The 144,179-nt window shown below is 41.6% G+C and overlaps 2 protein-coding genes and 1 long non-coding RNA gene across 3 annotated transcripts; 1 reads left to right on the plus strand and 2 right to left on the minus strand.

Moving 5' to 3' along the window:
• Positions 1–9,697: 9,697 nt before the first annotated feature.
• On the minus strand, positions 9,698–79,130 carry ZNF366 (zinc finger protein 366). The gene is made up of 5 exons (XM_033179837.1): positions 78,959–79,130; positions 29,545–30,890; positions 26,112–26,303; positions 17,056–17,230; positions 9,698–14,079 (listed from the first exon to the last, which is right to left on the minus strand). The coding sequence occupies exons 2-5, from the start codon at positions 30,874–30,876 to the stop codon at positions 13,544–13,546; spliced, it is 2,235 nt and encodes a 744-aa protein (XP_033035728.1). The 5' UTR covers positions 30,877–30,890; positions 78,959–79,130; the 3' UTR covers positions 9,698–13,543.
• A 31,986-nt stretch (positions 79,131–111,116) lies between these two features.
• On the minus strand, positions 111,117–112,735 carry LOC117064515. The gene is made up of 3 exons (XR_004429507.1): positions 112,526–112,735; positions 112,100–112,207; positions 111,117–111,134 (listed from the first exon to the last, which is right to left on the minus strand). It is a non-coding gene; the product is annotated as an uncharacterized LOC117064515 (long non-coding RNA).
• Positions 112,736–125,250: 12,515 nt separating this feature from the next.
• Positions 125,251–126,664, plus strand: LOC117066067 (cold shock domain-containing protein E1-like; the record flags this gene model as incomplete). Its single annotated transcript, XM_033181548.1, has 1 exon — positions 125,251–126,664. A coding segment is annotated over one exon (810 nt), but the record flags the coding sequence as incomplete, so codon positions are not given.
• Positions 126,665–144,179: the final 17,515 nt, after the last annotated feature.

A 144,179-nucleotide genomic window follows, 5' to 3' on the forward strand; every position in this document is an offset into this window, starting at 1 on the left:
GCAGAGGTTGGGCTCCCTCATGAATGGACTAGTGCCTACCCACCTTGGGCAGAGGGGTGTGAATTCTCCTTCTGTTAGTTCCTGAGAGAGCTATTTATTGAAAAGAGTCTGCACCTCCTTTCTCTCTTGCCTCCTCTCTTGCCATGGGGTGTCTGCACATGCTAGCTCCCCTTCACCTTCCACCATGTGTGGAAGCAGCTTGTGACCTTCACTAGAAGCAGATGTTGGCACCATGCTTCTTGAACAACCTGCAGAACCATGAGCCAAATAAACCTCTTTTGTTTGTAAATTACCTAGCCTCAGATATTCCTTTATAGCAACACAAAATGGACTAAGACAAAGCTTCTATTCAAAACCCAGGTAGGCTCCTTGTTGTTTGAAGAATAAGAGGTACAGAACAACAGCACAGTTATAGGAATAAACCCCATATAATTCACTGGGCATCCAGTTTCTATTTACAAGGAACAGGTACAGTTCATCTTTTATTTTCTATTTTTATATTCATGTGAAAAGAAGGGAGATTATGAAAGTAAATATGGATCCCAGCATTAACAGCTGAATATATAAAGGAATTCAAGTGCTTTAATTAAAAAATTATGACCACAGTGAGATATACTTCACACCCATTGGGATGGCTATTATTAAAACATGAAAAATAAAAAGTGTTGAATGAGGATGTGGGGATAATGGCACCCTCGTGCATTGCTGGCAGGAATTTAAAATGGTGCAATGTCTGTAGAAAACAGTTTGGTAGTACCACAAAAAGTTAAACATAGATATTACCACATGACCCAGCAATTCCACTTCTAGGTATATGCTATGGTGTGAACATGTGTCTCAAAGTTCATGGGTTGGAATCTTAATCCCCACTGCAACATTGTTCAGAGGTGGAACCTTTAATAGGTGGTCAGATCCTGAAGACTCTGCCCTCATAAATGGAATAATGCCATTATCTTGGGAGTGAGTTCCTGATAAAAGGATGAGTTTGGCCCCTTTCTCTCTCTCACCCATGTGATGCCTTCTGCCATGGTGTGATGCCTTCTGCCATGGTATGATGCAGCAACAAAGCCCTCACCACATGCTAGTCCCTCTGTCTTGGACTTCCCAGTCTCCAGAACCATGAGCCAAGCAAACTTCTATTGTTTATAAATTACTCAGTCTGTGGTATTCTTTCATAGCAGCAGAAAACGAATCAAGACAGTATACACTGAAAATCAAAATGGAAAGAACTGAAAACTGAGACTCAAACAAATATTTGTGCCCCTATGTTCATAGGAGCATTATTCACAACAGCCAAAAGGTAGAAACAACCCAAACATTCACTGATGGATAAATGGACAAACAAAATATAGTATGAATATAGATAATGAAATATTATTCAACCTTAAAAATGAAGGAAATTCTGACATGTGCTATAACATGCATGAACTTTGAAAACACTATGCTAATAAAATAAACCTAACATAAAGGACACATACTGTGTAATTCCACTTATATAGAGTACCTGAGTAGTTAAATTCAGAGTCAGAAAGTAGAATAGAGATTACCAGGGGCTGGAGAAAAGAGATAGTGGGAATTATTGTTTAATGGGTGCAGAGTTTCTGTTTGGGATAATGAAAATTTTCTGGTAATAAATAGTGGGGGTGAGTGCACAACATTAAGAATATACTTACTGCATTGAATTATACACTTAAAATGATAAATTTTATTTTATGTATATATTTCTTTTTTTTTATTCTTTGGAGACAGCATCTTGCTCTGTCACACAGGTTGGAGTGCAGTGTGAGATCTTGGCTCATTGCAACCTTGGCCTCCCAGGTTCAAGCAATTCTCCTGCCTCAGCCTCTCGAGTAGCTGGGACTACAGGAGAACACAGCCACACCCGGCTAAATTTTTTTTTTGTATTTTTGGTAGAGAAGGGGTTTCACCATGTTGCCCAGGCTGGTCCCGAACTCCTGAGCTCAGGCCATCTGCCCGCCTTGACCTCCCAAAGTGCTAGGATTAGAGGCATGAGCCACCGCACCCAGCCTCTATTATTACAATAATAAAGATGATGTTGTAAAACCTATGAAAGGATTAATTATATTCACAATGTTGTACAACCATCACCACCATGCTCTGCTACCTCTTTCAGTGTAGGTCTTCCACAGCGCATAGCCAGGGAAAATGGAACCTGTCGGTGTTCACTGGCTGCTCAGTTGGCCTAGAACAGCTTTCCTACACCAGGAAACTGGGGGAGATGGAAATGCCAGTTGACTGCCAAACCCACTAGAACAGCTCCACCAAAACACAGAAATGCGAGGAAAGAGGGACTGCACTCCTCACCAGCTTCTCCACTCAGCTCCTCCCCACTGAGCAGCAGCTGAGGGTGGGGGGAACTGTTGCCTGTATACCCACCCAAGAGAGATCTTCTGTCTGTATAGGCTGGGGAGGTGGGAGTTGCCACCTGGCTGCCAAGTCCACTGGACAAGCCATCTGGAAGCTGGGGAGGTGGAAGGGTGAAGATCCTAGCTTGATTGCCAAGGCCTCTCATTGATACTACAGAGTTTCTGTAGATTTGTTGAATAAATATTCCTTAAATTGTTGTAAGCCCTTTGGCCAATCACCAGAGATTTTTGAATGATTGTCTTTTACCTGTTTAATAGATGTCTCCCTGGGGGAGAAGTTTCACTGGCATCGTTACATTATCATTCTGGAAGAGTTTTAATTAGTTTTAATTAACCATAGTGGAAAAGGCATCGTTATATTATCATTCTGGAAGCTCCTCTCTTCCTCAAAGAGTTTTAATTAACCATAGTGGAAAATGCATCTTTTAAAACAGAGGCATTTTGTAGAGGCCCTCTTGAAGGCTTCTCCTGATAAATTCAAGCATCAATCTTGGTCTGATGGAATTCTAAGGAGAAGAAGAGATAGCGGCTGTATCCAATCGCAAGTATATTTAAAACCTTGCTGAAGATGGTGTAGTAGTAGCCAGGCCCTTCGCTCAGAGAGCTAACAGTCTGAATAAGACAAAGCATTTGAGTAGATAAACCTGAGATCAAAAGTAAAATATCCCTGCAGGAAGGTAAGGAGATTAATAGCATGGAGGCATGTGGAGCTTTTGGAAATAAAGCCATTTGAAATCCACAAAATCACCTGTGTCTTCAGAGAGGGGCTTAAAGTGACTTCTAAGGGGATTAGACCCTGTTAACAGTGTGCTTCAGAGAGATGCATCAGTATACCTGACGAATGTTTTTTGAATGTCCCTGGGGAGGCTGACGTTGTAATGATCTGTTTCTGAGGCTCTGCAGGACTTTGCTGTGATTTTTGCTTTTTTTTTCTATAAGGACTTTGCCGTTACTGGGGATTTTATATTTCTTTTATTTTCAATTGGTTTTTAAGGAGGAAGAAGAGGCAATTGACTCCATGCCATATGTATACAGTCTTGTAAAACCACTGCTGAAGATTTGAAATGTTATTCTGACTTGAATAACTTGCCACTCCAAGTTAAGCTGTTTTCTTCACTAGACTTGACACAATTTGGAAGGGAAGCTGTCCTTCAGCAATGATAAATGACACAGCAATTGTTTCTGCAAGTCCAGAATGATGAATAGATCTTGCCTCATTTGACACAGGAGAGACCAGTTTCTTTACTGCTACATTCTAGAAGAAGAAACAAAACCATTTGCCAGCGTGCTTAATATGACGAATTTCTAAACTGAAAGCACTATCTTTGTAATCCTTTTTGATGTCTCTTAATATATCTATCCATTTTCCTTCCAAAGACCATTTGTTTATTAAGATCCACTCTGTGAAAAGAGTCACACTGTGTGTTTCAAATGTCTGTTTAAAATGATTCTTCAGGTATGATGTCAGAAATTGTAACAGCCCTCCGCCTCCCCTTCACATTGCCTGTGTGATCTCTGGCATGTCCTGCCAAGTACCCTCCCTCTCTCACTTTCATTGCCCGAGTGCATTCTGAGTGGCAAGGACTTCTGCTTGGACTCATTGTTTGGGTCAGGCTCAGAGAGAGCTCTTAGGATTTTTCTCATCAGCTAATAAAGATAAGGGGTGGCATCTGGGGAAGCACGTCTTAGAGATGAAGGGCAAATGGAGATCTTTGATTCAAAGAATGTAGCTCCATCACTTTCTCTTACATAAAAATTCTATTCATCCCACACTTCCTACTGCAAATCACATTGGTACACCATGACAATGCAGTAGATACACAAGGACTTTCCCACATCACACTACAAACACAGCCACCCTCTCTGGGGAATGTAAGAGAAACTTTTGGGCTTCCACTTCCCCTCCATTTGTTTGAAGGATCAAGAGAACACTGTTCCATTTTCAACAAAAATTAAAAAGGAAAATCATGAAAAGAGCCAACCTCCTCTTTTTTTGTTTTCTCCCTTAATATATTGTTGCATCCAGGGAAGAGGAAACAGTGAGCGCCACTGATACTGGGTCCCCAGGGACCCCATAAGGGTCACTCCCCAGCTATCAAATGAGCATGTCTTCCTCCACTTGCAGAGTGAGTTTTTAACGGGAATGGAAGTTACTCTTGGCTCAGCTCTGATGTTCAAAAAAAAGAAAAAAGAAAAAAAGAAAAAGAAATGCCACAGAGCTTCAGGGAACCAGGCTGTGTTCACACCTGGGTTTTCACAGGGCAGAGATTTTTAGCTTTAAGGACTTAGAGATTTGGAGAAAGGAGATTTCAGAAATCATTAGCCGTGTTCCTGCCAGCTTCAGCAGGCCAGCTAAGAACAGTGTGTTCCTTAAGGGCAGGAACAAATTCCTTCCACATGTTTTTGTTTTTTTGTTTCTTCTTAAGGTGCTATCAGTGGTGCCATGGGCCAATTAACTCTGGGACTTAAAATGTGATAATATCTCATTTTTTCTACACCATTGCTAAATAAGATGATCACTAGATAAAATTGTCCAGATAACTGGACTGTCATCCTTTAAGAACTGTATTTTAAAAATGGAAATGTATTTGGACTCCATTTAGTGAATAAAAACAATAGAGATGTTTAACTCTTTGTGCAAGTTCATATTCATGGGTGTATTATTTTATTGGCTGTATCAAAGATGTCCTCAAGGTCTATGGAGATGAAAAGGACTCTGCAGCCTCACATGATGGTCTTGAAATTCTAGCCTTTCCATTACTTTTCTGATCTTCCAACTCAGTGTTCATTTGGCATTGTTATTCTGTCATTTCTTCCCAGAATCTGCATCTGAGAAGTCTCATTGCCTTCCTCAGTCTGGACTATTTACTTCTTCACCAGTTGTAATGTAGGCAAAACTGAGTGAAACCAGATGGAATTAGTTTTACATACATTACTTAGTAAATATGCCCTCCTGCCAACTAAATGAAGAGCATGGTTTTTCTGACAGCATAAAAATCTAATTGATCCCTTCAGTCATTGTGTGAGGAGATGGACTTTATATCAAGTGGCATTTTATTTTGAACTTAGAAAAATATGCATCTTATTACAATTTACCTTCAGTATAACAAGTCCATTGGACCTCCACATCAGATTTTGAACCATTCATTTCTAAATTATTTGCTACCTCCTTAATCCAGGGCAGTATTATCTCTCAGAGATTATGGAAACTGCCTTTTGATGGTGTTCCAGCATCATCCTGGCTTTCTTCCAACCCTATACACTATAGTCAGAATGAGCTTTCAAAAACTGAATCTCATTATTTCACCTCCTTTCTCAATGGCTTTCTATGTTAGCCTCACCTTGCAGCACTCACCCTCTCCTGCTGTGCTCTACCACACTGTCTTAAGGAGTGAAAAGAGGTAACCGACTCAATCCTGTATGTATACACTTGCAAAACCACTGCTGAGAGTTTTAAATATTGTCCTGAGTTGGATAACCTGCCATTCCAATGAAACTATTTTCTTCACTAGACCTGCCACAGATTGGAAGGGAAGCTGTCCTTCAGCAATGATAAATGACACAGCAACAGTCTGTGCAGGTCGAAGATGATGAATAGATTTTACCTTATCTCTCCCCTCAGTTGACACAAGGTTGATACCAGTTTCCTAGAAGAAGAAACAAAATTATTTGCCAGAATGCTTAATATAATGAATTGTTAAACCGGCCATAATACACACACACCATATATATATGTATCTCACAGGACCTTTGCATCTGCTGTCTGCTCCATCTGGAATGCTCTTCCCTCTTTCCCTGGCCTGTTTCTTCTATACTTCAGTTCTCAAATTAAATTTCACTTCCTTAGAAAGGCAATTCTTCACCATTTTACTTAAAGTAGGCATTCACTATTATTCTCAGGCTAGGGTAGAGTATGTGGATAGACATATGAGAGTGAACACAAAGTAGGAAAATCTTTATATCACATGTTAATACACATCATTAGATAACATCTAAGATGGAATAGACATCAAATAACCCAGCAGACAAAAATGACCTCACCAATTGGCTTTAGTCACCCCAGTGCTGGAGCAAAGAGTGCGTGAACAAAGTAGCCACATTGGTAGAAATTACACACGGGTCCAGCAGCAAGAACTGCATTTACAAAGGCTGATCTAGCTGCTACCACTGCTAAATATCCAACATGCCAACCATGAGGACTGGTGATGGGCTTCTAATATGACACCGTTGCTCAAGAAAACCAGTCAGTCACTTGGTAAGATGTTGACTTCAATGAGCTCATTTCATCCTGAGGGGCCAGTGGTTCCTTATTACAGGCATAGACACATACTCTGAGTATATGTTTGCTTTCCTGCTCGTGGGAACTTAGCCAGCACTACTATGCAAGGGATGGGGTTATGGAATGCTTGCTATGTTGGCACACAATCCTATATAACATCGCATCAAGCCATGACCTTCAGCTTATAGTAACTGAGGTTTAGAAATGAGCCCTGGCCACAGGATCTACTGATCATATCAAATCTGCACCACCCAGAAGTGGCTAGCTCCCTACAGTGCTTCTTGGAGGAAATACTCTGGAAGGATGGGGTGCCACTCTCTGGTATATAATTGAATCAAATACTTTTATATGGTGCTATGTCCCAACAGAAAGACTGCATAGGTCCAGGGACCAGGAGTGGAAGTGGGAGTGGTCCCACTTGCCATCAATCCCAATAACACTTTGGGTGATTGGCAGGTTGCCCAGGGCGGTTCCCCGGGGTGTTGTACTTCTTATCACATAACTCTGGGCTCTGCAGGGTTAGAAACTTCCATCCTCAAGGATGGTACACTTTCACCTTGGAACACAGCAAGAGTATCATTAAATTATAAGCTACAGCTGTGGACACTTTTGTTGCTCGCCTCCAGGGTGCAAAAGACAAGGAGAGGAGTCACCATCTTGGCAGAGGTAATTGACCTGATCATCAGGAGGAAGTAGGGCTGTTGTTACAGAGTGGACCAGGAAGTATAGTGTGGAACCTAACGACCTACTTAGGCTCATTTTGATACTTCCTGGCCCACTTGTGATGTTAAATGAACAGGCACAGCAACCTCATTCTGTGGCTAAAAGAACAAACATCTATTTCTCACAGTTCTGGAGGCTGAGAAGTGCAGATCAGGGTGCAGGCATAATCAATGTCTGGCGAGGGCTTTGTTCCTGGTTTGCAGACAGCTGCATTGCTACCTTCTCACATGGGAGAGAGAGAGAAGGCCTAGTCTCCTCCTTTTCCTCTAAGGACACTAATCACATCATGAGGGCCTCATACATAACTTAATCCAAACCTCATTGCCTCCCAAAGACCCTACCTCCAAACACCATCACATTGGGGATTATGGTTTCAAGACATGAATTTTGGAGGGACACAAACATTCAGTCCATAGTAGCATGGTGACAAGGGCTCAGACCTCTTGCAGATGAGAACCTGGATGAAATCACTAGGAAAGCCACCAAGACTGCCAGAGGTGGTATCTGATGATGAGGGGAGTCTAGACTGGGTAATGGAGAAAGAGAAAATGAGTATCACTTTTGGTCCCTAGACTCATTGCAGCTGTAGGGGCTGAAATTTGTGCTCACCTTCTCCTCTAAGTTTTCAATCAGGAAGAGAAGCTCACTGGAACCTGCAGGAGATGCTTCATGAATATGCATTAATAAGTGGTCTGGGTGAGGCAGAGATGAGCAGTCTCTCTTCAAGGAAGTACCTGCATCCGAGTTATGAGAGTGCAGTTGGCAGACAGCCTCCAGCTGCCAGCTTCCTCGGGGTCTGGCCCAGCTGCAGAGAGTCACACCCTTCCTAGGGAAGCTCACATCTGGTGACTGAACCAGGTAGGGGTGTAGAGGAATGGACATTTCTGTTCAAATTGGCATAACTCTGATGGGCAACATTTGCCCCCAGAGCTGCCCACCACAGTGGCTGAGGCTTTGCCAGGGCTGCACTGCAGGTTGCTTTCTCCCTCTGCTCAACCTTTCTTTCCTCTTTCCTCTTCCTACTGGTATTCATCCTTGATAAGTAGCTTCCATCCAAATTTGTCTCAGCATCTGCTTCCAGAGAACCCAACATGCTATAGGCTATATGCTTTACCTGCTACAGACAAAGGAGTAAGTTGCCAACTAGGTAATTTGGGGCAAGTTATTTCACTCTCCTGGACTTCCATTTCCTTCTTGGTAAAATAGGGATAATGTTTGCGAGTATGTAAACCACCTGGCACAGTGCTTGGCCTATCACAGTGTTCAATATGTGCTGCAGTTTTGCTGTTTTAAAGGGAAGCTCCCCAGGGATGGACAGTCCCCCATGCTGACACAACTTTGTGAGGTTTCTGTTGAGGACGGGAAGCTGAGTGCTCAGTCTTCTGGCCACATTGTTGACAATCACAGTGCCTAATTCTTTTTTTTTTTTTTTTTTTTTTTTTAGATGGAGTCTTGCTCTGTTGCCAGGCTGGAGTGCAGTGGCGCAATCTCAGCTCACTGCAACCTCCACCTCCCAGGTTTAAGCAATTCTCCTGCCTCAGCCTTCCAAGTAGTTGGGACTACAGGCACGCACCACCATGCCCAGCTAATTTTTGTATTTTTAGTAGAGACAAGGTTTCACCATGTTGGCCAGGCTGGTCTCGATCTCTTGACCTTGTGATCCGCCCACCTAGGCCTCCCAGAGTGCTGGGATTACAGGCGTGAGCCACCGTACCCAGCCTTGCAGTGCCTAATTCTTAACAGAGCATCACCGTGAGCCCAGCACATTCCAAGTGTCTTGCATGTTTTAAGTCATTTCAACAATCCAGTGAAAAAGGTAGAGTTCCTAGTCCCATCTTACAGATAAGGAAATGAGGCACAAAGTGGTTCATGAACTGGTCTCAGGTCCCAAAGATTGGAAGTGGGAAAGCTGGGCTTTGAACATAGGCCACCTGGGAGCAGAATTTGAGCTTTTGCTTACAGCATCTACTGCCTTTTTGTTGAACTTCATTTTACAAAGAATGTGAGGCAGAATGAGACAATCCTGCCTTCACCTCCCACTTGCCTGTGACATCCTTCCAGAATAATTTTTTTCTGAATAGGAAAGGGCAACAGGATGAGGAAGATGTCACCTTTCTGCAGATGGACTGGAATTCATTCATCTCTTTCTGAAGCCCTGAGGGAGGGAGAATCAAACACACTGGTATTCCTGGGGCTGAGGAGCCAAGCACTGGGAACCACCCTGGCCAAGGGTATAATGGCAGGAGTGATATGTTGACAATGGCAACTTCCTTGCAAAATTTCAGGTATCTGCAAATAATTAACTCAGTTTTTTCAACATGTCTTTATTTGCTTAAATTAACAAAATATAGGTTACATGGTCTTTTCAGGTAAACTGCTTTTTCAGTGAAGCGGAAAGCAATATTCACAACTTGGGCTGCTATATACTTAGAGTTTTAGTTTTTAAATAGCAAGCTAGGGTTCTGTACAAAATCAACATTTGGTGTAATGTTGTCCAAATATGCGAAGGATTTCAAATGTTAGCCTGTTATATTTTGTTCCAGCAAAGCAGACAAAGATATAATTCAAAACACCATGTTAATATTGTATTAAATGCCTTCAGGGCTTAATAAATACAGTATGCACATTGAGCTTTCTCATGCAACTACTCATATACAAATATACCAGTTACTCTTGTGGGTTCACGAAAGGTCAGCCTTAGTCTCATGGCCAGTGGGGAGTCAAATTTTTAAAAAGAGAGAGAAAGAGGAATTGAAAGGCAACATGAGGGTTAATCATAGGAAAGAATAAAAAGAATAAAAGAAAAATATGCCACTTGGCTGGTCTATTGATTGGCTCAAAGTGACAGTGGTCAAAAGGCTGGAAAGCATTTGTTAGTGACCTATTTTCAGAGTCTCACAACGTGATATTCTGGTTTTGGAAAGCTGGTAATCTTGGAAGGCTTCATCCCTTAGTTCTCTGAGATGGCCCACATGGACTTTCCTTCAAGGCTTGCCTTCTGGTTCATCAGCTCATTAGGCAAAGTTGGCCAACCCTTTCCTTAACTCTGTGCTCATGCATAAGGTGTCCATGTAATGTCTCACCCATACTGGAATACTTTTGAGAATTAAGGTGACACTTGAATAATTATCCTGGGACAACAGGTCTAAACCAGGATCATCCTAGGCAAACCAGGATGTTGGCCACTCAACAGCATACAAAACCAAGGTTTTAGCCTTGGTGCTCAGAAGGTTAATTCTGTATTAACCATTAGGTTAGATCTAATTAAGTGTCTTATGCCCAGAGTCAACAACTGAAAACAGGCCCTGGAATACTCTCCATAACAAATTGTTTTTATTTCTCCTAGACCTTTTTACTCCTTCCAAATAAAATTTTATTTAGAATGCTAACGTATAAATCAGATGGAACTTGAGCTGCTTGGAGTGAGGTGGGTGTGGGAATTGAGAGTTTCTCCTCTCCCTACCACTCTTCAGAGGCCTAAAGATGACCTCCGGCTCCTCAAAACACAATCTGAAAACCACCATTCTAGACCATACTCTCTTCATCTCAACAATAACTGGTCCCTCAAACATTCCCATGTGGTTTGTTTTGGTTGGAAAGGACTAGAGCCTGTTACTCTAGAATTTCCTGGTTCCCATTCCAGCCAGGCATACTCAGAACCAAACGGCATTCTGCAGGACATGTGGTCAAACACAGCACGTAGTAGGTCCTCAACACATGGCCGCAGTGTGAATAAATGTGTAACTGAACCCTAAGAGCTGGAAGCCTCCCAGGCAACTCTGCCAGCCTCCTGGGCAATTTCATCAGAGGCACTGATGAGCTATATTAATAATGAGTGGAAGGGACTTGCCCCTCTGAGGACTTGGAATGGGTTTTTGACCCAGAGTTGTGCTTGTAACCACAAAAACCCACAGTCTTCTCTTCACCATCTCCGTTGCAGGTGACCTTACCTCAGGACACTGTACTCTTAGCACTTCATGGTGGTGGGGAGTCTGACAGGAGAAGCTTTAGGCAAGGTGGCAGGGGAAATGGGTCAGAGATGGACACAACACACAGGTGAGTGATGACAACCAGGTGGGGCTAATGGAGCAAACCTTGGCCTACAGAAAAGGCCAGCCTCCAACAGTTGGAGATGGGCATGTCTTCTAAAGGAATGTATTGGGAAGTCTGGGATAGGATGAAGCACAATAATAACCAGTACCTAGCTCTACAAATAAGAGTCAAAACTACCAAACAAGAGGTTTTTATATAAACAGACACAGTACCAGAGGGTTATTGCTATGGGCAGTCACACATACATGACACCCGGTCAGTATTGCTTTTCTCAGTGCCAGTGCCTAAGTAAGGCCAACCTGCTGGGCCCATCCCACCCAATAGAGTCATTTCCACTCACTGGCATCATGGTTCAAGGGTCTGGGAAGAGATAATGAGTCACCATAGGCCAGCCACGCATTTTTCAACATAGTAAGTGACTATAAACATCACAGGCATCATCTTCTAGTATAATGTCAAAAGTGTGTATCTATATACAGAGTGTGTGTGTCCACTCATATGGCTCTTACAGACAGGTAAGGAGGCCTAAGTCAGCAGTATGATTGTGAGGTCTCCTGTTCTCAACCTTAAAGAGTCTGAGGCTAGGAACAGAAATACTTATGAAGTCTCTGGAAAGTGTCCTGGAAGCCACAGAAATGGTGAGTTCTATATTAGTCCCCTCAATCTTCTCAATCTTGGCTGCACATAAGTATTGTCTGGAGCGATTTGGAAAATTCCAGTCCTGGGACTCCACTCCAGATCAATTAAATCAGAATCTTCATGGGTGAAGCCTTGGTTTGGTGTCTTTTTTTTAAAGGTCACCCCAGATGATTCTAATGTACAGCCAGCACTGAGAACATAGTCCAGAGTCTTCTTTACTTATGATTAGCTGTCAACTATTCTAGTAACCCAAATAAGTCAGAGCTTAGATTTCTGGGAGAATTCTCTGAGGTCACCCCCCAGCTCTAGCTCTGAGGAGAAACCCCCTGGTCACTGGTGACAACTCTTCCTGCAGCATCTGTCCTTTTTTTTTTTTTTTTTTGAGGCAGAGACTCACTCTGTCACCCAGGCTGTAGTGCGGTGGCATGATCTCAGCTCACTGCAACCTCCACCTCCTGGGTTCAAGCGATTCTCCTGCCTCAACCTCCTGAGTAGTTGGAACTACAGGCACCCACCATGACGCCTGACTAATTGTTGTATTTTTAGTAGAGATGGGGTTTCACCACGTTGGCCAGGTTGGTCTCAAACTCCTGATCTCAAGTGATCTGCCTGCCTCGGCCTCCCAAAGTGCTGGGATTACAGGCGTGAGCCACTGTGCCCGGCCCCTGCCTCTGTCTTATGGGGCATGAGGCCTCAGAGCAAGACAGCAATGGTCTCCAGGAGGGAGCTCTGCTTGAGAAATGGGGGTTTGTCTGAGGAACCAGGACCCTGAACATCATCAGATCATCTGAAAAAAAAAAATGCTCCAAATGCTCAATCTGATGAAGACAGCCAACATAGAACAAGAGAATCTAAGTATTCTAGGTCACCAGTTTCCCTTAGTCAAAATTATTATTCTCCTGAAATTTTACCTTATATCTGCAGCAACTACTTGAGAGCATTCTCTTCAACATTTCATCCTCCTGTGCCATTTCTGACATTTTTGGTTATAGAATAAAGGCTATTTTTATATATACAACTACTAATATTTTCATCTATCTGGAAAATATTATAACCTTCACGAATTCACCTAAATAGTTATTAATAAGGTGACACCTCAAGCACCATATTTTTGCAATTAGAAATTTACCATGTATTGCATATAAATCAGAGGAAAGTAGAATTTCTAAAAGCACCTCAGCATCAGCTTACAATGAGATATCTAGAAGAATACTCACAGTTTATTATACTGGCGATGCATCAAATGCCGCTGAAGAAGACCCTGCACATGTGTGAAGGGTATTAAGGGCCCCGTGAATGACCTGAGAAGGCTTTCCATTACCTACATCCCTGCTCATTTAGTCTAAGCCATTTGTAGAGATTGGTACTATTTGCCAGTCTCCAGAAAATGACAGTTCATGCAGAAAGCTATATTTGAACTGCCTCGTTCTCATTTTCCAAATGTAATTTTAAAACTGTCCACTTAGATACCTAAAAGCACTGCTTGTTTTTCCATTTTCCTCTCCAGTAATTCTTTCAAACTCTCATCTCTGTGTTTGAAGTATAAGTAATCAGAAAAAGAGGGGCCCCGCCGGGTACTCTGAAAAGCCCTGAGGCTGAGACACTCATCTCTGCCTGCATAGTCTCTCTCCTGGCCGCCCTCTGCCCCAAGGTCGCCCTTGCTCCTCTTCTCCCATTCTTCCTTGGATGCATCCTCCTTCTCCTCCTTGCAGGCCTCCTCCAGCACCTCCAGTGCGTGCTCCGGCTTGGTGGACAGATCCTCAGGTGTGCAGAGCTGCTGGCTCTGGGGTGCCAGGCCAGGGCTGTAGGGTTCCACCTCGTAGCAGTTATCCTCCTCTTCCTCCTCGTGGCAGTGGCTGCCCTGGGCACTCTCCCCGTCTGACTGGAACATGGGCACCTTGGCCCGGTGCTTCTGAGAGAGGTCAAAGGGCTCCTCCTGCTCCAGACTCCTCAGGACACCAGCTGTCTGTGCCAGGGCGATTCTCCCCCTTCCCAGACCTATGAGAGCAGAGTAAGAATTTACGCACCTGAGGAAATGCTGGGGCAATGGAACCTTGAGGAAGGGGAGCAGCCCGGAGCCGTTTAATGGATTCTGATTGCGTATTTTAAAAATGGATCATTCCCAGTAAGGATGTGGTCATGGGAGGCTTGTCACAGACAGTGTCCAAATTGGTTTAATCCCTTTAAGGTGAATTTGGCAACATCCACCGAAAGCTTTAAAAACAAGCTTTGACTTAGCAATTATGCTACTGAGAATTTAAACTGAAAAAATAGGCAGGCAGGTGCACAAAACACGTGTATGGATGCATATCACCATATTTTTTATCACAGTCAAACTGTGAAAAATTTTTGTATTTAATAATAGAGGTTTGGTTAAATAAATAATGATATATCCATATAGTGAACCATGCATAGGTGATGTGGAGACCTACTAATAATCACAAAAAGATATTTGCTATGTATTTTAAGTAAAAACAAAATATATATGTAAGTTTGTGTGTGCGTGTTTATTTATAGTGCAGACCTGATTTTATCTAGCTAGCCATCTCTATCAAAAAATGTCTTGAAGAAGTATGTCAAAATCTTAAAATTAACAAACATTCTCTTTTCACTTTTAATGTACTATTGTTTTATTTTTTACCATGAGCATATGTTTTATCATAAAAAAAAGTAAATCAATAATAAAGGCATTTTCATCTTGAACAAAACAAAGATATCCCATTTGGGGCAGCAGACACCACCCCAGGACTGTGGCCCCTGTGCCAACAGCCTATTCATAGACAGGGTAGAGATGGCACGAAGAGGTCCTCTGAGGAGCTCTCACAGCCCCTGTGTCTGACCACCAGTGTCCCTGCTGTTGGGCACAGTGATTCAAGGAGGCCTCACTTTGGGCTTCAGTTTGCAGGGCTGTAGGGATGGGCATGGCAGTTTCATTTGATCCTGTCTTTAAGACCTTGACCTTTGATGAGTCAATAGGCAGGCCTCCAGGGACAGGCTGGACACTGAGGAGGAACAACAGCAAGGGAGGGGTCCTGGGGTGCAGCTAGACCAGGCTTCTGGGAGGGGAGTGCAAAAAAGAAGGGTAGGGGCGATGATGTTCAATTTTGTTCACTTTTTGATGCTGTCAGGCAACGAAGCTGTCTGTATCTTTAATCGTGTCAGGGGACAGGAAAGATCTTTTTAATGATTTTTGAGTGATTTCAAAAGCTAGAGTGAAAAATAAAAGCTAATACCCTTTGTAGATGAAAACACTAAGATTGTTGAAAGTCCGTTAAAATTTTTCAAAGCAACCCTCTGATAGTTATTTTTCCAGAACAACAGAGCTGTTAGGTGCCTTTTAGGATTTGAGCAGCAGTGTGGGGTAAGTCATGGCAACCAGTTCGTGCTTTCAGGTGGAGCGTGGTCTCCTCATTGACTTGTATGTCTCCCATCCTGATGACAGAGCAAACCTCACCTCTTCTGAAAAATCCAGGCCTAGCTTGGGGAAGTGGCTCAGGCAACTAGAGATTCAGTGAATAATTCAAGAGAAAAACGTTTGCAGGAAAAATAAAATTGTTTTTGTTTTAACTACAATTTTTTTCAGGGCTTTTGAACAAATTCCAGCCCTTGTTTTGTGATCACAGCTCCCTGTCATCCAGGAGTCACTAGAAACTCAGTGGATACTGTGAAAAACCTGAAAGCTACAATCATTTTGTTTCATACTGTGTGTGCATATGTGTACCTATTTATGAGTATGCTCACCTACTCGACCATCTCTTTTGTAAGGAGGTGAGTGAAACAGCACACAAACAAATCACCCCACGTTTCTGCCTAGGGTAGTGAGCACTGGCTTGATTCAGAAATTGAGTTGGAATCCCAGTTCTGTCTTCAGACTTGCTGTTTGACCTTGAGCAGTTTATCTAACACCTCTAGGCCTTGGTCTCCTCTTACACAAAATAAGAATAACACAGTCTCTTTCATGGCATTGTAGGGCCAAGCAATAATGTCTCTAAGGGGTCTCACCCTGTGCTTTGATCGTACTAGTGACCGAAAAGCTGTTAAGATGATTTTGTAAATTACACATAAAATTGTCTTCTCTCCCCATGCACAGACATTCTAGAGGGCAGATGGTCTCCTTCCCCTAGTATCTGCCGCTACATGTAGTTCACTGCTTTGGACACAGGGGCATTTATTGCCTCTTTATTGAAGGACTGGTTGATTAGATAATTAAGGAGCAACCTGGCTGAATTCAGTAGATCTGGAACATAAACTCTTCACTCCCAAGGGCCCTGGGACTGAGAAGGTAAAGGTGGTAAGAACTTTTCATTAGTTCAGTGAGGACTCAGTGGGGGAGGTGTAAACCCCTGCTCTGCATATGGGCCAATCAACCCTACCTACCAAGCAGGAAAATTGTCCTTGGGTGTGTCTGGTCATGAACAAGTAGGAAACACCTAGCCTGCTGCCAACATAATTCTGCTAATAGTAGGGCTTGCACATCTGTTTTCTAAAAAGGAAAGAAAAATTGCATTCCCATTCACAGCAATGCCATGAAGTGGGTACAATAAAGTCTGCAGAGTCAGAAAGGCCTAGGTTCAAATCTTGACTCTGCCGCTTTTCAGCAGAGCAACTTCTGGCAAACTGACCTCTTGAAGCCTTCATTGCCCCGCTGTAAAATAGAAATAATAGAAGTTCTTCCAGCATGGAGTTGCCATGAATATTAGCAACAAGGCACCTGATGTAGTGTCTGGAACAAAGGAACCAATAATGGTACCGACTGGCATCATGATGACAGTCCTATTTACTCTAATTCACTTGTACTTACTACCTTCAGAAATTAGTGTCAGATTTTTTTCTAGTAACATTAGAAGGCTACTCCTGCTACTCTGCTGTGGTCTTGACAAGAATAACTCTCAAGGTAATGCCCCATAAAATGAACTCAGCTCCCATTTGTTGTCCACTGGACTGACTCGCAGGGCTTCCCAGAAGAGTGATTACCTTGGGAATGAAGGCCCCGCTCCATGACTCCGTGCTTGACTTTCATGTGGCGTGTCAGGTTCCCCTTCAGGGTGAATTTGCTTGGGCAATAGAGGCACTTGAAGGGTTTGCTGTCCGAGTGCAGGTGCATGTGGCCCATCAGGTTGTGCATCCGGTTGAATTCCTTCCCACAAAGCTGTCAAAGACGGGAATGAGAACACAGGTTACTCTGCCTGAGTGAAGCCCCATCCAGGCCCTTGGAGCACAGATACCGCTTCTACTTTGTTTGGACCTTGACATTTTAATCTGCTTGCAAGGAAAATGTCCGTAAGGAAATCAGGAAGGAGCCTCAAAGGTGGAGCAAGTAGGGGTAGATTCATGAGATTTGTTCCTGGAGTTTAGAGATCTTTAAATACAAAGTAAAAATATCAAAGCTTGTAAAACTTCTTTTGAATAAAAGCTTTGGAAAAGGAGAAGAGCTGATCTGAAAAGCAGTGGCTATGAGTGTTCCTCCTTTACTAATAGGAATGTGATTATGTGTTTAATATTTATGCAGCATTTGCAATATGGAAGGCATTGTTCTAAGTCTACCGTGGAATATCTTATTTAATTCTCACACCAATCATATGAGATGGTTGCTATTACCATCCCCATTTTACAGATGCACAATCTGAGGACTTACATCACTTGGCCAAGCCACACAAGTAGTGGGTGCTGAAGCTGGGTTAATGAACTGAGGCCATCAGATGCCAGAGGCCACATGGTCAACCACCAGACCAGACTGTGTGTCTCCCAACACAACTCTTCTGTACCAGGCAGCAGAGAATAAAAGAATACATTGTATTATTATATATGACGTAACACACAATGCTTTTTAAATTGCTTTATTTTCTAATTACTGGTGTGGATTTCAAAGTTAAAAAAATGAAAAATCATCTCAGGAAGGAGTGTGTCTTTTCTCTGGGTAGAAATTTGAAGTAGTGAGAGTGTACAAAAAGTAAACATGTTTTACTCTTTCTTTCTCATCATTCTATTTCAATCGAACTGCAAAATACATGAAGGACAACTGGTTCTCCCACTGCTTTTGGAAGAAGAGCAGAACTTTCTTCTCACAGGTGATTTTGTATATGCAGAAAGAGGAACCCAGAAGCAGACCGCTTTGGGGGAGCTTTTGTTGTCCCCAAGCCTTACTAGAACAGGAAAATTTCAGCCTTTCCTTGGCTGTGGTAGGAGGAATGTAAACAGTGATTTTGTGTCTGTGATTGGACAAGAATGTTAAGAGAGAAGAATTCTCCTTCCCTCCCCAACCTCAGAGGTCAGTGGAGCTGGGGCAGCACTATGTAGTGAGAGAGGCCACAGAGACCCTCAAGGTGAGGCATCCTCTGAGCTTACACCAGTTTTCCTTCCTCGCTGAGATATATTTTTAGGGCCAATGTTGGGGATTCTGGATTAAATTTTTATTAATGAAGGCAACAATTTCATTAGTTGGCTATGGGAGATGAGTGTTGAGCTCGTCTTGGAAGAGTAGATAGACCTCTCCAATGACGATTTGGGGAGTTTAGCCTAGAAGAATGCTGGGTCCACGTATGGATAATGAATGGCTGGTTCTGTATTCTTGAATGATTCATGTTTGAGAATTGTAAGTACTTTCCCCACTTTTGCTCTCTCTTACTAGCATGAATGAATTTGGCCTACTGGGTGGGGTTCCAAGCTCAGCATCCAGACAGAGCATCTGCACACCACATTCATTTGAAAATGGTGACCTAAGAGGAGAAAAGGATGACAGAACTGGTCTAATTCCAACTTTTGCAAGAGAAGCAGTATGTAGGATAGATGACTCTTTTATTCTCAATTGAGATAATTTATTAAGATACATCAATCTGTGGCTCAGACATGCATATGTGTAAAAGTTCTATTAGAGTTATGTTTATCAGCTTAATTTGCCCACTTCTCCACCATCATGGCTGAAACCTCTTTTATTTTTTTTTTCTGAGACAGAGTCTCGCTCTGTTGCCCAGGCTGGAGTGCAGTGGTGCCATCTTGGCTCACTGCAGCCTCCACCTCCCAGGTTCAAGAGATTCTCATGCCTCAGCCTCCCAAGTAGCTGGGACTACAGGTGCCTGGCTAATTTTTGTGTTTTTAGTAGAGATGGGGTTTCTCTGGCCATGTTGGCCAGGCCAGTCCCAAACTCCTGACCTCAAGTGATCCATCTGCCTCAGCCTCCCAAAGTGCTGGGATTACAGGGGTAAGCCACCATGCCAGGCCAAAAAGAAGCTTTGAAGCTAGAGATTCTACATTAAGGATTTCCAGTCATGGGTCATTTTTAGAAAAAGCATACCTTATTTAGATTGTGGGATGGTTCCTGGTTATTTGGAGTGAAGTTGCTGTTACAGTTGCTGAGCATAACCAGTATTTGGTTCATATATACTCTCACTCAGGAGACTGCAACACGCGTTGAAGCTTTGTCTGCTTTTTTATTTATTATCTGCCTAGTATTGGTGTGACGCATCATAGTTCCTCAGTAAGCATCTGCTGAGTGAGGAAAGGGGTGGGAAACACAGCCACGGAAGAATTGATCAAATGAAAAGCCATGAGTGGTTAAGGACAAGGCATGTAGGGGGAGAGAAGCTGAAGGCCAGAAGATCAATTAGGCTACTATACTAGTCCAGGCATGAACGGGGTCTCGTGGTCCTATAGGCCAGAAAGAGGCCATTGAAAAGAAGTGACAAGCACCTTCTGCACTTGGCTCGCATGATGAGAGAAATTCTTCTTTCAGTTATCATCTGTGGTTGCTGAAGCCTTAGAAGCTGAACTGGTCTGAGAAGGTTTTGTAAAGGGGATGGAATTTTAGCCTAACCACGAAAAATGTGTAAGGTGTACTTTGTTGTACACAAAGATAAAGTCTCTTCATGAGATATTTTCAGACACTTCAATCAAATTCTTGTTGCTGCCACACCTTCTGGGACCTTGGGGTATTACAGACCTTGCAATTCACCTGCGCCAATGTCCCATCTATTTCCCTTCCCCAACTCCATGCACAGAGGTGTGCACCTAGTAAAACGGTGTCTGGGCTCTAAACAGCATCCCAGGTAGTCTCCAATAAGCTGACTTCCTTTTCTTTGTAGCCAACTCAGTATCAAGCACAGGACTACACATATAGTACACTTCATGAATGCCTAAGTCTTTGGGGAAATAAACAAGTCAGGGAAATATCATTACTTCATGCAAAATTCTAAAAAGCAGCCATTACCAGCTCTCATCCTTTTCCCACAAAACCTATTAATTTTCAAACTAAACTCCTCAGTGGCAGAAGGATAGAGTCAATTAACCCAGGACCTGAGATACTCGGGCTCCACTCACATTTGGGCGGTAGGTACTTAGCTTCTTCCTCTCAGCCTCTGACTCTCCACCAAGCCTTTTGTTCCTTATTCAGAACACTTGGCCTCCTCATCTTTTTCAGAAGATTGTCCTCATGTGAAAACACCCAAGTGTATGGAGATATTTTATGTCTGTGAAACTCAAGAGAGAAACCTCTCAGACACTGTTAGTAAAATGAGGCCAGAGAAAGAGGATGGGGCCAGTGAATCACGGTGCTCTTGGGTGGAGTCTGAGATGTAAGCCCCAAGCAGAATTTTCACAGTAGGGGAGGGGAGTTAGACCAGAGGGAGGAGCAATGGACGGGAGGGACCACCAAATCTCTAACTTCTTCTCCAGAGAAAAGCAGCCATTGAAGTCAAGGCCTCCTTAAATCATGCAATGAGAAGCTAAAAGTGTGCCCAAGCAGGACTTGCTGAATCATCTCTGCCAAGGTCTGTGGAGATGAAAATAGGAGTGGATGTTGGTTCAGGAAGCCACTGGAGTGGGGAGGACTCTGATCTCACTCAGCAGGTGCGCTTCTCCACCAGAGTGCCCCCGCTTGACCTCTCGGTCGCTCCAAGGAGCACCATCCGTGTGTTTCAACGTGAAATCTCAGCTTCTCCATCCACCCGCTTTTTGAGATAGAGATGGACCTCAAAATTTAATAAAAAATGGAAACAAATATTTTAAAGTGCCCTTTCAGCATGGGTTGCATGGGTTATTAGGCTTTGAGATGTCAGAGTAGAGAGAGGAGGTGCAGACCCAGAAAGGCAGAGAGCTTGCTCCATTTTCTCTTCTGTATAATGTTGATAATAATCATCGTTTCCTCTGAAGGTTGTTGTGAGGATCAAGTGAGATAATTCACAAGAAGGGCTTGGCAAATAGTAAGAGTTCAATAAATATTAGCTCTTTTTACTATCATTATTGTGTATATAGTAGATTCTTTTACATTCCAGAAATGGAAAGCTCTTTGAAGATGAGGGGAATATTAAAGGAAGAACCAGGTAAGGAATCCGCTGACTAAATACCCGCTAGGCTACTTGAAGTGTAGTAGAAATGCAAGCAGTTGTGCCTGCCCCAGGTCTGGGAAATGATGGAAAGAGAAGCTCCATCCAAGGCTCAGGGCTGGGAGAGGGCTGAGTTATTTGGCTCCCCCATCCTTAGTCTGCCCTTTGAACAGCTGGCGGATGCCTGTGTGCTCCGGGCCTCCTCATCCCAGCTTCCTGGCACCCTTCTCCTCCCTGGTCCAGGTCCTGGAGGCACCTTGGGCACTTGCCATGAACCCCAGTGGCCATGCTGACAGCCATGGAGAAGTTGACTGTGGCCAGAGACAGGGTGATAGGGCGGGCAGCCCCTGGGCTGGGGCCAGAAGCAGCACACTACCTCGCCCCAGCCAGCCTGGTGTGAGCTTTAGAACTGAGATGCACCAGGAAGCCTGTGTTTTCCTATTCAGAAAGAAGAGGTCAGAGAGCTGTGGCCTGCAGCTGAGGAGAATGGCCTCCGTGAAACTGCCCTTCCCGCACATTCTTCTCCCTCTCTCTCTTTTAATAAGAAGGGTGTTCCTTTCCTCAAAGGGAGAGAGAGGGAGGGAGGGAGAGAGAGACTGTAAACTGTCCAAAAGGACCGTGAGAAAACAGGAAGCTTTGAAAAGTACAAGAGAAAGCAAGATGAAATCTATTTGCAGGCGGGCCCCTGGGGACATGTGAGGCATTGTTAAGCAGGCAGTTCATACAGCTATATCCTTCCTTCTGCTGAGGAGGGCTTTGCTGCCAGAGGCTGCTATCTGGTCACTGCCTTAACCCCCTCCATGCCAGCCTGAAAACTCTGACCCCAAGCACTGGGCCCCTCAAAGTCCCGCATCTGGTTTCTTCCTTCTTGGAGCATCAAAGAAAGTGAGGGGAAAATGGAGCCAGTTTGACGACCGTGGTGGGCCCCTCTGCGGGGAGACCTCATCCCTATTCTGACAGCTCTGCCCTCTGGCCTTCAGTCTTATGCTACAGACAAGGTTTCAGATGATCTGGTGATTCATAACTCAGGCAGCTCCCGGCTTCACCCATCTCAAAAGAGAATTTGTCCCGGAAATTCTGGATGGCTGCTTTTCCTGGACAGGTTTCCCAAAGACGGCAGCTGGTTCTTTGCTGTTATGGAGTTTGGCCACTACAAGGATAGGATCCAAATCAACCCCTGTGTGCTTACCCAGAATCTGGGAAGCATATTTCTGAAAAGTGGATTAAGTCTACAGGCGCAGGTCTCTGGAAAAACTCCAGCTGGCTCCAAGAAGCACAAGTCCAGAAGTCCAGCCAATAGCAAAAGAGCCCAGAAGGGCAGTAACTTTTTTATAAGGAAAAAAAGAAAAGAAACATGGAATGGAAACCTTTCCTCTCCTCTAATTTTCCATCCTATTGTTAATGCCTAATCCCACACTGAGTGAACATTTCTGCTTGCTAGGGACAGCTGTTTCCACTGAGCACAGGCCTGGAGAAGATCAGTTCATATTGAGACAGGAGGAAGGATGTATGTTAAGAAGGAATTTTAATGGTGAGAATCCCAAAAAATTAGAATCGGTTACTAAAAGCCTCTTCCTTGCTGTGAGTTTTTGGGTAAAGGAGAGAGTGAAGACTGCCTCTTCTGCCCAGCCATGTCAATCACGAGACGTGAAGTGGATGGCTCTTCCCTGTTACGGCAACAAAACACAAGTTCAGTTGCTTGGGCTTGTCCTCCAACACCACGGAGCAGCCAGCCAGCCATGTCTCTCAGATGACTGTGAACTGCATTGCAACGGGCAAATGGCCCTTCATCCCTCTGTCAAGTCCCAAATCCCCAACAACTTTCACCCGAGGCCGAATTTCCAAGAATCTAGCACAGCACAGTTGGGAAGCAAGAACCACTGGACAGCGTCTTGAGATGGTTCACCCCACAGTGTGACCTGGAGCTAGTTTACAAATGCAAAGAGCCTTGTGACATAATCTGTAAATCCAGACATGCTCTGCAAGTCTGTTGAAATGAAGAAGGGCAATGGTACAAAGATGGCACCCAGCAGGTTGACACTGACAGGAGATGGGGACAGGGAGAGGAAGGCCCTGACTATATGCTTTGAGGACTGTCTCGGAGACAGAGGGCTGTGAGTCAAGGCGGCTGACACTTGTTCTTGTTTCACAAATGGCTAAGAATGGAGAAGGCCCACCTTCTCCATTGTTTGACAAGAACGCCCTTTCACATCCAATTCTTTTTGTCTGATGATAGACGACACTCTCTAGAGAGCCTTCTGACCTCTAGTGTGGTCTCCTGAGAGGACTTGCCACCAGGAAGAAGCAACCTTTGCAAATGACCAGTCCAATTCCTGCACCAGGCCCATCTCTACCATTGTAAAATATAAGGGGAGCATTGCTTCAAAGCTGTCATTCTACTTTATGAACCACTCTCTTATGGGTTCTGATGGTGTGGACCAGACATGGAGCCTAATCTAACCTCAAGAAATGGGTAAAACAGTTTCTGAACTGTAAAGCTGACCATCTGACACCCTTTGGACCATGTACATGCACCATCATTGGAGTGGACGAGGAAGGAGCCATCGTTCGTGAAGGGAGGCCCTAAACATCAAGCTGGGATTGCTCATTGCATCAAGGGCTCTGGTTACATAGCACCTTGCAGTCTCTTGTGCACTGACACTAGAGATAACCCTCCAGATCCTCAGATACTACCTGGTCCAAGAAGTCCTCCAAGCCCCTGAGGGTAGAGAAGCAGAATGCCTTTGTATCCTCAAGCCACACACAGCCTACATTCATTTTGCCTGCTGACATAACCCTGTATTTCAGGAACACTTTCTGCCTGGTTTTACCACTACCACTGGACCAGAATTGATGAGGTGGAGGTAGGAGATGGTTGACTGGACAGATGTGAATTTTCAGGGGATTATAAACTATGCTAATGGTTCCCTTCATATTTTAACAACTTTACTCCACCACCATCAGTTGATAAGACAAAAAATTCAGTTAATGCTTGAAGCCCAAGAGTAAAGTCAGCATAAGGAATGAAGAATGGTAAAGAGACCTGCTTGTAACTCCATTGTAGGAGACAGTAAACCCTTTACAAGAAGAAACAGCTCTGTGAAATGTGAAGTGCTGTAGGGGCTCAATGAAGTGGGAAGGAAATGAAAGAAGTCCTCAAAGAGAGAGAGAAGAGGAGGCTGTGGAGTCCATTGCCACATGCAGCCAAGGCCTCACTTCATGGGCATATCACACAGGGTCCCATAGTCAGAAAGCTCCTGAGTTTGGCTTAATGCTCTGCTTTCATCATCTTGAAACTCCCAGTAATGTTTGAACAAGGAGTCTTGCATTTCCATTTTGCATTGAGTCCTGAAAAATATGCGGCCTGTCCTGCATGAAGCTGACTCTCGCTTTAGACGGATGTAAATTGACTTTCAAACCACTGGGAACATGAAGAAAAGGAGGGGAAACAGAAGTGGGTGGCAGGAAAAGGGCTGGAGGGAGAAGCCTCCCTCTCCCACCTCTGGACAATGCCCACACAGGTCTAGGGAAGCTCTGGTGTCTGACCCCTCACCCCTTCCAAGAGTTGCCAACACAGGAAAGAAGTCAGCTTCACAGGGGATTCCTTCAAGTGGGGCCACACTGCAGAGGTATTAAAGCAGGAACAGCCCCTGGAAGCAGGGAACCCCACTTCAGGAGTGTGGATCAGCAGAGTATCATATGAACCCGATTAGGCACCCAGTAGCACAGAGAGAAAACCTCCATTTCAAACAGAAGGGCTCTAATGATATCTGAATGTGGTAATTTCCCTCTTCTTCCCCCTCAGCCTTCTTCATGACCGGATGACACTTGGCCAGTACATCACTCGGATTAAACCCAGTCATGGCCAATGCTCTCTACTCATTTTAGAAGTAGAGAGAGGAAACACTCTTGCATATGAGTGGGGTGGGGACAGCCTCGGGGAGCCGGAGCATTTCTGAGTAATGCCCATCAGCGCCTTGGGCTTTACCAATCTCCAGCTCACACATTTTCTCAGCTGATGAAATACAAACCCAACTAAATTAGTCTGATAGATATTTTAACTAAGATGCTCCATCCCTGTGCTACATGGCACTTAGCAGTAGGTGAAAGGCACTTGAAGTGACTGTGCTCACAGTTATTCCACAGCCCCAGCAAGCATTTCTGAGGGCCTCTGAAGGGCTAGCTTTGAAGTCCCTCTCATCCTCTCTGGGAAGCCTGCCCTCAAAGTATACATATGGCTCAGCCCAAGTGTCAAGAAGCAAGGAGAGGAGTGGAGGCAGCAGCAGGGGGGAAGCTGTGCTAGAAGCTTCTCTGACTCCTTTCTATGTCCTGTTCATTGCCTTGTAAGGAGAAGGCTAAACTTGCTTTCTCCTCTCTAAAACAAAGGCTCTCCACATCACCTGCAACCCTTAACAGCCTCCTTCTTCAAAAGGGCCTTCCATGCTCAGACCTTTCCCTCGTGCCTGGCTCCACCCCTGGGCACTGATGCCGTAGTGAGACAAACAGGGCAGGCTCCTTAGGGACCTCCAGCCTGGCATGACATAAGTGGGATGTGCAGAGGGGCAGAGTGGCAGATGGGACCTGGGGTTGACCATGGACCTATTCTGAGCCCCTGTAGCCCCACTGATTAAATAGAGTAGAAGGCTCCCTGGGGACCCTTTCTTATCAGGCATTTGCGCAACTCTCTGGTTCCTCTCAAGTCCCACTGCCCACCTTGCATTTGAAAGGCTTCACGTCAGAGTGGACGATCATGTGTGCCTTGAGGGTCTGCTTCTGCACGAAACTCTTGTAGCAGAGGTGACACTGGTAGGCGCGGATGTTGGTGTGGATCAGCACGTGTCGCTTCATGTTGGCCAGCAGGGTGAACTCCCGCCCACAAATGCCACACTTATGCTCCTTCACACCCTGCAGGGAGGGAAGATTCAGAAAAGTGGTGATTGACAGGTAGCATGCTTTCATCAGGATCATAGGCTTCATTTTTCTCCCTGCCACATCAATCCACAAAGAGCTTGGTGATAGATGTTGAGTTTCAAATGGTGTGGCTTCAGCCTTGTTAAATTACTATTTTCTTGAGAAGTGTTGATTATATAATCCTTTTTTTTCCTTCTGAAAACCATAAACTAGCCAGACTGTTAGAGGAAAAGAAAGCTATTGCTTTTGTTGTTCCAGCTGCTGCTGGGGTTAAGTCTCCAGTGATAGTTCTTGAGGATTAACAGGCTTTTGTTAAGAACACTGTGGGCTGATATGCAATACGAGTCTATAATCCAGCTTTCATGATAACGAAAAAACAAAATCTTCCAAAATGATATTATTATTTCCCCTATGGAAACCAGTGTTCTCTTGGGTTCTCATTAATGGACTTGAAAATCCCAGAACATCTTATATCCACACTTCAGTAAATTACAACTTGATAATCACCCTCTCAAGCTGGTCCCCTGGGTTCCCACAGGCCACACTGATCTCCACAATGACATGGTTATGGAGCCTCCCCTAAGCCAGCTCCTTCTTATAAAGAAGTTTGGCAAGAGATAGCTTTCTGAATTAAGGAACGGGACAGGAGGCTTTCTTGTTTCCTTTCTGTGCATGAAGGTATGTTTGAACCAAGGCCCTTAATTGAGAGCATTTCCAGGGACTCACAGCTTAAGCTGGGCATTCACTGATCCTGACTATCCATTGTTTCCCCGCAAAGGCCTTTGCAAGAGGTCTTGACCCAGAATGACTTTTGGGAAGAAAAATTTAGAGAACCAGGGCACTAAACTGAAGGTTACCATAGAATTGGAACAAGTTGCTTAGTTAACAACCGTACCTGATGAAATCCATATTGCCTGATATTCTTAGTAGCTGAAGGAGGGAAGGAGGGATTCCAAGCTCATCTCTGACTCTCTCTGTCTATGTTTCCATTTCTTTACTTTGAGTCATGGTAAGAAAGAATCACTCTGCAGTTCTGGTGGGCCCATGGTACTAAAGGGTGGATTCAAGTTTCTGCCTGGCTATTCACTGACTGTAAAACCTTAGATGAGTCCTATGGCCTTTTTTAATGAAGGCTTCTCATCTCAAGATGAAGTGGTGGGTCATGAGAACGCTGGGGTTCTTTCTAATTCAAGCACTGTCTAGTCCAGATGATGTTACATGAGTATGCATTTATATTAATAAGGAGACCTAGAAATCAACCGCCTTTAGAAATTAAATTTTGATTCTGCCTAAGGAGATGAATCTTTAAAATGTAGTGCATATTCAAACACTGAGTTTAAAATTATAAAATTTATGAAAAACATTTTCTTAATGGATTTTACATTTTATTTTAGCATCTTTCTTCTCTCAAGATTTTTTCTGGGCTTGGCTCTGATCCATTTGTCCTGAAACCAAGGAGAAGTTTCTGCTTATCACTGTTTTCAGAATTCTTTAAAGAGAATTCTGTGTCCAAAGTAAGATTCACCTGTGGGCTGGCCTAGAATGCAAATGAGCAGGAGCCTGGACACAACTTTGAAGCATCAAAGGAAGCTGTTATTTCTCTGATAAGATCAGTGGAATCACAGAGTCGGAGCCTGTCAGGTGGTCAGGGGTGTGAACAGGGAAGCAGGTGGAAAAGAGGAAGTGTTCACCGTAGGGTGGCCAAGGCACAGGTGCCTGTGTCAGAGATTCCTGAGTGACCTGCCATCCTCAGTGTCTTCAACTGCAGATGGGGAGTAGCACTTAGAGTTGTTGAGAAGTAAATGAAGATTGAATAAAGAGTGAAACACCTGTCATACAGCAAGTGTTCAACAAATACTACCTCTCACTGTTCGCTTACACCTCTCATTAAAATGTATTTTGTTTTCTAATTCAAATGAAACTTATTTCAGACACCAGGCTGTTTCTCCCGTTTTGACTTCATTTTCTACCATCTTACAGGATCTTTATATACTCTAAAATGCACTTTTGATTCCTTTCCCACATATAAAGGAGCCCCTGAATTTAGCAAATGGTCCCCCTTGCGACTGAATCCCAGTCTGGGTCCTTTGTTGATGGTTCCTGCACTTGGCAGGTGATTCCCCTTTGGATGGTATCTACAGGTGCCTTTTGTAGGGCAGGACCTGTTTGTGCAGAGCCCACAAGGCAGCCACACATTTCATCTCAGCTGCAGAGTCAGAAAATACCTTGTGTTTTGTCCTAACCTAACAAGTGAAACCTATTATAGCACAGCAGAAACATTATCTTGACTGGGCAAAGTCCGCTGCTGACCTTTCAGAATTAAAGAATGCTTTAGAAGCTCTGGCTTGCTAGAAGTCTTTCCTGCCAAGAAAACCACTTGAGGTTAAGGTTGTGAGAGTAGGAGTCAGTGGGGGCAAAACTCCCTCTTGGAGGCTCAAAGCAGTTTCCGTAGTTTAGCTGGGGTAAGATTTCAGGGACACCACTAGGGCCTTGTTTTAGTTCAGCCTGAATGACTCTAGGGCTATGTTTGCAAACTGGGCTGAACTTAGACTCTTGGGCCTGTATTTCCTCTTGAAGACCTGAGCACAGAGAAGATCAAACAAAACCAGAGAAGGATGCTTTCTCATGCCTCCTACAATGTAAATCATAGGACCCTTCACCCAACTAGGAACGGGTTCAACACAGGGAGGCATAGGCCCTGCCGGCCTCGGCCAAGCTCTGCTTCCCTTGGAGAGCTTGCATATGAAGCGGGTCTCACAGTTGAGGGAGAAAACAATGCAAAAGGTTGTTTTCCACTGCTTCAACAGTAAAGACCAAGAGAATTCTCCAGAAGGTGCTCCCGGGCACGTCCCAGGCACAGAGCTGATTTAGGGTCTGATGACACACTCATGCTAGTGCCTTGGATGAAGTTTCTAGAAGCAGAATCTGCAAGATTCTTGGAGGCTAGGGAGCATCCTTCCTCATCCTCCTCTGCAAATGTCTGCATTATTTATTTCTAGGCCTATCTTCGAGTCTAGAAGGCTGGTGGGGGAAAGGGTTTGGTTGAGAATCGTTCTCTCCTATTTAAATGTGAGGAAGGACCTCAGGGCTTGGCCAAGGGACCGCTTGTCCGGGGTTGCCCAGCTCTTCGGGGTCAGGTGCAGAGTGGCACAGGCGTCCTGCTCCCCAGGGGTCTGCTCATGGCCCCACTCCTCTTCCCAAGGCCCCGCCCACCCCACCAGGGGCCCCGCGGTACCTTATGGGTGAGGGAGTGCTGCTTGAGGTGGTGCGGCTGCACGAACTCCATGCCGCACTCGGAGCAGATGTAGGGCCGGATGTCCTTGTGCTTCATCATGTGGTTCTGCAGCTGGCTCGGGTACTGGAAGGTCTTGTCGCACTCGGAGCAGTTGTACTGGATGGGGCCGCGGTGCGTGGTGAGGTGTCTCTTCAGCTGGGCCAGGGTGGGGAAGTCAAGGCCGCACTCCACGCAGATGTTCTCACGCCCACTGGCATGCTTAGCTTCGTGGGCCTTGAGCTCGCTGGGGTAGGCAAAGCCGCGGCCGCACACGCGGCAGTTGTGCGGCTTCACCTCACTGTGCTGCATCATGTGGCGCTTCAGGTGGCTGGTCTGGGTGAAGGCCTTGTGGCACACCTGGCACTTGTGGGGCCGCGTGCCCTGATGGGTCAGCATGTGCGTGTGCAGGTGACTGAGCTGCTTGAAGAGCTTCCCGCAGTGCGTGCACGCATGCGGCTTGATCCCACTGTGGCCCAGGATATGGGTGACCAGGTTGTACTTGGAGGTGTACGACTTCTCGCAGGTGGGGCATTGCCAGCGCTTCTGCGCGCCGCCCACGTCCACATAGTAGCTGTCATCGATCTGCACGTTCACGTCCACCCTCTCCACCTTCTGCTTGGTCTCCTCGCTCTCCTGGGGCTCGGCTTTCCCGGGCAGCAGAGGTTCCGGGGGCTGCTTGGGCAGGAAGGTGTGCCGGCTGAAGGGGAAGGGCGAGGACGACGGCACGAAGAAGGGGAACATGAGGCCGGGGTGGACTTTGGGGTAGTAGGAGTAGGGTGTGGGCAGGAATGGAGTCGGCGTCGGCTGGGGCCACACGGCGCTGGGCTTAATGGGCTCCTGCTTGACGGGCTTGCCCCCCAAGTGTTCCAGGCTGCGGTAGAATTGGAAGCCCACGTTGCACAGGTCGATCATCTGAGAGTCATACTTGGGGCGCGGGGGCTGCGGGAACAGCAAAGGGAGGTTGGGAAGGCCGTGGTTTTTGTTCTCCTCGGAGTGGAGGGCGAGGGTGGCTTCTTCTGTAGGGTGGTTATAGGGCATCTTTGTGGGCATGCTCTTCCGTTTCCTAGACCCCGCTCCTTCGAAGACCCCGGGGAACCCATCTAGGTCTCCCGGAGGAGGTTCATACCGAAACTGGGAAAATGGCCCTCGGAGAGCTTCTGGGAAGGGGTGTCTTTGGGGAGCCTTTCCCCGAGAAACCACTGGCTGCAGGCAGTGGGGAAAGGAGGGGGTCTTCCTCACAGCCAAGTTGAAATGCACATCCTCATCTTTGATCATCTTCATTTCCTTCTGCATCCTTGGCAATTTTCCTTTAAAGAGAAATAAACTTGTGTGTTTTGATTTGGTTTTGTTTTAAATCCTCTTTTCCCTTAAGGGTTCTGGCTATTTATCAGTACTAATTTATGAAGAGTAATACTTGCTTAATATGAACCCTCATTTATCCTAGGGCTGTTCAAAATATCGCTTTTCTTTCTCCTTGAAAACCCAGTTATCAATATGGGTAGCACTGGCCTCTTGGGGTGACCCTAGGGCTGAATCAAACTGGGCTCCAGTGTAAATCCAGCCACAAAACCAAAAGGGGTGATGGTATGAAGGGAAGTGGACTAGTTTGGGAAGAAACCTGAGAACTCATCTGGTCATTGTCCCCATTTAAGATTAGGGTACCAAAGTCCAGATAAATGAAATTACATTCTCAGGTTATACAGGTACTCACTGAAGGAGTGAGCACTAGACCCATTCTGCTGCAGCTTTTCAACTGAGATGTAATTGCATCTACTAATAGTGATTGGAAAGTGACTTTTAGGGCCTTTTTTTTTTTTTTTTTGTGAGGAAACCAATTTTCACTGCTACTCCCTTGCTTGGGCCTTTGCTGCTGGAAATGAGGATATTCAAAGCCTCATGGGAGAAGGGATGTTAATGCTAAACTCAGATCTAATCATTTCTGAGTATCCACTCTGAGTAAGGTGTGCTACTAAGTTAATGACATAAACATGATTTTAAAAAGCATATCGAGTAGCTCAATGTTATAAAGTCATCCTGTCAATGCACACATTACAGTCTTAAACCTGAAGCAAGCTAGAATGAAATATTCCTTTATTATGTGAAATAAAGCCACACATGGGTCTCTCCTTTCAGATAGGTGTCAAAATAAAGGGCAGGCTTGGTGACTCCTGTGGTGCCTGACACTTCCCCTGCTGACACAGCCAGTTACTGTGTCCTGATGACATACATAGGCCTGTCTGAAAGAGCTGGTGGTGGGACTAGACTCTGAACCAGGGGCTGTGTTTTTCACATGTCTCCTTGCCAGTTTTCTTTCTTTCTTTTTTCTTTTTTTTGGAGATGGAGTCTGGCTGTGTCGCCCAGGCTGAAGTGCAGTGCAGTGGCACAATCTCAGCTTACTGCAACCTCTGCCTCCTGGGTTCAAGTGATTCTTGTGCCTCAGCCTCCCGAGTAGCTCAGATTACAGGCGTGCACCACCACAGCCTGTTAATTTTGCGTTCTTAGTAGAGACGGGGTTTGTTGGCCAAACTCCCGACCTCAAGTGATCCACCCGCCTCAGCCTCCCACAGTTCTGGGATTACAGGCTTGAGCCACTGTGTCTGGCCCTGCCAGTTTCCTATCTTCTTCATACGGATACTGACAGAATGAACCAAGTGCAACTCCACATTTCCAGTGAGGGTCAGTTCTACCCAAGTCCTCTGAGTTTGAATGGGATTATCCCTTTTGCTCATCAGAGGCTCCCATGGAGCCAATTGGCTTGGCCAGGTGTAAGGTCTGATGTAGGGCCAGTGGAGACAGGGCTGATATAGAGTCTTAGACTAACTCAGGGCTCTAGCCCCTGGGATTGTCTACAAACAAGGCAATATGGGGTGAAGGTCCCAGGGGTGAGAGGGCCAACAGTTTTCAGTGATTTTCTATGATCCTTGGTAAGTCAGATACAGCTTTTACAATGATCCAGATATTCTTAAATTCTTAAATAGCATGTGTGTCTTTTTGAGAGGCTTGGGAGCTGCAGTGCAATTAAAACAAATATAAGCCTTTTTTTTTTGTTTGGTTACCTAGTCTATACACAGACAATCCAATGAGGAAAAAATATGTGCCTTATTATATAACTATCTGGGCATTATTTAAAGCTGTTTGTGAAACTGGACAGATAACTAAAAAATAATACTTAATATTTGCTTTGTGTTTATGTGAGTGAAAAGGTAGCCCTGGCTTGTCTTTCTTACTGTGGGTTTGGGGCTTAGTAATTATGAGCAAGATCTTCTGTGTTCAGCAAATGGGAGGCCCAGCCTGTGTCTTAGCTTTGCTTCCTCCTAAAATTCTTACTGCAGTGCTAGATCTTCTTCCACTGCTGCCTCAAGGGCCAGGCAATTGTAGGAAGTGACAAGGGCAGTGGGAGAATGAAATGTCTAGCTTTATGAGACCCGGAGGGGTGTGGGTGGGTGAAATGAGAGTCGTGCTGCTGCTATCAGAAAGGACCAGCAGGAGGATGGGGAAACAGAGGTTCTTTGATGGTTTTTCTTGTTTACTAAATCATCTCTTAGCTTGCAATCCAGAAGGTCCTGATCTCTAGATTCGCATCTCTAGAGATCTCTACAGTTATAGAGGGTGTGGCCCAGGCCCAAGAATTTGTTGCATCTATAAAAATAATTGACTTTCAACAAGACTAAATGTGTCCTGCTGAACTGGAGGGGAAAACGGCAGATCCTTTCCCTATTATTTCATTTGGAACACAGTTGATTTTATAACCCCTTGGGAGATAAATTTCTTTTAGTAGAAAGGCTGCTCAGATTGGAAAAGTCTCTTCCAGACTACAAGTATCTATGGCAAACCGTTGAAGAGCCCATCGAGAAGCAAACTGGTTCTCTTTTAAAGTTCTCCTCTGATTAAAAGAGGCAATAATTCCTAGTACATACTAGAGAGCTTGGGTTGAGAATTAGTGAAAAAGAAACATGTCAGAACCTGGGCCAAAATGTACTGAGTTTCCTGTGTATTTTATTATTAAGAAGGTACTTCTTCGTAAGTACATGGCTAATGACGTGTTGTATCTTTATACAACGTGCTGTAGCTTATACTGGAAAGCTACTGACTTGGAAAGGAATGTTATCACTAATTTTGAAACGGAAGGTATTTCAGTCTATGCACGTTATTATTGCCTTTGTTTAATATTTTTGTTTTTAGTTATGACATAATCAACTAATTGTTTCCTTTTAATACATTAGGAGTTGTAATATACTCCTAATATAATGTTCATCTCAAAAGCATAGTTATTTTCAGCATTTGAATTTTTATCACCATTGTCCTGGTAAAGCAAAAAAAAAATGTTGAACAGAGATGATGTGGTTATTTTTTTTAAACATAAATGGCACAATTATGTCCCCAAATGCAGAGGCTTTAGATGCATACATTTTAATTTTTTATATATTTTAATCTCATAATATTAATTTCCCCCAGTTTCTTATATAATGATTCTCCCACTCTTAAAATACTAGTCTGTGCACACTAGAATAAAATCAGAAACCCAGAAAGTTTTTTAAAAAGTAGGATCTCAGCCGGGTGTGATGGCTCAAGCCTGTAATCCCAGCACTTTGGGAGGCCGAGGCAGGTGGATCACGAGATCAGGAGTTTGAGACCAGCCTGGCCAAGATGGTGAAACCCATCTCTATTAAAAATTCAAAAATTAGCCAGGTGCAGTGGTGGGCGCCTGTAATCCCAGCTACTTGGGAGGCTGAGGCAGGATGACAGCTTGAACCCAGGAGTCGGAGGTTGCAGTGAGCTGTGATTGCACCACTGCACTCTAGTCTGGGCGACAGAGGAAGACTCTGTCTAAAAAAAAAAAAAAGTTGGATCTATCCAGGGAAATTTTTACAGACATTTAAAACAGCAGTCCCTTTCTGAATACAGATGGTTTTCTGCATAAAGACCTTAAGGATCATCACCAGTCCCTACAGAGGTCAAGGAGAACTAGATCTGATTTCCCCTTGGTTTGCCTGAGAGAGAAATCAGCTGTGGCTGCGTCTAGCTATTAATATCCCTGCCTTTGAGCACCAGCACCAGGTGATAAGGAGAAGCCCTAGATGGTAAAACAACAAAAACAACAACAAAATCTAGCAAACACATCCATCCTGGGGAAGGGGAGTGTTGAAGGGAAAAGCAGGGGAAGGATATCTCCCTGAGGAGGTAATTTATCTTGAAATCAGTCAAGTTAAAATTCTGGGTGTCCTCAGCAAAAATATTAATAGATTCATAGAAAACCGCAATGTGTACCACCCACATGCTTGCCTCTATTTCTTACAGTAGACCCACAGGCACCCATAAAACTGACAGGATTCTTATGCAGGAGGCAGGAGAAGCTTGGGGATAGCAATCTGGTTAGGAGACCCAAAACATGAGGAGGTGGGGCAAGCCCTACTCTGAGTCATTGATCCATGGCTGCCTCCAGAGGCCCTGGAGAAAACCAGCAGGTTGTAAGACAGTTCCACACCAGGAAGAGTTGAAACAACATGCAAAAAGAAAGAAGAACTGAAAATGTAAAAGCCGCTGGGTGTGGGATAATGGAAAGAGCGCTGGTTTGGAGCCTGAAGGTCTAGGTTTGAATGTGGGCTTTGTGCTAGCAGCTGTGGGAGACTGAGTAAGTTACTTTTGAGGTTTGATTTTCTCATTCATGAAATGGAAGTTAGGATATCCCCATAGGGTTGTTGGAAATTTACAATGTGTGTGAGAAAGTATGCTAAACACTAGACAGTATGCTGCCCTTAAGGAGTGAGAAAGAGTGGACAGGAGATGGGGACTGGGTTGTGATCAGTGGTTTGGTGCTGTCTGACATCATGTCTGTTTTCTGAGCTGAAGCTCTTGATCACCACTGATGGCATCTGGGCCTCTGCCTTGCAAGTTAACCAAGACTTTACCCATTTATCCTGAGTTGGTCTTGTCACAATGGTGAAGGTGAACCACATTCAAGAAGGCCATGGATAAGGCTAGGGTGAGTTATTCATACCATGTGGCAATAAACCATGCAGTTAAAGAATACCTCCCCATCCCTTCTCTATGGCTATTTTTGCTATTACGGAGATGTTTTCAAGCTTATGTTAATAACAGTCTGCTTTGATGAACGAGGAGTTGAAGCAAAGGCTGATCTCATGAGCTGTTTCAGCCAGTGTGTGAGAAACTGAAACAATGCCCCAAATCTAACATCAGAGGTCACCTTACTAGGGACAGGAGGACCTGTTTGTCAAACCCAAAGTCCCAGACACTAGAATAGTGCTGGGTCAACATTAGCAAACCAGCTCTTACAATTCCTGCTAGACTGTGAAGACAGGGACTGGGTCTGTTTTATTCACTGCTGCATCTTCAGTTCCCGGGATGGTGTGTGGCTCAAAGTAGATGCCCAATCAACTGCTTTGGGATGAAAGAAGAAATGGGTGGTTCTTGTTTTTAAAGTCTCCCCATGAAGTTTTAAAATGTGTAATTTTATCTTGCATTATTTAGACTGTGGATGATTTTCAGTATGTCCCTAATGAAATCATCAGCACACCTATAAGTTATTAGGTAGTTATTATGAAAAGAACTTGACACATATGCTTTGTATGAGCTGTTGCTTAACCTCCTCATTCAAGGGCACTATTCTCTGAACTAACTCTCAGATTCAGGGTAAGCCCTAAATCCTGGCTACACTAACACTGGAGAGCCATTATCAAAGTGCCACCAAATTCTGCAACCCTGCCAGAAAACAGATTCCTGAAAAGTCCAAAGGGCAGTCATGGGTAGAAAGAAAGACTCCTGGATTGAGAAAGGGAAATGTAAACCAAGAGTGGGTGGTCACCCTGCACTCTTCCACCTAAAAACATGTTCGGGAAATTAGTAGCAACCCATTCTTTATACTAATAAGGGGGAGAAGATTTTGGAATAATCATACATTTTCATTGCTATCGTCAGACATTGTTCTAAGGTTCCTGGCTTTCTACAATGCATCACCCAAACCCGACAGGCTATAAAGCAAGAAACAAATAGTTTAAAAAGGAACATATTGGGTTAATCTGTGTTAAAGGAATCTGGGACTCAGATAGCTTCCTTAACTGCTATTATCCATAGGAGTTCGTTACGAAGAAATAGGGAAATAGAGAATGAATGAATTTTAAAACCAAAACCAAAATCTCCTCTTTGACCCATAAGGACCAATGAGAGAAATCCAAGGCCTAACCACGACAAAACCACATTTAGTTTGGGGGGAAATATGCTATTAATAATGGTCTTTAATTGGGAATTCACCTACTGCACCAAAATATAAATATTCCCCAGATAAAATTACTGGTATTTTGTGGTTCCCATTCAAATCAAAGGTCATTCCAGTAAATGTTCTTGAAAGAGTCACAGTGAGCCAGCATGCCAGGGGCAAATCTCTTTATCTCTCCTCCACTACACTGACTTCTGTTGGTCCTGAAATTCACGAAAGAATATTCACTCTTCCAGGAAAGAGAGAAAATGAACTCTTCATTCCTTGAAGCTTTCGCATTTTCATTGGAAAATGTTACATTTTACTCTTGGAGGCCCTGACTTCCCTTGTAATAAGAGAGTGGCAGTTTACTTATGTGATGTACCCCAGAGCTCTGTTCTCAACAGAGGTGGAAGCAGGGAAAGGGTGAGAGTCAAGGAAAATGGTGAGAATAAACAGCAGTGTGAAGAGAAACAAAGGGTAGGGGGTGGGGAGGACCACAGGAAGGCAGAGGAGGATAGACATGAACTGGCAGTTATCTTCCATGTTCATACAAAGGATCTCCTAGTGAGGCTCCTCTGAAGAGGAATTTTTAAGTCTTGTAATGTTCTAACGTTTCAACACAATTGTCTTAATATGTATGAACTTATACTGCTGAGTTCTTCATTAGTAGATGTTTGGCAAGTAATGATTCAGTCTGGCATTCCTGTGATTGGCAGGAATAGAAGGATCTCGAAAGATAGCTGGCAGATGGAGCAGCATGTAGTCAAAAAAGTCAATGTTCTGCCTCGTCACTCTCTGGGTCAGTGGTAGAACCAAAAAGAGGTAACTCGATGCTGGACCAGGCCCCAGGACCCTTCCAGATGCCCTTCTGGCCCCCATTTAGTTTATAAACCCCAGTTCCCCCATTTTGTTATAAAAATAATCTGTCAGCCCATGATGTGGGCCGAGTCCTCTAGGTGGCCAGAAAATATGAATTGTTGATGAAACTTGTTCACACGTGAAATAGCCAACTGAACTCACAAAATCAATTTTTTGAAAGTTCCTAAATACAACTGAGGCATAATATAAAGACATAATATAATCTGTTCATAATATAAAGACATAATATAAACAATTGTGTATTGCTTAAATAGTCCATAATTAACTTGCATGTTTACCATTTGTGTATCTTAAATGTATACATTGATAAGAAGCTCTTAGTAAAAAAATTATCAACAACAGATTCAGCTACTAACTTGCATAGGTTAAAATGGATGTGGGTTTCATTTGGGAAAGAGAAGTTTTTCTTTAAAGTGCTGAATACCTAGACCTAGTTTCTGGAAAGCAGTAGTGAATATAATTATTTGAGCTTGGAACAGCTGCTAGTGTGTTGGGGTTATCTCTGTCCTCGTGACCCATTCAAAGGAAGGAAATGAATTGGAGATATGACTTAGCAGTTCTCCAACCCTCAGAGCTAGTATATCTCTAATAGATGGTGCTCTAAGTAGAATGTTAGAATTTTTCTCCAACTTTCTTTGGAGGGAATATCTTTAGAATATATGTTGTTTGTTCATGTTCACAGACAAATAAATTTGATAAAGTTACTCCTAGCTACACAAAAAATACATATGCATGTTAGAAACCTTCTTTTTGTCCACCTCTGAAAATGACAGCATATTCAGTCTGGTGGGCTCCAGAACTGGTAGATAGTACCAGAAAATATTACGATCTGCAAGCAAAAGTGCTGAGAATCAACGCATAATTGATGAGGTTAGCCATCTATGGAAGGAACCTATTTTAAAAGTATAACTCAAGGAAATATTAGCTGGGGAGAGATTGATAGAAATATTTTGTATTTTGCTTGTGGTGGTAATTACACAACTCTGTATTTGTCAAAATTTAAAGAACCAAAGGAATGAATTTTACTGAATTTAAATTAAAAATAAGTTTAAAAATATAAAAGAAATATACAAAAATACTATTCTGCACACTGTTATTAAAAGTGTGTATGAGGATTTTTAGAAAACATCCAGCAATAGTCAAGGTGACCAGACCCCACCCAATAATCAATTCATATCTGTGGAATGTGTCCAATGATACTCATATGATATATACAGAGGGGACCGGGGTTATGAGAATTTAATAATCTTAATTCCTGTTCTATCCAAAGGGGAGACTTTAAATATGGCAGATACCAGCATTTTTGTGTGTGTATAGTCTATTCAGCAAGAATATGGTGGGGGCAGGGATGATGCATTAAGTTATCCTTCAAGGTAGTCTTTTGCCCTGATTGCATGTTCAGTAAACAATCTTCTATAATTGCCCTAACATTCTTTGAAATGCAAAATCATCTGGAGCCTGGCACAGTGGCTCACGCCTATAATCCCAGCCACTAGGGAGGCTGAGGCCAGAGGATTGCTTGAGGTCAGGAGTTTGAGATCACTGTCTCTGCAAACAACAACAACAACAAACTTAGCCAGGTATGGTGGTATGGGCCTGCATTCCCAGCTACTCAGGAGGCTGAGGTAGGAAGATTGCTTGAGCCCAGGATTTCAAGGCTGCAGTGAGCCATGATCATGCCACTGCATTCTAACCTGGGCAACACAGCAAGACCCCAACTTAAAAAATAAATAATAATAATAAAGTAGTATCAGTGGACAAGATCATTCTGACCATTAGAAAATATACTTCTACTTCTTGTAAATCAGAAGATAGGTATTGATAGGTCACTGTGGTGCATCATTTCCCCTAAGCCTGATGAACCGAGTTCTCTGACAACATGGAAGTTGTTTTTTATAATATTCTCCACACTTGCCCGCCAAATCCTAAGTTGCCTTGGCCCCACCAGATGCTGCTCTCCCATGCAGCCTACCTGAGCAGCCAGCTGCCTTCTTTCTTTGACATTTCATTGGCTGTATCCACCATATTGCTGCAAGATTCTGCAGGGCAGGAGAAGGAGAGAACCTTCCCTAGTGGAGTCTTTATGGAGACTTCTAGGTGAAACCTTCCTTTCCACAAGAGCCAGAAGCAAACCCCTCACTTCTCTGAAGCCTATCACAACTGTTGGATGTTCCACTCATTGGCAGGGTCCTGTGCTGCCTGTCACCTTTCTGTGTGGGTAGACGTCCTATATTTCTAATATAATCTGGTTAGAAAGTCAGAAACTTGCCTGGTGCCTCATGTATGGTTCAAATCTAATCATTACTTGAAAATTTACTTGACAAATAACCATGTCCTAGCTTTCTCTTGCTCCCTGATCCCAAGCAAAATTTTGCCATTTCCAGAAGACAAGACTAACTGGTCGACTTGTCCTGTCCCAGTTTATCCCAAGTCAACCTCACATAAATTAACTGCTAAGAACTTCTCCCATGAGGAAGGTGCTTTAGCCACAGCATAGCAAGGACTAAGGTAGTGCTCCTCAGAATGGATGGCCCCTGCTTCATCCTGGCTCAGGCTCCTTGGCCAATGAGTGGCGTGTTTCTTTGATATGAAAGATAGAATATACTGTTTCACTGAAATAGCATAAAGGAGTGTGGGAGGGTTCTGAAAATGCCCAAGGTGACGGTGGGCAAATGCCAATGAGTCTCTGAGTGAGTATGCCATCAGAGTAAAACATGCCCACATTCCCGCAAACACAGTGTGTCCTGGGAGGGCAGGCCACCATGATTTCCCTCACTGACTCAATATCTACAGATTCCCCATGACTCTCCATGCAAACGCTCATTCGTTTTGTAGAAAAGCCCATTCTAATGGGCAGATGGGTCTGTGACCCCGCTGTTCACTGTTTCTTTTTATTTTATGTAGATAGATTTCTTGCTATACTTCTGCCTTCTGATGAATGATCACTCTGCATCTGGATACCTTTTCGCCCCACTTTACATTTTTATAGTTCCAAGTCTTCTCATTCATCTGCTTCATATTGATTTTTTTTCTATTGATTCTACTCATTAAAATCATTCTTATAAAATATACATACTTATAAAATACATGCACTTATCTCCTTGTGTACATGTACAGATAGCCTACCTCTAGAAGGAAAGAGAAGAATCTTATATTATCTGCTGTCTCTGGGGAAAAGGACTGTATGGCTGAAGGAGGAAGGCTTGGGAGTGAAGCAGCTGAGTTACCAATTTATGGAGGGGCTGTTCCCATCATAGTCTATAGGTGGGTGACTCTGCAGCTGTTCAGTGCCCTGGGTGGAAAGGAAACTTTCAATGGTATACTTTTGCAACTTACACTTCTATACACTGTAGATGACTTAGCTATTCAAACACTTGCATTAAAAATGTAAAAATTCATATTGGTTTTCAAACAGCAAACACGCAGACAAAATTGGACTTGGGATTCCCTTCCTTTTGAGCTCTGAAAAATTCCCTTGGGGCATTTTAATGGACTTCTTGATTTTTCTGCCCAGGATATTAAAACAAATTGAGATGGGGGTCTCACTTTGTTGCCCAGGCTGGTCTTGAGAACTCCTGGCCTCAAGTGATCCTCCAGCCTCAGTCTCTGCCTAAGTTCTTTGGATGCTTCTGTCAGACTTCACCCTGGCTTATACTTTGGGCATACAGCTTTATGACACAGGCTTGTATCATCAGGAAAACAAATACAAACCACAATAAAGACTCAGACTGTGAGGAACCTCCCTGCAGGTATTCACTCAGCAAACTGCTTCAAGTGTCTCTTCTGGGTCTGCACTATGCTGTGTTCCAGGAGGACAGTGTCTCATAAACCGAACACTAGGTTCAAGGAACTCACCATCTAGTGGAAGGAACTGACAACCAGATGTGGCGCAAAATGTTTTAGGAGCTACTATAAGAATATTGAACTGGTTGGTTGATTTACTGAACATGAGAGGACAAAAAGCAGAACTACATTTCCTTGACTAACATCAGAAACTATTTTCTTTCAAAATGTCAAATATTCTTTTCTCTTGTTTTTTTTTTGTTTGTTTTTTTTTTGTTTTGTTTTGTTTTTTCTTATTCATTAAAATGTCAGTCAAAACAACATGAAAAGGATGAAGGACTATCTTGGATGTGAAGGTTGAGAGAAAAAGTTTCCCCTTTCCCAACCAGTGCCACAGCCTTCCCTACCAGTGTGTTCTGTAGAACAGAGGAAGAATTTGGGGACTTGCAAAATTAGGCTGACCTTCAATTAACTGCATTAAGAAAGCCAGTAAGTGTAAGTCCAAAAATGAACTTCAGTTAGCCTTGAAATAAAGAAGAATCAGTTGGAAACATTCACAGTAATTACAGAATTACACACTGCAAATACGATTAATCCAGTTTCTCCATTCCAGCCCTCCGAGTTTCTCCCTGACTTCTTCCCCAATGCTGAGAAGGCACTCTGGCATGTCAAGGGTGAGCCCTTTAGATTTTGACAATGTAAAGTCCTTCCCCAGGTCCCTAATGTAGTTGAGTTGCTTAAAAGCTGCTTTCAGGGTAAATGAAAAGTCCAATCCTATTTGTACCACTGTAGAACCACAAAGTGCAAAGCATGCCCCAGCCCTCAGACAGAATCAGTCCCCCTTCCTCTCAGCTCCCACAGACTGTGCCCACACCCTTGAGGGAGCTTCCTCATGGGATATTGCATAATCTAACTTCCCACAACACTGGGATCTCCTTGAAGCCAGGGACCATTTCCTAAACCTTTCTGCATCATCACTATCTTATACAATGACTGGTACTTAACATTTTTAAGTGACGAATTTTAAAATTGCTATAATTTGCTAGTCTTAAGAGGATTTTGTTCTGTTTTTTTTTTTTACAATAAATAGTAGATAAAACTGCCTGGAATGTGGATATGAGACTGGAGGAGGAGCAGCCTTATTGGAACCATGAAGCAACAATGCTTCCTACCATGTGTGGTCAAGAGGTAGGGGGAGATTGTCAGTGTGGAGCTCCTGTGCCCACTTGGTGCTAGTCTTCTTGTTATTTGAGAAAATGAATCCTTTACTTGGTTAAGCAAATGTATTCAGAGTTCTGTGGCCTGTAGCTAAACACAATCCCTATCTGATATACAGAGCAAATCAAATGTCAACTCTTCTACCTGACTGTCAAAGTTCTCCATGATCAAGTCCAACTCTGTTCCCCTTCTCTCTAAAATCCTGCCAACTACAGTCAGATCAGACTTTCACTGTTATCTACAAGGGGCATAATAATACCTTCCTCATTGCCTTTGTTTAGATTGATTGGCCATCCAGGAATGTTCTTTTCATTGATCCATTCCATTCTTCCAGGCTGAACTTAAGTTCAGCTTCTTCCCAGAAATCTTTGCTCCCTACTCAGTTATCTGTCTCTTGTTTCAAATCTTATGACATTAAACCCACTAATCCCTGGGTTAAATGTATGTTTTCCCCCCTATATTGCACTCTGATTATTTTGTGTTTAGATTTAGTGCTTAACCAGTGCTTAAGCTCCCTGCAGCCTAGGATTCATACTCTCTTCTGTCATTGCACATTGCACTTTACTGATCACCATGAAGATACTTAGTAGATGTCCCTTGCTTGATTGTGATCCTCTTACTATGCATTGCTATATCTGCTTTTGAACAGAGGTTTGTCTGTGGCTTGAAGAGCACTTGTGAATTTAGGTTGTATCTCCATCTGGTAAATTAATATTCCCATTGGTTGCCAGTTCAGAATCAGAATGAATTAATTTGCCATGTGGAGAAATTTGCAGCAGCAAACATTATCATTATGGCTTATTTATTGCTGTGAGTACTATGTTGAATTTGCACATTGTTTAAAGAGCATTTGTTGGTGCTGGAGATCAACCTTTAACCCCTTCAATCTGTGTCTTTGGCCTCAAGAAGATGAGATCAGGAGTTTCTGACACTGTCTCAGAAGCACCACAAAGGTCAGTTAAAAGGCTCGGAGCTCTCAGACTCCGGCACTGAGCTGGGGCAGCTAAGCCATCCTGAAACTCTCCTTGGAGGGCTGTGGTTCTCCACTGCACACAAAGGAGAAAGGACAGGAGAAGGAGGAAAATGCCACTGTTGATTAAACCTGTGAGGGTTTAAATATTCTTCAACTAAATTGAAATAATCACAGGACTTATATCTTGGACAGGTTTGTCTCTCTTTTGGGACTTAAACTGTGAAAATCGAAAAGGATATCAGAGTAAGGGAGGGAAAGTCCAAATTCAGAAAGGAAGGTTACTGTAATTTCTCAGTTTTCTACATTAATTTTTTAATGAGATTTCATCACATTCATAACCTTGCTTTCTTTTTGTCTCGAACATACACCCATGCATGTGCACACACACACACACACACACAAACCATATAAAGTAATCCAAGTTGCCAATTTTTGTGTGTGCATTACATTACAAAATAGGGGGATCCCTTCCAAGATATAGTTCCCTTAGTAACCTTACTGGAATTTCCTTCTCTGTATGGAATCCTCCACATCTTTAACCACAGAATCCACTTACTACTTGGAATTCTAAGTCTGCCTTATTGAATAACAATTCCTAGTCTAGGAATTACAATGGCTCTTTATTTGGCATTTTAATCTCAATTTTTAAAAATTTAATTAGAAAGAAAGGAGGGGTTGCATAAAAGAATTTTTCTCGTGAATTTTTTCTGTCCAGGGGACAGATCTTGGGACAAAGACCCACAGAAGCCTTTACAAAAGCCTGCGAGATGCTTTGGAAGCTTCTTTGAAGAGGTTCCAAGTTGCTTACTGAGAACTTCACCCTGGAGTCTTGAGAAGAAAAGCCAGAGTTACCATCTTTGCTCTGACATACAGGAGCTTGTAAGCAGCAGTCCTGTAGCCTGCAGCCTGAAGACCTTCCTACAGGGCTCACGGACTCAAGAGTGAGCATCAAGCTGCCTTCACGGACTGGTCTCTGATGTATTTGCTGCCCATCACAAGCAAGGCCTATGGTGGGTGGGAGAGAAGGGGGTCTTCTGCAAAGAAAGATGTGTAAGATGAAATGCCTTCCCTCAGAGGCTTGCTACTACTCACTAAAGATCATAGGACCACAGATTGTCTGAGCCGGAAGGAACCAAAAAGGAGTACAGAGGTAAGCCGTACTAAATTCTCTTAACCTTTCAGAGGCTTGGTTTCCACATTTATGAAACTCAGCTAATAATGCCTACCTTAGCAATTCATTCAATGAGACCATTATCTTGCAGAGGGCCTGTACAGAATAAGCGAGTTTTGATCTGCTTTTAGTACTATCAATATACAAGTCAGAAAATTGTATTCAATAGATGATACTGATCATAGGATATCACGTTGGAGTGAGGTAGTCAAAGAAGTTCTGCTATTGATTTAATAGTAGGTAAAAGACAAAGAGGGCTGTAGCATTCTGGAACCAAATCACTGAGGGTAAGCCATGCCCTCTAAGGTGGCTTCCAGCAACAGTGGTTGATTTGGGCTGATCTGCCCAATCAGAGGCTCTCATTGTCCATCAGCCTGTAAAATCTGGGCTTGGGGAACGCAGTGACACTTGCCATCATGAACAAGGAGCAGGATCTGAGTGCAGCCCTGTTGTAGCACTGAGCTCACCACGTGCAAAGAAGCAAAGTATGACTCCATAACAATGATGCCCTGACCACTCTAAAGTTACAAATCTCTGCATCCCTGGCTCTCTCTTTCACAGCCTCAAGCTTCATTTTCCTGGTAGCACCATAAAAAATATCTTGGCCATTCATATGTTTATCATCTGACTTGCCCCACTAGATTCTAAGTTTCATGAGACCAGGTACCTGGCCTGTGTTCACTGTTGTATGCCTGTAGAAGAATGGCTGGCACGTGGTGGATCAGCACATGAGAATCACTTGGGAAGTTTTAAACATACAATGCCCACCTCCCTTAAAAAATGCAAACCTAGGCTCCTTCCCAGACCAAAATCACCTCAGGATCTCTTGGGTGGGGGTCAGGCAACAATGTTTTTTAAGAGCTTTGTATTGTAGGTGATTCTCATGGCCATCCTAGGCTGAAAAGTACTGTAGGGAGTGCTCAGTGAATCTCTGTTCAATGTCAACGACAAGTCTCTACAATAAGGGAAGTGTGAATGGTCATGGTGAGTGGGTGAGCATGGCAGAGGAGACATTCTGATGGAAGAAGCCCTATGACTTGCAGTCATCCCTCCCTTTCCACCACCCACCCAGGATACTAATGATAGGGTGTTGGAGGTGTGGAGAAAATTTTTCTGTATGTCAAGATTGAGTTGATGAGGCATAGCCCAGGCAATGGCCATCTGGGGTCCAGGTAATCACAAAGGAAAGGTCCTGAACAGGTTATGCTCTCCCCTGGCGGCAGTGGGGAGTGCTCACAGGTGCACCATTTGTATGCATGTGAGTCCTGAGTGGAAGATTTCTCTCCATGCCACATCAAGACCCTCCCCAGCCACTAGGTGAGAAGCTGGGTTGGAGATATGCTACCACCATAGGGATGGCTCTTCTAACCCACAAAGTTTAACAATGAGGAAGAGGGCAGGACATTTTCTCTCTGCATGACTATGATACTTCTGAAAGGTTGGGCTGTGGGATTTTTTTTTTTTTCACTTCTGTCTTGGAAATCACCTCCATATGCTGGTTGGACTGCTGGATACAATTTCTTTACATTGAGAAAGCATTTCCCACCATATAGAGGAGACAAAGTGAAACTGCTGGTTTTTCAACTCCCTTAATGGCTTTCAATGCCATTTGTCAAAAGGTTGGTTTTCTTTACAATATTAAAAAAAATTTCTAACAACAAACAACTAAATGCAAAATCTTCCCTTGTACTTTGATTGATAGTTCGCACCTTTTGGAATATCTAGCTCATATTTTTAGAAAGAAGCAGCTGGTACTCTTGACATTTAATTTCAACAAAATGCCTCATTCAATTCCTCCTCTCCCAGAGAGGGTACACAGACTATTGGAAAATATCCAGTGGCACTGATTCAAACATCTACATTAAGTGTGGAGGAATGGCAGGGTATGCTTTTAATGTCCTGGAAGTTAAGCTAATAGCATTGAAATGGCTGATCTTAAGAAAACATTTTGGTGACAGGGAAGGATGACCATTCTAGCTGCTATTGATATCTGCAGGAGAGACCTTTAAAACTGAGCATGACCAAATAGATTTCTGTTCCTGGGTTAGTGTTTTATCCAAACAGCTTTGCTGCAAATCAACAATTCTAGTAATAATAATGATAGCTGTTATTAACTGGGGACTTACCACATGCAAGTCTTTTACATGGATTCTGTGGTTTAATCAGTACAATTATCCCTATTTTATAGATAAGGAATTTGAGGCACAACAAATGTAAATGACTTATCTAAGGTCACATAGCCTGGAAGTAGCAGCTCTTAGCCATGGGTTGGCAACACTTTACTATAAGGGATCAGACAGTAAATATTTTCAGCTTTCTGAAGCACATAGTCTCTGTTGCAACTACTCAATCCTGCCAGTGGCAATGAAAGCAGCCACAGTCACCACATAAACAAATGAAAATGCCTGTGTTTTAATAAAACTTTATTTACAAAAAACAAAAAACAAAAAAAAGTGGTGGGCTGGATTTGACCCGGGGTCTATAGTTTGCCAATTTCTGCTCTTAGTCATGACGTAAGAACTATTGCAAACAGTCGTTGAGCCTACTTATATAATGGCCTTCTGGGTAAATAATTGAGGGTCTTTTCTTTTTTTAATGAATCCTATTTCTGAATTCCAACAATACTCTTAATATTTTGGCGGTAAAAGACATTTAAGTGAGTAGGATTGTAAGACTACGTAAGAAACCTTTAGGGGAAAGCCTCCAAGGGCGTCATAGCTCCCAGGAGTTTGTGAGCTGGGTACTGAGAGAGGAGTTAGGTTTATGCAGCGTCTGCTCTGTGCCAGGCCCTGTGTGGGGGCCCTTCACACTCTCCCATTTATTCAGCGTCTTGCTATACCACCCCTTCTATGCAAGTTTCAAGGTGGCACACAAAAACATACACAACCACAAAGATAGAATAATGGAAGGAAATGGAGCATTGTATTATTTAATCCCTGCATCAATCCTGCAAGACAGGTGCCATTATTCCATTTTATAGATGAGAAATCAAAGTGCAGAGGGGAACTGGCTTGCCTGAAGTCAGGGAGTGAGTAAGTGGCTGAGCTGGCATTCCACCCCAAATGTGCCCAATTTCTTTGCCTGTACACCTTGCATTAGTCCACACTGCTCCTTTAGAGTGAACTGCACACCTCACCTTGCTTAACTCAATTGCTGAATTTGGAAAGTCAGTTAAATTTGAGATTCTATTTATTTTCACCCCTTGAAAAGAAAAGGAAATCCTGGTAAATCTACTCATTTTACATGATTGCTATAATAATCAAGCAAGATAGAGTAGGTGAAAGATTTTTGCAAAGGGGGGAATATTCTGCAAATGTAAAGTGGTGGCACCTGCCAGGGAACTGGCCATTGAAAGGGTTTGCCCACCCCAAGGGGACTTTGTCTACTGAATCATTCAGATGGCTCAAGTCTGGGAAGACATTGGCCTCTAAAAATCCCCTGAAATCAGTCCAAAGCCCAGGAACTTGGAAAAGGTTACAGAATAGTCATCCAATTTCTAGTCACATAAATGACTCTTATAAACACTTGTTTGATCACCATCCCCGCCCCCCTCCCTGCTTTCCTCCAAGAGATTTTCCTTCTACTTCTGTTCTAGTTTCAAATGGGCTCTTCCTCCTGAGGATGAGTGTAAATCCAACCCTTTATCCCAGACCTAACCCCTGCCCATTTGTTTCAACAATACCATTGCAATAGGAAACATTGTAAAAGCTTCATTCCAAGTCCAAAGCTCCAACTCATTGGTAGAGATGGCTTTAGTGAGTCTGCCTTATCCCTATGATTTTTAAAACTTGTGACTAAAAGTCAGAAACTAGGAAGGTTGAGTAACCTGATTATACAAGAAAACAAATCCTGGCTGGGCGTGGTGGCTTACACCTGTAATCCCAGCACTCTGGAGGTCCAAGGCAGGAGGATGGCTTGACCCTAGGAGTTTGAGACCAGCCTGAGCAACATAGGGAGACCCTGTCTCTATGTATTAAAAAAATTAAAAAATTAAAAATTAAAAAAATTAAAACAAGAAAATCCTGTATGTCAAAAATCACATAAAGTTTAAAAGGAAATGACAAACCAAAAAAATTGTTCTCAACATATGACAAATAATTAGTTTTTTTCAATGTCTAAAAGCTTCTATAAATCAATCAGAAAAGTGACAACTTGAAATGGAAAATTGGGCAACAGCCACCAAAATGCAATGTAGAAGAACAATACTAATGACAAATGTTTTAAAACTTTTTGGGGGGCTAGTTTCAAGTAACACCAGATACCTAATTATCATGGAATCACCAGTAATAGAGATGTTTAGACAAAATATACAGGACCATATCTGGCATATTTAAGTTGCACAAGTGTGTGTGCACAAGCATGTGTAATTTCCCTATGTAAACACACACCTGCCTGAGACAGCTTAGATGACTGGAGGGTATAAGACTGGAGACAGGGATTGGACTGAATTTCAGGTTTAAAACTTGTGAAAACAACACATACAAATATAACCAAGACTTCAACCCGAGAACGTGAACAAAGGATGAAAAAACAGATATATTTAAGGAGGAGATGCAAGCAGGCTCACAAAGTCTTGTTTTGCAGCAATGGCTGGAATGTGGTATACGCGTTCCAAGGCTCATCTAAGGCAAAATCATACATGAGAAAAATCCATTCATGAAACTAAATCATCCTAATGCAAATGACATTTCATGAGTAGAGACTAACACCAAAGTGTGAAAGACATTTTCCAAATCAATGTGAAAGTGTGCAGAAATAGCTGGATCTACATTGAATAAGAATTGTGTGACAAATTGATGAGGTACTGAGGGAAAGCCAGTTAAGACACTGAGGGGCCTATTCTGAGAGACTGGATACCACAGACTGAATCTAGAAGAAGATTCTGCATAAAGAATATTTTCTTGGAAGGTTTGGCAAAAGAAAGAGTTCTTTTAAATGATTTCCCATAACTTATTTTCTGTTCCTTGGAGCTTTTCGACTTTTGGTGGTTTGGAATGACTTGGTTCTGGTGGATTTCAATCAATATTCCTCCCTTCCTGTACTCCCTCCCTCCCCACAATCCCCTTGTCTTGGTGGAGTAACAGGTTGATTCTGTTTCATCACTAACCTTCTCTAGCTTCCTTATAAAAGGAGTACATTAGACAACATTTAATGGGCATTTGGGAAATGAACCTTTCAAGTTTTCATCTTCATTTATGCTGATTGAAGAACTGGTGAGATGAACCTAAGACAGAACTAATTTGAACGCATAAATAAATAATGGAATGAATAAATAACAAAATACCTTTCTACTGAGGGTCTCACCTGGAAAGAGAGAATTCATTTGAGTCTTTTTAATAACAACAAAATATGAGCAAATTCAATCTAGACTTTGCAGAATCGTCTATAGTTTCTAAAACCTTTGGGTTCTCAGAGTAAATAGCTTTTCTGTAGAAATTAATGGAAAATTCAACGTGAGTGAAGACTGCTTCGTAGGGAGGATTAAGCAAGCCACACTTGAAGAGCCCCTGTATATCGTATTGCCAAAGAAGTGAGCCCGGGGCCACTTCACAGCTTGTGAACTTCGTGTGGAGAAAGAATGCGGGGAATATTGAGGGACGGAAGGAACACCACATGCGGACACCCTAAAACGGACAGGTGAGTCAGCTCTCTGCATGTCAGAGGGCTGTTGGCAAATAATAGCCATAATATAAATCCCATGCAGCCTCATGGTTAGCAAGAACAGAAGAAAGCCCTGAAAGCAGTTCAGATAAGCTGGCTACTGATCAGACATATTAAAAGACAAAATATGTTGGTACCAGGATTAGATTAAGGTGAACAAGTTTATACAATTTATTTTTAAGGACCTTTAAATAGTATAAATTTATTACCATTGTAAATAGAATGCTGAAATATCTAAGAGGGAAAATTAAAATAATCAATAATGCTACCACCAAGAGTTACTGTGTTAATATTTTGGTCTGTTTCTTTCAAGTCTTTTACTATGCATGAATATATTTTCTTTTACAGCACTACTTACTACATATCTCTATGCATTAGACAAATAGCACTGCAGTAGACAACTTTGTTCATAAATCCTTGTTACGTCTCTATCATTTCCTTAGATTAGATTATCTAGAAATAGAATTACAGAGTGAAAGCATATTAATTTTCAGGTCTTAATACATAATGCTAAATTGCTTTCCCAAAAGGTCAACCTAATTTATACTTATATTATTCATTTCTATAAATGTGTCTTTTTGTCTTCTATGACACCTTTTATTTTCCACCTGACATTAAGTAAGCTCCTACATTTGACCCAACATTATAATAAGAATAAGAAAGAATTCTAGGTTTATTGAGATAATTATTTCATGATGTTGTGCTAACTTACACTGAGATAACTCTCAATTATTTCAAAAATTTTCATACCCATTAGTACATTTAGTTCCCCCAAAACCCCTGAGGGGAAGATAATTAATTATAGAATGTTTAGAGCATGGGAAAGCGTTTCTGATATCCTCTAGTTCAGGTTTTATTCATGTTTGTTCATGATAGAGGCATGGGCAAGATACGAGAGTTTTAAAGTTCTAGAGCCCGCGTGTCAGGAATCTCAGTTCGTATATTCCTTCCTGCCGGATGACTTTGGCTCTGTCCTGGTCCCTGTAAAGCTTTGTATCATTCTCAGTTTCCTCCTCCCCTGCACTGTTTCATCAGTCCATTGGGAAGTACACCATTAGGTTTCTTGCTCTTCCAGGAGTATGAAAATAACTAGAAATCTGGACTCGGACTCATAAATAGAGACAAAACAGTCTTGAAATGAATGTTTTCTCTATGACATGGGTGATGACCTAGAAAAGATCCCCCAAGATCATGTAATGAGCCAATGAAGTTGAGAGAGTCAGATCTGTGCTTAGGATAAACTTGATAAACCAAAGTAGTCAAGGGGAAGTTTAGTAAGAAGAAGTGTGGGGTTCCAGGCTCAACGTATTTCAGTATTAGACTATTCTGACAATAAGGACTACCAAAAGCTGACATTTGCTGGGACTCCTCTGGATAATTCTCAACTGCTTCTCTGATTTAGGTAGCATAAGTGAGGTTTTTTTTTTGAGATGGAGTCTTGCTCTGTCACCCGGGCTGGAGTGCGGTGGTGCAATCTTGGCTCACTGCAAGCTCCGCCTCCCGGGTTCACGCCATTCTCCTGGCTCAGCCTCCCAAGTAGCTGGGACTACAGGCGCCTGCCACCATGCCCGGGTAATTTTTTGTATTTTTAGTAGAGATGGGGTTTCACCGTGTTAGCCAGGATGGTCTTGATCTCCTAACCTCCCAATCCACCCGCCTTGGCCTCCCAAAGTGCTGGGATTACAGGCTTGAGTCACAGTGCCCAGCCATAAGTGAGTTCTTTCAACACACAGGGGGCACCTTCAAGGGAAACCATCTATGTGCCGTAAACATTGGATATGCTATGTTGCAGATTATCATCATATAAATGTACTATGGGATTACAATATATTGCTTATAGCTTAAAACAGCACTGTGTAGGTAGGTGTTTGAGAGTCAACCCAGGGTCCACTACAGGCTCCAGAGAGCTGTTGCCTTGTTTTCCTATGGAGGTCAAATTTATTTTATTTAGAAACATCACAGTCGCATTTCTATTGTGTGTGTGTGTGTGTGTGTGTGTGTGTGATTTTAAATTCTGAGAAACCATCTCTTAAAATGCCTGACATTTAAGAAAATCTGGCACTGTATTGCCACCACTGAAGCCAAGTATCACATGTGTAGAAAGTAGCACAGTTTAGCATGCTGAGTGTGCCAAATTTCCCTTAAAATTAACATTTGCACCGTATGTTGGTACCCTAAACTCAATACTTTTTTGGCTGATGAAAATGCAAAAGGAAAACATTCCTAGACTGAGTCCTGTTCTCTTTCTTTGTAGACACTGTTTTAAAGAAATTAGCAGTAGTCTTCCTTTGGAAGTAAAAATGAGTGAATGCTGTAATTCATGGTGAGAAGTCAGGCATCTAGTGGTGTTGAAGCTAGAAGATCCATGCCAGTCAGGCAAAGGTACCTGAAGGTGTCAATCCTGCAATGTGGTCCCGTGCTCTCCATTTACCATTCAGCCCCTCACAATGTCTTGGGTAGAAACTTAGAGATGAGGTCCAGCTTCTTCATCCTCTATCATGATGTTTGAGAGGGTAAAGTGAACAGGTGAGACCAGAAAGCTCCCACTGAACTTAGAGCATTATGCCAGACATTTAGATAATGCCCAGGCAACCCAGGGCAACAAGAGACCTATACCTACCCCTGTGGTGGGTCCCAGATGCTGACTTCCTGGCCTTTGAGGTCACATTCCCTCTGAGATGCTTTCTCAGATAGCCCCTACCTGTCTCTGTGGCATGTAGCTTCCACAATATGAGGAAGAAGTAACATTATTTGTGCCTATGAGCCAAGCATCTGCACCTTTCTAGATTTTCAGTGTACTTTGTACAAACCCGTGATATATCACCATGCTCCCTGGACACCTGTGTGGCTCTGGCAGAGTTTGGGGTTCTCCTTGAATCACAGGGGAGACAGCCTTTCACTTCTAAATACTGATCCTAAACTGTATGGGGGAAGGATGAGAGAACAAAGTTGTGTTACCGCTAAAACTGCCAGAGATATTTAAACTATGATGGGAGTGATGGGTCCGGGGCTTCATCCCACTGGAGTATTAAGTAAGAATCACGTGCTCATGGCCCTCAAGCAGATTTTTTCATCTGTACCATGAGGGATACACAGTATTTAAAGGAAAGTTTAAAATCTAAGAAAGTCTGAAGATCTACTTAAAAAAAACTTTTTGTTATGGAAAAGTTCAAACTGTGAAAGTAGACAGGATAATATCTGTGCTTATACTTAGTTTCAATTCATGACCAATCTCATTTCACCTATACCCCACTCACTTCCCCACCTTCCGATTCGGACGCTTTTGAAGCAAATCTATGACATCATATTCTTTCATCTATAAATATTTCAGAACGTATCTCTTAAACATGGGGACTTTTTCTTAAAACTTAGCCACAGTAATATATTATACCTAAAACTCAATAGTTTCATTAATCATTTAAATAGTCAACATTCATATTTCTCTAGAAAAATTCAACTCTTTGCTTTGGAGTGAAGGCCATTTTGGAGTTTTGTCAGTTCGCTATTGAACTAGTCAAATTCCACCTTTCAGGTATCATAGAAGAGTTAAGGTTGAAAGGAAAGGTCTCTTCAGGAGTGATGACAAGAGAAGGAAAAACTATTTGGACTTCCTTATCCAGAGTCAATGATCATTAAGACTGAAAGGGTAGGTACACATTACCCAGCCCCATCACACTTCCTTATTACCGACTGAGGCAAAGGGTAGTAAGCTGATGTCCCCAAATGCACACAGCTAATTAATGACAAAATATTCAATTTTAAAGTGCAGGAGGCTCTATTTAAGGTATTACCCACTTTTTAAATTACCGGAGAAGGACCTATATTTCCAGCGCTTTGTTCATGACTTTAAAATGTGTGTGGCTTGATGGTTTAGAGCTGTGCTGTATAATTCAGTACTCATTAGCCACATGTGGCTTTTGAGCACGTCAAATGCAGCTAATCTGGATAGAGAGATGCTGTACACGTAAAATGCACACTGGATTTCAAAAATTTAGTAAAAAAAATTAAAAATATTTAGTAATTATTGTATTCTCTTGATTAAATGCTGAAAAAATATTTTTCAACACTGACACTCAGCACATTAAGTTAGAGTGTCATTTTACATGGATTTGTGTGATTATTCACTTAATGTCTGACTCTCTCCATACTGTTTGCTCCATGAGGTCAGGGATCCTGTTAGTTCACAGTCACTATTGTGCCTGCCCCATAACAGACCCTCAGTTAAAGAAAGGAACAAAGGAAGAACAACTGGAGTCCTGCCTGCTCTAGCTATGTCCCTTCCTTCTTTATCACCTCTTCCCAGTTCACTAATGTGTTCCTGGACAGGCCACCTGAGTACCCTGGTATATGAATTAGCAAATCCTATGTGCTCCATTTTCAATATCTGTCCAGAATCCAAGCACTTCTCACCACTTCCACTGCCTCTACCCTGGTCAAGCCACCAGAGGTTCCTTCCAGGATCACTGTAACAGTCTCCTGACTCTTCTCCTGTCTTCTCCCTTGGGCTCCTATCTACTCAACACAATAGTCAGGCAGGTTCTATTAAAATGTAAATCAGATCTTGTCATTCTCCTGCTCAAAACTCTCTAGTGATTTTCCATCTATTTCAAAGTAAAAGCCACAGTCTACACAGTGGCCTACAAGTCTCTACATGAAGTTTCTCCCTGTTACTCCTACGACCTCATGCCCTACCACCCGCTCACTTGCTTCTTCCACTCCCACTCTCCAGCCTCTGGTTGTTCCTGGCACACACCAGCCATTCTCCCACCCCAGGGCCTTTCACTTGCTGTTCTTTCTGCCTGGACAGCTCTTCCCCCAGATACCCACATGCCTCTTTTGCTTCCTTCAAGTTTTTGCTCAATACCGCGTCTGAAGTGAGGCCACCCGGACTCCGGCTGCCAAGCACTCCCGATTCTCTCTCCTTCCCGATTTAATTTTTCTCCATATCTTCTAACACACTGTGTACCTTACTTTATTCGTTGTTCATTTTCCTCCACTAGAATGCAAACTCCCTGTACACAGGAATATTTGTATTTTGTTTCCTTATATATTCTTACTGCCTAAAATAATGTTTGGTGAGAGGTTGTTGCCTGGCAAATATCTGTTGACTGTGAGACTAAAGCTCAGCCTATGCACCTGAAAAATAGGCAGACTTGAGACCATCCATTGGACTTGAACATGCAGAATTGGCCTGTGCTCTCAGTGGGACCAACTCGGCTCTACCTCGGTGCTAGTTCAGGAGACTTGGAGGCTCCCGGCACTCAGATTGGCCGCCCAGTCTTACAGCTCAGTTCTGATGACTGTGAGGCCCAAGGAAACAGTTTGGATTCAGGGAGGGTCTAACTGGCTCCTCCCAACATCCTCTGTACCTCCCCTGCCCCACACCACCACACGCAAATATACCAAAACATTCTCTCCCTTCCCAAGGACAGACTTGGGCTATTTCTAAAACTGAGATTCTGATCCAAAACAGTAGCCAACACTTAGTGCATCCCATGTGTACAGGAAAAGACAGCAGACCTCTGAGCAATTTCCTGGCCTTATATTTTTCCATTCCAGTAAATGAGGCCTTCTTTAGCTCAGGAATCTGTCTCCGAACCAAGCCAATGCTGTAATGGTGCATGCCATTTGTTACTGCCTGCCTTATTTCTTTGTTTTTTTGAGATGGAGTCTTGCTCTGTCACCCAGGCTGGAGTGCAGTGGCCCGATCTGGGTTCACTGCAACCTCTGTATCCCGGGTTCAAGCGATTTCCTGCCTCAGCCCCCTGAGTAGCTGGGATTATAGGCGAGTGCCACCACACTCAGATAATTTTTGTATTTTAGTAGAGATGGGGTTTCACCACATTGGCCAGGCTGGTCTCAAACTCCTGACCTCAGGTGATCTACCCACCTCAGCCTCCCAAAGTGCTGGGATTACAGGCATAAGCCACCAAGCCCGGATGCTTATTTTCCATTTTAAGTGATCAATAATTGGGTTCTTTCTGTCATGAAGCATCGACAACCAGCTCTACTGGTTGGCTACCAGTTAAGGCACATATAATGCTACTGGAGAGTTTCCTTCCTAAACTGGCATTTTATCCAATAATGCATAATAGTCAAATTGAGCTCTCTGCCTTCAAAGAGTTTTGCAAACTTTACACCTTTAGGCTGAGCAGCGCTTGAGCTCTGCTTTATGGATTGGACCCTAGCAAGGTTAAACAATTTGCCTCAGGCTAAAACCTGCTTTGCTCTGGACAAAGTACTTTGTCTTCTTTAATGAATCAGAAAAATATAATGAATAATATATGTAGTCCCCTAACAACTATGTTTTCAGTAATTTGTTTCCAAGTCATTTCCGTGTGTTTTTTAAGGCCATATTTGGGGTTATTCCTAGTCTTCTGATATCATTTCACAGTTCTTTTCTCCCCCCATCCCCCCACCCCTCCTCCTCCTTTCCTTCGTCCTCTTTGGCTTCTGGGATACTCTAGCTGCCAAGGGGCAATCACCATGCCCCTAGCCTGACAGCAACCCTTGTCCCTCTCCCTCAGGGACCCACTTTCAGATGGTAAGCATATTGCCATTAAAAGATGGGGAAGGCTTGGCCGGGCACGGTGGCTCAAGCCTGTAATCCCAGCACTTTGGGAGCCCGAGACGGGCGGATCACGAGGTCAGGAGATCGAGACCATACTGGCTAACCTGGTGAAACTCTGTCTCTACTAAAAAAATACAAAAAAATCCTAGCCGGGCCAGGTGGCGGTGACTGTAGTCCCAGCTACTCAGGAGGCTGAGGCAGGAGAATGGCGGGAACCCGGGAGGCGGAGCTTGCAGTGAGCCGAGATTGCGCCACTGCATTCCAGCCTGGGCGACAAAGCGAGACTCCGTCTCAAAAAAAAAAAAAAAAAAAAAAAGATGGGGAAGGCTTAAGTTCAAGTTCCTAGGTGTGGTGGAAACCACAGAATAAGTTAGAGTGTCTTTTGGATTATGTAGTAGTGGACAAATATGGGTATGTTACAGAGCAGAATACGAAATACCAGGACAGGTTAAAGTCTGAAATTCTACCTGTGGCTGGCTGCTTAGGATTTCTTCTTCAGATTTTTCCCTCCCATTAGAAATAGATACATCTGAGAAGAACTGACATAACAGGGTGCTGGGTGCGGTGACTCACAGCTGTAATCCCAGTGGTTTGGGAAGCTGAGGTGGGTGAATCACTTGAGGTCAGGAGTTCGACACCAGCCTGGCCAACATAATGAAACCCCATCTCTACTAAAAATACAAAAAAATTAGCCAGGTGTGGTTGTGCAAGCCTGTAGTCCCAGCTACTGGGGAGGCTGAGGGGGAAGAATCGCCTGAACCCAGGAGGTAGAGGTTGAAGTGAGCTGAGACCGCGCCATTGTAGTCCTGCCTGGGTGACAACAGAGTGAGACCCTATCTGAAAGAAAGAAAGAAAACAAAGAACTTACATAACAGGGTGCTTCCTCTGGGTTCCAGGAGGAAGAAATGCTGGAATTGATTTTCTAAGGGCTGGTGGATTCAGTCTTTCAGTCTTGTTATTTTATTGCTCCTTTGAACAAATATTTATTTTCTTCCTGGAGACTGTTTTGGGTGAAAGAAATAGAGGGAATTTGGGGACATTCTTTTCCCTGGGTTATGAACATCCACCAGGCAGCAGCCTTACCAAAGTAAGAACAGAGCAACTGCTCTCTTATTATTTAACCAATAAAAGTAATAAGCAAGGAAATCTATGATACTTGAGACTAGGATTAAAAAGAAAAATCTAGCATGTGTTCAAAGATACCACTTCTTTTACATATGATTTCGCATCGAATGTGTTGAATCCCTTGAAGAATTAAAGTGGGTAAAATGAAATAATAGCTGAGCCACAGTGATTTAGCTTTTGCTTTAACCGTCCACATCTGGGGCATGTGCATACCCCCTTAAGCCCCAAGAACACTTTAGCCCAGCAACCGCATTTGGAGAAGAGGTTGGATACCATGTACGGAACATGCTTGTGAAATGCACCCACTATAGGAGAGCAAAGAGCTCAGGAGCTGACATCACACACCTGGCCTTGAAAGCCAGCTCCATCACTTCCTAACTTCCCTAAGCCTCAGTTCCTCAGCTATAAAACAGAGACGAGAATACTTTATTCATGAAATATTTCTAGCTCTTCTTTTGGGCACATGGTTGTATTGCATTTTCCTATCCCTTTATAGGCGGGCATGGCAGATGACTTGCTTTGGATAAAAAAATGTGAGCACATGAGCACAAGTGACATGTGTCATCTCCTTGTGGAATCTTTAAGAAATAGCCCACAATTCTGGCCAGACGTGGTGGCTCATGCCTGTAATCTCAGCCCTTTGGAAGGCCAAGGTGGGTGGATCACTTGAGCCCAGGTGCTCAAGACCAGCCTGAGCAACACAAGACCCCATCTCAAAAAAGAAATTAAGAAAAAAGAAAGAAATAGTCCACAATTTCATATTATTTTCTCTCTCTCTGCCATAGCAACCTGAAACATTTCAGATAACAGTTATTTTGTCAGTCTAGGGCCTAAAGGTAAGATGATCTGGATTTATATAGTGGATATGTAATACAAGTAAGGCATAGATTCTTGTTTTCTTTCTTTTTTAAAAAGCTGGGAGATTTAGGGGTTGTTTGTTAATGGAGCATAACCTCGTCCATCCAGACTAATATATTTCTTCGTGGAACTGGAGGAAGATTAAATAATGTACTGAATAGGTAATGTGCATGGCACATGGAAAGTGCTAAGTAAATGTTTGTTCTTTCCCCTCTTACCAAATTTCTCCACTCCATGATTTTTCCCAGCCCACACTTACCAGCCCTGAGCTTTGCTACCCTTCAGAAAGTTGTTTTCAATTTGAGAAGAATGAGAATGAACTTTATTTTAAGACCTTTAAAAGTATTCCCTAATACCCTTTAAGAAAATGGGAGAGCCCCTGAATGGAGCAGAGTTGGGAATTCCCATGATGGGAAGAGAACCTTCTCTCTGAAATTTATGAAAAAGAAAAGAGCTAAGGGTCTTCTCAAGGGAATCAGCCAGAAAGTAAAACCCACAACCTCTGAAAATTTCCAACCACAGATAATGCTCCATACTGCAGCAGCATCATGCTGCTATCACTTAACTGGAATCAGGATACAGGCATCTCATGGGGACACATTTCTGACTCTCTTTTAGCAGGTTATCTGTCTGGAGGGAGCTGCAGTCCTTGGTCTGCTTAGTACCAGCTTTCCTGACATTTCAGCAGGAATGATGAACAGGTCAGAGCTTGAGCTTGAGCTTCTTCCTTGCTGACTCTTTAAGACCCCCTTCCCTTCCTCCACAAGTTCCAGGCTTCAAGAGTAGCTTCAAGGGTCAGAGAAGGGAGGTCAACAGGGCCACTGTTGCTGCTTTGGCCAAATCACTTAATCATTTAACAACCTAGTCAATTAGACCATCAATGTAAATACCTTTTTGGAGTGTTTACTTCTATTGTGGAGATAAAAGCTCCTACCTAAAATTACTCTACAAAGCCATGTCTTTGAGTTTTACTCAAAGGGTAAATCATAATTGGTCACTTTAGAAGGTCAATTTTGAAAATTTTGAGAATAAGGGAAGGAAAAAGGAATGGAAAACAGATGAGCTAGAGCTGAATAAAGCCTTCACTTTTGAAGTCGGTTCCAGAAATGACAAGCAAGCAGGACAGCTCCCCTGGGAGAGGAGACATGCTGAAAGATGGCAAGGTACCAAGGAGAGCATTCATTCATGAGATTTGTACTTAGATTTTGTGAGGGGATGGGCACTGTGCTGGGCATGGAGGGACAATGGCAAGAAGACAGTGGTGGCTCCGGCCTTCTCAATGGGCGCAACAGCATTGCTATTTGGGGTCCATTTTTCTTTTCTTTTCTTTTCTTTTTTTTTTTTTTTTTTGAGACAGAGTCTTGCTCTGTCACCCAGGCTGGAATGCAGTGGTGCAATCTCGGCTCACTGCAATCTCTGCCTCCCGGGTTCAAGCGATTCTTCTGCCTCAGCCTCCCAAGCAGCTGGGACTACAGGCGCACGCCATCATGCCTGGCTAATTTTTTTTTTTTTGTATTTTTAGTAGAGATGGGGTTTCACCGTATTGGCCAGGCTGGTCTCAAACTCCTTACCTTGTGATCCACCTGCCTTGGACTCCCAAAATGCTAGGATTACAGGCATGAGCCACCACTCCTGGCCTGGGGTCCATTTTTCATCATGCCAGACTGTTGTGTGCATTGCAGAATTTTAGTATCTCTCCCCAACCCCAGCCACTAGATGCCAAAAGTGCCCTTTAGTAATTGTGAAAACCAGAAAGCACCCTCCCTATTTTCAAATACCTCTGTAGGCACTGGACTGCCCCCAGTTGAGAACTACTGAACTTGAGCATGATTGTTGCTGTAAGTAACATAGTATGCAGCTGTCAGAAGAACGCAAAGAACCCCAGCAATGGTAGGAGGAGCCAAAGAGAAGCCTGCCCTGAGACCCTCTTCTCCGTGATGGCATGCGCTATCTACATCTTTCCCTGACCTGTGGACTCTGAGTCCAAAGAAGACAGGGCCAGCTCTGAGCTGCTGTGGAGCTCTCAAAAGCCACTGGATTTAATGGAATGGTTTAGGGAGTGCATAGAATTGTTTGAAGAAATAAGGAGAAACTATATGGGGTAGGGATTGGTTAGAAAGAACTGCCAGACATTCCTTGATAGTAAACGAGTTGGCCTAGTACATGTTAATAGATGTAGAGCTGGCCCACAGCCCCACAGAAGGGGTGTACATGGCCAAAGGCATGTCACTGCAGAATTCATGTTATCTGACCACTTTGGGAACCTGGAACACACTTGTGTCCACTCTAAGCCCTCTTCCTCATTTTTAGGTTGCATGTGATTATTTGGAAGGATGATGAGAAAAAGGGAAACTAACATTTATTGAGCACTTAGCATGGCCAGCCAAAGTACTAAGTATGTCCAAGTATGTTATTAATATATCACAGAGACACTGAGTGATTTGTGAGAAGGAGCAGAAGCTTGGGAGTTAGGTAGCTCCGGGTTTGAATTCTAGAACTGTGGCAAGTTACTTAATCTCTAAGCCACAGTTTCTTCCTATGGAAAATGGGGATAAAAAATACTAATAACCCAACTTGCCTGGTTATTATAAGATTTCATAAAATAATAAATTTAAAACACCGGATACCAGAAAAAGACACTTAATAAATGGCAAATATACTAGTATTTGGTTTTCCTAACAACACTGGTAAGAAAATATTCTCATGGTTCTACAGAGAAAGGAGGAAGACCTAGGACAAGATTAGGGCTGGGGATCTAAAAATATAATAAAGAAAATCAACCATTTTATTTCAAGTTTCTTATTTATTTACTCCAGGTCCCTTCACTGGGCTTTTTGAGGAAGAATTCCAGCAGTTGCTATGACCCTGAATACTGAATATTGGCCCTGGAGAGCCCAGCTCTACTCTATACTGGCCAAAACCACTGGGATGGTGGTGGTGGAGGAGTGTTCTGGGTCAAACATTATGGTGAGGAACAAATTAGAGAGTGTGCAAAGCAATGTGACCTACTGGTGAGGGGACATAAAACCATACCTTACTTAGATGGCTGGAGTTCCCTAGCATGTTAATAAGGAAGTGTATTGGAGACCTAGATTCTTGATGGCTTATGTTTAAATACTTAAGAGCTGACATTGAAAAGAACTTGATTTGTTTCATTTGATTCCAGTGGGTAGACACGGGGTCAGTGAATATAGGTGACAGGGAAGTATATTAATGTCCCTTATTGTAACTATGCCTAGAAAGTTCTGTAAGGCAGAAAATGGGTCTTACTTTAGTGTCTGTAGCATCAGCACAGGGCCTCCCCAACGTGGAGTGCCAAGGAGCACTAGCTGCTATCATCACTATGACTTGTCATCTGATTACTGCCTAGTCTTGGAAAAAGCAGTGGAGTCTAAGACACTGATTTTTTCTTCATTGGCCCATTTGCCAAATACCTTTGTTAAACAACAAACAACAACAACAGCAACAACAAAAACCAACCATGTCAGCCAGTGCTGAAACTCAGGACAGCTCATCTTTTAAAGTCAAGCAATAGGTTCTTTTTTCCTACTTTCAAAACCTCACAAAAACAAAACAAAAGCAAAAACAACTGTTTCTGTAAGGCTAGAAGGTTGTTCATGTAGTAAACCAAATAGCTATCCCTGGGATGATCTGAAAGTAAAATCTTAAGCTGGCTAAACATTGAGCCTGCTATGAAAGGTCATTCTAACTTCCTTTGACCTTCTTACAGCTGTGGTCCTCAGTATTTTGGTTTGTGGCAAGAAAGCATCGCTTCTCTTCTCCCATTTGAAGGGTCTAATGGCCTTATTTCCTCTTATGGTTTTTAATGAGGAATAAAGCCTTTACTTCACATCAGTTCCAAGCCCAAATTCTTCCTGCCTGATCCCTTAAATGCATGTTGTGAGACATCTAATAGATAAAGCTGATAAACCTGTAAAGTCTGCTGGGCCAGAAAATACAGAAACATCATCAGCTCTCTAGCTTGAGCTCACCAAAATGGATATTCCCCAAATGTAGCCTCGGCACAAAAGCAGCTGTCCTAATTACCTGCCTGTGACCAAGGAAATGTAATTAAAAAATTATATATAGAACTGCCCTTATTCCTACTTCACATTTTCATTTATTTACTAAATCATTCCAAAAATGTCTGTTGAGCCCCAACTATGTGTCAAAAACAGTCTCAAGTATTCAGCAACAATAATATTTGCTGAGTGTTTCCTATGTGACAAGAATGTGCTAAAGACATCACAGGCATTAACTCATGTGACCATCACAGCACCCTCTGAGGTAAGTACTACTATTCTCCTTACCTTGTCAATGAGGAAACTAGAACACAAATAAGTTAAGCAAATTTCCCAAGGTCACACAGATAATAAAGGAAAGAATTAGAAGTTTTTTGGGAGATAGTTGTTAGATGAAGGAAGAAATTAAACAATGATGATCAATACTTCCACCATTTTCTAGACTTTGATCAAGTATGCAAACCTATTATAGGTAGCAACTGAAGAATAGAAATGTTCTTTGCTACCAGAAGACCTAGATTCTTCTAAACACATCTTCTGCAATTTGTTAGTGAGCCCTAGCTTTGGTCTACTTCAGTGGATTCCAGACTTCTCAGATCAAGGACCTCTTGTAAGTTTAAAAAATAAACCCGGCCGGGCGCGGTGGCTCAAGCCTGTAATCCCAGCACTTTGGGAGGCCGAGACGGGCGGATCACGAGGTCAGGAGATCGAGACCATCCTGGCTAACACGGTGAAACCCCGTCTCTACTAAAAATACAAAAAATTAGCCGGGCGAGGTGGTGGGCGCCTGTAGTCCCAGCTACTCGGGAGGCTGAGGCAGGAGAATGGCGTAAACCCGGGAGGCGGAGCTTGCAGTGAGCTGAGATCCGGCCACTGCACTCCAGTCCGGGCGACAGAGCGAGACTCCGCCTCAAAAAAAAAAAAAAAAAAAAAAACCCAATTTGCACCTTACTAATAAGTTAGAAAAATACAAAATAAAAACTATTTTGAATTCAGTAACATTAACATTTTTTTTTTTTTCTTTTTCTCCTGAGGCAGAGTCTTGCTCTGTTGCCGAGGCTGGAGTTCAGTGGCATGATCTCAGCTTACTGCAACCACCGCCTCCTGGCTTCAAGCAATTCCTCTGCCTCAGCCTCCCAAGTAGCTGGGATTACAGGTATCAGCCACCAGGCCCAGCGTTTTTTTTGTTGTTGTTTTTTGTTTTTTGTATTTTTAGAGAGGTGCGGTTTCACCATGTTGGCCAGGCCGGTCTCAAACTCCTGACCTTGTGATCCGCCCACCTCAGCCTCCCAAAGTGCTGGGATTACAGGCATGAGCTACTACGTCCAGTCTTAAAATTTACATTTAATCAATGAATGCGTTAATTACTGTAACATAACCATAATACAACATATACTATAACATAAACAGAGGTCCATATACTTCTAAACCATTGATTTAGTCAGTCCAAAAACATTAAGCACTTGACATCTATGTACAGACTCTTTGCAATAACTCTACATTCTCCTTCAGATCCATGGAGCTATATGACTTCAGCCGAATCCTTTACTCTCTCTGAGCTGTAGTTTCCTCATCTCTAAAATAAGGATAATAAGAGCTGTTATTTCTTCAAAGGGTCTGAAAGAATTAATGTGAGACCAGCAAGAATTTGGAGAGCCTCTTGTCCTAGAGAGTACAAATATCGTTTAAAATACGGTCCCTGACGAACACAGTTCTGATGTAGTTAAGAAGAGAAGACAGACACGAAAGAATTATTAAGCAGAGCAACCACTAAACTGAACTGTGCCTTCTAGAATCCGGTTCTAAAATGTGATCTGATCATGAAAAGGAGTCTGCTATCACCTTAAACACACAGGGGAAATTCAGCTCCTAAAAGCTGTCAGAGATTTTTTTTTTTTTTTTTTTTTTTTTTGGTGTCAGGAGGGCTACTATCCATGACTGAGACCCTTGAAGTTACAGGGATTCACAGATAATTGTCTGGATTTAGATAAAACCCTTGCTTCTGCACTGAGACTGAAGTTGGGAACAGGAGCATGCACATATCATGGTAATTAGAGGTGTTTGACTTGGTTTCATTTGATTTGAAGCAACAACTCATTTTTGTCGAATGACTACCATGGCAAGGAGGTTATGCAAGTGTCTCCATATTAATATTCAGTAATATTTTAATCCAAATGTAATTTAAGGCACATTTATCATGTAAACTGAAACTCACTGTAACTTAACTGGCTCAACCCCCCGCATAGTATCACAATCTTGTAGTTTTACAGCTTGCCTTCTTCACATTTTCAGGATGAAACTGACTCCAGGAGATAGAATCTTGGAAGAAGTTTCTTGAAGAAGTTTCCCTCATTGATATTGGCTTGTGGGGAGCAGAATTTACTCCAGCCTCTCCCTTTGGGTTGTTGCATGAAAAAACAAGCCATTTCATCCCTGCCAGGACCCCCAGTTCACAGTGGTAATGAATATACAACCTGTTAACTGACATGCCTTTCTTTCCCCCACTCCCAGGAAAGCTCCTGGTCCCATGAGTAGGGGAGTTCAGATTAATAATTAAAAGGACTAACTGCTTATTTAATATTACTACTTACATGAATTATCACTCTTAATTCCTACCCAAAGAGGGGATGCTATTTTATACCTGTTATACAGATGAAGAAACCGCACAGGTGAACTCCCCATAGTCACGCTGCTAGCAAGCGAGGTGGCTGGGGTTTCATCTCAAGCAGCTGCCCCTAGGACTGCTCCTGTATACTGTATACTGTCTTGTGTGTTTGCCCCTAGCTTTCTAGGCTGCCGTTTCACTGTGGTTGACATATTTTACATATGTGACAAGAGAACATGGCCCCAATAAACTGAGAGGCAACTGAATGAAAAGGAACAAAGCCTTTGGTTGTGGTTTTATATGTGGCATTTGGTGACATGCTGGCAGGGAAAGAACGAGAGGAATGTCGGCAGGTGAGAGATGCTCATCCCTAAAGAAATTCTCAGAGCATGGTACTTAAAATCAGAATTATCTTTAAAGATCGGCTTTATTTTACAGATGAGAAAACAAAGGCTCAGACATTTGCCCACTATAAAAGAGCTGGTATGGCTCACATGGGTCTCAAAAACCCCACCCCACCCTGGTACAAAAAGGAAATATAGTTAAATGTTTCCTTACATCCCTGTCTCCCAGCCATCCTACTCCCTCATCCAAAGGTAAATTCTATCCGCAAGTCTATTGTATCTTTCTGGAGATATTCTATACACATGAAAAATACACTTTTTTTTTTTTTTTAACAAAAATGATAGCACTCTGTAGAATTAAAGTACCCTGGCCTTTTTACTTAACTATACAGGTTGGAGATTGCTCCCTTATCAGAACTTATGAAGCTGCCTCATTTTTTTTTCAAGTTAAACAGCTTTATTGAGGTATAATTTACATGATATACAATTCATGTGTTTTAAAATATGCAGTATGATGTGTTTTAGAAAATTTACACAGTTATGCAACCACCAAAAAATCCAATTTTGGAATAATTTCATCACTCCAGTAAGTTCCATTATGTCCATTAGCAGCCGATCTTGCTCCCACCCCTGGTCCCAGGAAAGCACTAATCTACTTTCTGTCTCTATAGTTTTGTGCTTTTAGAAATTTCTTATAAACAAAATCACTCAAAATTTACTGTGTGTCTGGTTCCTTTAATAGTATTGTGCCTGGCTTCTTTCTCTTAGCATGATGATTTTGAGATTCATCCATTGTTGCATATGTCAATAGTTCCTTTTTATTGTTGAGTAGTATTCCACTGCATAGATAAACCAGCTTTTGCTTATCCACTCACCAATTTATGAGCCTTTGGATTGTTTCCAGTTGGGAGCATTATGAATAATGCTGCAGTGAACATTGCACACAAGTCTTCATGGGAATGTGTGATTTCAGTTTTTGAGTGTAGTTACCCAGGAGTAAAATGACCGAGTTGTATGGTAAGCATATATTTAACTATTTAAGAAACTATCCAACTGTTTTCCAAAGAGGCAATACCCTTTTACATTCCTACCAACAACATATGGGAATTTCAGTTTCTCCACGTCCTTACCAACACTTCGTATTTTCCATCTTTTTGGTTTTAGGCATTTTACTGGATGTGTAGTGATATCTCATTGTGGTTTTAGTTTGCATTTTCATAATCTAGCAATACTGTGTGTCTTCGATGTGCTGATTTGCCATTTCTATATCTTTTTTAAGTATTCAAAATTTGTGTCCATTTTTAAATTGGGTTGTTTGCCTTATTATGAATTTTAAGACTTTTAAAATATGTATAAAACAAGCCCTTTATCAGATATTCTTAACACAAGTCCTTTATCAGATATGTTTCACAAATATTTTCTCCTAGTTTGTTGCTTGTCTTTTTTTTTATAACAGTATCTTTTTCTTGAAGAGCAAAAGTCTTTAATTTTGATAAAGTCCAATTTATCAATGTTTTCATGTATTTCATGTTTTGCATCATAACTAAGAAATCTTTGCTTAAGCCAAAGTTACAAAAATTTTCTTCTGTGTATCCCTATAGAAATGTTATAGTTCTAACTCTTATATTCAGGCCTATGATTTACTCCAAGTTAATATATGTGTATAGTGTGAGATAAGGGCCAAAGTTCATTTTTTCTTTTGTTATAGACATGGCATTGTTTCAGTATCATCTGTTTAAAAGACTATTTTCCCCTCATTGGCACCTTTGTCAAATCCAATGGAACATATACCGAGAGTCCATTTCTGGACTCTATTATGTTCCCTCATTTGGTAGGTCTGCACAATATTCCATTGTACTAATTTAACTAGTCTGTTATTGATGGACAATTGTGCTATTTCTAATTATTTTCTGTCCAAATAATGCTGTGGCAGATACATTGCATTGTGGGTCTGTCTTTTTGCATCTTATTTATACAGGATAAATTCAAGAGGAGTCAATGTTACATTTTGATAGACATTCACAAACTGCTCTCTGTAGATGTTCTGCTAATTCACAGTTACACCAGAAATATCTGAGAGCTCTCTCCAGAACCCCACAGAAAAATGTGTTAACAAATGTTTCATCTTTGCCGATAAAGTAAATAAAAATTGGTATCTCATAGTTTTAATTTGCATCTTCTTATTATGAATTAAAATATCTTTTATTTTGTGCATGTTTATAAGCCAACTATATTTCATTTTATGTGACATATGTGTTTCATGTCGTTTGCTCATTTTTCTGTTTATACTAAGTTCTTTGTGATACATGTTGCAAATGCTTCCTCCGGTTTTTTGTTTGTCTTTTGACTTTGTTTATTGAGTTTTGGCCCTGCAGAAGCTTTTTATTGTAATGCAATAAAATGCATGATAAATGTTAAGGCTTCTGTGTAAAACTAGAAAGGCCCTTCCTACTCTGCAATTCAAAAAAAAAATCTCTACAGTTTTTATGTTTTCTTTGTTTTATTTCAGACTTTTTAAAGCAAAATTTTGGGTTCACATATATTTTTATTTTTAACATTTTAAGTCTTTGATCTATCTGGAATTTATTTTAATTTAAAAAATCCACAACAGAGATATAGACCAATGGAACAGAACAGAGTCCTCAGAAATAATACCACACATCTACAGCCATCTGATCTTTGACAAACCTGAGAGAAACAAGAAATGGGGAAAGGATTCCCTATTTAATAAATGGTGCTGGGAAAATTGGCTAGCCATAAGTAGAAAGCTGAAACTGGATCCTTTCCTTACCCCTTATACGAAAATTAATTCAAGATGGATTAGAGACTTAAATGTTAGACCTAATACCATAAAAACCCTAGAAGAAAATCTAGGTACTACCATTCAGGACATAGGCATGGGCAAGGACTTCATGTCTAAAACACCAAAAGCAACGGCAGCAAAAGCAAAAATTGACACATGGGATCTAATTAAACTAAAGAGCTTTTGCACAGCTAAAGAAACTACCATCAGAGTGAACAGGCAACCTACAGAATGGGAAAAAATTTTTGCAACCTACTCATCTGACAAAGGGCTAATATCCAGAATCTACAAAGAACTCAAACAAATATACAAGAAAAAAACAAACAACCCCATCAAAAAGTGGGGAAAGGATATGAACAGACATTTCTCAAAAGAAGACATCCATACAGCCAACAGACACATGAAAAAATGCTCATCATCACTCGCCATCAGAGAAATGCAAATCAAAACTACAATGAGATACCATCTCACACCAGTTAGAATGGCAATCATTAAGAAGTCAGGAAACAACAGGTGTTGGAGAGGATGTGGAGAAATAGGAACACTTTTACACTGTTGGTGGGATTGTAAACTAGTTCAACCATTATGGAAAACAGTATGGCGATTCCTCAAGGATCTAGAACTAGATGTACCATATGACCCAGCCATCCCACTACTGGGTATATACCCAAAGGATTATAAATTACTCTACTACAAAGACACATGCACACGTATGTTTATTGCGGCACTATTCACAATAGCAAAGACTTGGAATCAACCCAAATGTCCATCTGTGACAGACTGGATTAAGAGAATGTGGCACATATACACCATGGAATACTATGCAGCCATAAAAAAGGATGAGTTTGCATCCTTTGTAGGGACATGGATGCAGCTGGAAACCATCATTCTTAGCAAACTATCACAAGAAGAGAAAACCAAACACCGCATGTTCTCACTCATAGGTGGGAACTGAACAATGAGATCACTTGGACTCGGGAAGGGGAACATCACACACTGGGGCCTATCATGGGAGGGGGGAGGAGGGAGGGATTGCATTGGGGAGTTATACATGATATAAACGTCATGCACATGTACTCTAGAACTTAAAGTACAAAAAAAAAAAAAAAAAAAAAGCCAGGCGTGGTGGCAGGCACCTGTAGTCCAAGCTACTTGGGAGGCTGAGGCAGGAGAATAGTGTGAACCCAGGAGGCGGAGCTTGCAGTGAGCCGAGATCACGCCACTGCACTCTAGCCTGGGCAACAGAGCGAGACTCTGTCTTGAAAAAAAAAAAAAAAAAAAATCAAGTAGGAATATAAGTTTTTTTTCCAAATAGCTACCCCGTTGTCCCAATCTTGTTAATTACATAATTCAACTTTCTCCACTGATATACATGTTATTTTTATGATATACTAAATTCCCATATGCATTTTAGTTCCATTCATGTGTCAGTATGTACACTCAATCCTCTATTCTCTGACTCTAAGTAGCATTCTTTCCTGCGTTACTCACATTCTCAAAACAACACACAGTAAGAGAATGAAGTGCTTTATGAATTGCTTGTAGTAACACTTAAATCTTCTCTCATTTTCTCCCTGCCCCCACTAGTTAACAATATTCAAGCTCTTTTTAACATCACTAAGAAAAATATAATTAGGACAGTAAATCTCTTTGGAAGTTTAAGAGATTGAACATCAGATACTATATTCTTGAGTCACACAATTTGGGGCTAACCCATTGGCTCATAATCTTTTATAAGAGCCAAAGATTTTGTGTAGGCAGTGTGTGTATGTATACACAAGTGTAAGGTACATGTACCATGTACATAGTGATAGCACTTCAGCAAACCACGACCCCTCCCAAAATATCCATATTGCTTGAAGAGCAAATACATTTGGCATTTTATGTCCTAATCCTTCTGAAATGGGATTTTCTCACCATTAAATGTCCTTCCCAACTGCATGTATTAAAGATGTGATGCTGAAATTTCTCTCCTAGGAGACTCAAGGGGGAAAAGAGCCAGTGTCAGTCATTCTAAATAGTGAGATGTGTCTGAACATATGGAGGATGTGAAGACACATGGAATAGGATTACCTTCTGCAAAATGATGCAGTTTTGAGTAGAACTTTGTTACCCACAAAACTGGTATCTCTATTCCTTCACAAACATCCCCATTTAGATCTGGGGCCCAGGCTGCCACCAGAACTCTCTGCCCCGGAGACTTCTCCCCAGTAAGAGACAGGTGATTGTGCCATGAAATCACTGGGTGCCAGGAGGGCTGCAGACCATGTTGGAGGAGACGCTTGCTTGCCTGCCTGCTGCATCACTGAATGTTTCCTGAATGTCAAGAAAGACAATGCCAGGAATAGTCCCTCCTTGCCCAGATCTCTGAAAAGCCAGGTAGGAGGTGAGATTCTGGATATACCTGCCAGCAACCTTTCAGAACTGTTCGCGTGTTCCTCACCCTAAGAATTCAAATTCTAGCACTTCAGGAACCGTGCCTTTATAGATTAAGCATAGAACTCTTCGGTACCCTAAAAATGTTCAATATGTACCTTTTTTAGGATAATGCTAGAAGACCCTTCTTTGTACTTAAAAAAGAGAAAAAAACAACTGAAAAATTTCCCTGGAAGTAGGGGTGAAAGGAGGAAATTCCACTGTGCTGTGGGAAAGAAAATGCCTGAACTAAAAAAACAGCAAGAAACAAGTGGTGGACACTACGGAGGTAGGTGTTCCACCAAACAGCCCTGAAAACCTGAAATTCCTCATCTCCCTGCACTTTCCATGGAAGGTGGCCAGAGGGCCTCAGTAACGGGAGAGATGCCATGGGCTCCATCCGGGCAGAGGCCCCATTTTGTCCAGGCTTCAGCGAACCAGAGGTGATTCCGGTCCTCTCCCTCGCTCTCTTCCGGCGCTGCTTCCTTCCCCCACCCCTCCAACAATAGTCCCGTCTTGATTTCTGTTCCAGGAGAGAACGGTGAGTCCCCAGTGCAAAGGAAACTCTAAGGATTCTTTCCACAGAGTTTTCTCACTGGGAAGAGGGAGGCGTGTGGACTGGCGTCTCCTCCTTGGCTGTGATGCTAGAGAAGGGGATCCTCCCTTTCTCCCTGAGGAAGACACAGAGCAGACGGCAAGATTTCTCATCCCCATTCTCAAACACTCAAAGGAAGAAACCGGCAGAGTACCTTTTCTTCCTGGAAGAACTCTGCGGTTCCCTCATGCGTGCACTACTGTTTTAAATGTTTTTTTCAAGCTACTGAAAAAAGCTAAACTATTTTTTAGGGTAATCTCCCTTAAATACTCATCACTACCCTCCCTGGGGGCTTTCTTACCCTGAGCCAGTAGCTTGAATAATAAGCAAAGCCTTGGTCCCCTCTTCAGCTTTGTTAGATCTGGGGAAGGGCCTAGAAATCTGCCCCAGGTAACTCTGATGATTGGTGCTCAGAAAGCACCTGAAAATAATACCATCAACCTTTCCTCTCCGAGAGTGCTAGGATCCCATGATATGGAGTTAACTTCATGGGGGAGATCACAGAAATCATGCCTACTGTTGCTCAGAGCTGAATAGATGGGAGACTGGTCCAGTAATACCACTATTTAATAGGGAGGTATGTTGTCTTGGACAAGGTCAAAGTTAACACATGGCTTTGTAACTCCTTGGAATAGGGACCTACATTCCCAGATCAATCTGTGTGCAACAGTCCAAAACCATAAGGCAGTGCTGCTCAAACTTGAATGTGCAACTGGTCACTTGGAGATCTTGTTAAAATGCTGATTCTGCTTCAGTAGATCTGCGGTGGAACTGGGATTGATTCCGCATTTCTAACAAGCTTCTAGCTGATGCCATGCTGTTGGTCCTTGGACCCCGTTTGAAGGCTACTACCTTAAAGGATACACATTTTTTAAAAGAAATTATTAGCTACAGATGACACTTTTTCCTTACTAAGGAAACTGAAAACAAGCAACATTAATTTACTGACCTTGAGCAAATCACATACTTTCTCTAGTTTATCTGTTAAACAAGGTGGTTGCCTTTCTTCACCTCTAAGATGAGGAGAATAAGGCACGTACTTGAGAATGGGGTAAGTGAAATGAAGTATCTAAAGTTCTGAGGAGGCCCCAAACCTAGTAATGACTCCTCCATAATTGCTGGCGCTGGTGGTGGTAGTGCCGTTGTTGGTAAATCACTCTCCCATTTAGTATCAGTGGTCATCACAGAATGAGGTCAGAGTGGGGCCATAATCTATCAAAGGAATATAGGAGAATTGTCCAGAATTATCTTTGTGTGCCCTGGTACTTGACACTAAAGAGAGATTTTATCAATGTTAATAGAAAGAGCCTTTTCGGTTTCTACTCCAATTAACAGATACCTAGAACTCCAATGTTGTTAAATGTAAAAAGCATCATCCAAAATCTCAACTTTTGGTATTAGGCATGTAGATTTGCCACTTTAAATTTGCCAAGTAAGTATAAAACTGCCTTGATCCAGTGGTTTTGGCTTTCTTCAATTGCCTTGAATTAAATAAAGGAAAGGGCATTGTGCTCAGCAAGGATATCACATTTCTCTCCCTGAATTTACCCCATGGTGTTTTGTCAATTCAGCCCAAGTGGCATTCCTTTAGCTTGGATTCACAGCCTTTGCCTATAACAAACCAGAGGGCTGAACATTTCCTACAAGGCTGGATCCTGGCTCACAGCTCTTTTAGTCAAGGAAAAACAAATGACCATGCTCTCTTTCGCCAAAAACAATTTGCAAACCCATCATCTGCCCAGAAAATAAATGGAAAATAAAATGCAACAACAGTCTTTTCTGTGTATCTATCTGATAAATGTTAATTTCCCATGAACAAATGGTTGGGGTGCTTACCAAGATGACATTTTAATACACATGTAGCAGCCGCATGCACACAACAGCAGAACAAGCCCATATAATTCCAGTCAATTCAGGTGAGGGATAAATACATCAAGCTGGCAGTTTGGCATTGTCTAGACTCCAAAAAAGTTTGACTAACTTTTTTTTTTTTAAACAAATTAACAGCTTCATTTGGCATTGTATAAAGATAGCATCTTTCACTCTACAGCCCACTGATTCATGAACTCATCTATTTAACAAATATTTATTGTGCATCTATGACAGGCTCTGTGCTATTGTAGGCCCTGGGCAAACAGCAGTGGACAAAACAAAGTCCTTGTCCTCGTGGTGCTTACTTTCTTGTGAACCTTATATTACACATAATGCTGGATGAGGACGTGTTCTTATTCTTGTATGTAAATACCATTGCTTTATGTAAATGTATTTGGTTTTTGAGTAGTCAAAAAGAACAGACATCATTAGGCTAGTTGTTTCTGAGGGTGCACATTAAAATTATTTGTTGCCTCTGTGTTACTGTCAGAGGGAGATCTGTGTCCATTGCTGCTTTATTTCATTATCCATATAATCATACAAGAAAAAAATGAGTGATTTAGGTAAAAACCAAATCAGGAAAATTAGAACAACTTTTTCTATAAGGTTTATATTTTCCTTATAACTGAAGCATACAATATGACGTGTGAATGCTGGTTTTTCAAACACCATTATCAATCTTTTTGCCTTTCTACATTACCATTAAATTAGGGACAAGGATCTAACTTGTAAAATAGGCTCATCTCAGCACACATTGTAAAAAACTAAGAAACAAAACCTTATGAGATAGAATCTACTAATATTTTTTAAAGGGAATAGACAAAGCTTAGTATCTGTGTTTTCCTTGATTAACAAATACATGCTCACTCTAAGATGCAAATAATATAGAAATGGATAAATCAAAAAGTGCTATTCAACAGGGCGCAGTAGCTCATGTCTGTAATCCAGCATTTTGGGAGGCCGAGGCAGGTGGATCACTTGAGATCAGGAGTTCAAGACTAACCTGACCAACATGGTGAATCCCCGTTTCTACTAAAAATACAAAAAATTAGCCAGGCGCGGTGGCAGGCAGCTGTAATCCCAGCTACTCGGGAGGCTGAGACAGGAGAATCGCTTGAACCTGGGAGGCAGAGGTTGCAGTGAGCTGAGATTGTGCCACTATACTCCAGCCTGGGTGACAGAGCCTGACTCTGTCTCAAAAAAAAGTGCTATTTATATTGATTTATAATGTTTACAGATCTAAGTAATTGATCTTGTGATTTACATATGGTTCTAGAACATTGATCATTATCATCAGATTGCTCAACCGGCTAGGACATTCCTTATTTCATAATACTAATAGCTTCTAAAATAACATTTGATATACTCAGAACTATCTTCTAGAGAGAACATCCAGTGCTGAATAGGAATTCCATTTGAAAGTATGGCTCTTCAAACAAGCATTTACAGTTAATGCTACCCTGAAGAAGACGGAGCAAGACATTGACCATCTGTTTTAGAGAATCACAGCATGTCAGCAAGAGTCTCATAGATCATCCCATGAAGTGGGTAGGGCAGGAGGAGACTGTAAACAAGCCCCCAGGTGACTTCTAATACACACACACACACACACACACACCTCGAAAATTACTTATTTATCCCATTTTGTCATTTCACAGATGAGAAAATTGAGGTCCAAGCAAGTAAAGAAACCTGTTGAGTCATGCATCTAGGAAATGCAGAGATTGGATGAGAACAGCAGCGTTCTGACTCCCAATCTGGTCTTTCCTACTCCACCAAGCCACATGAGAGGGCACCTTTTGCACGTTAGTGCAGAACAACTCAGCTTCGATTTGTCCCTAAGGTTAAGTGTCCAAATACGTATCTGTTATACCACAAGCTCTCAGTCTAACAAAAGGACCTGAATGGCTTTGGTTATTGGTGGTAGATTTTTTTGTTGTTTTTGCTGTTGTGTGTTTTGCTTTTGGAAAGTGGAGAGAAATTTAACTAAGACCTAAGAAAAAGCATCATTATTACTTGACAAACTAACGGTCATACAGGTCTTAAAGTTTAGAGTGAAAGAAAAATAGCAGTTGGATCAACCAGGCACCACACACACACACACGCACACACACATACGCACACACACGCACACCCATGGTGATACAGTGTTCTATTCTCTGTGTGAAGGTGAGTGGCTCACTATTAGAATGTTTGAGGAGAGAGCACCCCAAGTGTGCTCAGCCCTGGGCAGGAGGAGAATGTGTCACTTTAAGTCCTTTTCTCTTTAGCTGAGTCATGGTACAACCACGATGGTCTCCAAAAAAAAGTGTCTCCAGCCCTCCACAACCAGGGAAAAGGTCACCAATAACACAGATCTCAAGCAGTTGGGGAAGTGGGTGAAAGGGAGAATAAAATGTCTACAATATAACTGAAGTCTCTTTGCACGTTCATCTAAGTTGAAAACTTTTATCCCAAGACAAACTTGCCCCTGCATCGAGCTGTGTTGAATATAGCTGCATTCAATGAAGCTAAATCTGCCATTTCTGCCACTAGTGAAGATGAATATCAATACACTAAACTCTACACTCTTTTATTTTATAAGAATTTAGAGTTCAGAATATCTTCACTCAATGTGTGCCCAACTCTAACGCTATGAGGAATAATATCTGCTCTGTTAGATCCTTGATATAGTATCAAGCAAGAATAATGACACAGATTATAGGAGACTCATTCTATTCTCTGTATTAACAAAATACAGTACTCTTAAGTGTTAATATATGACTCTTAAAAAGTATATAACTGACACTGATTGACTCCTACTACTTGCCAAACATTATGTTAAGTGTTTTATGTCAATAGTTGTATTTAATCCTCACAACTCCATTATGTTGATGCAATTTTACATTTGGGGGCACTGAGACTTAGAACAGTTAAATACCTGCCCTGAGGGCCATAATCAGTAGGCAACGAAGCTGAAATTCAAACAAAAATTAGTATAACAACAGAGCCTGTGCTCTACTCACTCTAATTTGACTCACATCCCAGTACACAGATCAGGACACACATTCTAACACAATTTAAAATGTGTATAAGAAATTGTAATTTAGTTATGTGTACATTTTTGGCAGAAATTAACGAATAAAATATTGTGTGTCTCAAATTCTGGATCACTTCAAACTGGAATTCCCCCAATGATATCACAAAAGAGCCCTCTGATGACCCCCAGAGAATCACACACTGGAAGTTTCCACAAATGCCAACTCACTCCTTGGAGTTGAGTGAGTAAAGATAGATTGAGTGGTAGTGACTTAGACTAAACTAGTCGATGGCTTTTATTTTTTGGGTAGCCAAAATTCTTTTCCCCTGGTATCCAAGAAATATTTTCACAGCAATGACTTAGCAACTTAAATGGAAATATTGAATACACTTTTTTCTTTAAAAGAAAACTGCATATCCTCAGCTTCTTAATCTCAAGCCACAGTGAATACTCATGCTAGCATTGGGGCTGTTTTCTGAGCCACTGGCCTACCCACCTTATGCTTTCCTTGTCTTTAATTTAATTGCCTTCCTTGTCTTTAACAAATGACTCTGCTGTCATTTGTTTCCTATTGTGTTGCATCTGATGCTTTTACTCAACAAAACTAGAATGTGTTCTGTGATGTTGTTTTTGTTGAGCACAAAATTCAATACATTATCAAGAGAAATGAAACTGAAAGGAGCAAGTCAAGATCGCAGACCTGCATTTTCTTCTAGGGCCACAGTTGCTGATAAATGATGCAATAATGCCCTCGACAATCTATTCCAGCTACCTTTTGATCTGAAGATCTATGAAAATGGAGTAGTTAGAGGAGGTGGTAGGGTAGCTGTAAAAAATTTTCAATTGTTATTAGAATAATTTTGCATCCGCAAGCTGGCAAACACTATTCACGTCTCTTTACACTGCTCATTTTATGGTGCTCCTAAAGAAAGTCTCTTAAAAAAAGGAGAAGAAAAAAGAGGTCTGACTAATGGAACAAAAGCTATATCACAGTCTAGTTCTATCATGTTTTCTCATCCTTAGTAAGATGATGGTTCAATTTTGAATAAAGATTAATTACTTGAATGTGGTTAAAGCATAGTCTAGCCAAATTAATTTTAAAAATGAGATTCCAGCTATTTTTATCTTATTCTTCACATCCCAGATGATTTTAATCAGTGAATTTCACAGCAGTGAATATTTTTTAAAAGTATGCATGGCCATTGGCTTTTATCCATTCGACATCTCTCTGAATTAAAGTATCAATATTGGGAAACATAACGAATCTCTCAGAGTGACCTTGCTGAGCTATTTTTGACAACATGATTTCGGCTCCCTCATGGCTTGTGATGATGGGTTCCTGGTAACATTATCCTTTATGACAAATTTAATCGAAGCAAGTTAGACTTTTAAAAACTAGTTGCGTATCTAAGGTTGACTAGCTTGCTTTGCCCTATTTGGTGCTTGGAAAACCAGGCACTGGGTGAATGTTTTTCAATTGCGTCTATAACTTAGTTTTTCCCACCTACTGACATAAACAATCCATCTTAATCCTCCCATTCTAGCTGCATATCGTTTTCCAAAACTAAAGCTATATGCCCCAAAACCTTTGCCTTCTATCGTGTGGCAGATGACATCTTCCACTGACAGAAAATAATAAATTTACACTCAACCCGCATGGGGAACCTGAACACATAAGCTCCCCACATGCAGAAGTATTTCCAAGTGACATTCCCTTCTCTCTTTCCCTCCTACTTCAGTGATGCAGAATAACCATCATACAACAATTAACAGTCCTCCTTTAGGGGGATGTTGAATGGAAAGAAAAGAACAGGAGAAGGGCACCTCAATCCAGGCAACGTGTTAACAAAAACCCCAGAGCAAACCCACAGTCCTTGACAGACACCCCGATAAGGTTCCCAGGACACAGTACTGAGGAAAAGCAAATTCTCCAGTGGGACACATCTCATATGCCAGTGGCTCCTGGTTCACCCAGCCACATGATCTGTGCCAAAATTCAGATTTAACGCAGTGTCCTCCTTAGTCCCAATGTAATTCTATTTCTAGTTTTGCCAGCCTTAGCTCTGCAAAGCATCAGTATTCTCTTACCAAAAAAAACTATTAGCTTAAATTCTGGGCCATCTATCACTCATATCCTTTGGTTAAGGACTATACCCAGTAAGGTATTTTCTGTTGAAGATGCCCACAGCAGTATCCACCCAGGAACCTTGAAATGGAAGCAGAAATGATTGCATGGGTAACTTACCAGCTCCTGAGGTCTGAATGGCTGCAGCAGCCCCACTCCTTTACCTGATCCCTGCTCTCTCTGTCTCTCTCCCTCTCTCTCTCCCTCTTTCTCTTGTGTACAGATTGCAGGGAACTTAAAGAACTCGCAGGGACAGTGTTTCGAATGACTTAAGAAAGAGAACAGGAACAATACTTCGTTCTCTTTTTCTCAGATGAGTACCTTCGGGAAGAAGGAAGGAAGGGAGGGGAGAGGGAGGAAGTCAACAACCCTTTGCTTTCCTGAAAAAAATAAGGAAACAGAAGATAGACATCTCATTTTCTCTTAAACAAAATGTTGGAAGGGGCAAAAAAAAAAAAAAAAAAAAAATCTTTGAAAAAAGGAATTCCTCAAATATGCTGTCTGCCCTGGCAGTTTTAAAGAGATGAAACGCCTTAGTGGCCTGTCCTGTCCAAACAAACGGTGTTCCAGACAGGCAGGCTCTCCTGAGCCTGCAGCCTCTGGTATCTGGTTTGCAGAACTGACACAGCCGAAAGGGAACAAATCATATCATGTCGACTTAGAGCAAGGGAGAGCTTGGCCTGTTGTGCTAACCGAGGTAAACCTGCAGCCTGTAAGACAGTGTCGGGGCTGGTCAGCCAGGACTCCTGGCTTTTCCTAGGCCCTTTGAAACACCAGCATTGCTGCAATTCCTCACTGACTCTAGATCCTCAGAGTTTTTCCAGGATCAAATAGCAGATTTATGCCCACCAAACTTTAGGCAGTGGACTCAATCCAGCTTCCATCACTGATGGACGAAAAAGGAAAAGAAGCAACTAACCGCAACTGCTGCCGGACATGGTTATCTCAGATCTGTTGTTTATATTATTCTATCCTCTACATTCCTAAGGCTTCTTGGATTTAATCACCTCTGGAAAACTGGAAGGAGCTTTCTAATTTGTTTTCAAAATACTGCGAGGCAGCATAGGGCTTAGATAAATCAGCCACGGTGTTTGAAAAAAGATGGGGGAGGCAGGAGCAGAGAAAATGGAGGGCGTACCCTTTATCAACGTAGAAGACTTGGGGCTTCAGCCGGCAGGCATGAGCTCTGCTTAGGTTTAGTTGCATTTAGGAATAAGCTCAATTTTAACTTCTTTGATTTGTGTTATGTCTCTTGTGTCCCTCATTCATCTGGTTAGCACCATTTTCACTGTGAACAGGAACCAGCCGCTGTGTAGACTTTTGTGGCAGCAAAAGAAAAACCAGCCTTACACTACTTCCTCATTTCACTCAATTGTGAAAAAAACGGGGTGGACAGATACACCTGATTGCAGAGAGTCATGAAAGTAAGTTAAGGGGAAGAATGATTCTGATTCAGTGACCCTGTAAGATTTTGATTGAGTCCTTATTGGCCTATAGGATTATGTTTTTATTCTGACACATTTTTTCTATCATCTATCTATCTATCTATCTATCTATCTATCCATCATCTATCTAATCTAGCTACATATCTATCTATCTCTCTGTCTATCTAGTTACCTGAATATGTGTGCGTGTATTAGAGAGAGACATGAAGATTTTGTTACTCGGTAGGTGTGCACAAGCCAGGGCAGAGTCCCATTCTTTGCATCCACCAGAGCACCAACACTGGCACACCCCACAGCACTGGAGTTCTGGCCTGGGTGACCCAGCCTCACTAACAGTGGGGAACACGGATGACCAGAGAGAGTCTCTATGGTTTGCCCATAGCCACACGCCAACATGTTCCTGTCTCCTGATCCTGGCTCTTGGGCTCTTTGCCCTCTGCTGGCCTTCCTCTGCATCCTGCCTTTGTAGAAATGGGAAGGGAAATGAAAATGAAAATCTGAGAAAGCCAGGGAAGGGCATAAGAGAATGGAGCAGGAAGGCTTAGGAATGGAGTCTTTTAAAGGGGGAGCAACACTGGGGCAACTTTGAGTAACCGGAGGTGAAACAAGCAGGGAGCTGAAATTCACAATAAAAAAAGCAGACATCCGTGGGAGTGAGGTGGGGTGAGGAGAAGCAAAAGGGAGGGGGCGAGGTGTCAGGGGCATCAGCAGCAGAGGAAAGGAGGGATCCAAGGAACAAGGAGCTCAGGGTACCAACTCCTCGCAGGCAGGAAACCACCTCTGATCATTTGAAGAATCCATCGCAGCTACACACAGGCCTTCCCATATTTTTATTCCTCTTTGCAGCCCCAAGGGCAAGGCCAGGGCTGAGCCCCAGGAGTCCAGGCAGAATCCAAAGGATTTCCCTTTTAAGTCTGCAGAATGTGGGGACTGTCACGTTGAGGCTGTGTTGTTGTCTCCAGGCCAGCTGACCCGCCCAGACAGCCTGGATGGGGACATGTGCCATTTCAGGCTGCATGGCTTTGACTGAATGGGGTAGCATCCAGTCAGGATCAGACATCATCCCCGTAGCTAGCCAGGGGACTCTCAATGCTGCCTTGTGCCAAGCTGCTCCATGCTCACACCGCGTTGCAGTCCTGCCTGTGAGAGTCACAGAAAAGGCTTTTCCCTCTTTCCCGATGCTGCCAATCACCTGAGCAGTCACCCTCTAAAACTTGTGAAACCACCCACTGGGTGTCAGGAGTAGAAATTTCCAACCCTCCCATTAGGTTTGGCAGGAGAGATTTCTGATCAGCCCACTGGAGCTCTAGTTCTGTCCTGGCCTATCTGGATCCTGACTGAAAGTGAAGGATCCAGCTGAGACACATGAGCAGGAATGGCATATGGCCTTGGCCCTCGCCCCTCAGGAAAGCCCCATGTTGCAAAGCGTATTATAGAGATCACTTGAATAGAGAGAGGGGCTGCCCACCTCTGGGACTAGATAGGAGGACAGGAGAGAAACCAAGGTGAGGACAATGCTGTGACCCCAACCCTCAGAACCAGCATCACGGAAATAGGAGCTCTACTCAAAATGGCGTCCTGCCTCTGAAGCGTCCTAATTTGTATGGCACCAGTTTCCAATGACACAGACTCTAGGGGTCATCTGTTGACTCCTAGACTAACTCGACTTCAGATCATGGAGGTAGCAGGGTAGGAGAGAATGGAGAAAGGTTTGGAATAGAACATATTATTCAGAAAAGCGCACAAAACATAAGTGTACCAGTCAGGGAACTTCACAAAAGGAACATATCTGAGTAGCCAGCGCTCAGATTAAGAAAGAGGACAGAGGCCCCCAAGCCCCTCCTGTCACTACCTCCTGTCCGGTGCCCTGACTTCCAGCACCTGACATGGATGCACATTACCTGGTTTTGAATCTATGTGAAAATGGTATTGGCTTGCACTTCGTTTGGTTTCTTTGCCTCGATAGTATATTCGTGGGATTCGTCCCTGTTGTTGAGTATAGTTGTGGCTCATTCACTCTCATTGCTGGATAGGGTTTCATTCTGTGAATATACAACCATTTATATGTCTGTTCTACTTAAGACAGACATTGGATTGTTTCTAGTTTGGAGCCATTACAAATGAGCTGCCAGGAATATCCCTGTCCCTGCCAGATGTCTTTTTAGAAGACTGATGCAGGACTCATCTCTCTCCAGGAAGATTGGCCACTCCAGTGACTCACAGTCTTTCTGTTTGGTATCCTTTGGCACCCACTTCCTCTCAAAGGGGATGCGTAGCATAGATTTAAAAAAAGAAATCAAATGACTTTGATTTGAGGACATGGCTATGCCTTTGGAGACACTGGCAGAGTTCCTGAGGCGCTTGGGCACTGGTTAGGAGCCACTGTTCTCACTTCCTGCAGCAACCTGGAGATGCTAGTTCCTGCTGCTCTGAGTCACGCTCCAGCGGCTCCCCATCTCCACTACAGATTTGATGGAAAATATGTCTCTCCTTCCCGCTCTGGGCTTCTCACGAACATGCTAAGTTTTGTTATATCAAAGTGCAGGAGGGATGGCGCAGTCCCCGGGCTGAAACTGCTTTGAAACTTCCTTTGTTTCTTTGATTTATTGTCTTCAACTTGCCAAACCCCAAAAGCCTCCAAGTCCCAACTCTCAAAAATGTGAGAATGTTCATTTCTTTCTTCCTTTTAAGTTTTTTTTTAGCATGAAAAGATGCTATGAAGGATTCATTTAGACAGGTTATTGAAGCAAGTCTATTTTATGCATCCAGTTTTTTCATATGACAAGTGGGGATAAGAACACATCTATTTTTTACAGTATTTGGAGTAAATAAGAATAGGTTAACATCTTTCACATACTTACCATGTGCCAGACACTTCTAAACACTTCACACTTCAAACCAACTTAGTCATCACAACAGTCCTATGAAGTAGGTGCTATTATCATCCACCATCCCTCTGCCCTTTTTATAGATGAAGAAACTGAGCAATGGAGACATCATACTACCTCCTTAATACCACACAAATAGTAAGATTTCAAACCCAGGGAATTCTGGCTCAGAGCCCTAATTTTTAACCACAAAGCTAACCTACCTTGCTCTCTAAACTAACACTGCATGGCGCATGGTAAAAACTAATGACTGCTCCCTAAAATTGGAGACCCACATGTTTTATAATATAAAAGACACAAAGGTTCATTGGGCAGCTCTTTAATAAGCATGTCTTAAGGACCAGGAAGCCCCATGCTAGGTGTGGTTAACGTGCTTCTGGATTTTATTGCCTCGTGGAGGAGAGATACATTTCAAAAAATCAAACAAACCATACCTGAACACCTAAACAGTTACCATGGCGGTTAGTGCTCTGAAGATTAAGTCTGGGAGTTACAAGAGCATATAGCGGGGACCAAATGTGGACAAGAAGGTCAGGAGGCTCTTCCTGAAAAGGGCATGTCAGCTGAGACCTCAAGAATGAGCCTGAGTCAGGGAAGATGGTGAGGGGCAGCTCATGCAAGGGCCAGTCGGACAGGTCTGGGTTCAGATTGTGACCTTGATCCTGAGAAGGGTGGGAAATCATTAACGATTTTACTAAGGGGATAGAATGATCAGGTTTGCATTTCAGAAAGACTATTTTGGTCACTGTGCAAAGAATGAAGAGGGGCAAGAGTGGAAGCAGATGAGCCACTGTAAAGTCTAGGCTAAGTTCGATCCTGCCAGTAAGGCCTATCAAGAGACATAGGTGGACGTGTTGTAACTGCCCAGTGGGTTCACCTTGCCTGCTGCCTAGACAGAGCCCATTTATCAAGACAGAGGAATTGCAGTGGAGAAAGAGTAATTCACACAGAGCCGGCTGTGAGGGAGCCCGGAGTTTTATTATTACTGCAATCAGTTTCCCCTAGCATTCGGGGATCAGTGTTTTTAAATATAATTTGGTGGTAGGGGCTTGGGAAGTGGGGAGTGCTGATTGGTCAGGTTGGAGATGGAATCACAGCGGGTGGAAGTCAGGTCTTCTTGCTGTCTTCTGTTCCTGGGTGGGATGGCAGAACTGGTTGAGCCACATTACCGGTCTGGATGGTGTCAGCTGATCCATCCAGTGCAGTTTGCAAAATACCTCACACACTGATCTTAGACTTGACAATAGTGATCTTGTCCCCAGGAGCAATCTGGGGAGGTTCAGACTCTTGGAGCCAGAGGCTACATGACCTCTAAACTGTAATTTCTAATCTTGTAGCTAATTTGTTAGTCCTGTAAAGGCAGACTGGTCCCCAGGCAAGAACGGGGTCTATTCCGGAAACGGCTATTATCACTTTTGTTTCAGTCAAACCATGAGCTGAATTCCTTCCCAAAGTTAGTTCAGCCTATGCCCAGGAATGAACAAGGATAGCTTAAAGGTTAGAAGCAAGATAGAGTCAATTAGGTCTGATCTCTTTCACTGTCATAATTTCCTCAGTGATAATTTTTGCAAAGGCGGTTTCAGTGTCAGTGCCTGGAGATGTCATAGGACGACCAAGTTTAAGAGCTGCGCTCAGATGTTGTATGAACAGAGTCTGTTGGAGAATGAATATAGGCAATGCCTGGCCTAAGAATAACTGGCTTATGAAAGCTTCCTACTTTCAAACAGCAATATCTACCATTCCCCTGCCATCCCCAATTTCCAGAGCCTCCAAAGCTGACTGCCTACCCTCCTTTATTCCACCCCAGCCTCCTGTCTGCTTGCCTTGCTGTCATTGTCCCATGTCTGAATTTCTCAACACTCACCCAACAGAGAGCTCCTTTTCCTTTAACACACACCCAGTGCTGTCACCAAAAAGCTAGTGGCATCCTCCAAGCTAGCCCAGGAGTGGTAAGTGGGAGGGATGGAGTACAACTCAGTGTTTGAACTACTAGCATTGGAGAAAATGTACCCTAGGCATTCTGTGTAGAACCCAGGCTGAAATTTCTAAGAAAACTGTTACACTTGGTAGATTACTGGTGTTATAACAGAGTTCCAGCACATTATGGTTTTAAGAACTGGTCTGAGGATATAGGAAAAAACACTCCATTTTTCCTGCTATACTTTCACAACACAGAACACTTCTGACACCAGATGTATGGGAGTTTTCCCCCCACACCTAGGAATCAAACAATTCTGCAGCAGACACCAGTAGGGTGTTTTAATTGAATTCAGTGTCCACACTGTCAACCTAGAGACAGTATCAGATCCCACAGGATGAGGATTCAGTCCCATGAGACTTTTCTCCACTTCAGGTGCCAATCAAAAGCCACAGGTTGTTTCACCTGTACTTCTGACTAATCAGCTACAAATCAGGGTGCCCATGGCTCCCTCCTCACGTTCAATTAATTTGCTAGAGTAGCTCACAGAACTCAGGTAAAGACTTACTTACATTTACTGGTTTATTACTAAGGATATTACAAAGGATACCAATGAACACCAGATGAAGAGTTGGATAGGGCAAAATATGGAGGAAGAGGGGAAGAACTTCCATGTCGTCTCTGGGCATGCCATCCGGAAGCTTTCAAACCCAGTCCTTTTGGGTTTTTATGAAAGCTTAATTATGCAGGCATAATTGGCTACATCATTGGCCATTGATGATCAATTTAACTTTCAGCCCCTCTCCCCTTCCTGGAGGTTAGGGGGTGAGGCTGAGAGTCCCAACTCTGTAATTACAACTTGGTCTTTCCTGTGACCAGCCCCCATCCTGAAGCTACCTTGGGCTGCCAGCCACTTGTCAACTCATTAGCATACCGACAGACACATCATTTTGAAAATTCCAAGGATTTTAGGAGTTGTATGCCAGGAAATGGGGACTAAGGCCAAATATATATTTTACCATATTACAACTGGCTTGTGGACTTAACCACCAAGGAACATGCAGTCTGAACTTCAAATATCTGGTATGAGCAAACAGGCATCTTTAGTTGGGGAATGGTTATAGTCATATTAAGAGTAAAACAAGTCCTCCTTGTTTACGCTTTTTTTTTTTTTTTTTTGAGACAGAGTCTCACTCTGTTGCCCAGGTTGGAATGCAGTGGCACGATCTCAGCTTACTGCAACCTCTGCCTGTCAGGTTCAAGTGGTCCTCCTGCCTCAGCTGCCACTAGTAGCTGGGATTACAGGCATGCGCCACCATGCCCAGCTAATTTTTGTATTTTTGGTAGAGACGGGGTTTCATCATGTTGGCCAGGCTGGTCTCAAACTCCTGACCTCAGATAATCTGCCTTCCTCAGCCTCCCAAAGTGCGAGGATTACAGGCATGACCTTGTTTACTCTCTCTTGGATTGCTTGCTTTGGGGGGAAATTAGCAGCCATGTCTTGAGGATACCCAGGTAACCTAGGGAGACGGCCACATGGAGAGAAATGGAGGTCTCCTACTAACAGCCTTTTGAGCGCACTGTTGGTTTATTATTAGGCCAATCATTCTGCAGTCTTCATTTCCGTAATTCAGTGAAGCTCACCTTTTCACAGTCTCCTCCAGAGAGGTTGTAAAGGACTTTTTTTCTGCTTGTAGGCTCTCTTTAAGCATTCTAAATGCTTATTTATGTGTTTGTGGCACACCAGGGACAGGAAATAACTTTCTTTATTTTTATACATCAAATTAAATATGATTAGAGTTCCCCTCCTTGACAAAGTTGGCTAACAGTTCTGTATCATTATTTTTCATGGATCCCACACCCTTCCTTAGGTTGTCCCAGACCTAGGGCTCAGGCACTCTTAGGAAGACAGCACCAAGCCTTGATCCATGCTGGGTCATTCATGGTCCTGTCAAAGGGGGCTGGTTCCCCTGGTGACTCTACACACTCAGTGTCAAGTTCCGTCACAGGAACATCTGCCAAATCTGTTTGACCTATTGCCTTATGCCCAGATTGCCACAGTTGCCCCTGTCATCTCTACAGCCCTATGCAGGTGTAATGCAAGGTTGCTGTCACTCTAAGAAAACCTACAACCTGTCTCATTTCCCAGTCTTCTGGGATTCAACTCACACCAGGGGTCAGCCTTCTTCCTTCTTCAATTCCATTGCCATGTCTTCCAGTCTCATTAGATCTAGATCAGTACTTAGATCTAAACTCAACTATTTAAATCATGCAAGCAGGTAACACACATGTGTTAAATAAGTGTGCCATGTTTAATACAGGTGGGGAGTATGGCAAATTGAAGAGTTTGTGTTCGATATAAAGTGCTTTGTGAGCATGTAGGCCTAGTGTGACCAGATTTAAAAAAAAAAAAAAAAAGAAAAAATCTGAATATTTATGTGGAATTTACAATTTAAAAATTTTAGAATTTGGCCAGGCACGGTAGTTCAGGCTTGTAATCCCAACACTTTGGGTGGCCAAGACCATAGAATTGCTTGAGGCCAGGAGTTTGAAAACAGCCTGGTCAACATAGAAAGACCCGTCTCTACAGAACAAAAACAAGAAAATTAGCTGGGCAGAGTGGTGCATGCCTGTGGTCCCAGCCACTTGGGAGGCTGAGGTGGGAGGATTGCTTGAGCCTGGGAGGTTAAGGCTGCAGTGAGCAGTGATTGCTCCACTGCACTCAAGCCTTGGCAACAGAGCAAGACCCTCTCAAAATAAAATAAAATAAAATAACTTAAGAAAAACATAAATTATATATGTGAAGGGGACCTAGTGTTAGGGTTTTAAAATACATCTCTAAATTCTTTGATATTCCTTTCTTTGAGAGATGACATCTAATTACCTATCCTTTCAGTGTGAGTTGGACATAAAAGCAGGATAAGGCAGAAGTGACGGTAAGGGACTTAGAAGACACAGTCATTGAAGGCATTGGGGTTCCCTCCTTTTTTACACTTTCTTGGATTGCTTGCTTTGGGGGGAAATTAGCAGCCATGTCATGAGGATACCCAAGCAATCTATGGAGAGGGCCACATGGAGAGAAACTGAGGGCTCCCACTAACAGCCTTTTGAGTGCACTGTCTTGGCAATGGATCCAGCATCCAGCCCAGTCACACTTTTAGACCATGGCAGCCCCTGCCACAGTGAATGCAACCTCATCAGAGCTTCTCAGTCAAACCACTCAGATAAGCTGTTTCTGAATTCCTGCCCCACAGAAACTATGAGATAATAAACATTTATTTTAAAACCAGTAAGTTTTAGTATAATTTGTTATGCAGTAAAAGATAAGTGATAAACTCAGCAGCTGGGAGGCTGCTAGTTTACAATTTTGGCTCTAACTTTTCAAACCAAAAATCCCGGGTAGGAATATTCACAGGTGGGTGGCTCTCAAAGTTTGACTCTGAAACTAACTAAGGCTGTTAACTGCTGCATCCGCCTTCACCACACCACCAATGAAGGAGGTCTGTTGTAAAATAGTCACATATTTTTTCACCACCCTATATCATATATGGGATAACAAAAAAGTGAATGCATTGAGTCCCTTTGTAGACTACAAGCCACCGGAGTTCAACTCACCACCTATGCCATTGACTTGTTTATTTCTTTCCCATATTTTTTAGTGAGTGGAGGTGATGCTGGCTAGGCAAATTCTCTTTTCAGGTGTCTTTTCTTTACAGATTTTACATTACCACGGGTTAGAAGCTCACCAGCTAATTTGCTTCAGATGATGACTATACTTAGTGTTGCAAGTGCTTAACGAATACCAGTTAATACTCTGAAGTCTAGATGTTGAAAAGATGTTATTTTCCTTAAAGGAGAAAAAAAAAATCAACAGAACTCTTTCACCAAAAAATAATCCTCTTTGGAAACAAATTCAAACAACAGAATGTAAGTTTCATGGGAATCAGACTTTGCTGGGTCACTATTGTGTTCCGGTGTCTGGAAGCCACCTGGCAAGTGAAATTTGTTCAACAAGCAACTTTGAATGAATGAATATGTGAGTAAATGAGACCAAAGAGAAGAGGCTCCACTTGGAGGAGGATGGTTCCGTCCATGGGGTATCCTCCTTGCTCCACCCCTTCACCCATCTCACTCTCAAAACGTCATCATCAATGAGGCACTTTTGAGGTAGGCTAAGACTTCTTAAGAAATATGTTTTGAAATCCAAAGAGTTGGAAGAATACCTTCAGACTAGACAAGAACAGATCTGACTTCTACCCCCAATCCTTCAATTTACTGACCACAAGACCCTGGAGGTAGGCCTCTGCCGCTCTTCTTCGGTCCTAATTTCTTCCTCTGCCAAATGAGATCGAAGTTTCCAGCCTTAACACCAGAGGTTTCATGAGTCTGTCTCAGGCTTCCCCTCTTTTTTTAACACCCTCCCCGAAGGAGGCGAGTCGCTGCTTGTGAGGTGCTTTGAAGCTGAAAAACCAGAGGCCTCAGAGCGATGTGACCAGAGGCGCACAGCTTGGCACATGACCTGATATGACTGATGTTCAAAGCAGCTGTCAGTGAATAGAGGCAGCACGCACAAAGGAGCCAGCCAAAAATAATGAGAGCAGTGAAAAGAAAAAAAAAGAAAAGAAAAGAAAGAAACACAGCAGGGCAAGGCTCCAGGGTCAGTTGTGTTTCCTCTGGTCTAACCTCCTCTCTCTCCTCCACCCAGTCCTCAAACAACCCCCTCCTGCCTCCTCCAGAAGAAAAGTTAAAAGCTTTCTTTTGGAAACAGAGTAGTTTGCTTAGACTGCTGCTGTTTACCTTTGGTAGGACAGCCATTGGCGGTGAGTTCAAACACAGGAAAAGGCCTGTGTTCCAGGAAGAGCTGCAGACGGGCTGGAAGACCGGCCATGATGCTGCTAGGTTGCACTGTTCCCTGCTGGTGCTCAGCCTGGGATCACACCAGGCCCTTGCCTCAACCTCAGGCAACCAGCCTCCAGCTATTTCTTGGACTACTACCCTCTCTTGGGAATATTGCCCCTAAAACAAGATGGTGTGGGATGGAGGGATGGGGAAGTAAAGGAGGGGGAATAAAAAGAGAAAAAGAGGCTTACACTACAAACAAAAACACAATAGCCTTATTTCCAGTCTAGTATGAAAAACATAATTATAACAAGCAGCAAACTTTGGGTTTACATTTGGAGGTTTTCTTATTTATTTGTTTTCAATTATTAACATCATTCTCTATGAATTAAGAGGCCCACATTTGTCAAAACGAGGCCACACATTCCCCAGGGCAGCTACCTCCAGACATCTCTGATCTATTGGTGAAAAGGAAGGGAAAGAATCTACCTCCTTATGTTTCAAAGTGATCCACCCTGAATAGGGTTATGCTAAATTGTGGGAGAAAGGAGGGAAAGCATATGAGGAAATACATGCTGTAAGGATTAAAATCTTCTGGGCCTTCCCCATTCCCCCCAATTTCTTTCTACTAATTCCATTTCAAAAACTCCCTTGGCTCCAAGGAACTAGATTCTCTGATTGGGTCATTCTCAAGTTTACCATGAGGATCTCACTTCTCTTTCCCTGATTTTAGAGTTATTTATGTCAAAATCTTACTGTCTTCCAGAGAGCTCACAGCATCCTGTCTCCTCCAGAAGCTCTTCCCCAGCTGAAATGGAAGTGAAAGGCTGCTAGTCTCCTCTTCAGCCACCCACCTCCTTGGTCTCTGACAGTGTGGATCAGCTTCTAACACCCAGGATTTGTTTCTCCAGTGAAAAGCCACAATTTCTCCTACACTGAAAATTTCCTGAATAAAAACAGTTCATGAAACTCTGGATGTAGTATTTTATTTGGTGTAGAATGAGTCTACAATAAGATCCTTTGTGTTCTTTCAAGATTATTCTTCCTAACTCTGGTTTTTAGCACTTTGACTCTGATGTTCCTGTGTGTGGGTGTGTGTGTGTAGGTGTGTGTTTAATCCTCTTCTGCTTGGGGATTGCTCTCCTTCTTAAATTTGTAACTTCATGCCTTTCTCTAAATTTGAATAATTTTCACGTATACTTTTTTTCAAACATTTTTTCTGACCTATTTTTTCTCTTCTCCTTCTCTGACTCCAGTTACATATGTATTAGACCTATTGATATTGTCCACTGTTCCCAGAGGACCTGCTCATTGTTTTTCAATGTCTCCTCTCTGCTCTGCATATTGAATAACTTCTATTGAATGATTTTAAAGCTTACTAACTTTTTTCTGTTATTTCTATTTTACTGTTAAGGCCAACCAGTAAATTTTTTATTGTAGGTATTATAATTTTTAATTCTAGAGTTTTTATTTGATTCTTTTAAGAAAAAAAGTAGGTTTTAGTTCTTTATTGAGCTTTCTTATCTTTTCATTTATTAGGAGTATGTTTTTCTTTATGTCCTTGAGCATAGTTATAATAACCACTTTAAAATCTAGTCTGACAATTATATCACCTGCATTATCTCCAAATTGGTTTTTTCTCTTGAGAATGGGTCACATTTTTCTTCTTCAAATGTTGAGCAATTTTGGAAAGTATTCTGGCTATTATAAATGATATATTGAAGAGACTCTGTATTCTGTTATGCTATTCTCAAGAATATTGTGCAGCTTTTTCTAGGCAGGTAGTTATCTTGGCTGAATTCAAATTGCAAATTCTGTATGCCCTGAATTAGGCAGCAGCTCAAATCCAAGTTGTTTTCTTAGCCTCAGCTGAGAGACCTGAGCTCTATCCCACAAATGTGAGACATATGATTCAACCAGAAATTTCTAGGCAGCATTTGGGTGTTCTCTCTCTCTCTCTCTCTCTCTCTCTGTGATTATCTCCTTCATGGAATTTCCCTCCCATTTTCAAGAAGCTGTGGTTGCCTTGAACTCTGACATTTGGTTCTGCAAGCCAGGAAGACTGTGGGTTTCTATCTGAGTTTCAGTGACCCCCATGTCACACCAGCTATAGCCTGCTCTCAGGATAAAAGCTGTAAAAAAGAAAAACATAAAACTTAACTCATGGTATTTTCTTCTTCAAGTATAGACTCTTCTGTAATATCTGCCTGCTTTTATTTCCCCTCAGATATTTTTCTGTTTTTCTAAAGTTTTAAATTATTATCTGCAGAAAAGTTGGTTAGGTAGGGGTTTATTACTATTAAAGGGAGTATAACTCTTATTCTTTTGCTTCTTGAAGGATAACTATTCAAATATTTTCTGACATAGTCAATTTTGCTCTTTAGCAAATAGTTTTTGTTTCCGTTTTCTATTTATTTTCTCATGGTTCTATGGGTCAGCAGTTGGGGCTTGGATTGATGGGCAGCTCTTCTGCTGGTCTTGTTTATTGTTACACTTGTGGTTGCATTCTTCTAGTGGCTTGACTAGGATTATATGGTCAAAGACATTCTCACTCACAGGTAATTGATGCAAGAGGTTGGCTGGGCCTCTCTTCTCATGTGGTCTCTCATTCTCAAGGAAGCTAACCCAGACTTTTTCACATAAATGTCTCAGGGTTCTAGGAGGGTAAGAATGGATGCTATGTAGGCTCTTGAAGCCTGCAGTTAAAACATACAGTCATTTCCACCACAAAGCAGGTCATAAGGCTATTCAGATTTAAGAGAATGGAGATTAAACTGTATGTGTGCATATATAGATAGGAGGAATTTTTGGTCATTTCTTACAATCCAGCACATTAATATAAAAAAAGGTTATTATGCAACAATAATGGTAACGATCTTATTAAAATTTAACCCCCTTCGTGATCTATCACCATGCTCACTGTGAGACATTCAGATGAAAAAGAGTGGGATGCTTTTCTTCACACTGTTTTATATCTAGGGAAAATGAGGAATTGAGAGGTTAAGTAGATTTATCAAGATTGGAGAGGCAGTGATAGATAGAGCCAGGATATATAATGTTTAGTATATAAGTATGTATGATGGAGAAAAGCAAAAAACAAGATGAGATTAAGAAATGCAGGAATGGGGTGGGGGAGTTTGCAATTTTAAATAGGATATATAGGAAAGGCTTCACTGAGAAGATGAGGATAGAGAAAAGACCCGAAAGAGACCAGGGAAGGGGAAGACACTTTCATTCAGTGGGAAGAGTAAGTACCCTTGGTGAGATATGACATTATGTATGTATGTTACATACAGATCCCTGAATCTTCCATTATATTTTTATGAGTTGGTAAAGCACACATTTATCATACTGAATATCAAACACCTGAAGTAGTCATGACTTAAAATTATCTTATAAACAATTTCATATTACACCAGATTGAGTCCTTTAAAGGGACTTGATAAATGCTACATACCAATTTTGGTTATGTAGGATATGTTACACACACACACACACACACACACACACACACACACATATTCTTGGTATATATAAAGTGCTCTATAGTGACTAATAATTTCATAAACATAAAGTAGAAATAGAAAACTATGAAAAATATTCTTTCTTCTAATAAATATATAAGTTGAAACTTCTACTCACAACAGTTGATGATTAGAAAATTTGGACCAATCCTCCCACTAAGGAAACATAAAGAATTGAATGAAGTATTAAAAATCTTCTCAAAAGAATCAAAGTATTAACAATATATTGAGGAATTACAAAAACAAAATCTAGAAGAGGAGAACCAAGAGAGTAAGACCAACATCTGAATCTGATTTTGCCCTAAGAACATTTGCTAATCCTAAAGAAATGTATTTTTGGTAAATTCCTGGGACCACGAGGCAAAAGGCAAGACCTGTGGTCCACCAGAAGTTAGGATTTTAATAAACCATGACCATTTTAAACTGGGATCCCAAATGATCCAGGTAAGGTAAATCATGAGTAAGCTAATCCCTGCAAAGAATTTTTGATTTGGCTTTATGTCATTTGGGTGCTCCAGGAAACTGCAAGCCTTAAACTTGGTTTGAGATAGACCCAGACTGGTAGCACCTCAAGTGTCTGGCAGAGGCAAAGGAAAATCCTCTTTGGAAGAAGAAGATGTTATGCTAGGCCTCAAATTATTGTGAAAATTAGTACAAATAGTCTTTAAAACACAATGTCCAACACATTCTCAAAAACAGCCAGTCATACATGGAAACAGAGTTCATTGAACAACACCAGCAGAAACAACAGACAACACAAATAGACCCATAATCACTGGAAATAATGTCTGTTGGAATTATTAGTCACAAACTATAAAATAATTCTGCTGTGTTCGAAGGAGAAAACAGAGAGAAAAACTAAAGGCAACGTTTTAAGATATGATAGCCAAGACTATTAAGGATTAATAAAAGACATCAATCAATAGATTCAAGAAGCCTAATAGAGCTTACACAATATAAATGTAAAGAACAGCACTACCAGAAGCATTATAGTGAAACCATAGAAAACCAAAGAAACTGAACAGTAAGCACACCATATGCTAAAAGCAGCCATAGAGAAAAGGACATATTACCTTTAAAGAAATAAAATTAAGTTGACAACTGATTTTTTTAAAGTTAATTAGTCAGAAGACAGTAAAATAATATTGTCAACATGTTGACAGAAAATAATTGCTCACTTAGATTTCTATTCCCAGGAGATACTCTATTTATTAATATATTATGTTATATATCCATTTATATTATATATGGTAAACATAAATACTTTTTAAAAAAAAATAAGTTTGGAAAAATTTAAAGGATGTATTTAAGGGACAAGTAAAATGATCCAGATGAAAAATGTGAGATTCAGGAAGAAATGAAGACCAAAAAACAATAAGAATATAGAGTTTAAAAATTTTGTAGAATTTTAAATTGTGACAAGTGCCAATTAATTGGGATGTAGATAGATGGGATTGAAGTGTTCTAAGCTTTCTGAATTGTATAGGCCAATGATAGAGATTAGCAGTTATATTATATTTGGATAATAATGAAAGGTTAAAAATAAAATAATAAACAGAAAATGATAATAATTTTTAGGCCAGCTACTAAAAGAATAGATAGTTATTGTAAATCTTCCAAAATAGTAAGGGGAAAGACCAATGACTAAAATATCTTAGTTGATCCAAAAGAAGTCAAGAGATGAGAAAAAGAATCATAGAAGAGGTAGAACATATTAATCACGAAATAAGATGCTAGATTAAAATCCACATTTATCAGTGATTCCATTAAATGTAAATGAACTAGCCTTAATATTCCTAATAAATATTTCCTAAGAAATGTGCATTAAAGGGCTGGGGGGAATATTGGAGAATGCCCTGAGCTGAGGATAGGAAGCCTGAATTCTAGTCCTGCTTTAGTCATCAGCTAACCATGGAATTCTGAGCAGTTCTCTGGACTTCAGCTCACACAGGAAATGAGGACATTAGGTTGGATAATGGATGAGCTTAATTTAGTTCTTTTAGACTTAGAGATTATTCTCATGACCTCTTTGCTTAGGTTCTAGGTCTTAAGACAGCCTCTTGTTGAAGGAAGGGACGCCCTCTGCTGAGATAAAACTGAATTCTCTTAAGCTTCATTTAGCTCACTTGGCAAGATCTCTTAAGTGACATACGGAAATGTTATACATTAGAGGTGGCAAAGGTGTGATAAATACCTTTTCAAAATGACTATTCATATTGATGCCAGAATCTCCAATATTGATTAACTTGGATTCACAACTGAAAAATCCTATTCACTGGTCTCTAAAGACAGGCTTGCAGAACTTCCAAAGCTATTTTTATTCATCCTCCCCCATAAGCAATCTAGACTGATCAACATTTAGTATACATAATGGCACTGGTACTCTCACTTGGTCCATATAGAAGCTGGTCATGGGTCACAAACAGAACTTGAGCTATCCTGAAGGAAAAGTGGGAATTCACACTGTGAAGAGGTTGACGATTATACTATCACTCCTTCACTGGCGTTTAGTGTACTGTGACACAATACAGTATGTATATTGCCAACAAACAATTGTTTAAAAGACTCCTGCCCTCTAAATTACAAACTAAATAGAATTACAAGTTAAATAGCATAATAAGTTAAATAGAATAATAGTGCAATTAATAATAATGCAATTAATAATTCTGCAAAGGATAAGAAAATGGCAGAGGGGACATTTTTCCTACTCCTTCAATCATATTACAAAATAAAAATAATGATAATTGAATCAGATCCACAAAGAAGCCTACACAGAGGCCAAAGGGTATTGAACTCCATCAAGAAGTTTATTTGAAGTATAGATTTAAACCATCAATCATTAATGGAAACCCCAACTAAAATCAGCTCATGAAGAAGAGAGTCATTGCAATTAGCAGAAAACTTTAACGCATGGTTTATTCATGTTTTCTATCCTTTGAAAAGTTCTTTTGGGTATGTTTTATAATAAACTAATATGATAGCTTGTATGTATAATTTATAAACAATCAAACGCAGATACACATTTTGGGGATGTATGCTCAAATTTGAGGAAGGGGTACATAAAGAAATCTAGAGATTCCACACTTAGTTTAAAAAGCAGAGCCCTGAGGTGGACCTCCAGAGTGACATGAATTGTAGGGCTACAGGGGAACTGAGAGGCCTCAGGTCCTTGGACAGGAGTGGGTGGGCACTGTGATGTGCTGACTGTGAAGTCAGACAAAGACTCCATGTTGTCTGTGCTCTATCATTATAGGACCTTAGGCAGATGACATATCCTCTCTGTGTTTTTAAAAATACAGTCCTTGGACAATCTGCTTCAGCACTGAGGCATTGGCTAAAAATTTAGATTACTACCCTGTGGTCTGATCGTCACTGACCCTCTTCTTGGGCCAGAAAAGGGTATTTCACATTACTGAGCATTTTCTTTGTGTCAAGCCCTTTCTCGTATTATTTTTTTGTTTGATAATCATAACAAATATTCCCATTTCTGAAATATTCCCATTTTATAAATTAGGACAGTGAGTGTGTTGGACAGACCTTAGGGTGACTGCCAATAATTCCTGCTGCCTGATGTTCGAGCCCTGTGTAATCCACTCCCTATAGGTGTTGATGAACCTGTGACTTGCTTCTACCCAACAGAATATGGCAAAAGTGATGGGCTATCACTCCCTTGATTAGATTAGATTATACAACAAAGATGTCAGGCTATCACCCTATAATTATGTTGTGATAGAAGTTTTAGCAGACTGAAGAAGCAAGACTTTCCTGCTGGCCTTGAAGAAGCAAGTTGCCATCATGTCAACTGCATATGTTGAGAGTCACAAAGCAGGGAATTGTGGGAAGTCTCTAGAAACTTCCAGCCTCAGTCCTGTAATCACAAGGAACTAACTCTTGCTCAACATCCCCCTAGGCTTAGAAGAAGACTCTGAGCTCCAGGAAGGAAGGAGACCTGGTCAATTCTTTGCAGACAATCTTGTGAGGCCCCAAGCAGAGAGGATCCAGTTAAGCAATGTCTAGATTCCTGATGTGTGGGAATGGTGACATCATAAATCTGTGTTTTCAGCTATTAAATTTAAAATATGTATTACACAGCAATATAAAATGAGTACAGTGGACATGCATGGTGGTTTATACTTGTAATCCCAGCACTTTGAGAGGCCAACACAGAAGGATTGCTTGAGTCCAGGAGTTTGAGACCAGCCTGGGCAACACAGTGAGACCCCCTTCTCTAAAAAAAAAAATTTAAAAATTAGCCAGGTGTGGTGGCAGGTGTAATCCTAGCTACTGGGGAGGCTGAGGCAGGAGAGTTGTTTGAGCCTGGGAGGCAGAGGTTGCAGTGAGCTGAGATCACACTACTGCACTCCAGCCTGGGCGACAGAGCAAGGTCCTATCCCCAAAAAGAGAAAGAAAAGGAATGCAGCAAGTGATTCCCTTTGTCTCTCATGCTGTTGTCCAGGCTGGAGTGCAGTGGTGCGATCTTGGCTCACTGCAGCCTCCACCTTCTGGGTTCAAGCAATTCTCCTGCATCAGCCTCCTGAGTGGGTGCGTGCCACCACACCTAGCTAAATTTTGTATTTTTAATAGAGACAGGGTTTCACCATATTGGCCAGGCTGGTCTCAAACTCCTAACCTCAAGTGGTCCTCCCACCACGGCCTCCCAAAGTGTTGAGATTACAGGTGTGAGCCGCTGCGGCCGGCCCCCAAATATTATTATGTATCAGAATCATCTTGGTTGAAGGTGGATAGTGTTCTCCAATCCAGCTTATCCATAATAAACCTGACATTTGTATCTTCATTCTCTATCTTTTGTGGCTATTTCTCAACTGGTTCCAAACTTAGAGTTGGGGGAAGATATGACTGATTATCACCTCTAACCCCAGCACATCGTAGCATTACCTGCTCTTCTCACAGGGCACCTTCCCACCCATTGTTCATTTGAGCCTCAAAATAATTTCGTAAAATCAAGACACCTTTTTAATTGTTTAACATCCATTTTAATTTTAGACCACTCTATCCAAATGTGAATTTTATTTTTATTTATTTTTGTCCTCCTAAGCATTCAGGATGATTTTTCAGTCTGAGGATTTTTACATTTTTTCAATTAATTTTTTTTCTGTTATTATACTTTTAAGTAGTTTTTCTGCCCAATTTTTATTATTCATTCCTTCTGGAACTCCCATTGGATGTGTGGTCTGTGTTTCTCTGTCTATTTTTCTTTTACTTGAACTCTTTTAATCTATCTCCTCTTTCTAGGCTAGGTCTAGGCTAAGTTCTGTATGACTCCTCTCAGTGTAATCTTCCAATTCTTTTGTTCTGCCTTCAAGTCTGCCCAGTCTCTTGTTTATGCTAAGTATTAAGGTTTATTTTTTGAGTGTGATTTTTCCTAATTCAAGGAATAAAATTTAATTCTCAACAAGCTTATTTTATATCTTCTTGTTCTTGCCATATAACCTCCAATTTAATATCGAAAGAATGCTATTAATACATCCTTAATCTCTTTAAGAATTCTAAGCATGTTAAGTTTAAAGTTATTTGAAATTTGTATGTCATTCCAATTTCTTTGGGTATGAATTCTCACTCGTTGAATCTCATAAGGGATTTGTGTTGCAATAAATTTTTCTGTGTGCTTTGTAGATTTTATTTGAGATTTCATCCTGCATGAAACTTTCCTGAATGCCTGTTCCTTCCCATGGTTGCCTCAGCCTGGCCTTCCAGACCTCACACTTTCAGGATAGTCTTACATGAAAGTTCCAGTCATTCAGTTCAAGCAGGTAACGCATTACACCTGTGCCCTGTGCTAGCCTGGTTCTCTTTATTACATGGGCTCCTCTCTACACAAGTAGAATGTTTCTAGCCATAGCTATGTGGTCAAGCAGAAAGATTTCAGTCCCAGTTCGCTGGATGGAGGTGCTGTCCAGCCCCATGCTTAATTCAAGGAACTTGGTCTTCCATGATGAATAGAGTTCTCTTGACCGTCATTTCAAAAGGAACTTTGACAGCACCTACTCCCTATGTGCCCCATAACTTCAACTTTCCAAGTATTTGCTAATTTTTTTATTTTTAAAAGAGATGTTCCCTTTTTCTCTAAGACATGTATTTTAAAAATGTGTTATATTCCATTTCTATCACCATGCGTTATATGTTTGTATTAGAGAATGAATGAAGGATTCATGTGATTATTTTGCCATATGGACTCATAATCTTTGGACATTCATGTTAGAGGTTAACCAGCAGAAGCACAGAAAAGTTAGCTGAGCTTTACAGCTGCCACAACAAATTAGTAGTCAAAGTGTTAGCAAAGCCAAGTCTCTAGATTGCCGTATTTGGATACAGTGCTCTTTCCATTCTGCCACATTGAACTATGGGATTTTATTTGCTTTGTTTGTCTATTTATATAAAGTTGTTTGTTTGTTAAGCTACAATAGCCTGTGAATACAAACACAATAACATCTCTTTTGTGTTTCAAACTAAATAAGCCCTGTCTCAGTAGCAGAATATGTAGTAGTCCTTGTGAGACCTGTGATCTTTCACTAAATTGTCCAAGAACATCAGGGGTTAGTTGGTCCAAAATGTTCTTTCCTCCTCTTTAATTATTTTTAATAATCCCATTAAGATGAAATTAAGTCTAATAATATAGCGTATTTAACCCAATATGTGCTAAACATTATTTTGACAGGTAATCAACATAAAAATTGAGAAATTTTATCATACTGTTTTACAGTAAGTCCTCAAAATCTAATGTGCATTTTACACTTACAGCACATGTCTCCATTCAGAATAGCCACATTTCAGAGGCTCAAAAGCCATGTGTGGCTAGTGGCTGCCCATCTAGACAGTGTCCCAGCATGCGTGTTTGGGACTGTAGCTGCCCCCTCTCCCTGCTGCATTCAGCGTTGTTAATGGACTGGGTGAGGCCCCTTGTTGGAGTTCCCAAGATAAGCATTTTGGCTCACACTCACCTCATCGCCTTATTCCTGGGGAGTTGTGGATGTGTTCTAGTCTCAGACACATGATGAGCTGAAGCAGCTCTCCAAACAGGAACATCCAAGACTGCTAGTGAGCCCTGGGCAGGGGCCAGAGCCCCTTCCCCACCTTCCCTTGCTGTGGGTTATCCTGATAGGGCCCTCAAGGCCTTGTCCTGCTGGTATACTTCAGTCAAAACCATATTGAACTTCAAAAGAGGAGAGATCTCTCTCTCATTCCAGAAGCCTTCTTTACCTCCATCTCTATAAAATGTTTAAGTCTCTGTGGGCCAATTCTGCATAAAAAGAGGTACTGCAACAAAAAGTAAAGTTTTTTTTTAAGTTATAAATATCATTTAAACTTCCAGAGTATTAAGTGCCTACTCATCTTATGTTTGTATAATTAAGAGGGCATATTTAGATTACAGGCAGGTAAATAAGTCAGTGGCAAGTTTTAAAAGAAAACTTTTCCAGCTCAAGTTTCATTTAACCAGCTAACAAAACAAAACAATTTTTTTTCCCTTTGAGTTAAGGACTTGCAAGAGTGAATAAAAACACACAGTGGGTACCTAGTGAAGTGTAGCTTTATTATTTTTATAATAGTCAAAAAACTATTGCTGGCTGCTTCTGGCAGAGGGATCTTGGTAGCAGCAGACAGCACATGTACATCTGTCTTAATGAAATGGCATCATGTGGCAGGCACAGAAGCAATGGCAGGAGAAGACGAAGGGCCTGCTGGAGGAGTGAACACATCCCACATTTTTTTATCCATGATTAGAATCAGGACCGGCACTTGGTACTCAGTAAGCGCCAAGATTTTCTTAGACAATTTCAAGGTCAGAATGGGGGGATTCCTAGAGAAGGAGGCAGGGTTTTCTACTGATTAGCATGTGGGGGGTACAGAGAGGAGACTCAAATGATTATTTCAAACACTAAAATGGAGTTTTAACTTTGTTTGTACACATGGCAGGTCATACCAATTACAGTAGGTAAAAAAAAAAATCATTCTTGAATTGTCTGGCTTTATTGACATTAGCTCTTAACTGCAACTACCTTTCTGGCTCTCTTTTCTAGATGGTATGTGTAAAATAGTGATGGACTATGTCTTAGTCTATTTTGTGCTTCTATTGCAGAATACCACAGACTGGGTAATTTATAATAAACAGAAATTGATTGGCTCACAGTTCTGGAGGCAGGGAAGTCAAAGACCGAGGGGCTGGCATCCAGTGAAGACCTTCTTCCTGTGTTATCCATGGTGGATCAAACTTACCGTCTCAAGCCCTTTTATAATCAACATTAATCCATTCATGAGGGTGGAATGCCCATGACCTAAACATCTTCCATGAGGCCCTGCCTCCTAACACCATTGCATTGAGGATTAAGTTCCCAACACATGCTTTTTGGGGGACACATTCAAACCATAGCAGACTATGACAATGGTTCTCAAATTTTTCTGCATATTAGAATCACCTGAGAGCTTTTTAAAATCCCATTGCCCAGGCTGTGTCCCAGATCAATTAAACCAGAACCTCTGGAGGAAGCACCCAGGCATCAGAATTTTCTCAAACTCCCTAAATGTTTGCCATACGCAGTCAGGTTTGAGAACAAGTGCATTATGATCCGTGGTGTCAATTATTAACACATATTTGAAAACATATTAATATACAAATAGGTTTACTAAAAATATTCAGGTGAAGATATAGTTGGCTGTCTGCTCAACAATTTCTTCTCCCTTCCTCTTTTCCAATAGAGTCCCAAGTTTCTTCAGACTCCTCTGGGTGGCCATGCGTTTGAAGAGTGAATTATGATTGGCTTTTCCTTTGTGGTGGGAGTGGAAGTATTAGGGATAACATGTCAGAAAGGGAGGCCATCCCTCTGTGTACTTTCTGAGGCCAGGCAATATTCTGGTAGCAGAAGCAGATGGAGAGGGTTGGGAAAGGAAAGTGTTGACATTGTTCAATGTGGGTGGAATGATGCCAAGAGGGCATACCGCGTGGGTTATTTCCAGTCTAATGACATTTTACGCAAGAACCAGTCATAAAGTTGCATGCAGGTTTCCAAGAAGAAAATGCATTCCCAAAGACAAGCTCTATTAGCTTTCTCTCTCTCTTTTTTTTTTAATTTTTCCTTCTCCGATATCCAAGATGCCTTTGAGCAGGAGAGCTATTTTGAATTCCTGCCACTTGAAGTGGGTTTGGATGCCTCTGCCAGGGTGAACTAATGACCAGGCAGTGAAACTCTCTATGCCTAGAGAGGGAGGTTTTCTGGGAAGCTGAGCAGCCACTAGAGAGTCCAGGCCAACACATAGAAGAGGCAGCTTCTGGGTCTGCTTTTGCTTCCAGGGAAATAGTTCTGAAGGACTTCTGCCCTGGAAGCCTGGCTCTGCTTGCCCAGCCCTAGCCTGTGGGAAGATTCCGTCAGCATTCTCCTGCGTGTAGGCAAGGAGGCCTGGCAAATGGCCTCTGAGAGGAAATTAACTTGTTTAGATATAAGACACTCTAAAAAATGACACAAAAGGCCGGGTGCGGTGGCTTACGCCTGTAATCCCAGTACTTTGGGAGGCCGAGGCAGGCGGATCACGAGATCAGGAGATCGAGATCATCCTGACTAACACAGTGAAACCCCATCTCTACTAAAAAATACAAAAAAAAAAAAAAATTAGCCAGGCATGGTGGCGGGCTCCTGTAATCCCAGCTACTCGGGAGGCTGAGGCAGGAGAATGGCATGAATCCAGGAGTCAGAGCTTTCAGTGAGCCGAGATCGAGCCACTGCACTCTAGCCTGGGTGACAGAGTGAGACTCTGTCTAAAAAAAAATAAATAAAAAGACACAAAAACCATTCTAGAGTCACACTTATACACGAATTTTCATAAGTTGTCATGATTTGCAAGAAAGCCTAAAGTTATGTCTCCACTCAGGTCTTCTTTCAATTGTGGTCGGAACTGGACGTCTCCCACAAGGACAGTTTCCACTTCCAGTAATGGCTGAGGAGGTCCTACTGCAAATAATAATGAGAAACTCTGAACAAAATATTTTAGAACCACCACCTGAAAGTATTGGAGAGTAAGTAAGAGTGGGTAGGTACTAGAGAGGGTTTGAAATCTAGAAGAGATCAGTGACATTAGATGAGTTTCCTATTTTTTCTTTTGTTTTGTTTTATAGCTTTTAGCCTAAAGGCAGACCTGGTCCACACTCTGCAGGACATAGAAACCCATAATCTTATTGCTTAAAGAATTAGGAGACAGAGATCAGGACAATCATACCAGCAAGAAAGTGAGGGGTTCCCCGGCACGGTGTCTCATACCTGTAATCCCAGCACTTTGGGAGGCCAGGGAGGGCAGATCACTTGAGGTCAGGGGTTTGAGATCAGCCTGGGCAATATGGTGAAACCCCATCTCTACTAAAAATACAAAAATTAGCTAGGTGTGGTGGTATACAACTGTTGTCCCAGCTACTTGGGAGGCTAAGGTGGGAGAATTGCTTGCACTTGGGAGGCAGAGATTGTGGTGAGCTGAGATCACACCACTGAACTTCAGGTTGGCAGGCTGGGGGACAGGGTGAGACTCAGTCTCCAAAAAAAGAGAAAGAAAGAAAGACAGTGAGGGGAGAAATTCCAGAAAGAACAGAGTCAGAGAGGAAGAGTCCACAAATCTGCTCATAAACTGCTCATATTTCTGGGCTGACTCTAGAATCACCATGTGTGGGGCAGACTTCAAGCAATCCAATTAAGGCTAAGCACTGAACTTCTATTGAAGACTTTGGTTCTGCTTGCTTTAAAAAAGTTAATATTCTTTGAAGGAACATATTAGGTTGGTGCAAAAGTAATTTAAAATAATGGCAAAACCACAATTAGGTTTGTACCAACCTAATAACAGAATAGAGATTCTCCTTAATGTATTGCTCACAATGTCAAGGGTACAATAAAAAATTGCTAGACATACAAAACAAGAAACAAAAAACAAAACAACAAAAAAGAAAAATGTGACTCATATTCAAGAGAAAAAGGCAATCAAGGGAGACCAACCCTGAAATAACACAGATGAATTTAGCAGGCAGATACTTTAAAGCTGCTACTATAACTGTGCTCAAAGACTTAAAGGAAAATATGCTCCCAAAAGGAGAAGCAACCAACTTTAGTAGTCCTATATGTACTAAACATTTATAGACTGGAAAATGTTTGAAGATGTTCAAAGTATACAAGAATTATAGGAAACTTCACAATTCCTATTTTACAATCCTATTTAGCCTCGTTTTACTTGTATTGAAAATTTATTCAAATGAAGGCAAGACACTTTTATCAGCTGATTTGATAAATTCATTTTGAGGGAGACATCAAAATATAAAAGAACTGAACTGCATCAAATACAAAAAGGTATTTTTATTGATCAAGTATGTGGAACACATAGCACTGTTCTTCGCCATATTCTTCACCTCATCCTTTCTGAAGAGGAAAAAGGGGAGGAAGGGATGTTAATTATTCATGCATTCAACTCAGTCTGCTTAATTGAGCTGGGATCTAGCTTTGGCTTTGACTAAAATCTCCCAAAGAAGGATTCTACAGGATGCTCTTGTGTAGGAAGCAAATAAAGAAGCCACAAAGAAAGGATTCGATTATCAAATACTTTTGAGAAATACTGAGTAAAATATAATTTTTTTTTCCTGTAGGGCCTTTCAGAGCCTTCAACATGGGAATGTGCATTGTGAGTCATCCAGGGTGGCAGGGTCAGGTGGCACAAAGTCTGGCAATCACATGTAGAGGAGGGGGTCTACAGGTAGGGCAATGACTCTGAAGTTCCCCAAGAGGAGGATGCTCATTTATTCGATCAGCAAATATTAATTGAGCATCTACTCTGTTCTAACCTTGGCACTTGTATTTATGTGGTAGATAAAACTGCTCTCATTGAACTTACTGTTTAGCTAGAGAGATAGTCAAAACCAAGTAAATAAACAAATAATAATAAAATTCCAAGTAGTAATGAGTGCTACAAAGGAAAGAAACGATAGAGAACAATGGGGTGGGGGCGGGAGCTACCTAGACAGAGTGGTTAAAAAAGGCCTCGCAGGAAGTGATACACAACCTGAGAGCTGATCAACAAGAAAGAGGTGGCCTGTCAGGAGCCACAGGAAGAGTGTCCTGGGCCGAGAAAGAAACGTGCATGGAGGCCATAAGGCAGGAACTGTTTTGTGTGCTTAAGCCTCTGAGAGGCAGCAGGTGGCTAGAGCATAGATGGTCATCCAGAAGGTGGTTAAAAGGAAGAAAATGACTACTACAGCAAGCATCAAAATGAGAGCTGAGGCTACTTACAGTATTTCTTCCTTATTTCTCACTTGCAGTGTGAAGAAATGCACTGAGTTTTCTGCTAATGGTAATGTAAAATAGCATGACCACTTGAGTAAATATTTTGGCGTTTTCTTACAAAGGTAAATGTACACCTGTACTCTGATCCAGCCATTCTATTCCTTGATATTTACCAAAGACAAATTAAAACACATGTCCGCACAAAAAATTGTTAAAAATGTTCATAGGAACTTTATTTGTAATGCCTCAAAACTGAAAATCACCCAGATGTCAATTGACAAGTGAATGGTTTAAAAATTGGGGTATATTCATAAAAGTAAATAATATTCAACAATAAAAAACAGACTAATACATATATAAAAATGCATTTGCAGAAAACTTAGTTCTGTACATAGAAAATCCTAAGAAATTTACAAATTAAGAAGTAAATTTAACACGTTTACATGGTTCAAGTCCAAAATCATTTGTGTTTACATATACTACAATGAATAATTTGATAATAAAGTTTTAACATTCAGTGTGCAATAGCTTCTAAAACATGGAATACTATAATAGCTTCTAAAAACATGGAACACTGAGATAAATTTAACAAAATATGTACAATGCCTGTATACTGAAGTCTAGAAAATACTGCTGAGAAAAAATTTAAAAAACCTAAATAAATGGAATGTTATGCCATACCCAAATTAGAAGATTCAATATTGTTACGACTTGAATTCTCCCCAAATTGATGTATAGATTCAATGCAATTCCAATCAAACTCCAAGTAAGTTTTTGTATGTATGTGTAGTAAGAAATTCATGAGCTAATTATATATCTATATAGGAATGCAAAGTACCTAGATGAACCAAAACAATTTTGAAAAAGAAGAACACAGTTGAAGAGTTTACACTGCCTTATTTCAAGACTTACTATAAAGCTAAAGAAACCGAAGAGTCTGGTATCAGCAGAACAACAGGCATTTAGATTAACGGAGAGATCAGAAATAGGCCCACACATCAATGGTAAATAGACTTTTTTTAAAAGATGCCATGGCAATTCAATGAGAAAAGGATAATCTTTCCAACAAATGGTGTTAAAATAATTGGATATTACTAGGCAAAAAAATAGACCTCAACCCTTATGTCACATGATACACAAAAATTAACTCAAAATGGATCACACATTTAAATGTAAGAAGTTAACATATAAAACTAGGATAAAACACAAGAGTAAGTACTTGCAACCTTGGAGTTGGCGAAGATTTCTTAGAATGCAAAACAAAAACAAAAACAAGTTGTAAAAAAAAAAAAAAACTTTGATAAATTAGACTTTTTCAAAATTAAAGTTTTATGTTCCTTGAAAAATACCACTAAGAAAATAAAAAGAGAAATCATAGACTGAGAGAAAATATTTATAATACTTGTGATGGTTAATACTGAGTGTCAACTTGATTGGATTGAAGGATACCAAGTATTGATCCTGAGTGTGTCTGCGAGGGTGTTGCCAAAAGATTAACATTTGAGTCAGTGGGCTGAGAAAGGAAGATCCACCCTTAATCTGGGTGGGCACAATCTAATCAGCTGCTAGGATATAAAGCAGGCAGAGAAATGTGAAAGCAGAGAACGGCCTAGCTTCCCAGCCTAAATCCTTCTCCAACGAACATCAGACTCCAGAGTTCTTCAGTTTTGGAACTAGGACTGGTTCTCCTTGCTCCTCAGCCTGCAGACAGCCTGTTGTGGGACCTTGTGATCGTGTCAGTTAATACTTAACAAACTCCCCTTTATATATATATATATATTCCATTAGTTCTGTCCCTCCAGAGAACCCTGACTAGTACAATACATATATTTGATGAAGAATCAGAATATATAAGGAACTTTTAGAACTCAATAAGAAGTCAGGTAATCAATTAAAAATTGGAAGATTTGAGCAGCCACTTCACAAAAATAGACTTACGAATGGCAAATAAGCACATGCAAAGGTGCTCAGTATCACTGATTGTCAGAGAAATGCAAATTAAAATCACAATGAGATACAACAATATGCCCACTAAAATGGTGAAAATGAAGAAGACTGCAAATACTATGTATTGGTAAGAATACAGAGCAACTAAAACTCTGACACATTGCTGGTGGGTACATTTTATTACATGTAGACTAGAATAAAAGTAAGCTTAAAAATATAAGAGTTAAGCCAATGAAGTTTCAAAACAATGGCTATGATTTCCAAGGCAGAGATAAAAAGGTCCAAAGATTACAAAGGAATAATGGGATAATTGCTAATATTTGTGGAGGCACTATGCTAAATCCTTGCTATATAGTCTGGCCCAATCTTAACAAAGAGCCTAGGAGGTAAGCATACTTATCATCTCTATTTTAGAGCTGAGCAAACTGAAGCTTACAGAGATTAAGTGGCGAAGCTCAGGCAGGCTGACACAGTACCTAAGCTCGTAAGCATTAACTGAAAGCACTTTATGGGGCATCTTTAAGGCTGGTCATAAAATTGGGCAAATACAATGCTCAGGAATATATGGTAAATTTCCTTTGAGCCTAGTTCCAGTTTAATACACAGCACTATAGGTAGTAAGATCTTTATGGAATAAATTGATTTGAAAATGCTTGGGCCCTCGTCCCAGTTCCATAATATACCAGCCTCATAACCATGTGCAAATCCCTTACCCTTGGTTTCTCAACTGTGAAATGGAGATCTAATCCTTGCCTTTTCTACCTCAAATGTCTACTGTGAGGATGAAATAAACATAACATTTAAAAGTGCTTTGTAAGCTATTCAGCTGTAAACAGCTGCGAAATTGTTTGGATAAGCAAGATAGCCTTGGTGGAGGTGCCATTCTATGTGCACTTTCCTAGTTTGAATTCTCAATTACATTTAAAGGACCTGCAGATTTTGTATTTATTGTCCTAGAGTGCACGAGTGAACCAACGAGTCAGTCTGTATTGATTCTCACTACGTGGTCAGTGCTGTTTTATGGTAAATACAGAAAGACGCTTCAATTCCTGCCTTCAAGGGCTTACAGCCTAGCTGAAGGAAAAACTAGATTACACACGAAACAATTGGAGTGTAATTTACAGGTGATCATAGACTAGAAGATTCCCTTGGGAAGTGTATTCTGGGGATAATGAAATCCTCTTGGGTACAAACTGTTTTTAGCAAAGTCTGAAGGAAATAACAGAGGAAGAGAGCTAGATGAAGTTTCAGAAACTAGAGAGACAAGACAGATAAAAACTAATATGAAGAAAATAAGCCTTTGGCATGGTCCATAAAGAAATTAAATTACTTAAAACTGAAATATGCCAGCAGAAGAAATTTAGATGGTCAGATGAGAATCTTATACACGTGTTGGAATATGAGATGTGAGCTGAGACCGGTGTCTTCCTGGTCTCCAGTGTTCTCATCCCAAGCCTTCCTGGAAATCTGGACATACAGGCTTGCTATGAAAGTGGCCATATCTTTAGCAGATAAAGATGCAACTTCTTTTCAAAAACATAAAATGCATTATCCACAGCAAACCTTGTTTGGAGTTCTGTGGGCAAATACTTGTAATTAAGCAGATAGATTTGAAAATTATTCAGCTTATATTATTGTTTACATCCATCTTTCCTATCTGGTCAAGCACCTTGGAGAAAAGAGACTAAATGAAAACAATAATTTTTCTAAAACCAGGAATAATATGAAGAAAAACTACAGCAGACATGCATTTTAAGCTGGTGCTTAACATCAATGGGCAAAGTAAAACTTCTCTAACATAGAATAGCTTGTAGGAACAAGGTAGGCAGTTGAGGAAGAGTCTTTTAATTAGTGGCTTCATTATTTTATTTGAAATCCTGAAAAATTCTTAAGTCACTAGCTATTTTCATAAGCAAATGAAAATAACAAAGCATTTTTAAAAATCAACTAGGAAAATTATTTTTAATCATTTGAAATTTTGAATTTATTGTACCAATATAGCCCATATTCAGTACAAATATTGCAACCGATGTCACATATGGAAAATATAATTTATTCATACATATATACAATTTCCCTTTGTTTTTCATTCTCTGACTATAGATCTATTTATATGTTTGTCTCAGTTTGGGCTCTCCTAGAAGCAGAATCAGAGGCAAGGATTAGAATGCTAGTAGTTTATTTGGGGGGTAAGAAGTGGGCAAGTGGGATAAGAAAGTGAGACAGGGAAGATGATTAGAAGTGGATGATCAACCCAGCTATGACTGTGGCAACTGAAATGAATTTCCATTGAGGAAGTTCTGGGATCCAGAACACCTGCTACAGAGTCATCCTCCCTGAGAGGTGAAAAAGCCAGGCTATTTACACTCCTGTCAATTATTGGCACAAATTTCAAACAACACAGGTATAGGGGAATGCAGTTGAGGCTTCCAGGGATTAAATAGGCAATTCCAAAAAGAAGAGAAGCTTTATCTATGAACAGCCCCTTTGCTTAGTTTTGTATAAGCAGAAAAAAAGAAAAACCCTCCATATGAAAGGCAGAATTTTAAAAGGACATAGAAAAAGAATATAAGGAACAGAAAAATAAAGGATAACTTACAACAATAGTTTATTATCAATAGTTTATTAAATTCAGGTATAATTTAAATCTCTTTATTACCAACTACCATGGAAATGAATGTATTGGGGTTAACCACTGCAGAGGATTGAATTTCTTGCCCCGAGATAGCCAGCCAATCTTTCCTTGCTCACTTTGCCAACGTTATCTTTCACGATCTAGTGCCACCCCCTGCATGAAACCTTTCCATGTGTTCTAGGGTGGATTCCCTAATTGGACCTCATCTGACATCCATCTATTTGTACTTAGTTAAATCAGATTCACTCATTAACTCAAGATCCTCCTCCATCTCAGTTATATACCAAATGTGCTCTAATGCTTTTGTGTCTGTGGTTCTAATTTCTCTAAAATGAGTAAGCTTTCAAAGGGAGGGATCATCTTATTCTTTTATAATAGCCATAGCACCAGCATAGTACCAAGAACAAAATGAAATTAAATGTGGTGAAAGAAGATGGTAGAGTTATGGTTTGATGAGGTCACATGGAATTAGTAGCTTCCGCAGGTAGGTTACAACTCTGGCTTTGGCTCTGTGGGTGCTCTGTATCCTCTTCAAGTTGCCTCATTTGTGAAAAGGGAATTAAATATCTCTTTAGAGAGTTATGATCAGTATCAAATACATTAATATACATACAGTGCCTAGCACATAGCAGCCATTAAAATATATGTTTTTTCTCCTCCTCCTCCTCCTCCTTCTTCTTCTTCTCCTTCTTCTTCCTCTTTCTTCCTTCTTCCTTCCTTCTTCCTTCCTTCTTTCCTCCTCCTCCTCCTCCTCCTCCTCCTCCTCCTCCTCCTCCTCCTCCTCCTTCTTCTTCTTCTTCTTCTTCTTCTTCTTCTTCTTCTTTTTTCTCCTTCTTCTTCCTAGAAAGCAACATACTGTATATTCTGACAGAACGTTTAATCCTTAGGTCATATTGCAGTCCTGAGTCCACAGTAAACGTGAACTCTCTTTGACTTGGATTTTGAGTATTCACACAGATATTCCAATTTACATTTGCCCTTCTACTTTGAAACAAAATCCCATCTCTGTGTAAATAGTTCTGAAAGTGAGAAATACTTATCCTAATTAATTGATGCTGGAGGGTAACTGAGAACTAATCACATCATATAAGGATCTGGGTGCAAATATAAGCAGAACCAGGGTTTGGCTAATCAGAAAAATACTGTCCCTTTGAGCACAGAACTTAGTGGTTCTTAGCCACAAGGGACCAAGAAGGAAGCCGGTCAAGTGGATTCTGCAGAAACCCAAACGTAACCCAGTGCTCTTCCCTAGTGCAATTCTATTTCTAATTCCGCCAGGCTCTGCTCTCTACATCTCTACATCTCTGATTCGCTTTGCCTTATCGTGTCTCTCGGGATCTAACTGCCATTCCCTTTGTCTGCCTTGAGATAAGGACAGCAGACCACCTTCACCAGTATGAGGATCCGACAATTATGTGGACTTCTGTGGCAAAAGAAAATCAGCCTTGAATTAATGTCTTCATTTCACAAAATTTTGAAAAATAAAATGGGGTGTGGAGTTACACCTGACAGCAAGGAGCTGCTAAAGTGAGTCAAGCCTAAGAAACATTCTGATGCAGCCTCCAGGTAAGAGTGTGTGTGTGTGTCTGTGTGTGTGTGTGTGTGTGTGTGTGTGTAAGTGATAGAGAGAGAGAGAGAGAAGGAGGGAGGGAGGGGTAAAGATTTTGTTACCCGGTAGGTGGGCGCAAGCCAGGGCAGAGTCCCATTCCTTGCTTCCACCACAGCACCAACACTGGCACACCCCACAGCACTGGAGTTCTGGCCTGGGTGACCCAGCCTCACCAACAGTGGGGAACACGGATTACCAGATACAGTCTCTTTGGTTTGTCCAGAGCCACACGCCAACACGTTCCTGTCTCCTGATCCCGACTCTCGGGCTCTTTGCCCTCTGCTGGCCTTCCTCTGCATCCTGCCTTTATAGAAATGGAAAGGGAAATGAAAATGAAAATCTGAGAAAGCCAGGGAAGGGCATAAGAGAATGGAGCAGGGAGGCCTAAGAATGGAGTCTTTTAAAGGGAGAGCAACACTGGGGCAAACCTTTGAGTAACCAGAGGTGAAACAAGCAGGCAGCTGAAATTCACAATAAAAAAGCAGACATCCGTGGGAGTGAGGTGGGGTGAGGAGAAGCAATAGGGAGGGGGCGAGGTGTCAGGGGCATCAGCAGCAGAGGAAAGGAGGGATCCAAGGAACAAGAAGCTCAGGGTACCAACTCCTCGCAGTCAGGAAACCACCTCTGATCAGCTGAAGAATCCATCGCAGCTACACACAGTCCTTCCCATATTTTCTTCCTCTTTGTAGCCCCAGGGCAAGGCCAGGGCCAAGCCCCAGGAGTCCAGGCAGAATCCAAAGGATTTCCCTTTTAAGTCTGCAGAATGTGGGGACTGTCACGTTGAGGGCGTGTTGTTTTCTCCAGGCCAGCTGACCCGCGGGGACATGCGCCATTTCAGGCTGCATGGCTTTGACTGAATGGGGCAGTATCCAGGATCTGACATCATCCTGGCAGTCAGCCAGGGGACTCTCAACGCTGCTTTGTGCCAGGCTGCTCCATGCTCACACCGCGTTGCAACCCTGCCTGTGACATTCACAGAAAAGACTTTTCCCTCTTTGCCTGCGCTGCCAATCACCTGAACAGTCACCCTCTAAAACTTGTGAAACCACCCACTGGGTGTCAGGAGCTGAAACTCCCAACCCTCTCATTAAGCTTGGATGGAAAGATTTCTAATCAGGCCACTGGAGCTCCAGCTCTGTCCTGGCTTATCTGGATCCTGACTGAAAGTGAAGGGAATGGAAGTTTGTGCAGAGCCAACTGAGATGCATGAGCAGGAATGGGATATGGCCTTGGCTCAGATCCAGTAAATAAGTTTCGAATTGTGTGCCATTTCACAGCTTGAATAAGAGCCAGAGGTCTGACAGCTCTAGTGATGAGGTGGGGAGATGGAGGAGGACAATGGCCTGTGATTGATGAGGTAGAAGCAGCAGTAGCAGAACTCTGAATGGGCACTGCAAAATCCTAAACTCTATTCAAAATGGCTTTCCACCTCTGAGGTGTCTTTATTCTTACTTTATGTGCAGTTATCCAGACCAACAGGATGATCCTTTCAACCCAGGACTAACTTAACATCAGAACACCATGAGATTTTGTTATTTTTAAAAAATGTTATTGATGTGTAACATATGTACATAAAAAGACAAATCATAGTCAGCTCCATTAATTTTTTTTTTTTTTTTTTGAGACAGTCTCGCTCTGTCGCCCAGGCTGGAGTGCAGTGGCAGGATCTCAGCTCACTGCAAGCTCCGCCTCCCGGGTTCACGCCATTCTCCTGCCTCAGCCTCCTGAGTAGCTGGGACTACAGGAGTCCACCACCACGCCTGGCTAATTTTTTGTATTTTTAATAGAGACGGGGTTTCACCGTATTAGCCAGGGTGGTCTCAATTTCCTGACCTTGTGATCCACCCGCCTCGGCCTCCCAAAGTGCTGGGATTACAGGCGTGAGCCACCACTCATGGCTAGTCAGCTCTATTTTTTTTATTGAAAAATATTTATTGATGCATAATAAATATACATAGTTTGGGGGTACATGTGGTAATTTAATACATTCATATAGTTGGCAAAGATTAAATCAGTGTACTTGGAATATCCATCGCCTTAAATATTTGCCTTTTCTTTCTGCTGGAATTATTTGACTTCTTCTCTTCTAGCTATTTTGAAATATACAACAGACATTGTATTGCTTTATAGAAGTGTCTTTATAAAAAAGATATTATAAAGTCTAGTCAAGCTACTGATCTATCTAAAACTAGATCCTATTTACTCTATCAAACATACATTTGTACCCGTTATTCAACTTCTCTTCATCTCTCCCTCCTGCCTACCCTTCCCAGCCTCTGGTAACCACCAATCTACTCTCTCTCTTCATGAGATTCACTTTTTAGCTCCCACGTAAGAGTGAGAATGATTTTTGTCTTTCTGTGCTTGGCTTATTTTACTTAACATAATGACATCCAGTTCCATCCATGTTGCTGCAGATGGCAAGATTTCATTCTTTTTCAAGGGTAAATAATATTTCATTGTGTATATATGCCACATTTTCTTTATCCATTAGTCCACTGATGAACACTTAGGTTGATTCCATATTTTGGCTATCGTGAATAGTGCTGCAATATATAGGGAATGCAGATATCTTTTTAATACATTGATTTCCTTTCCTTTGGGTATATACCAAGTAGTGACATTGCTGGATTATATGGTGGTTCCATTTTCAGTTTTTTGAGGACGCTTCATACTGTTCTCCACAGTGGCTGTGCTAATTTACATTCCCACCAACAGTGCACAGGGTTCTCCTTTCTCTGCATCCTCACCAGCATCCATTATTGCCTGCCTTTTTCATAATAGCCATTTTAACTGGAGTGAGATATCTCATTTTAGTTTTAATTCGCATTTTTCCAATGATTAGTGATATTGAGCATTTTTTGTGTATCTCTTGGCCATTTGTACGTCTTCTTCTGAGAAATGTCTATTCAGATCTTTTGCCCATTTTTAAGTTGAATTATTTGTTTCTTTGCTATTGAGTTGTTTGTATCCCTTATATACTCTGGTTTTTAATTTCTTGTCAGATGGGTAGTTTGCCAATATTTTCTCCTACTCTGTGGGTTGTCACATCACTCTTTTGATTGTTTCATTTGCTGTGCAGCAGCTTTATAGCTTGATGTAACCGCATTCATCTATTTCTGCTTTGGCTGTCTGTGGTTTTGAGGTCTTGCACAAGAAAATATTTGTCCAGACCAATGTACCGGAGCATTTTCCCAATGTTTTCTTCTAGTACTTTCAGACTAGTTTCAGGTCTTAGATTTAAGTTTTTAAACCAGTTTGATTTGATTTTTATATAAGGTGAGAGATAAGGGCCTAGTCTCATTCTTCGGCATATAGTCACCCTGTTTTCCCAGCATCATTTATTGAAGAGACTGTCTTTTCCCCATTACATGTTCATGGTGCCTTTGTTGAAGATGAGTTGGTTGTAAACCTATGGATTTGTATCTGGGTTCTCTGTTCTGTTCCTTGGTCTATGTGTCTGTTTTTATGCCAGTACCATTCTGATTTGGTTACTATAGCTTTGTATGAAGTCAGAGAGTGTGATGCCTCCAGCTTCTTTCTTTTTGCTCAGGATTATTGTGGCTTTTTGGGGTCTTTTGTGGTTCTATATCAATTTTAGGAATGTTTTTTCATTTTTGTGAAGGATGCCATTGGGATTTTGATAGGGATTGCACTGAATCTGTAAATTGCCTTGGATACTGTTGTCATTTTAACAATATTAATTCTTTTAATTTATGAGCATGGAATATCTATTATTTTGTATCCTCTTTAGTTTCCGTCATCACTGTTTTATAGTTTTTCTTACATAGATCTTTCACTTCGTTATTAGATTGATTTCTAGATATTTTGTATTCTTTTATTGTAAATGGGGTTGCTCTTTTTTTTTTTTTTTTTTTTTTTGAGACTAGACAGGGTCTCTCTTAATCTCCCAAGCTGGAATGTAGTGGTGCTATCTCAGCTCACTGCAAGCTCCACCTTCTGGATTCATGCCATTCTCCTGCCTCAGCCTCCCAAGTAGCTGGGACTACAGGCATCCGCCACAACACCTGGCTATTTTTTTTGTGTTTTTAGTAGAGATGGGGTTTCACTGTGTTAACCAGGATGGTCTTGATCTCCTGACCTTGTGATCCACCTGCCTCAGCCTCCCAAAGTGTTGGGATTACAGGCATGAGCCACCGCGCCCAGCCTGCGTTGCTCTCTTGATTTCTTTTTCAGATTATTTGCTTTCAGTGTATTATAAATGCCACCAATTTTTGAATATTGATTTTGCATCCTGAAACTTTACTGGATTCATTTATCAATTCTAACAGTTTTTGTAGAGTCTTTAGGTTTTCCTAAATATAAGATCATGTAATCTGCAAACAAGGCTAATTTGACTTCTTCATTCCAATTTGAATGCCCTTTATTTCTTTCTCTTGCCTAATTACTCTGGCCAGGATTTACAGCGTTATATCGAATAAAAGAGGTGAAAGTGGGCATCTTTGTCTTGTTCCAGATTTTAAAGGAAGGAAAGGCCTTCCAATTTTCCCCTTTCCACACAATGTTGTTAGCTGTGAGTCTGTCATATACAGCCTTTATTAATTTGTTATATATTCCATCTATACCCAATTTGACGATGGCTTTTAATGAAGCAATGTTGAATTTTATCAAATGTTTTCTGGCATCTATTGAAGTAATCATGTGGCGTTTGCTCTTGGTTCTGTTAATGTGATATATTATGTTTATTAATTTGCTTATAGTGAACCATCCTTGCATCCCTGGGATGAATCCCTCTTGATCATGGTGAATTATATTTTTAATGTGTGGTTAAATTCAGTTTGAGAGTACTTTGTTGAGAATTTTTGCATCTCTGTTCATCACTGATATTGGCCTGTAGTTTTCTTTTCATGTGTGTGTCCCTGCCTGGTTTTGGCATCAAAGCAATTCTGGCCTTATAGGGTGAGTTTGAAAGTATTTCTTCTTTATCAATTTTTTTGAAGAGTTTGAGTAGATTTGGCTTTGGTTCTTTGAATGCTTGGTAGAATTCAGCAGTGAAGCCATCCGGTCCTCGACTTTTCTTTGATGGGAAACTTTTAATTATGGCTTGATCTCATTACCTATTACTTATTTATTGAGGTTTTCTATTTCTTCATGGTTCAATCTTGGTCGGTTGTATGTGATTAGGAATTTATCCATTTCTTCCAGGTTTTCCAATTTGTTAGCATATAGTTGTTCATGATAGTCTCTAGTGATTCTCTGTATTTCTGTGGTTTCCTTTGTTATGTCTTCTTCTTCATTTCTGATGTTATTCATTTGGGTCTTCTCCCTTTTTTTCTTGAAAACCAAAGTCCAACCAAAGGTTTGTCAGCTTTGTTTATATTGTCCAAACAGTAACTTTCATTTCATTTTTCTTCTGTATTGGTTTTTTTTTTTTTTTTTGGTCTCATTTTCATTTATTTCTGTTCTCATCTTTATTATTTCTTTCCTTCTGCTAATTCGAAGTTTGTTTTTGATTTTATAGTTCCTTAAGGAGCATCATTAGATTGTTTATTTGAAGTCTTTCTACTTAATTGATATAAGCATATATAGCTATAAACTGCCCTCAAAGCGCTGCTTTTGCTGTGTCCCATAGATTTTGGTATGTTGTATTTGTGTTTTTATTTGCCTCAAGAAATTATTTAATTTCCTTCTTAATTTCTTCATTGACCCATTTGTTGTCCAGGACCATGTTGTTTAATTTATGTGTGTTTATGACGTTTTCAATGTTCCTCTTGTTATTGATTTGTAGTTTTATTCCATTGTGGCCAGAAAAGATACTTGGTATGATTTCTACCTTTGGGAATTTGTTGAGACTTGTTTTGTAGCATGAGATATGATCTATTCTGGAGAATGTCCCTGTGCTGATGAAAATAATGTGTATTCCACAGCAGTTGGGTGAAACGTCCAGGACATGTTAGTTAGGCCTATTTGGTCTAGTGTATAGTTTAACTCTGATGTTTCTTTGTTGACTTTCTGTCTCGATGATCTATTACGGAAAGTGAGATGTAGAAGTCTTCTACCATTATTGTATTGCAGTCTATCTCTCCCTTTAGTTTTATTTATATTTGTTTTATATACTTAGAAGCTCCAGTGTTGGGTGCATAGATAGTTATAATTGTTATATCCTCTTGGTGAATTGACCTCTTTATCATCATATAATGACCTCCTTTGTCTCTTTTTACAGTCTTTAATTTGTAGTTTTTTACTTAATACAACTACTCTTGCTCTTTTTTTGTTTCCAATTGCATGGAATATCATTTTCCACCCCTTTACTTTCAGTTTATGTGTGTCTTTATAGGTGAAATAAGCTTCTTGTAGGCAGCATATGGTTGGATCTTGTTTCTTTATCCATTCAACCACTCTATGCCTTTTAATGGGAGAATTGAGTTCACTTACATTCAGTGTTATTATTAATAAGTAAAGACTTACTACTGCTATTTTGTTGTTTCTTTTCTGGTTACTTTGTAGCTCCTTTCTTCCTTTCTCATCATCTTCCTTTGGGGTTAAGTAATTGCCTCTGGTAGTATGTTTTAATTTATTGCCTTTTAATTTTAGTAAATCTATTATAGATTTTTGCATTGTAGTTACTGTGAGGCTTACAAAAAACATCTCATCGAAATAAGTTATTTTAAAGAGATGACAACTGGTCTTAGATCACAAAGAATAGAACAGATACACACACACACACACACACACACACACATTGAGACAACTCAAGTGATCCTCCTGCCTCAGTCTCCAGAGTAGCTAGGACTACAGGTGTGTGCCAGGATGCCTGGCTAATTTTAATTTTTGTAGAGATGTGGTTTCATTATGTTGACCAGGCTGGTCTCAAACACCTGGCCTCAAACTATCCTCCTATCTCAGCCTCCCAAAATGCTAGGATTACAAGCGTACACCACTGCATCCAGCCTCAATTTATATATTTTTATGTTACCTGTCTCTTAACATGTTTCTGTAGGTATTATTGTTTTTGATAGATTGATGGGGGACTTCATACTACTGTTATGAGTGTATTATACACCAAAATTATAGTATTAGACTATTCTGGGCTTGTCCATGTACTTAATTTTACCAGTAGGTTTTATATTTTCAAATGTTTGTGGGTTTTTTTTAAATATTGGTGTTTTTTTCTTTCAGATTAAAGAATTTCCTTTAGGATTTCTCTTAAAATGGGTCTGGTGGTGATGAATTCTCTGTTTTTGTTTGGGAAAGCCTATCTCTCCTTTATATTTTAAGGATAACTTTGCTGAATACAGTATTCATAAATGACCGTTTTGTTGTTGTTGTTGTTGTTGTTTTTTTCAGGATTCCCTCCTGGACTGTATGTTTCTGTTGAGGAGTCTGTTGCCAGATGAATTGACACTCCTTTATGTGTTATTTACTTGTTTTCTCATGCTGCTTTTAGAGTTTTCTATTTGTTCTTGACCTTTGAAAATTTGATTATTATATGCCCTGGGTTAGTCTTATTTGGATCAAATCTGTTTGGTGTTCTTTGACCTTCTTGTACCTGGATATGTATATCTTTCTCAAGTTTTGGGAATTTTTCTGTTATTACATCTCTAAATAAGCTTTCTATTCCTTGCTGTTGCTCAACTCCATCTTGAACACCAATAGTTCTTAGATTTGGCCTTTTGAGGTAATTTTCTATATTTTGTAGGTGACCTTTCATATCATTTTTGTTACTAAACATTATGTTTGTGAGATTCATCTATATTGTGTGTAGTTGCAGTTTCTTGACTCTTGGTTTTATTGTTCTACAGTATTCTGTTGTTTAAATATGTGATTTATCTATCCATTCTACTGAAGAGGACATTTGGGTTGGTTTGGTTTGTGAGCATGTGCATAGTGTTTCTGTGAACATTCTTGCATATGCCAGATATTATTTTAAAAGACTGATGCAGGGCTTCCCATCATTGGACTAGCCCTCTTTACGAGGAAGATGGTTCACTCCCAAGATTAACATTTTTGGAGTTATGATACCCCATTTTTATTTCATTAGAGCACCTACTCCTCCCAAAATGATGTATAGCATAAATCTTTCTTGATACAAATTTACCTAGTTTAAGGGCATGGCAATGTCATCAGCATCTACTCATCTCTGTGTGACCACAGCACCTTGTCCAGTGCTCTGCACAAAGAAAGTGTTTATAACACTTTCTTAGTTGAATTGTTTAAGAACAAGCCCCCACATCCCCACCACCTCCACAAGTCCCACCTCTCTTCATCTTCCCCAAGCAAAATACCATAGCTCCCTTAACCATTTCTTACAGCAATGGTACTCAATTCTTTTGTTCTAGTATTTCCAGGGTAAAATAATTTTTGAAAACTCTACACCTATCCACATTTTCAAGCTGACATCTTCACCATTCATTTAAATAAATGCAAAGAGTGAAATTTCTACCATCTTATAAATTGTTTAAATATTTTACTAAAAAAAAAAACAATGAAACTGCATGTTTGGCTCACACAATTTACAGAAAAGGTCAACCATATAACATAATTGGCAAAGCTGTTGTCATTGTCAAATTAATTAGCAAATCAGGCTTACTTTCATATAGCCATAGTTTTCTATTATGTTTTCTAAATTATTTCAAATACACATGTTAATACACATCCCTCAGCAAACATTACTTCTGAATTCTCATTCTAAGCTACATAGCTGCATGGATGGATGCATGGATGGATGGATGGATAGATGGATAGATGGATGGATGGATGGATCGACAGATCGATGGATGGATGGAGACCTCACCTGAATGAAACAGTGCCACATCTTTAATATTTCCTCCCAAACCTTCTTTTCCTTTACTTTCCTGTGACTCTCTCTCAGGAGGGATGCATGTCTAAATTCTTTATTTGGTACCTGGAAGTCTTTTACAGTTTAGGGTAATAATGCTCCACAGGAAGATGGAGCATTGCAGGGAGAGCTGGTTTTCTTCTTTTCTAAACTGGGGGCAGAGAAAGAGGAGGTGGGACGCTATCCTTGGAGCCAATCTGTCCCATGTTTTCTTTCTAAAAGCATATGGAGGGGAAAATGATTGGCGTTTTAAAGATGTTGGGTCGCTTTACTTTCTCATGCTATTAGGCCAAGCTATGACCTTAGTTTCATCCTTAGATTATCAGATATAAAAGGCCCACAGGAATCCAGAAGCTAGACAGAGCTCAGGTATTCCAATCTCTCAAGAAAATGGGCAGTAAGAGATTTACTAATAGTATGTTTGCTCACCTGGCATTTGGAAAGTTCAAAATTCTCCATCTTAATTATTCTATTTTGTTTGTTAATATTGTGATCAGGTATTTTCTATATCGTGGTAGAATCAGTATTATTTTCAATTCTTAATTATCTAACAATATTTATTTTGTTCATTACCTGAGGTCGAATTTTAATTCGGGTTGACTTTTCCCTGAAATTTAGCACAACAGTCATCTTAGCTCATTTACCCCCCACAGCTCAAATAGTTTAAGCTCATGGAAGGCAAACTAATTTTAAAATAAGCAAGGGACTTGAAAGGCAAGCTTTTGTTGCCAAAAAAAAAAAAAAAAGAGGAAAGAAAAGAAAAGAACATAATACACTATTAGTCAGTTGGCATTTCTCTGACATCTGGTAACCCCTATTCTCCAGAACAGCTGCAAACTTGAAATAGCCCCAAAGACCTCTGGGAGTGAGCAGTGGTTCACTTCGGGAAGATTCAACCTTGAAGGTTACAGAAGATGTGAGGCAACTGGTTCTTTTTCTAGACAACAGCACACACCTAAGACAACAGGATCTCTGAAGGCTATAGAAGCCAGTCCACAATAATGTCAAAACCCAGAATCTCAGGAGACCTAGGACAGGAGGAAATGAAAAAAGTGATGAAAAATGGCAACTGGCTGACCAAAACAGAGGAGCCAGAGCAAAGCCTAGAAATGTTGATTTGGGAAAAAGTAGACATCCCAAAAGTGAAGAGAGGGGACTTATGGGAACCTGGAAGACTACCAAGGACAAGTAGCCCCAGCCCAAACAGAAGAGCAAACTGGAGACGCTCAATGTTAACTACCCTGCCCTGAACTCTTTAGGATGGCTGAACGCCTACACATGGTGCTGAAGGAAGGGCCCTCATTCTAGATAGATTCTTCTGGCTTTTAGGAACAGAGATCTCTGCATATCAGCTCCTTAGTCTTCCCTCAATTGACTTTATCTGCTTCACCACAGTGACTGCTTCCTTACAGCTTTGCTTACTTATAGACCATCAAGGACTCTTCAGCCCTGACTTTATGTCACAGAGGTTTTGTTTAGGCTCAGCTTGCAAATCTTTACCCCTTTCCATATTTGGCTTAAATTACTGAGCATCCTATTTGTCCAACTCAACTTTTTAAGCCAGACTGTAGGTCAACGATCATTGACCAGCTTGTGAACTGGCTACTTTTGAAACAGGTGCCCATTTTTATTCAATCAGTTGGGAAGAGAGTCACATGCTTCAAAGCATAGCTACCCTAGGCCTGCTCATCAGTGGAAATTGTGGCAAATAGATGTTACAAAATGTCTAGGGAGACCTTGAGCCACCTAGGAATATTAATTTAGTTTAACATTCTCTGTTTGATAAAAGCAAGAAAATCTGATATAACTTCCAATAAAGATTTTACCTCTTAAAGGAATAACTTTCAGTTATGTAAAAAGTTCACTTATTCTGAATACCATATAGAGAGGTTACTAGATATTCTCTTTCAGATGATATAGTAGACTGGTAGATATTTTTTCTTTAGCCTAAGGTGTTAAAGTGACAGTTGTAATGTTACCATCAGTGAGTCTTCTGCTGAGTAGAACTACTTTTTTTTTTTTTTTTGAGACGGAGTCTTGCTCTGTCTCCCAGGCTGGAGTGCAGTGGTGCAATCTCGGCTCACCACAAGCTTCGCCTCCTGGGTTCGCACCGTTCTCCTGCCTCAGCCTCCTGAGTAGCTGGGACTACAGGCACCCGCCAGCATGCCCAGCTAATTTTTTGTATGTTTTTAGTAGACACAGGATTTCATTGTGTTAGCCAGGATGGTCTCAATCTCCTGATCTTGTGATCCACCCTCCTTGGCCTCCCAAAGTGCTGGGATTACAGGCATAGCTACCTTTTTTAACTGGAATGGTTGAGAGTATTCTTACTGATGCTCCTTAATCCATTTAACCCACAACTTCTCACAACTACAGGAAACATGACTCATACATTTCTTGGGCCTTTCATGGAATTAAGTTTTGGCATTATGTGCAAGTACTGACTTTAAAAATTTTCGTATCACAGCTAAGAAACGTATATATTTGTCCCTGTGCAAAATGGCAAATAGATGGCTCTTCATTCCTACAACAATGATATCATGCTCTTACTAAAAACAGGGCTGTAGTCTAAAAGCCAATGAGAATGAAGTTGGTATAAACCATTATAATTGGACTGCATTTCTCCTGCCCCTCTGCCAAACCACATCCACTTATCCTTCCAAGCCCAGCCAAATCCCACCTTGTCTGTGAAATTCCTGAGATAATAATGATTAAAAGAACAAGGACAGGGAAAGGCAAGATCCTGGGAAATAGCTTGGGTGACTAAGAGAGGTTCCTATAGCCAATAATAAAGAGGGAGTGTAGGGAGAAAGGCATCAGGGAAGAGGCCTCAGCCAGTAGCTGGAACTGGCCACATGAGCAGCTTCAATGGTAGGGCCAGTCTTGGAAGCTCCAAAGAAGGAAGAAAGGCAAATCTCACTTCCAGTACACTAAAACTGGTGGACACTGGGGACAGGGCAGAGACAGGAGATACTGGTCTAGAATACAAAATCAGAGTGGGAACAACAGAGGGAAGGATGGAATGCTGAGCCATCATCCTGGCCAAGGGGCAAGGATGGGTAAATGCAGTGTTCAATGTTTGAAATGGGCTGGGCAGAGCTAATGGCAGGGATTATTTGAGCCTACCTTCCAAGTGTAGAGGAATAGAAGAGCAGAAAATTAAGATATCAACTGATCTTTTTCTTCTCTGAACTCTTGGGAATTCTTAATGCATAGAAACATACAATTTGACACTAGCTTGTTCTCACATTGTCTCTTAATCTAATTTTTTTTAATTGCAAGGGCCAGAAACCTATTCAAACTAACTCAAGTTAAAAGGGATGTCAAATGGCAAGACTATAGCAAGGTCTCAGAGAGATTCAGGAAATGCAAAACAAATAAGATCCAGGAAGGGAGAAAGCCAGGAATCTTGAAGACCAGCCACACTTCATTTCCCTCTCTCTTATGGATTACTTATTTCTTTGCATAACTATTTCATCTAGATTTCCACTGTTCTTTACCTGGTCCATCTGTACTTCCATTTTCTCAAAACCCCAATGGTCCCATTATAGCTACCCAAACCTGACTTCATGACCTCTCATTCGAGCACCCATCACCAATTTGTTGAGTTTCTCTATTTCCTAAGTGTAAATTCCTTGTTAGGGGAATATAATTGACTTGACTTTTCTTTTCCATAAAGACTCCAAGGCATGGGCGGCTATCTGTGGGTGGGGTGTTCACCTCAAATGATCTGGGGGATAAGGCAAGTTGAACTCCTTGGTTCTCAACAGTGATTGAGGGGAGGAGACCTCTGTGGATTATGAGTAAGGCATATGGGGACACATTTCTAGGACATATTCCCAATACGTTGTGAGATTCTGGAGGACTAGAATAGTGACATGTCTTGGGCACACATGTAGTAGAAGCTCCCTTATTCAACCTCCACTTAGCTGACTCTCCAAATTTACTTATGATCTCCATTTCCTCTAGAAAACTTACTGCTCCATGCCCATGGCATAGAGAAGTCTCTCAGCTAGGAAGCCACTCTGTGTCTACTTCTTCCCTTGAGTTATGAGCTTGCCAAGGATCAGCCATGTTTGTTGCCCTATGTCCTTATACCAGTAGTGCTTTCACTTAATAGATAAATTTAGAGCATGTGAATTAAAAAACTGTTTCTACAAAAACTGATTTGAATGCTGTGAAAAGACACATAAAATTGAACCACATATACACAAAAACTTCACTCTCAAATTAGATGTGAGAAAGACAATCAAATAATGTAGGGGCAAATGTATGAAAAATCTGCAAGTCATCCACAGTTAGCTTGCATGAAAACTGTCTTTATGTTGTTGAGTCACTTGAAAGAAACCAAAACTGGAAATAATAGATTATTCACTATGGATATGATTTTTTCCAGAAAGATCATACAGAACTCTTATCAGCTGATCTAGAACCAAAGCACAGGTCTTAGCTTTCCATGAAAAACTGGCAAATGAATTCATATGTATATGTATTTATATGAATTTATATGTTTACATATTAACTTCAGGTATATGTACAATTAAAACATTGGGTTTATTGAAACAGCCAATCATGATAAGGAAAACTTTTTCCATTATAGTGAGCTCTCTGGTGATGTTGACAGCGTGGAACTGGGGGTCATGGTCGAGTATAGCTTGTCCAAAGGCAAAGGCAATAAAGTCAGTGCAGAAAAAGTGAACAAAACACACTCAGTGAATGGCATTACTCAGGAAGCTGATCCCACCATTTACTCAGGCAAAGTCATTCGCCCCCTGAGGAGTGTTGATCCAACACAGACTGAGTACCAAGGAATGATTGAGATTGTGGAGGGGGGCGATATGAAAGGCGATGTCTATCCATTTGGTGTCGTTGGGATTGCCAACAATAGGGATTGCCTGCAGAAAGGGGAAAGCGTCAAGTTCCAATTGTGTGTCCTGGGCCAAAATGCACAAACTATGGCTTACAACATCACATCCCCGCTTAGGGCCACAGTGGAATGTGTGAAAGATCAGTTTGGCTTCATTAACTATAAAGTAGGAGATAGCCAGAAGCTCTTTTTCCATGTGAAAGAAGTTCAGGATGACAGTGAGCTACAGGCAGGAGATGAGGTGGAGTTCTCAGTGATTCTTCATCAGCGCACTGGCAAGTGCAGTGCCTGTAATGTTTGGCGAGTCTATGAGGGCCCCAAGGCTGTTGCAGCTCCTCGACCTGATTGGTTGGTCAATCGTTTGAAGAACATCACTCTGGATGATGCCAGTGCTCCTCACCTAATGGTTCTTCATCAGCCAAGGGGACCAGATAACTCAATGGGGTTTGGTACAGAAAGAAAGATCTGTCAAGCTGATGTCATTGAGTAATCACATCAACAAAACATATCTTTAATCCACTATGATCAAGTTGGGGAGAATCTGGTGAAGGATTCTGAATATCTCCCTCTTCATCCCTCCCGAATCTGGAATACTTATTCTATTGAGCTATTACACCAGTTTTAACACCTTCCTCGTGTTACGTTTAAAAAAAAAATAAATTTAAGAAAACCATTTTAAAATAATGCACAGTTCAGCCTGGAAAACTTAAGGTGGCGCCTTATAGTGTCAATTTTAGGAGCTTTATTTAGAGCATTTAACGCAACTGGTCATTGCAAAATCCACTTCGCCTGTGCAAGTGAAAAATATAGACTGTTATCTTGTTGGCCCTATGAAATTCTGCACTTTTCATTATATACTCTACCTGCATTAATTACTTCTGACAAGGTGTTCTGCCTTAGCACTAAGTTGCATTCTTTTTCTTTTTCTTCCTGTTCATTATGCTTTAATTCTGAGGACCATATGAGGGTAGAATATATTATCTTTTAAAAATTACAAAAATTTGTATAGGCAAACCATTTCTTAAAGTTATGGCCAAATTTTAAAATGTTATTTTTTATGTCATCTATAATCTTGTCACAATCCACTTAAAGAAGTTTGTTTAATATAAACGTCATGCACATGTACCCTAGAACTTAAAGTATAATAAAAAAAAAAAAAAAAAAAAAAAAGAAGTTTGTTTATATTTCAGTGAAAATTATCTTCCAGAGTAGGTTTTTTTCTTGAGTTAGGGGGTAACTTCACTACAATTAGTAAGTATGGTACAGAATTTCATGCAAATGAAGAGTGCCAGCAGTGTGATAATGTAAACGTATTTAAACAAAAACAAAAAAAAAATGAATGCACAAACTTGCTGTTGCTTGGATCAATGCAGCTTCTAGGACCCTGTTTCTTTTACTGATTTAAAAACAAAACAAACAAAATAAATAAAAATGTTGTGCCTGAAATGAATCTTGTTTTTTTTTTAATAAGTAGCCACCTGGTTACTGTGTCCTGTAAAATACGGACACTTGACCCTTGGTGTAGCTTCTGTTCAACTTTGTATCTCGGGAATGGATGGGTCTAATTTCTTGGCCCTCTTCTTGAATTGGCCATAGACAGGGTCCCCGGCCAGTGGACTGAAGGCTTTGTCTAAGACGACAAGGGTCAGCTCAAGGGATGTGGGGGAGGACACTTTTATCTTCCCCCTCGTCGTTTGAGGTTTGGATCGCTGGGTAAAGAGGCTGTTTGTCTTTGTAAACACAAAATATTTTTGCTTTCTCCAGTTTTCTGTTAATGGCGAAATAATGGAAGCGAATAAAGTTTTACTGATTTTTGAGACACTAAAGAAAAAAAAAAACCAAAAACATTTTGGGTAGTTTTTGTTTGTTTGTTTGTTTGTTTGAGATGAAGTCTTGCTCTGTTACCCAGGCTGGAGTACAGTGGCGCGATCTCAGCTCACTGCAACCTCTGACTCCTGGGTTCACAAATCTGCCTCAGTCTCCCGAGTAGCTGAGACTACAGGCGCCCGGCACCATGCCCGGCTAATTTTTTGTATTTTTAGTAGAGACAGGGTTTTGCCATATTAGCCAGGAAGGTCTGGTAGTAGTCTTCTTTATTATTATTCTCTTCAGTAGCTGCCAGCCATCAGTGCAGTCAGATTAAGCAGGACTTCTGCTGCAATTTTAATCCTTCCTGTCCCTCCCCACTCAGTAACTTGCTTAAGCACCGAATATGTAATAGGCACTAACAAACCCCTATTCCTTGACAACCCCAAAGGCGGTAAGCAGTTGGACAACAACAAACACCCTGTGCCCAAATAAGCTTCATGGCCGGATATTCCTCACCACTGAGCCAACTGTTAGGAATAATGAACTCGAGCCAGTTCACTGTCAATTCCAAGACAGAAAATAATGTGATCTTTTGCTTTGAATTCATTGTCAAAATATTTGGCATGCTTTTAAATATCCCCCTAGACAGTAGGGAACCTGCCCTAAACATTGTCCTATCCCTAGAGATGGGGTAAGCGAAACAACAGAAAAAAATGCAAAGTAATGATAGTGCATTCTTTGCCTTGCCATCTAGTGTAACAGCTCTGGGGGCTGAGGCTCCTTGACATTGACTTGCCACAAGACCTTGACAACTACTTAATCTTTCTGAGTCTCAGTTTCCTCTTCTGTAAAATGGGTTGTTGTAGGAACTAAATGTAAATGAAGTCATGGATGAATGGCAAGATAAAGTTTTCTTTTCTCCTCACCCCCCTTTTTCCCTCCTCTAACCACCTGCCCACCAAGGAGATGGGGAGGGTGGAAAACACAATAAAGAGAAGAAACTGTCCCTCTAACAATGCCTGGAGTATCTACAGAGCAGTCAGCAATAACAAGAAAGAGGTATGTGCTATGTCTGCTGCACTCTGAAGAAGAGGAAGGGCCTAAAACCTCCTCAGCATCTCATTGTAAGACCCAGAGCAAGAGCGCCTTGAAATTCTTCTCCAGAATGCAATCATTCATTCATTCATACAGTGAGTGCCATCTAAGTGCCAGGCATTGATTCCGACACAGCAGTGAACAAAATAAAGTCTCTACTCTCATGGAGCTTACATGACATTCTAGTTGAAGAAAAAACTAAAAGGTTACCTGTGAAACCTATGCATGATACCTGTTACCTAATAAGTACTCAATAAACACCAGCTATTTTAATTATTATTGTCATTATTACCAACCTGATTGCAAAATCTAATTCAGGATGGTTAAAATATGTCCCTTGACTAATAGATAAATAGCTAGTTCCTACCCTAAAGCTGGATCCATCTTCCATTAGCTATCTCAGGAGCCAATCGGGGGACCCCAGTGCCCCTCCAGAGCACACAGCTCCTTGTTTTAGGATTTTTTTTCCTCCCTTACCTTCCTACCTGTTTTTGGAAATCGCCACCATTTCACAGCTCTCCAGAGGTTAGGAATGGAAGCAGGGGAAGTCAAAGCTGCAATGGTCTATTAAAATATGAATAACTGATGCCCCACTTCCCATCCTATTCAAGCAGTAAAAGACAGCCACCCTCTGCAAGGGTCTCCAGCTGTATGCACATGTATGAGCACAAGCAAGGGCCGTCAACTCACAGGGACAGCAGGCTTATCTGGGATTGCCTATTTCATGCCTGGCAGGTTTCCCCTGGGGCCCACCCAGGTCACTCTCTTTAAAACTGGAACCCCTACACACTCATGCTGTTAGCCTGCTCTGTTTTTTAAAAATTACCTTCCAATATGTAATTCACTTATTTATTATGTTTGTTCTTTATTTTCTCTTTCCTCCATGATAATGTTAGTTCTTATGAGGGCAAAGATGTCTGTCAATTAGAACAACGTCTGTAACATATTAGGCACTTGGTAAATATTTGTTCAAGGAATGCATGAAAACCTCAGAGGAAAACGCTTTTTATCAATCCTGGTAGGGCTTTGTGGCACTTAACAAATGCTTCAAAAAGCCCTTCTCCCCGGCTACGGGGCCGAGGCAGCAACCTGAGAGCAATGACCCCCGCCCGGTCTTCCAGCGTCATGATTACTGTAATAAACAAACTGAAGGGCTGAATGGATCTTTTTTTCCCTTTGCAGCATGAAGAGCAGTTCGCGGTATCCGGTAAATAGGAAGCACGCATATATAATGAAACTGGGATTTGAAAGCTCCACTTTCAGTTGTAAGATCTAAGGGTGGACTGCTCGAGCCGAGGCCGGCAGGGCTGCCGGCAGGGCCGCTTTCCGGGCCTCCTTTGCATAGACAAGCAGGGCAGAGGTGAGGACTAACGAGGGAAAAGGACGGGAGCACCAGCTCTCTCCTTCCCTCCAAACCCTGCGTTAACTGGAAAACGCAGCGTGTTCTGGGCCTTTCCCGGCTAAAGCAGCAGTAGGCGACCGACGAGGGAGGCGGGTGGAGAGGTGACTGGGAGCCCACAACACGGACCCAGGCGGAGGACAGAGCGAAGGGCGGCAGGGAGGGGCCCAGAGGGGCTGCTTCGGGCTGGGGCGGGCGCCTCCTCCCGGCCGCCCGCCAGGCATGCCCGAATCCCCTTAGCCGCGTCCCAGCACAGGGGCTTGCTTACACTCGCTGAGAGAGGGAGGAACCACGCTGCAGAGCTGTCTGGGCACTTTTTCCCATTTTTGCTCCAGGATCCAGAGATTTGAGCAGGGTTTTTTTTTTCCCATTTTTCCCATTTTTGCTCCAGGATCCAGAGATTTGAGGTGGGACGGCGGGGTTCCTCCCCTTCCTTAGGCCCAGCCAGTGAGGTCCCCCGTCTCTCTGTCCTTTCCTCGCCGTCGCCCTCTCTCTGCCAGGCTCTCCTATTCGTCCTCCAGGGGCCCACGCTAGCCCCTCACCTCCCCTTGAAGTCTTTTCTAACCGCTGCGGCCTCCGAGGTCACCGACGCCTGTGTTCCTGTAGGAAGTTTACAGTTCACACGATGTCTCATCTCTCGGTATATGTCTCCCCTCTCGGTATATGTCTCCCAAGTAAATTGTGAAGCATAAAGAGCCATATGCTTTTTTAGCTTTCAGCAATTTTTTCCCCTAAAGTGCTTCGGTAGTTTCTGTTGTAAACAATAATCCTGCCCAGCCACTTATTGTGTGACCTCAGGAAAATCCTATCTGAGTTTTCTCATGCAAAATGAGATTTGTAAGGTCTCTTCCAGCTTTTAAATTCAGGGACTTTCCTGAGCTAGAGAACTGGAAGTTGGATAGAGCTGTTCTAGTACAGTGGTTTGGGGTCTGAATGCATCGTTTCTGGGGACCACGGGTAGGTGGCATCTGTGAGCAGCCCTCAGAAAGAGGGGCCAACAGTGACCCCGGGTTTCTTCTGTCCTGGACACTCACCACCTGCCTCAGTTCTTCTAAAACTGGGTCTCCGAGCCACACACGTATGACCACCCTGCCACTGGCTCAGACAAGGAAAAAAATCTCTGTTCCTGTAGTTCAATGCTGAAAGGAGGGCATTTTTCAGAGAGACATTTTGCTAGGAAATTATGAAGTACAAAAACACAAAACCGTAGAAGCATCCAATCAGAGCCCACATTCTTGTGAGGAACTTTAGTAAGAGGCAGACACTGGCAGACAAATTTTAGGCAACCTTGAGGCTCAGGTCATTTTCCTCAACTGAACCATGAAGACAAAGGAGGCCGTGCCAAAGACAGGCTCACTACTATTACACTGAGTATGTGGCCCCTTTCCTAGAGCCAAACAGAGAAGGAGCACGGGCTTCAGGATCATTCACATGTGAATCTGACTCCAGTGTTGACGTTTTTTGGCTGTCTGAGCTGGAACAAGCTTCTTAACTTCTGCGATTCTCGATTTCTGTTCTATTAAATAGGGATAATATCTTCTATCCCACTGGGTTGAATGAATGTTTTTTTTTTTTTTTTTTTTTTTGAGACGGAGTCTCGCTCTGTCACCCAGGCTGGAGTGCAGTGGCCCGATCTCAGCTCACTGCAAGCTCCGCCTCCCGGGTTCCCGCCATTCTCCTGCCTCAGCCTCCGGAGTAGCTGGGACTACAGGCGCCCACCACCGCGCCCGGCTAGTTTTTTTGTATTTTTTTAGTAGAGACGGGGGTTTCACCGTATTAGCCAGGATGGTCTCGATCTCCTGACCTCGTGATCCGCCCGTCTCGGCCTCCCAAAGTGCTGGGATTACAGGCTTGAGCCACCGCGCCCGGCCGAATGAATGTTTTTTGTTTGTTTGTTTGTATGTTTGTTTAATTATACTTTAACTTCTAGGGTACATGTGCACAACGTGCAGGTTTGTTACATATGTATACTTGTGCCATGTTGGTGTGCTGCACCCATCAACTCATCAGCACCCAGAAACTCGTCATTTACATCAGGTATAACTCCAAAAGCCATTCCTCCCCCGGCTCCCCTCCCCATAATAGGCCCCGGTGTGTGATGTTCCCCTTCCTGAGTTCAAGTGATCTCATTGTTCAATTCCTACCTATGAGTGAGAACATGCGGTGTTTGGTTTTCTGTTCTTGTGATAGTTTGCTGAGAATTATGGGTTCCAGCTGCATCCACGTCCCTACAAAGGACATTAACTCATCCTTTTTTATGGCTGCGTGGTATTCCATGGTGTATATGTGCCACATTTTCTTAATCCAGTCTGTCACAGATGGACATTTGGATTGATTCCAAGTCTTTGCTATTGTGAATAGTGCCGCAATAAACATACGTGTGCATGTGTCTTTATAGCAGCATAATTTATAATCCTTTGGGTATATACCCAGTAATGGGATGGCTGGGTCATATGGTATTTCTAGTTCTACATCCTTGAGGAATCGCCATACTATTTTCCACAGTGATTGACCTAGTTTACAATCCCACCAACAGTGTAAAAGTTTTCCTATTTCTCCACATCCTCTCCAGCACTTGTTTTTTCCTGACTTTTTAATGATTGCCATTCTAAGTGGTGTGAGATGGTATCTCATTGTGGTTTTGATTTGCATTTCTCTGATGGCCAGTGATGATGAGCATTTTTTCATGTGCCTGTTGGCTGTATGAATGTCTTCTGTTGAGAAATGTCTGTTCATATCCTTTGCCCACTTTTTGATGAGGTTGTTTTTTTCTTGTAAATTTGTTTGTGTTCTTTGTAGGTTCTGGATATTAGCCCTTTGTCAGATAAGTAGATTGCAAAAGTTTTCTCCCATTCTGTAGGTTGCCTGTTCACTCTGATGGTAGTTTCTTTTGCTGTGCAGAAGCTCTTTAGTTTAATTCGATCCCATTTGTCAATTTTGGCTTTTGTTGCCATTGCTTTTGGTGTTTTAGACATGAAGTCCTTGCCCATGCCTATGTCCTGAATGGTATTACCTAGGTTTTCTTCTAGGGTTTTTATGGTTTTAGGTCTAACATTTAAGTCTCTAATCCATCTTGAATTAATTTGTGTATAAGGAGTAAGGAAAGGATCCAGTTTCAGCTTTCTACTTATGGCTAGCCAATTTTCCCAGCACCATTTATTAAATAGGGAATCCTTTCCCCATTTCTTGTTTCTCTCAGGTTTGTCAAAGATCAGATGGTTGTAGATGTGTGGTATTATTTCTGAGGACTCTGTTCTGTTCCATTGGTCTATATCTCTGTTTTGGTACCAGTACCATGCTGTTTTGGTTACTGTAGCCTTGTAGTATAGTTTGAAGTCAGGTAGCGTGATGCCTCCAGCTTTGTTCTTTTGATTTAGGATTGTCTTGGCAATGCGGGCTCTTTTTTGGTTCCATATGAACTTAAAGCAGTTTTTTCCAATTCTGTGAAGAAAGTCACTGGTAGCTTGATGGGGATGGCATTGAATCTATAAATTACCTTGGGCATTATGGCCATTTTCACGATATTGATTCTTCCTATCCATGAGCATGGTATGTTCTTCCATTTGTTTGTGTCCTCTTTGATTTCACTGAGCAGTGGTTTGTAGTTCTCCTTGAAGAGGTCCTTCACATCCCTTATAAGTTGGATTCCTAGGAATTTTATTCTCTTTGAAACAATTGTGAATGGAAGTTCATTCATGATTTGGCTCTCCGTTTGTCTGTTACTGGTATATAAGAATGCTTGTGATTTTTGCACATTAATTTTGTATCCTGAGACTTTGCTGAAGTTTCTTATCAGCTTAAGGAGATTTTGGGCTGAGAAGACGGGGTTTCTAAATATATGTCATCTGCAAACAGGGACAATTTGACTTCTTCTTTTCCTAACTGAATACGCTTGATTTCTTTCTCTTGCCTGATTGCCCTGGCCAGAACTTCCAACACTATGTTGAATAGGAGTGGTGAGAGAGGGCATCCCTATCTTGTGCCAGTTTTCAAAGGGAATGCTTCCAGTTTTTGCCCATTCAGTATATTGGCTGTGGGTTTGTCATAAATAGCTCTTACTATTTTGAGATACGTTCCATCAATACCAAATTTATTGAGAGTTTTTATCATAAAGGGCTGTTGAATTTTGTCAAAGGCCTTTTCTGCATCTATTGAGATGATCATGTGGTTTTGTCTTTGCTTCTGTTTATATGCTGGATTATGTTTATTGATTTGTGTATGTTGAACCAGCCTTGCATCCCAGGGATGAAGCCCACTTGATCATGGTGAATAAGCTTTCTGATGTGCTGCTGGATTCGGTTTGCCAGTATTTTACTGAGGATTTTTGCACTGATGTTCATCAGGGATATTGGTCTAAAATTTTCTTTTTCTGTTGTGTCTCTGCCAGGCTTTGGTATCAGGATAATGTTGGCCTCATCAAATGAGTTAGGGAGGATTCCCTCTTTTTCTATTGATTGGAATAGTTTCAGAAGGAATGGTACCAGCTCCTCATTGTACCTCTGGTAGAATTCAGCTGTGAATCCATCTGGTCCTAGACTTTTTTTGGTTGGTAGGCTATGAATTATTGCCTCAATTTCAGAGCCTGGTATTGGTTTATTCAGGGATATTCAACTTCTTCTTGGTTTAGTCTTGGGAGAGTGTAAGTGACCAGGAAATTATCCATTTCTTCTAGATTTTCTAGTTTATTTGCGTAGAGGTGTTTATAGTATTTTCTGATGGTAGTTTGTATTTCTGTGGGGTCAGTGGTGATATCCCTTTTATCATTTTTTAATGCATCTATTTGATTCTTCTCTCTTTTCTTCTTTATTAGTCTTGCTAGCAGTCTATCAATTTTGTTGATCTTTTCAAAAAACCTACTCCTGGATTCATTGATTTTTTGGAGGGTTTTTTGTGTCTCTATCTCCTTCAGTTCTGCTCTGATCTTAGTTATGTCTTGCCTTCTGCTAGCTTTTGAATGTGTTTGCTCTTGCTTCTCTAGTTCTTTTAATTGTGATGTTAGGATGTCAATTTTAGATCTTTCCTGCTTTCTCTTGTGGGCATTTAGTGCTATAAATTTCCCTCTACACACTGCTTTAAACGTGTCCCAGAGATTCTGGTGTGTTGTATCTTTGTTCTCATTGGTTTCAAAGAACATCTTTATTTCTGCCTTCATTTCGTTATGTACCCAGTAGTCATTCAGGAGCAGGTTGTTCAGTTTCCATGTAGTTGAGCGGTTTTGATTGAGTTTCTTAGTCCTGAGTTCTAGTTTGATTGCACTGTGGTCTGAGAGACAGTTTATTATAATTTCTGTTCTTTTACATTTGCTGAGGAGTGCTTTACTTCCAATTATGTGGTCAATTTTGGAATAAGTGCGATGTGATCCTGAGAAGAATGTATATTCTGTTGATTTGGGGTGAAGAGTTCTGTAGATGTCTATTAGGTCCGCTTGGTGCAGAGTTGAGTTCAATTCCTGGATATCCTTGTTAACTTTCTGTCTCGTTGATCTGTCTAATGTTGACAGTGGGGTGTTGAAGTCTCCCATTATTATTGTATGGAAGTCTAAGTCTCTTTGTAATCTCTAAGGACTTGCTTTATGAATCTGGGTGCTCCTGTATTGGGTGCATATATATTTAGAATAGTTAGCTCTTCTTGTTGAATTGATCCCTTTACCATTATGTAATGGCCTTCTTTGTCTCTTTTGATCTTTGATGGTTTAAAGTCTGTTTTATCAGAGAGTAGGATTGCAACCCCTGCTTTTTTTTTTTTTTTTTTTTTTTTTTTGGTTCTCCATTTGCTTGGTAGATCTTCCTGCATCCCTTTATTTTGAGCCTATGTGTATCTCTGCATGTGAGATGGGTCTCCTGAATATAGCAAACTGGTGGGTCTTGACTCTTTATCCAATTTGCCAGTCTGTGTCTTTTAATTGGACCATTTAGTCCATTTACATTTAAGGCTCATATTGTTATGTGTGAACTTGATCCTGTCATTATGAGATTAGCTGGTTATTTTGCTCGTTAGTTGATGCAGTTTCTTCCTAGCATTGATGGTCTTTACATTTTGGCATGTTTTTGCAATTGCTGGTACTGGTTGTTCCTTTCCATGTGTAGTTCTTCCTTCAGGGTCTCTTGTAGGGCAGGCCTGGTGGTGACAAATTCTCTAAGCATTTGCTTGTCTGTAAAGGATTTTATTTCTCCTTCACTTATGAAAATTAGTTTGGCTGGATATGAAATTCTGGGTTGAAAATTATTTTCTTTAAGAATGCTGTCCATTATGGAAAACAGTATGGCAATTCCTCAAGGATCTAGAACTAGATGTACCATATGACCCAGCCATCCCAATACTGGGTATGTTTATTGCGGCACTATTCACGATAGCAAAGACTTGGAACCAACCCAAATATCCATCAATGACAGACTGGATTAAGAAAATGTGGCACATATACACCATGGAATACTATGCAGCCATGAAAAAGGATGAGTTTGCGTCCTTTGTAGGGACATGGATGCAGCTGGAAACCATCATTCTTAGCAAACTATCACAAGAAGAGAAAACCAAACACCGCATGTTCTCACTCATAGGTGGGAACTGAACAATGAGATCACTTGGACTCGGGAAGGGGAACATCACACACTGGGGCCTATCATGGGGAGGGGGGAGGGGGGAGGGATTGCATTGGGGAGTTATACATGATATAAATGATGAATTGATGGGTGCTGACGAGTTGATGGGTGCAGCACACCAACATGGCACAAATATACATATGTAACAAACCTGCACGTTATGCACATGTACCCTAGAACTTAAAGTATAATAAAAAAAAAAAAGAATGTTGTATATTGGCCCCCACTCTCTTCTGGCTTGGAGAGTTTCTGCCAAGAGACCTGCTGTTTTTCTGATGGGCTTCCCTTTCTCGACCTTTCTCTCTGGCTGCCCTTAAATTTTTTCCTTCATTTCAACTTTGGTGTATCTGACAATTATGTGTCTTGGAGTTGCTCTTTTCGAGGAGTATCTTTGTGGCATTCTCTGTATTTCCTGAATTTGAATGTTGGCCTGCCTTACTAGCTTGGGGAATTTCTCCTGGGTGATATCCTGAAGAGTGTTTTCCAACTTGGTTCCATTTTCCCCCTCACTTTCAGGCACCCCAATCAGATGTAGATTTGGTCTTTCCACATAATCTCATACTTCTTGAAGGCTTTGTACATTTCTTTTTCCTCTTTTTTCTTTAGACTTCTCTTCTTGCTTCATTTCGTTCATTTGATCCTCAATCACTGATACTCTTTCTTCCAGTTGATCGAGTTGGTTACTGAAGCTTGTGCATTTGTCACATATTTCTCGTGTCATGGTTTTTATCTCTGTCAGTTCGTTTATGGCCTTCTCTGCATTGATTATTCTAGTTATCCATCCTTCCATTCTTTTTTCAAGATTTTTAGTTTCTTTGCGCTGGGTATGTGATTCCCCCTTTAGCTCTGAGAAGTCTGATGGACTGAAGCCTTCTTCTCTCAACTCGTCAAAGTCATTCTCCGTCCAGCTTTGATCCATTGCTGGCAATAAGCTGTGTTCCTTTGGATGGGGAGATGTGCTCTTATTTTTTGAATTTCCAGCTTTTCTGCCCCACTTTTTCCCCATCTTTGTGGTTTTATCTGCCTCTAGTCTTTGATGATGGTGACGTACTGATGGGGTTTTGGTGTGGGTGTCCTTTCTGTTTGTTAGTTTTCCTTCTAACAGTCAGGACCCTCAGCTGTAGGTCTGTTGGAGATTGCTTGAGGTCCACTCCAGACCCTGTTTGCCTCGGTATCAGCAGCGGAGGCTGCAGAAGATAGAATATTGCTGAACAGAGAGTGTTCCTGTCTGATTCTTGCTCTGGAAGCTTCGTCTCAGGGGTGTACCCCTCCACGTGAGGTGTCAGTCTGCACCTAGTGGGGGATGTCTCCCAGTTAGGCTACTCAGGGGTTAGGGACCGACTTGAGCAGGCAGTCTGTCTGTTCTCGGATCTCAGCCTCGGTGTTGGGAGATCCACTGCTCTCTTCAAAGCTGTCAGACAGGGTCATTTCCATCTGCAGAGGTTTCGGCTGCTTTTTGTTTAGCTGTGCGCTGTCCCCAGAGGTGGAGTCTACAGAGACAGGCAGGCCTCCTTGAGCTGCTGTGGGCTCCACCCAGTTTGAGCTTCCTGGTGGCTTTGTTTACCTACTTAAGCCTCAGCAATGGTGGGCACCCCTCCCCCAGCCTCACTGCTGCCTTGCACTTAGATCACAGACTGCTGTGCTAGCAATGAGGGAGGCTCCGTGGGCATGAGACCCTCCCGGCCAGGTGTGGGATATTATCTCCTGGTGTGCCGTTTGCTAAGACCCTTGGTAAAGCGCAGTGTTAGGGTGGGAGTTACCCGATTTTCCAGGTGTTGTGTGTCTCAGTTCCCCTGGCTAGGAAAAGGGATTCCCTTCCCCCTTGCGCTTCCCAGGTGAGGCGATGCCTCACCCTGCTTCAGCTCTCTCTGGTCGGGCTGTACCACCTGACCAGCACCGATTGTCCAGCACTCCCCAGTGAGATGAACCCAGTACCTCAGTTGAAAATGCAGAAATCACCCGTCTTCTGTGTCGCTCACGCTGGGAGCTGGAGACTGGAGCTGTTCCTATTCAGCCATCTTGCTCTGGAGCCTGAATGAATGTTAAATGAAAATGAATGTCATTCAGAGATATTAATTATAAACACAGAGCTTCTGTTGGTTTAAGCACAACAGCTGTTTATTAAGGGATGCTGAGGACCAGAATCCCCAGAAAGGCTGGGGAATCCAGCTTGGAAGCCATGAAGCCAGATAGGCTTCACAAATCCCATCACCAGATTCTCCTGCAGATTCTTCCTGCTGCAGCAGCTGGCATGGGTCTCACAGCTTGCACCACCTGTTCAGGCCTGCAAGGCATCTATCAGGGCTTCTGGCACTGCTGCTTCTGCTAGTTGCGCTTTCTCAAGATACCATGTTCATTGCAGCATTGCCTTCCAAATCAAAGTCTCACACAACCTAATAGTTCTGATGGTTATTATTCCTGCAAGTCTGTCTCTGGTCCTGGGAAGGCCCACCCTCTTCAACTCATATTGTTTGATTCATTCGAGACAGCAATCCATCTGTTTTTAAGGCTGATTTTACCCTTGGGTGAAAGTCAGCTTTTTAAGGTCTTCTTCAGGAACAGAATGGTGGGACCTTGGCAGGAAGCACCAATGTTTGCTGCAACCTCACCTCTTCTCCCCCACCCCTGATACAACCCCAAGTTCACTAACTTGTCTTGTTTCTCCCTTCCTGCCCCTCTGCCCGCCCCTGTGCTTAAAGCCTACACTATCTTTAGGCCACCTAATAAATTCCTATTTCTTGCTTGAGTCAAGTTTCAGTTACCTGCTGAGCCACCACCTGGTTGTTCTTTGATTCAATACACAAATGCCTCCAAGGCCTAGACCAGTGGTTCTCAGCTCTGGCTGTATGTTAGAATCAAGGAGGAGTGAGGGGCTGGGCCTCAGGCAGTCTGATTTAATAGATCTTGAGTGAGTCCAGATGTAGGTATTTTTGGCAGCTCCCTAGTTTATTTGACCAGGGAAACTGTCTTCTAAAATCCCATCATGGTTTTACTTACAAGGCCAAAAGCTTTAAGCAAGGAGTGAACATCAAAAGTACAATATCAAACAAGAGTAGAAGAGGGTAATATACTCCCACTTTCTGATAACTATCTGCAAATACTAACTTTTGAATTAACCATTTGGCAAGTAGAGGCTACAAATTAGCCTTTTTGGGTCATTTTAGCTTTTAGGCTTGAAAATCCTATAAATTCCTCCTAAGTCATTTTGTACCTGTTAATATTGAATTTATATAGAAAAGGGGGTTGGGCACAGTGACTCACACCTATAATCTCAGCAGTTTGGGAGGCCAAGGTGGGAGAATTGCTTGAGCCCATGAGTTCAAGACCAACCTGGGCAAAACATGAGACTTTATCTCTACAAAAAAAAAAAAAAAATTATAATAAAATAAATTAGCCAGGGGTGGTGGGGCATGCCTGTAGTAACAACTACTCAGAAGGCTCACTTGAGCCCAGGACTTCCAGGCTGCACTGGGTTATGGTTGCACTACTGCACTCTAGCCTGGTGACAGAGTGACACGGGGCCTCAAAGATAAAGAAACAAATAGAAAAGGGGAGAGAGGAAAAGGGGTCTTTAAGGGAGTGACACAATGCCTCATTGTCCAGTCTCTAAGATAAATGAAGAATGGGAAATTCTAAATTCTGCTTATTTCAAACATGTGGTTCATTCATAACATGAATTATCTGATGATAAAGTGATTGAAGTAAAAATATCAACAGCTGTGAAACTACCAGGATGTTTATTACTCATTCTTGTTTCCATCTCTTGTCAATTTCTCCATCTATTCCCCATTCTGAACTGTCAGTTATAATGATAAGAGCAGACAGAGGGAAACAACAGGCCTTCAGTGACGAACTAGGTAAGATGCTATGAACAATGGGAAAATGGGGAAGTAACATCTAAATATGGCTCCCTTCTATATATGAATCGGCAACATTGTGAGGTTTTGCTGTGGATGACTATGGGAACAATTGATATTCTACTGCTGCTGCTACTGTTGAAAACAAGACGACAGACCCCGAACTGCCATTTGGTATGCAACCAGGTAGCAATGCAGCCGCTAAGGAACACAAGGACCCACCAGTAGGGGGCAGTTGTCATTTTTTTCCCCAATTAACAGCTGAATCCCTGCCCTGTGGTTGGGAATCACCCACCTCCCCGACAGAAGCTAAGAGCATCAGACACACATTTTGCACGCTGCCTTTGTAGCTAGGGAATGGGCATAGCTACCAGACCAGGGTCCACCAAGCACAGACAACCCCCAGACTTAGAATCAAAAGCTCAGTGGCCAGAAGTGATGCGTGATGGCAGCTGTTTTCAGTTGTCAGATGCAGCAGTGGTAGGGGTTCTAACAGATGGGTCCAGTATCAAGGGCATTGGTGGGGGCAGGCTGCAACATTAGGGATACAGTGCTGGCAGTGGAGAGGGCACTGCAGGACCAGTTATATACTATGATGGAGCTGGTTTTTAGACCTCTTAGATATATTTGATGAGCTACCCAATATCCTTTGAATAAAATATTTCTTTCTTTCTTTTTTTTTTTTTTTTGAGACAGAGTATTTTGTTGCCCAGGCTAGAGTGCATTGGCACAATCTCAGTTCACTGCAACCTCCATCTCCCTGATTCAAGCGATTTTTCTGCCTCAGCCTCCCAAGTAGGTGGGATTACAGGCATGCACCACCACGCATGGCTCATTTTTTTTTTATTTTTTGTATTTTCAGTAGAGACAGGTTTTCCCCATATTGGTCAGGCTGGTCCCGAACTCCTGACTTCAGGAGATCCACCCACCTCAGCCCCTGAAGTGCTGGGATTACAGGCATGAGCCCCTGCACTTGGCCTCTTTTCTTCTTAAATTACCCTGGATTATTGCAACAGTCATGCAGTCATCTCTCTACCTCGAGTCTTGCCATTTTTTGCAGGTGTTCTCAATGGAGTAGTTAGAGTTCCTGTAACCATATCAATTATAGCGTAATATTTCTCTATTCAGAACCCTCCAATGCATCCCATCCCACTCAGTTAAAAGCAATAGACTTTTACAGTGTCCTACAGGGCCCTATGCATACCCATCCCCATTATGTCTCTGAGCACATAGCCTGTCGCAGTCTCCTTTACTCAGTCTGCAGCCTTTACTCAATCTGCAGCAGCCACTTAAAGGTATCTCCCTCAAGGACTATTTATGTGCTAAATTTTACTGGCAAGTTCTTCCCCCAGAAATCCTCATGACTCACTCCCTCACCTCCTTCAAGCCTTTGCTGAAATATTCCCTTTGTGAAGGCTTCTCTAACAATGCTACATAAAACTGCACCCCATCACCCCCTTTTCCTGCTTCCCTGCAACCCTTATCCCCTTTCCCTGCTTTAGTTTCTTCCATAGAACTTATCACTAGCTAACATGTTATATTCAACTTGTTTGTTTATGTCTGTCTTGCTCAGCTCCCATTAGAATGTAAGCTTCAAAAAGGCAGAGATCTTTGTTCACTGCTGCATCTATGGTGCCTGGAATAATGAGTGCCTGACAGAGAATAGGTCTTCAATAAATATTTGCTGGATGGATGAGTGACTGAATGAAGAGGATGTCAATGATAGGTGAAAAGTGTAAGTTTCCCTGATAAAGGGAAGATAGCAGGAAGAAGAAAGTGACTTTGCAGATTGGCAACTAGAGCTCAGATGACGACACAGCATATCTTCCTGAAAGTCAGTTGGGAGAAAGAAGTTTGAACACAGGAATAGTCAGAGACATCTTGAGGATTCTTTGTTATTGCTTATTAAGGAGTAGATTGGTATTTTTCAGTTCAATATGGCCAAGAGGAAACCAGCAATCAATATTGGTGGACAGAAATTCTGATTATGGAACAATTGCATAAATTCACTTAGGAAGAGTTGGGCAGTATAATCATGTTACTAGTGAGAGCAGCTACCTCTCTTGATTGCTTACCAAATGCCAGGTGATTTCCAGGCTATACATGGAGTATCCCATTTAATCCTTACAACAAAGTCATGAGGTAGGCACTACTATTTTCATCTTATAAGTAAGAAAATAAGCTAAGCAACTGGTCAAAGACCATATACCTGGAAAAACGTCATTTTTCATTTGGCTATGTTTTGAGATGAGACAAGATCGAACATTTTAGGTTGATCTCTGTAATCTAAAAATGAGCCTATAGAATTGTACATAACAAGCGTGAAGTTGTGGAACATGAACAGGCAGATGAGGTTTGAACATCAGATCTGCAACTCTCTGTCTATATGACTTTAGGCGAGTTACTTATCTCTCTGAGTTTAGATTCATCCTCATTTGTAAAATGTAAAAAATCATACAATTCTTGTAGAGTTGTCACCATTAAATATAATCACACATGGAAACAACTAATATAATGTCTAACCCAGAGAAGGCACTCAAGAAATAGCATTATTATCACTATTATTATTGTTATTATTATTATTGAAGGAATTCAGAGTCTACTCTCTTGGCTCCATACTTGTGAGTGCCCACACAAGGATGCTTCTCAAACAATGTTTAGAATCAACTGGGCAGCAGTTTGAAAGTGCAAATACCTGAGTTCTACCCCCAGAGATTCCAATTTAGAGATGATGGGAGTCTAGAAATCTCACTCTCAAATGGAAAACTGGCATTCTCTTAACTCCAAAAAGAACTTCTTACTTTCTAGTGTTGTGCAACCTAATGTATGCTACCTGAAATTCCCATGTGAAACTAACCTCTCCAAAGCAGTGTTGCCTAAGGTTAAGGGAATGCGTTCTGGAACCTTGGGCAAAACACACTGAGCTCTCTGGGCCTCACTGTCTTTATCTGTAAAATTGGGATAACAATAATTCCTACTTCATACAGATGAATCAGGGCTTAAAATAAACATGTAAAATAATTAGAAAGAGCCTGACATAAATTAGATAATCTAATAAAAATAATAAAGACAACAATTATTATTTTATTCTATTTCTCATTCTTTGATCTCATACTGATGGAAGGATTTTTTTTAAGTGGAGATTATTTTCAGTCCCAAACTTTGCACACAGTATCCTGGCTGGCCTTCACCAATAAAAGAGGCAACACACTGAGCCCACTGCTGCTGGAGCCTGTGCTGAAGAAAGTAGGGCCTGCTGAGCAGTTCCAGACTGGCCTTAATGAGACTTGACAATGCTTCATATATGTGAACTAAACTAAATCTCACAAATAAAAATTTCATGTATTCTAGTGTGTAGAGAAGAGGATACTAGTGCATCCATCTCCCCAGCTGCTCTGAGGATGCAGTAATTCCTTCCCCTGGTCACTCTTACCCACCCAATCAGGTCTCCACTCTTGGTATAGCTGCTTCCCTTAGCAAAGAGGCCTTCTCTGGCTACACACTCAAAAGCACCCCACTCACCTTGCACCTCTCCTATATTAATCTGTTCTCACATTGCTATAAAGGAATACCTAAGAGTGGGCAATATATACAGAAGAAAAGGTGAAATTGGCTTAGGGTTCCGCAGGTAGTACAGGAAGCATGATGCTGGCATCTGCTTGACTTCTGGGGAAGCCTCAGGAAACTTACAATCATGGTGGAAGGTGAAGGGAAAGCAGTCATATCATGTGATGAGGGCAGGAGGTGTAGGGGAAGGAGGTGCCACGTGTTTATAAACCACCAGATCTCTTAAGAACTCACTATCGTGAGGACAGTACAAGGGGATGATGCTAAATCATTCATGAGAAAT

The sequence above is a fragment of the Trachypithecus francoisi genome, unplaced genomic scaffold, assembly GCF_009764315.1.
Source record: "Trachypithecus francoisi isolate TF-2019V2 unplaced genomic scaffold, Tfra_2.0 Lachesis_group2, whole genome shotgun sequence".
In the NCBI taxonomy this organism is placed as follows: Eukaryota; Metazoa; Chordata; class Mammalia; order Primates; family Cercopithecidae; genus Trachypithecus; species Trachypithecus francoisi.

Excerpts from the sequence above, each read along its gene's own strand:
- ZNF366 (XM_033179837.1), bottom strand. The coding sequence starts at position 30,876 with ATGCAGAAGGAAATGAAGATGATCAAAGATGAGGATGTGCATTTCAAC. Across the intron at positions 26,304-29,544 it reads AGCACTCCCTCACCCATAAG|GGTGTGAAGGAGCATAAGTG; the intron begins GTACCGCGGGGC and ends CCCTCCCTGCAG. Across the intron at positions 17,231-26,111 it reads TGAAGCCTTTCAAATGCAAG|CTTTGTGGGAAGGAATTCAA; the intron begins GTGGGCAGTGGG and ends CGTCTTTGACAG.